General features: G+C 36.2%; 1 protein-coding gene across 4 annotated transcripts; it reads right to left on the bottom strand.

Annotated features, from left to right (window-relative positions):
• Nucleotides 1–23,517: 23,517 nt before the first annotated feature.
• Nucleotides 23,518–86,771, bottom strand: TTK (TTK protein kinase). 4 transcript variants are annotated; one of them, XM_007484252.3, is made up of 22 exons: nt 86,569–86,771; nt 81,062–81,205; nt 79,682–79,904; nt 78,845–78,951; nt 67,607–67,750; nt 67,050–67,164; nt 66,888–66,960; nt 66,679–66,773; nt 62,869–62,959; nt 61,589–61,679; nt 60,527–60,693; nt 59,820–59,956; nt 57,361–57,484; nt 56,385–56,477; nt 48,306–48,463; nt 48,057–48,208; nt 45,137–45,261; nt 44,769–44,849; nt 42,903–43,079; nt 40,924–41,014; nt 40,372–40,469; nt 23,518–38,484 (listed from the first exon to the last, which is right to left on the bottom strand). In XM_007484252.3, exons 1-22 carry the CDS (start codon nt 86,648–86,650, stop codon nt 38,398–38,400), a joined length of 2,655 nt encoding a protein of 884 aa, XP_007484314.1. In that variant the 5' UTR covers nt 86,651–86,771; the 3' UTR covers nt 23,518–38,397. The 4 variants fall into 4 exon arrangements, with proteins under 4 accessions (XP_007484314.1, XP_007484313.1, XP_001375195.2 ...); XM_007484251.3 differs by having other exon boundaries at nt 61,589–61,712; nt 86,569–86,760; XM_001375158.4 differs by lacking the exon at nt 86,569–86,771 and adding an exon at nt 86,289–86,521 and having other exon boundaries at nt 61,589–61,712.
• Nucleotides 86,772–124,066: the final 37,295 nt, after the last annotated feature.

Raw genomic sequence — 124,066 nt, 5'->3', positions numbered from 1 at the left:
AAGTAAAAAAAAATTTTTTTAAGTCTGTAGTGTTGGGGTGAGGATTGATTTCTTTAAAAATGAGCCCTTCCTTGTCCCTTTCCCCCTCCCCCAGTCTATTAAAAAAGTGTAAAAATAAAATAAAAAATAATTTGGCTTCAAATTCCAACTCAAACACTTACTACCTATGTGACCTTGGGAAAGTCACTTTACATCTGTGAGTAGTTATTCCCTGACCTGCTATATGAAGGTGAACTAAATAGTATCTGAAGACTCTGCTAACTCTAAATCTAAAATCCTATTAATTCAGCACCCCCAGGCACCCAAAGATTACAGAATGTCTAAATAAATTGTGCTCTATGGATGTAATGGAATATCACCGTGCCATGATAAATGATGACTATGAGGAAATTGGAGAAGAATAAGAAGACATACAAACCAAAGCAATGAAGTCATCAGAATCAGGAAAACAATATACATATGGACTACAACACAAGCATTTACTAAACAACTACTTGTGCAAAATGCACCTCAATTAGGCAAACAAACTTAAAATTTGAGCTCTGAGCTACTATATAAAAGTCTTTTACTATTCCACAAGTGTCTTGGAACTTAAATATCCAATATCAGTATCTGAGTCTGGGAGCTTAGTACTAAGGCAGCATCAGTATCTTCCCCGCACAGGGAAATTGTTCTCTCTGATCTATCCCATCCCAGAAGAAAATTTCTGGGCAAGTAAAAAAAAGTGGGGGGAGGAGGATGTGAATATATATACATACATATACACATGTCAATGATCATGAAAGAAGACATTTTTAACAAAATTTAGATTTGAAGGAAATACGATGACAAAATAATTTTGAATGCAAAGTCAAATCCACCTACAATAGTATGCATTCATTCATTCCTTCCTAGAAGAAATTTATAGAATTGGAAGGGAACTTAGACATCTAGACCAATTTTCTCATTTTATAGATGAGTAAACTGATATTCAGAGATAGAAAGTGACTTACCCACTGTCACAGAAATAATACCATGAATCAGGGAACAGAACCCAGGTTTTCTAACTCCCAGACCAGTGATCTTTTCCCTCCATCAATACTTGGTGCTATAACTACAGGGTCTTGGTATGACAATCCCCATCACTAAAGACCAGGAAAGATCCTTCTTGATCCTATAGAATAAAAAGTTGATATTGTTTTCTAGAGAATAGTACTAAGGAATAAGTGTTAATATATTATATATACATACCTAATATAATAATAGTGCTAAGTTCTCAAAACAGTAAGAGGCAAAATGGTATAGTGCATAGAAAGGTGAATGGAGAACTATAAAAACTAAGGTTTGAATCCTGCCTCAGATGCTTATTAGTTGTGTGCTTCTAGCCAAGTGACTTAATCTCTCTGGGATTTAGTTCAATCATCTATAAAAGAAAGGGGTTGTAATTATAACCTTTTTTTTTAAAAACCCTTACCTTCCATCTTGTAGTCAAAACTGTGTATTGGCTCCAAGGCAGAAGAGTGGTAAGGGCTAGGCAATGGGGGTCAAGTGACTTGCCCAGGGACACACAGCTGGGAAGTGTCTGAGGCCAGATTTAAACCTAGGACCTCCCATCTCTAGGCCTGACTCTTAATCCACTGAGCCACCCAGCTGCCCCCAATTGTAACCTTTCAGGCACTTTCCATCTCTAAATCTGTAAGAAGCATAAAGAATAATATTTATTTTAAAATGCTAAAAATATATATAAAATGCATTTCATCATCAAAGGAAGAGGACAGAAATCACTAGGTTTACAACAGAGGTTTTTAACCTTTTTGTGTGTCATGGATCTCTTTATGAGAGTGGTAAAATATATAAATATCTTCTTAGGAAAATGTTTTTTAAATACATAAAATAAAATACAGAGGATTTTTATTTATTAATCTTTAACATTCATTTAAACATTTTTTAGTTTTAAATTTTCTCCCTCTCTACATCCCTGCCCCCATCAAGTGAGAAAGCAAGCAATATGATACCTATTATATATATATGAATATATATATATGAAGTCATGAAAAACATATTTCCATATTATCTCCTGTTGCAGAAAAGGCAAAAAAAATGAAGAAAATGGAAAAACAATATGCTTCAATCTGCAATCCAGAGTTCAGTTCTTTCTCTGGAAGTTATGTAGCATTTTCTATCATGAGTTCTTTGGAATTGCCTTGGATCATTGAAATATGTAAGGTTTTAAAGGAAATTAATTAAACCAAAATGTAGTTATTAAAATGTTTCAAAAACAAGTTCAGGGTCCTAGATCAAGAATCCCTGAAATAACTAAAAATGATAGATTAATTTATGAGGATGAGAGAAAGATAATTTGTATCTCATTGGCAAGGGCTATAAACTCACTTTGATTCATAATCATCATAGATTTAGAAATTTAGAGATAGAAAAAAACTTAGATATAATCTACCTCAACCTCCTCTTTTTAAATTTGGGGAACTGATATTCACAGAGGTGAGGTGACATGTCATGTAGGTAGGTGGTTAGGTCGCAGAAGCAGACTTTGAACATACTGGGGAGAATTTTTCCTGTTAAATTCAGGGATTAATTTGCTCAGTGTAGGTACCACTAATCCTACCTTGAATCACTGTTTCTTGCAACTTGGTAGCAGAAAATCTCTATAAACAGGTTTAACAGGCTCAGTCTTTGCTCTCAGCCCTCCTATCCTGGCTTTGTTTTCCCCTTCTCCCTATCAAAAAACAATGTTTTTTGTTAAACTCAGTGGAATTACGCATCAGATATGGGAAGTGAGTGGAAGGAAGGAAGGGAAAGAACTTGAGTCTTGTGGCCATGGGAAAATATTCTAAATCATCTAATCAAATAAAATTAAAAACAACAACAACAACAATGTTTTTAGTCTTAGGAGATAATCCCCACATCAAAGATTTTAAGTATCAGTGTGTTTACCCCACCAAGAAAGTAATTTCTTTGTCTTGGGGTGAGATTTGGGGGCAGTGAAAGGGGTGGATGAAAGGAAGACAAAATTGGCAATGGTGCTGATGCCAAAAATACTGTTTGGGGATATGCATATAGATACTCCCTTCTCTGTTTAAGGACAAATTCTGTTAAACCCATACTGCAAGAAGTGATTTGAGCTTTGAACCGTTCATTAAGCAGTTTACCAGGATGAGTTTGAGTAGCCAATGATCCTGTGAGATGGTTATTCTCTTTTGCAAGCTGATTCAATCCCCCAAGCTCCCCAGCACCATTTTCCTTAACACTTTCCCTCCTTCCTCTAATTTGAATGAACTCCATTAGAAATATGAGATGGAGAGCAGCGGAGCGACTCAATAGAATATCTTTAACCCTTTTAACTTTGTCATGGAACATTCTTACATGTCTCATTTGTTACCTCATAAAATAACAACAATGGGATGGGTGCTTATTCCTCTTCTTCAGATGGAGAAATAGATACTAAGAAATGGAACAAGCTGGCCCAGGCCACACACTTAGTTTGATTCATGATCAGGACCAGCTGCATCGTGGCCTCCCTACTTGTTACCTTAGGGATCCATCTGTTTTGTCTCTGGAGTGATCTTCTCCTCCCCACAGCTGTGGGTTACAAAGTGCCCTATTTCATAATCAGTGTTGGCTTATTTCAAGAGATCAAAGAGAAGCCCTGACGAGAGTTCTCTGGATCACCTTTCTGTTCAAGATAAGCCTCAAATAAGACAAAAGATGGAACATTCATAGGTTGTTCATCATTGGAAAACTCTACTAGGGTAATGCTGGTAAATGTGCTTTAACAACTGGTTCTCCGGGGGAAAAAAAAAAACCAAACCCAAAATACAGAATTTAATTTCCCTAATTAACATCCCTCTCTAATGTCCAGGAAGTCCACCCTGATTTGAAGCATTTAAGAATTTCCATTCTGGAAATACTCATGTTGAAAATTTAACATTCCAGCCCTCAGGAATCAGTACATACTGTCTCCAGCTCGTTCCTGCTTGGAAGCAGATTCTACCCACTGTAAGAACTTGGAACAAATGAGTCAAGTCTCTAATAAGTCTTTTCTTAGTCTTAAAACATTACTGGGGGCAGCTGGGTGGCTCAGTGGATTGAGAACCAGGCTCAGAGATCAGAGGTCCTGGGTTCAAATATGACCTCAGATACTTCCTAGCTGTGTGACCCTGGGTGAGTCACTTGATCCCCATTGCCTATCCCTTACTATTCCTCTGCTTTGGAACCAATACACAGTATTGATTCCAAGACAAAAGATAAGGGTTTAAAAACAAAACAACTTTACTTATCTTTGCTCTCTTTCAACCTTCTAAAAAAGCCCTTTTTTACTTTAGGAGTCATAATCGTGAAAAGTGATTAACTACCTCTAGTTAGAAAATAATAATAATTCATTTATACTACATTTTCAGGTGTGTAGAGAATGTTCCTCCAAACTCTCCAGTGAGGTGAGGAGTTCAATTATTATTAATCCCAGGCACATGTGGCATACTGATATGTTATCAGGGTAGGCTTCAAGTCATGGGGATCCAGGTTTGAATCCCATTTCAGACACTTATTGGCAATGTGACCATAGGCAATTCACTTAACCTGTCTAGGGCTCAGCTTTCTCATTTGCAAAAGAAAGAGATTGTACTCATTAACTTTTCATTTCCTTAGGAGCTCTAAATCCATGATACCGTGATCTCAGGTGGTTCTTCTGAAGGCATTTTGATATAATAAACAAAAAGTTTAGAAGACTTTGCCAATAGTAAGCAATAGTAGTAAGCCACCTCTACTGATCCTCCATTCCCTCACTTCTAAAATTAGAGCATAAAAATGATCCTCTCTCTCTTCTTTGTAGAGATAGAGAAACTATTAGCTCAATTAACATGGTTAATTTTTCTAAATTATTTTTACATTTCCTTTTTATTATTCTTTGTTACAGAGGATGGTTTTGGGGGTAGACAAGGAGGAAAGAACATTGAGAAATAAAAGTAACATTAAAACAAAAGATATGAATACCAATATTTTATAGAGTAGAAGCCACCTCTAGCTATATTTGTGTATCAATGAGCTTCCAAAGACATGGGACAAGATGGTTTTTGTTCTAAAAAATTAAACATATACCATAATGTCTAGTTCAGTTCGATTCAAGAAGTAGTTCATTTTGCAGAGAAGTCACTGTGCTAACTAAGAGGAATGAGCAAACATAGATGGTTATCCTAACCTAGCAGGGGAAGTATGACTTATAGGTATTGTAATTTTTATAAATATACTATTTACCACTAAGAATTCTCAATGGTGCACAGAACTGAGGTCTGGATTTCCTAAACTGGTTCTAGGCATTTAATAAGTGAAGAGCACAGGAAAATATATCACTGACCCAAAAGATATAAACTACCTCATACTTCCTCTCCCAATGCCAAAGGGACTGTTCTTATTGCCAAAGCTTTTAACATTGCCGATGCCCTTTTGATATGATGGAGGGACTAGACAACTTAAGTGAAATATTTTGGGCATCTGTAATTTATCTGAAAGTCCACTGTGTTGAGACAGAGTTAGACTTCTATTGTTATATGGAGTATAATGGGTAGAAGTTGCAAAGAAAGAAAATTTATGCTTTTTTTCAGGAGGCAAAATTTCCTATGGCTCAGGACTATACAAAAGTAGAACTGACCTTCTTATAAAATAGTAAGTTCATTTTCACTTGAATTTTTCAAGGAAAAGCAATTCAAACCCCACCTCACCCCCTTTTAGAGATATTGCCACAAGAGATTCTTTTTTAACTCTGAGACAGACTACATGTGCTCTTAGATCTTTCCAACTCTAAGATCCTGTTCCATATCTGTAAGTCTGAACCTATAAATTGTGTATTTCTTAGGATGAATGTCAAGTTCGACTGTAGCACAATTTGACACAGGGGATACCATTTTGGAAAGTGACTATCATGTTCAAAGCATTGGCTTATTAGGCTTAATTATATATGTTTGTTATAAGGAAAGGTTCTGTTGGAGTAAGAGATCATTGAGAAGTGTTAATGATATAAATGTGAGAGGTTGCCCTGATAAAGCTATAGCAAAGATCTAGAGGGCAAAAGTACAGAGATACTAAAACTGCAGAGACACCCCACCTCCATGGTGTCACCCAATGCTGACAAAAGGAGCTGGGGCCCTGAGAGAGGCAAAAGGAAGAGGTTCCTGACAATCCTACACTAAGTGCCCTAGCTGAAAGAGCCCTATAACATTCCAGCTTAAAGGAACACAATACCACTCAGGTGATTCAGTGGCTAAAGGTAGAAAAGGGGAAAGGAAAAAGCATTTACATGGTATCTCTACGTGCCAGGCATTTTACTAAGCACTTTACAAATATAATTTCATTAGATCCTCACAACTGTGACAAAAATTATTGCATGAAACCAAGAATCTGAAACCATAAGCACCAAAACAGATTACCAATATCCCTCATCCTCTAACTTAAAAAAAAAAAAACCTTTCCAAGGGGAGAAAGAGGAGGAGGGCATCCCATGGAAATATTAACTAACAGTTTCATGCATCTCATGTTAAACATCACTATGCCCATGATAACACACCAAAAGACAATTTAATGGAAGCCCAAGAATCTGTTCAAACACAGATGCCCCAAAAACAACCCTTGATAAATATAAATAGAAGCCATGAATCCAACAAAATCGCACAAGAAGAAATAGAAATTCTGAACAGAGACAGTGAAACCGAAATAGAATAATGCCCAAGACAGATGGTATAAATTTGGGTTGGTTAGATCAGGGAGGATTAGTGTAGCCTATGAAACACAGGATAAGCGATTCCTTGTGGAACCTGGGAGTTTATTTGGGTGGATTTAGAATCCCTTTGAATTATTAAACCTTTATACGAATTTCAATCTCTAGCCTAGACTAAAATATCATTAAGTACTACAATCAACAACCACATAGGAATAGAATAATCGCCTTATAATCACACATTAAGAAATTTACCTACATTCATTACATTAAAAAAAAATCTCACTTGCACACATAAGGTGTGAATGTTAAAAACTGTAAAGGTTTTGGCCAAACTGGTAAAGATAATTTTTTAATAAGATAAATTTTGTTACTGACACCCTTCAAGAGCCCCAGGAAAGGGACAGAGATTGTCTGGCTGCTCCATATCCCGCTGCCTCCTTTTCTGGTATCAGCAACCTCTGACAACACTGCAAACAACCTTAGAACATGGAATGTCAGAGCTGGGAATGGCCTTAGAAGGGAGAACATCAGCTTCAGGACACACAATATCAGAGTTGGGAGAGACTCTAGAGCCTAGAATGTCAGCACTGGAAGTGTCCTTAGAACGCAGGTTGCCTGAGTTGAAAGAGATATTAGAACATAGAACCAGAGCTAGGAAAAGACTTTAAAATATAGAATGTCAAAGCTGGGAAGGACTTTAGAACTTGGAAGCGTTGGAAGGGCCCTTAGAGTTTTGGATGCCTGAGTTGAGAGAGGCTTTAGAACACAAATTACCAGAGCTAGGAAAATGCTTTAGAACATGGAATATCAGAGCTGGAAGGGCCCTTAGAATGTAGCCTATCAAAGTTTAGAGAGACTTTAGAACATACATTATCAGAGCTAGGAAAAGACTTTAAAAATAAAGAAAGTCAAATGAGGGGATGCCCTCTAATTGGGGAATAGCTGAACAACTTCTGGCATACGCTGGTGATGGAATACTATTGTGCTGAAAGGAATAATGAACTGGAGGAATTCCATGTGAACTGGAACAACCTCCAGGAATTGATGCAGAGTAAGAGGAGCAGAACCAGGAGAACATTGTACAGAGACTGATACACTGTGGTACAATCGAACGTAATGGTCTTCTCTACTAGCAGCAATGCAATGACCCAGGACAATTCTAAGAGACCTGAGAAAGATGTTATCCACATCCAGGGGAAGAACTGTGGGAGCAGAAACACAGAAGAAAAACAACTGCTTGAATACATGGGTTGAGGGGATATGGCTGGAGATGTAGACTCTAAATGATCATCCTAATACAAATAGTAATAATATGGAAAAGGGTCTTGACCAATGACACATGTAAAACCTGGTGGAATTGTGTGTCAGTTACGGGAAGGGACGGGGGAGGGGTGGGAAGGAACATGAATATGCAACCATGGAAAAATATTCTAAATTAATTAAGTAAAATTTTTCAGATCCAAATAAATAAATAAATAAATTACCAGGGCTAGTAAAAGACTTTAGAACATAGAATGTCAGAGCTGGAAGGGCCCTTAGAACATAGGCTACCAGAGGTAAGAGACTTTAGAACATAAATTACCAGGGCTAGGAAAAGACTTTAGAACATAGAACATCAATGCTGGGAAAGACTTTAGAACATTGAATGCCAGGGGCAGCTAAGTAGTTCAGTGGATTGAAAAGCAGCCCTAGGAGAGATGGGAGGCCATCCATTCAAATCTGGCCTCAGACACTTCCACACTGTGTGACCTTGGGCAAGTCACTTAAACCCCAATGCCCAACCTTTACCACTCTTCTACCTTAAAACCAATACATAGTATTGATCCTAAAATTGAAGGTAGGAAGTTTTGGGGTTGTTTTTTTTGTTTTTTAACCATATATCGTCATAGTTGGGAGAGACTTTAGAACATATATTGTTAAGCTGGAAAAGACTAGAACAGAATGTTGGCATTTGGAAAGGACTAGGGAAATCATTGAGTTCATCCTTAGATTTTACAGAGGAAGAGAGTGAGGCCTAGAAAGGTAAATTCCATAAGGCCACATAGCTGGGGAGCAACGGAGCCCAGATTGTAAAGCCCAGTTCTCCTCAGCACCAGAGTTTTCCCTCACAGAACATCAGATCTCAGAGCAGAAGGAATCTCAAAGGCACCTAGACTGATCCTCTCATTTTACAGATGAAGAACATAACTTGGTGAAAGGCTAAATCTAGATAAAAACTGTTTTATGAAAAAATAATAAGATAACTTTTGACTTAAAATCTAAATAAGTGGTCGCCATGGGAAATTCCCAAATATGAAAAATACCCAAGTCAGCTGGGGATTTATGGAGATTTTAATTAATATAAATGAAGGAATTAAGGGACGGAGAGAGAGAGTGAGAGAAAGAGAGAGAGAGAGAGAGAGAGAGAGAGAGAGAGAGAGAGAGAGAGAGAGAGAGAGAGAGAGAGAGAGAGAGAGAGAGAATAGCCAAGCAGTAGAAAAGGGCCTAGGCCGCCTAGGACTGAGCCTAAGGGAGAGCAAGTCAGTCTTTATCACTCACCACAAGATTGTCTCCAAGCAAGCACCAGTCCTCCACTGAATCTCCTGAACTGTGTTCAGAATCTTAACTCCACACTGAATTCAATTGCGAGCTCCATTCAAAATGTCCTCACTTCAACTCCAAATTCCAACTCCTAAATTACTTTTTACCCCTTCCTTTTAAAGAAATTTTCTCTTATGTCACCTCCCCTAAATTTTCACGTCTACCAATCACAGTAGACACTTTTCCCCAGGACTTCCCATTCTTAGTTCTCATCTTCTTTGGTTCTCACCTTCTCTGGTTAGATTAAATCCTCTGAGTACTTCACACCTCTTTGTTAAGCTTGCCTTTTGTAAGTTGCTTGACCTTTTAGGTACTAATTTAACCTTTATAGGTACTTAGCACCCTTTTGTATTAGATCTAAAAATAGACCTAGCTTAAGGTTCTAGCTTTACTATAAGTATGAGTTAGGGACTTTTCATTGTTCAATCAGGAGTTTGCAACTTTATCTTCCCCTAAGGCACTGTCTGAGTAGGGTGGAGTAATTTTAAAGTTCTCAATACATTCCTGATCAAGTACCTCCATTGTTAAACATGGGGAATAGCATAATCAAATCTTCTAAAGTAAAGTCTGAGTAGTTTTAAGATTCAAAATCCCCCCTGATGATCATTGGGAGACTTGTCTCCCCATTGATCATTTAACATAATCATCTTGTAATCCTAAAGTACTTCAAACTACAGATGTATACAATATTCAATTTTCTAAGAAGAAATTACAGTAGTTAGGGAGGAATGGGGAAAAAAGAAAGCAAAACCAAATTTTGCTAGGCACATTGACAGAAAGCCAAATTAGGGGCAGTCCCCTTAGCATAAAAGTATACATTTACAAATAAATGTTCAATCAAACTTCAGTTTAATCAACCACACCCAGAGTTCATTCTTGATCTTCTTGATGTGGTGTGGTTTTTCTGGTGTCTTTCTGCAACATTTCATTCTCTGGATTTAGGAGTTAGCAAGCTTCTGCCTTGAAGATCTTTCTCCAACAAAAAAATTCAAAATCTTGGATTTTTATTAAACTACAATCCCCCCTTGAAGTGAGTGTTAAAAAACATCCAGTTCAGCTCAGGATGTAATGTTGAGTTATGGGGTTGTATAAGTCAATTATCAAAAGAAGATAAAAAACAACCAAAAACATAAGGAAAGGGAAAAAATGAAAAGAAAAAAGAAAAAAAAATCCAAAATAGGCCCTTATTTGGGTTTAATAAATTTCTAACAGGCCCTTATATAGGTCCAATTTAAAGTAGTTTTTATTCCACAAGTCTGTAGGACAGAATGAAGTAATATTTCACTTACCCATTTGTAGCCAAGACTACAGGAAGTTGCCATACTATAAGAAAGAAAAGGAACTAGAATTCTATTTTGATAGGGAAGCGTCATTCCCTGGTCTGATTTTTTTTTAATTCTTAGGGGTATAGGGAGCCAGGATGATAGTCAAACTTTGGTACTTGTCTGAGTACTTCATAAAGTGTGTAGAGACAAGGAAGTCTTACAACTTAACATATGTCAAGCGTCACAACTTCAGGTCCACATTAGTATTTCCTGTGTGCTCTTTTTGGCAATATTCAGCTTAAGTCTGTGCTTCTTGTTTTTATCCCATTTTCTAGAATCAGATACAAACATTAATCACAGTCCCATAATATTTTGTCAATAAAAGGCAGGTTCCCATAGTTTAAAGCTTTTGGGTATGCCTTGATATGATAGCAAGTATATGTATATATATATATATATATATATATATATATAACTTCTATTACTACAAAAAATAATATTAATTGTATGTACCTTTAGTACAAGAAATGAGAAAAAGGGGGAAAATCAAATATTCTAATAAAAAAAAGAAAAGCAATAATAAAAATAAGGGAAAAATCAGTAATTCAATGTATTCTCAAAAAACAGCATCCATTTGTCTATGGATTATTATCTCCAATGCATGTGATAGGATGCAGTCAATCATTCTCAACAGAAGATGCTCTCTTCACATGTGAGCAATGAATCCAAGAGTCCTTCTCTCCAACCTTTACAGATGTTGGAGTAGTTAACAATATTTGGAATGGTCCTTCCCAGGAAGGCTGAGTTGCTCCAGTAGACTTGAAATTCTTAATATAGACTTTATCTCCTGGGTTCTGTAAAAAATAGACTCGAACTCTGGACTTCAATCCCCAGAATCCTTGCTCCACTTCACCAGAATGCTTTGAATTCTCACATGGGCCGAGATCAAGAAGGCATTTAACCTGATTGCAAAGGTTTTTGAGCTCTTTTTTGGACTTCCATTTTGGAGCAGATGTGGCTCTTTCCATAATGTAGGTGAGGTCTTGTCTAGGCCTCTGGCCTAGGCACGTTTTTTTTCTTATTCTGTATTTTCTTTAATCTTTAACCTTTAATAAACCTCTAAAAATATAATACTCCTTTCTGAGAGAAACTAATTTCTACCTTCTTCAATCTCCCCTAAATTTTAATCTTTACAGTGTAGGTCATGAAGAGAAAAATTTAGTGGTCCGGCTTGTACTGCAGCTCTAGATTCATGAAGTTCATGCAGTTTGTGCTGTAATTCCTGCATATAGGAAGCAATAGTAGTATCTTCCCCTAATAGTGATGTATATGCAGGGGGGAAAGGTTTAGCCTGTATAAGCGGATGTCCAAAAAGCATCTCAAATGGTGAGATGTGAGGTCTCCTCTAGGCCTGCCTCTAAGTAAAAATAGGGCCAGAGGGAGAATTTCAGTCCATTTTAAATAGGTCTCAGTGCACAATTTTCCAATTATAGTTTAAGTTATTTATTCATCCTTTCCACTGGGCCTGAGCTCTGTGGATGATATGGAACATGGAATTTGGGAGTTATCCCTAAGCAAGAATATATTTGGTTTAAGACAGAATCAGTAAAATGACTTCCTCTATCTGAATCAATACATACTGGCAGGCCAAAGCAAGGAATAATTTCTTTTAAAAGCACCTTTGCAACAAAAGCCACTGTGTCTCAGGTCACAGGAAATGCTTCTGGCCATCTAGTCAATTGATCTCCTCTGACTAGACAAAATTTATAACATCCAGCCTTTGGCATTGTTATGAAATCTATCTATAGATGCTCAAAGGGTGTGTAAGCCAGAGGACGCCCACCAAAGGCTTTTCCATGAAAGGCGTGTTGGTTATATGCTTGGCAGATAGAGCAGGCTGTACACACTCTAGAGGCTATAGTAGTTATACCAGGGGCTATCCATACTCTCTTTACAGAGTCCACGATACCCTGGGTGCCAAAGTGACCATTTTTATGAACAGACTGGCAAATTTGGTTATAGAAACTTCTAGGGAGCAGGGGTTTTCCTTCAGATGACACCCATACTCCATTAATCTGTTTTGCTTTGAATTTTGCTTCCATTTTTCCACTTCCTTTTCATTACAGGAGAGTGATCATTTTAAATCATCATTGGTTGTTAATGTTAAAATTAATTCAGGTCCTTCTATGGCTGCTAGCTTTGCAGAGGTATCTGCCCTGTCATTTCCCCTAGAGACAGGGTCAGTGCCACCTGTATGGGCAGAGCAATGAACTACAGCTAGGGCTTCAGGCAGCTGGAGAGCAGAAAGAACTTCATTAATAATTTCTGTATTAGCTATAGATTTTCCAGCTGAAGTTAAAAATCCTCTCTGGAGCCATAGCATCCTGACTGAGTGACAAATGCCAAAAGCATATCTAGAATCCCTATAAATTGTTGCCTTTTTATCCTTGGCAATTATACAGGCTTGTTTTAGAGCTATGAGTTCTGCTCCTTGAGAGCTAATGTTAGAAGGTAGTGAAGCTGACCTTTCAGTGGCAAATTCTGAGACTACAGCTGCTCTAGTGTAGCATATGCCATCCCTCATAAAAGAAGTACTATCAGTAAATAAGACCAGATCTGGATTGTCTAAGGGAGTGTCTAAGAGATTATCTGGAGGTTTTTCTGCCATGGACACTAGTGTTTCACAACTGTGTAATGGTTCTCCTGAAGTTGGTAAACCTGGAAGCAAGGTGGCAGGGTTAAGAGTTGCACAGTGTTTTGGAGTAATGTTTTCATTGTTTAATAGGGTTATTTCATACCTCGTAATTCGCTGATCCGAGAATGCCCATGTTCTATGCCTTAGCAACAATGTTTCTACCTCATGTGGGCACATAATTGTTAATAGGCATCCCAATACTAGATCGACAGTTTTTGTCACTAGTAAAGCTGTAGCAGCTACTCCTCTAAGACAGGGTGGTGCTCCTGATGCTACTGGGTCCAGTTGAGCAGAATAATAAACAATTGGGAGCTGAGAAGGCCCCAAAGCCTGAGTTAAAATACCTGAAGTTACCCCTCTTCACTCATGTACATACAAAGTAAATGGCTTGTTATAATCTGGGATGCCTAGAGCAGGAGCAGACAGGATAGCCCGTTTTAGATCTAATAGAGCTGACAAGTGTTCTGGCTCTAATTTGAGGGTTTCAGGGACCGAATCCCTTGTTAGTGCTATAAGAGGTTTAGTAATTTCCCCATAGCAAGGAATCCATTGTCTACCAAACCCTGTTGCTCCTAAAATTGCTCTCAACTGTTTATTAATGGTAGGAGGGCTTAAATTTTGAATATTTTCAATTCATTTTGGAGAAATATAATGAGTACCCACAGTCAGGATGAACCCCAAATATTCTACTTTAGGGAGACACCACTGAACTTTATCCTTAGAGATTTTATGTCCTCTTTTGTGCAATTCCAAAAGAAGGTGTTTGCTATCTTCCTGACATGTTTCTGTATCTGTTGAAGCCAAGAGTAGATAATATACATACTTTTAATTTGCTATTTTTAAATGTTATATTATCTGTGTCTTGGCTTAAAATTTGCGCAAATAAACTCAGGCTTTCCACATATCACTAGGGCAGACGACTCCATGTATATTGTGATCCCTTTGAGGTGAAAGCAAAAATATGCCTGGAGTTCTCATGTATAGGTATGGAAAAGAAAGCTGAGCACAAGTCTACTACTGTAAAGTATGTAGCTATGCTAGGAATAGAGGAAATAATAGTATTTATGTTGGAAACTACGGAATGTCTCTTTATAACACCATTGTTCACTGCCCTCAGATCCTGTACAAATCTATAAAGGTGTTTGCCATCAGGCCCCCTTTTTAGTTTTTTAATGAGCAGGATGAGCATGTTTTATTCAGATTTACAAGGGATTATTATTCCCTGTTTAATTAATGAGTTAGTAACTGGTGTAATACCCTCAATTGCCTCTTTTTTTAGAGGGCATACTGAAGAATGGAAGGAGGTGGGCTAGATTTAATTTTTATCTGCACAGGAATAGCACATTTAAGTAAGACTACATCAGAAGAAGATGTGGCCCAAAGAGACTCTGGTATATTTGCAGGTATTTCAAAAGTGGGAGGCTCTTTTGCCTCCTGGCTCTCTGAGAGAAGTACAGGGAGTAAATTTAAAGATTCCTCTGGTACTTCCAATGATAAGGAACCATCCGGGGACAAGTTATTGTGGCTCTGAGTTTTCATAGAAGATCCCTCCCCAGCAAATTTAAAGGGGAGAGGGTTTGTTGTTGTCCCATAGAGCCAGAAGGATCAGAGTTAGGAAGCATATGGGAATTGAATTGGGCAGGGTGGGAAGGAGGGGCAAAGGAAGAAGGGTTAGTAGCTGGGGGGAAAGATGCAGAGGTGTTAGGGTTGGAGGAATGAGTAGAGTGTGAACTTAAGTGTGAACTTAGGGTGGAGGGGGTGGGGTAGGAAGCATGAGCAGGGTGTGAAAGTGGGGCTGAGTGGGTTGGGCAGGGGGCATGGACAGGAGGAAGAGTGGGTTGGTTAGGAGGGTTAGTGTTTTTCATAAAAGCTATGAGCTCCCCCATACTTTTCTCTAAAACTCAAGCCAAGTATTTAGTTCTGCATTTTGTTGAATATTAGAAGGAGCAATTGGTTGGTTTGACTGAGAAATAAGTTTTTTAAGGAAATACAATAGTACAGCTACAATTAAAATCCCAACGAAGCACAGTGTGGAGTATATCCATTGCCATACATAGTCTGGGATTATGAAATAGACAAAGAACAATGTACTGTAAAAAGAACAATGTATTTACCAAAAAGCCTGAAAAACCAATTGTTGACTAAGTTGTGAACTGAGTGTAACCCCATATTTCTAAAGTAAACATGTGGGGAGCAGGACAAGGCCCAAACTTTCTCCAGATTTCCCTTAATCCTAATCTAGACAGTTGTTCCCTAAAGGAAAGGAGATTTAGAAACAGTTCTCCTAGCCAGGACCATAGGGCCCTGTTGCTAAGATTTAAAACAGCTGTGTTCTATTTAATTTAAGGAGAAATCGAAATGTTTTTACTCACCTGCTCTTGTAGCTGTGTTTTGAAGCCGAGTTAGCACGTTTAAAAAGACTGACTGATTTGAGCAAGTTTGAGAATGGACAGAGATTTCACAGAAATTTGAGGGTTTTCCTCACAACAAACATGGTCAGCCAAAACTGTAAATTTCAAAACCTGTGAAGGCCAACTCTGTAAAGGTTTTTGTCAAACTGGTAAAGATAATTTTTAGTGTTTTGACTTAAAATCTAAATAAGTGGCCGCCATGGGACATTCCCAAACATGAAAAATACCCAAGTCAGCTGGGGATTTATGGAGATTTTAATTAATATAAATGAAGGAATTAAGGGAAGGAGAGAGAGAGTGAGAGAAAGAGAGAGAGAGAGAGAGAGAGAGAGAGAGAGAGAGAGAGAGAGAGAGAGAGAGAGAGAGAGAGAGAGAGAATAGCCAAGCAGTAGAAAAGGGCCTAGGCCACCTAGGACTGAGCCTAAGGGAGAGCAAGTCAGTCTTTATCACTCACCACAAGATTGTCTCCAAGCAAGCACCAGTCCTCCACTGAATCTCCTGAACTGAGTTCAGAATCTTAACTCCACACTGAATTCAATTGCGAGCTCCATTCAAAATGTCCTCACTTCAACTCCAAATTCCAACTCCTAAATTACTTTTTACCCCTTCCTTTTAAAGAAATTTTCTTTTATGTCACCTCCCCTAAATTTTCACGTCTACCAATCACAGTAGACACTTTTTCCCAGGACTGCCCATTCTTAGTTCTCATCTTCTTTGGTTCTCACCTTCTCTGGTTAGATTAAATCCTCTGAGTACTTCACACCTCTTTGTTAAGCTTGCCTTTTGTAAGTTGCTTGACCTTTTAGGTACTAATTTAACCTTTATAGGTACTTAGCACCCTTTTGTATTAGATCTAAAAATAGACCTAGCTTAAGGTTCTAGCTTTACTATAAGTATGAGTTAGGGACTTTTCATTGTTCAATCAGGAGTTTGCAACTTTATCTTCCCCTAAGGCACTGTCTGAGTAGGGTGGAGTAATTTTAAAGTTCTCAATACATTCCTGGTCAAGTACCTTCATTGTTAAAAATGGGGAATAACTTAATAAAATCTTCTTTTCAAATCAAAAGTAGAGTCTGAGTAGTTTTAAGATTCACAGAGGATGGCACAAACATCCTGTATAAAGTTTTACTCACATGCATCAAAATATTCACTCTTACATGCATGCACATGTTAATCTTACACACATACATGATCCTGTAGTTCCGGATACCTGAGATCATCTTTCAAGGTGAGATGACAGGCAAATGTGTATCCTGTAAAGGAGAAGGCACCCCGTACCTGTGACAAACTTCAAGCAATACCAAAGGATTGAAGATACACGGACAACTGGAAAGAACTTTGAATTATGGGAAATGAACTTCAGGAAAATGGGTCATATAAGATGAATCGCCGATCACATTAACTTCACATATAGGAAAGTACATCCACATATACATTGGAATAAATATGCATCCACCACAACATATCTAGAACATGAACACATTTCACACTGACATTAGGGACTGTGCCATAAATAAGGACAGCCCATAAATGGTATATCTGTAAATAAATCTCTACTAACAGAGGATATATATGTATATATGTATTTAAATAACATGTGATATATGTAAATGTGTACAAATAGGAGACATGTGTATATATATATATATCATAATAATGATGTAATCCAATAATATTGATAGAAAGAAGAGTTAAAATACTAACCATTAACAGAGTAGTTGAGGGTGGAAAACGGAATGTTGTAACTAGAGAGGTAGTATTGTAAAAAATAGACTCGAATACAGGACTACAATCCCCATGAGCCTTTGCTCCACTTCCCCAGAATGCCTTGTAATCTCACCTGGGCCGAGATTGAGAAGGTATTTAAGCTGATTCAAAGGCTTTTGAGGGGTCTCGCTCTCTTGGCTCTTTTTGGACTTCCGTTTTGGAGCAGGCTGTCTCTTGCGTGATGTGAGGTTATTTTGTCTAGGCCTCTGGCCTAGGCACATGTTTCTTACTTGTATATTCTTTAATCTTTAACCTTTAATAAACCTCTAAAAAATATAATACTCCTTGCAGAGAGAAACTAATTTCTACCTGCCTCAGATGCCTCAGTCTCCCCATCTCCCCTAAATTTTAATCTTTACAGTATAAGGACAGAATAAATCAAATTTCATTAGATACAAGTTAATATATATGTATATATGTACATATATATGTATATATACCTATAAATGCTATGAATTATTACATTAGATTTAGCATTATATAAGGCATAGGGTATTCCAATTTTACCTAAGATTTAAATTTTATATTGATTGCAATAGGAATGACTTTTGTATTGAGAAATTGTTATATTGTAAAAATTTTCTTGGCACATAATCCTAACCCTCTTCCCACATCTCAGTCTTAGCATAAGATAGGAATTTAGATTACCAAACAGACAGATTAGGATAAGATTTATTATTTTGGGAGGGGGGAGGTTATATGGGAACAATAAGTAGCATACATAGATTAGAATAAACACAGAAGTTAAGTAACTGGCATGGGCCAGGGTGGCACCACGCAAACAACAGGAAACAGAGGATTTATGATAGAGGCTTGCACTAGAGAAAATTGCCAGACTGAAGAGTATGTGAAATTGATCACCTCGATGGAGGGGGGCCCAGTAGTGAATTCCGGAGGAGTAGACTCTGGCTGGAAGAACAGCGAGGGTCTCTCAGTCTTGAGAAGCCGAAGAGAGAAAGTGGGAAAAAGACTTTCTCCTGAGGGTTACCCATTTTTCCTGCTGGTTACTGGAAATCTTTCCCCCCCAACACTTCCCAATTGAAGGGACTTCTGAAGAGAAACCTGAGCAGACTTAACCTCAGCTCCTATTGCCCAGGGGTGAGTCAACCTGACTTTCTCTCAGGGGACTCAGGCTGTCAAGGCTTGAGTTCCGACCCCCCCCCCCACAAACTTGAGAAGGGAGGGAAAAGGGTTTAAATAGAGACAGGGATCCCCTTTCCCCCACTTTCTTTTTCCCATTCTTCCCTGCCCATTATTCCTTTTGTATTATCTGATTGAGTTAACATTAAAAGTTATCTCTTCCCCAAGCTCAGTGCGAGTGATCAAGGGGAGACCTTTTGGGCTCAAGTAGTGGAGGGGAGACAAGAGGGACAAGAGTGAATTGGGGAGAGCAGCTTTAGCTAAGGACAGAAGGCAGAAAGGGGAAAAATCTTCAAACCCCCTCTCCTCTCTCTGAGCCAACTTGTTACATCTGCTATCTCCCCTGAACCCCACTTTGAGAAGGGGGTTCTCCTCTCTTTCCCCCTCTCCATATCAAAAGTCCAAGCTTACCTCAGGGCACAAAACTTTCCTCCTTTTGTCTTTTTTTAATACACAACAACCCTGAGAGGTGGGTGCTGGTATTATCTCTATTTTATGATTGAGGAATTTGAGGAAAAGAGTGCCTTTCCCAGGGTTTTACAACTAATGCGTCACTGAGGCTGGATTTGAAGTCAGGTCTTCTTGATTTCAGGCTCCTCATTCTATCCGCTGTACTACCTAGCTGCTCTTAAAAGAAAAGCCTACAGCTTCCGTCAAAGAGTGAGAGCAAGAAGTATAGAAGACTGATGTACTGAACTGAAGTGACACAACTGGAGAAGTGCCCAATGGCCAAGCAATCCACTATCCAGTGGCAGAGCAGATGGCCTAGCACCAGCCAGAAGAACAACCCAAGTTGTCCTGTTGAGCAGTAGCTGAGGATGAGGGGAAGTCAACACAACCCTAAGTGACCAACTCAGCAGTGAAATGGTTTATTCAGTCAAAACATCAGATTCTACAAGGAGTAAGCCCTGCTAAGCTGCCCATCCCGTGAAGGCACTGTCTTTCCAAAAAAGCTATTCCAGTTGTGTTTGTGGGTAAAAAAACTCCTGAGATTGGGGAAATGTTTTCTGACTACTATTCTTGCTATGTTGAGTAAATGCTTTTTCCTAAACAACTGAGTCTCCTAACTGAAAATTAAGGGAAACATAGTAGTAAGAGCTCATCTGATTCTAAGGATATTTTATTCCATCCAGGGATTGTGATAAAAAATGTATGAATCTGCCTTTATTATTTGTTTTCTTTAATAATTTCATTACAACAGGCTTGAATATATCATATTGTAGTTGCTGCATAAAATTGATATCTTTACTAAAAGTCACTTTCTTTTAAATTTAGTACTCTCCTTGGGGGCTCTCTTATCCAATTCATGCTTGCACTGACATTTTTATTTTCTAGAGACATGGCTTCTATTTCTAGGATTTTGAAAGAGTCTTTCTTTACTTAACTCTTCCAAGAAAGGCAATTCCACTTTTAGATAGTCCTAAGCCACAGGAATTTTTTTTCTTGAAGCAAAGCATAAACTTTCTGCTTTTCAGCTTCTACCCACTATACTCCATGTAACAATAAAAATCTAATTCTGTCTCAATACAGAGGACTTTCAGATAAATTGTATATGCCCAAAGTGTCAGACTTAAGTTATCTAATTCCTCCAGCCTATCAGAAGGGCTGTACTAAAAGCTTTAGCAATAAGAAGAGTTCCTTTGGCACTGGGCGAAGTATGGTATAGCTTTTGGTATATTATGTTAAAACTGAATATTTTTAAATTACTGAACAATAAACAAAGTGTGGTATAGTAAAATGAGCACTGGGATGGGATATGTAAGATCTAGGTTCTAACCCTGGCTCTGCTAGAGACTAGCTATGGGACCTAAGGCACATCATGTGGCCTTAATCTAGGTCTCCTTTTCCTGGACTCAATTATTTTTTAGGCATTTCAGCTCTCAAATTCAATGATTTTTTTTAGATAAGGTCTCCTTATTTTTCCCAGGCTGGAAGTACATTAGCCATTTACAGACCCAATCACACTGCTAATTGGCACAAAAGTCTTGACTTGCTGCATTTTTTTCTGAGCTAGGCCAGCCCACCAGTCCTTAGTCAGCATCCAGGCCTTCATTCCTCGGAATTCGCCATATTGGTGATGAACTTAGAACTGAGGCCTAATTGACTTTAGCTATGCTACAGCTCAGAATCTTCCAATTTATTTGATCCTCCAGCCTCAGACTCTGCTGTAGCAAGGATTACAGGAGTATATCACCATGCCTGGCTAAAATTATGTGATTTTAAAAGCAGGTTATTATTGTCTTCTTGGAGATTTCATGTCTGGCTCACTTTCATATCACATCTATTGGCTCAGTAATATGATAATTACATACCTGACCTTGGGGGGGGGTCACATAAGGAAAGACTCAATTTTTATACAATTAAGATGAACTTCCTTATTCCTTCTCACCCTAACCTTAACTGTAACCCTCCATAGAGCCATGCAATCCTATGCCATAGATATCAGATACTACATGGAAACTTGGTAGGGAGTAGGGGGAGGCTCCTTTTCCAGCCATGTGTGATTCATCCCCATCACATTATATTGTAGGTGAAGAATCTCTTAAATTGGCTTCAGAGCCAGAAGAGCTTAGCAAATTCAGTGGACTGAAAGATCTCTCCATCTCTCTTTCCAACTTTGAAGCTTATTCCCATCTGATGCTGATGCTCTTTGCTTTTCTCAATCTCTTCTAATGCCAAGATAACTCCAGATTTGTAATAGGGACTTCTAGAAAGTGTGGGTTTTTTTCCCAGGTGGAAGGAAAAACTAAGGATAACAGGAGACAAAATTCACAAGGCAGAAAGCACGCCAATCTTGGTTCTTTAGTCTTTCACTGCAGCTGGAAAAACTACACTTTTCAGCAGTGTCTATGCCATTCCCCACCTACCAAAGTGGAGCCACACTAGAACATTTCACAAATGAGGAAACTGAGAAACCTTTGACAAAATACCTAAGGAGACCACTGATTGGTCATCTTTCATAGAATGTATTTCAGGTAGATACAGTTTGTGTTAGGTAACTCTGATTGCTTAACTCTTGCAGGCTGTCCTCACCCACTTGGCTCATTAGCAGAATTTGTGAACCTTAGCCTTGTTTCACCTAAACAGTTTTATTGGGACCCACAACTAAACTGGAAGTTCCAACACAGAACCAGAGATGCAACCCATTCTGCATCATTACCACAAAGCAAGCTAGTAAGCCCCAGGGTGGGGGAGTAGAGAGAAAATGGAAGAGAGGGAGGAAAAGAGTGAAAGACCTCAAGTCAGTGATATAGGAAAAGTTGGGCCATGTAAAAAGCTACCCAAGGTTTATTTACAGCAGGAATTCTTAAACTAGAATTTGTTGACTTGTTATTAATTTAATATGTATTCTGATAACTATATTTCAGTATAATTGGTTTCTTTTGTAATCCTATGCATTTTATTTTGGAAATTTAGAAACATTATTCTGGGAAGAGCTTTATAGGATTCATAGACTACAAGGGGGTCTACTACACATAAAAGATCTTTAAGAACCCTTTATTTAGAACCACTTTTAGAGAAGAAACACTGAGGATTCAGAGGCAGAGTAGGAGAGGCATGTGTTTGCCCTGCTTTCCTTCCTCCTCAAAATTATAAATGCCCTACTTCTGGGTTACTCCAAACCAAACAATGAGACCAAAAGAAGGTTGGTTATATAAACCTTTTGAGACCAAGGACTGTGTCTTCTCTAATATCTTGGAACTCAACAGCACTTTTTACAGTTAGATGTAATCTAGAGGCACTTCTGCCATGACCAGTCCCCTAATTCTATAATCCATTACTGTGTTGAAATCCATTACTTGAGGGCAGGGACTATACTTTGCTTCTTTTTTGTTTTCCCAGTATTTAGCATGGCTCTAGGCTCATAGAAAGTACCTTGATAAAGGTTATCAATGGATTTCCATTTTGAAAAATTGTCATATTCAAGACACATCTTTGCAAGCACTAGGTTTCTTGGGGAGGAAAATAACTTGCTAAGTCGTTTACATATTACAAACCAATTTTCCTTTTAAAAAAATTACCTAGCATCAAAAAAAAATAGAGAAAAAGATGATTAGAAAAAATAAAAATAGCTGCTATCCACTGAAATGCATTCAAAAATGTATGCTAGATAAACTATTGTGACTCAACCCATGAATTAATTTGGCATAGTACAGGGAACTCTCAGATGGGGAAACTCACTCTACTCTAGATCAGTACTTTTTCTGCAACTTAGAGTCTTGGAGAGTTGCCTAGGACACTGAGAGGTTAGATGACTTGGCCAGGATCATAAAGTCAATATTCATCAGAGGCAGGATATAAATCCAGGTCTTCCTCATTCTAGGATCAGCTCTCTATCCATTGCTTCCTGTTAATTCTTATAAAATCTGATAATGTTTTGAGAAATTAGAAGAGAAGGGAATGAGATTGAGAGTTTTCACAACTATGGCTTGGGGAAAAATTCTTATCTGAACAAAGGAAATGAACAGTTTTGATTTCATGAAATTAAAAAGCTTTTATACAAGCAATATAAACAGTTAAAAAAAAAAACAACAACCTTATTTTCTGTCAGAATCAACACTATGTATCAGTTCCAAGATGGAAGAGCATTATGGGCTAGACCATTAGAGTTAAGTGACTTGCCCTAGGTCATACACCTAGGAAGTATCTGAGGCCAAATTTGAACCTAGGACATCCTCTCTCTAGGACTGGTTCTCTATATACTGATTGACTTAGATGACCCATAAATGTAGTTATAATTGGAAGAGAAATAATTAATTTAGATAAATCTTAATGGTAAAATGCCTGCTAAAGAATTAATATACAAGCTACAAAGAATTAATATAAATGTAAGAATATGAGTCATTCTCCAATTGGTAAATGGTCAAAGAAAATGAAATATCAATTTTCCAAGAAGAAACACAAACTATCAACTATGACATGAAAAATACTGCAGCAAAAAAAAACAACTAATGCAAACTGAAACAATTCTGAAATTTTATTTCATACTCATAAGAATGGCAAAGGTGACAAAAATAGAAAACAGTTAAGTCAAGTCAACAAGCATTATCAGGTGCCTATTATATGCCAGGCACTGTGCAATGGGAATACAAAATAAGTGGGGAAACAGTCCTTCAAGGAGCTAACAGTCCAGTGGGGTAGATATCACACATGCAACAATGTACAAACAAGATATGTTCAGAGTAAATTGGAAATAATTGTCAGAGAGAAGGCACCTGAATTAAGAGGTATGTAAAAAAGTTTCTTGCAAAAGGTAGCATCTTAGATGAGACTTTAAGAAATCCAGGAAACAAACAGGTGAGTATGGAGTGAGTTCAAGTAATAGGTGACAACCAGTGAAAATATGAGATGGACTTTTTTGTGGGAAGAACAGCAAGGTAGTCGATATGACTAGAACACAAAATAATTAGAGAATAGAGGGTATGGGGAAGGAGTAATAGAGGGAGAGAGGGAGCCCTTAAGGTTTATTGAATGGATGTGGCATGATTAGGCTTGTACTTTAGAAAGATCAATTTGACAGCTGAGTGAAAGATGAAGTAAAATGTAGGAAAAAATTTGGGAGACTAGTATTCGAATGAATTATTAATAGACCTTTGAATTGTTTAAATTATTCTAGAAAACAGATGGAACTATACTCCCCCAAAGTTGCCAAATTGTACATACTCTTTTACCTAGTAGTACTATTAGTCATGAAAGGAATATGACCTAGGAAGATAAGGACAAAGAACCTATATTAACATGAACATTTATAGCAGCATATTTTTGTTGTAACAAAGAAGTAGTAACAAAGTGAGTACCCAACCTTTTGGGGGCATAGCAGAACAAATTGTAGCATATGAATATAATGGAATATTTTGTGCCACCAGAAATGAGAAATATGTAGATTCAGAACATCATCATCATCATAGCTAGCATTTATATAGTGTTTTAAGTGTTATATATTTGTGGAAAGACATGTATGAACTGATGTTGAATGAAATGAGCAGTCAAAAGAAGAATCTACATGATGACTAAAATAATATGAGAAGCAATTCTGAAAGACCTCAGAACTCTGATAAAAGCAATGACTAAGCATAACGTTAAAGATAAAAGATGAAGCACACCACGTACCTCTTGGCAGAGAGGTAACTAATTAGGTACATAGAATAAGAGACACATTCTCAGACCTGGCTGATGCTGATTTACTTTGTTACAAAATGTGTTATTGATTTTGCTTTGCTACAAAGAAGAGACAGTTGGCCAAGAGATGATAGATTTTGGTGGAAAGAGCATCAATAAAATTATTTTAAAATTTATTATAAGGTGATAAGGGGGGGGGGGGAGGAAAAGAATCTCTATTTCCTGAAATATTAATAGCAACTCTTTGTGGTGGCAAAGACCTGGAAATTGAGGGGATAACCATTAATTGGGGAATGGTTAAACAAATTGTGACTGGGATTGTGTGCTGTAAGAAAGGACTAGCAGGTTAATTTTTTAAAAAACATGGAAAGACCTACATGAAATTTCAAGAATGAAATGAGCACAATCTCTTCATTGCTTACAGCTAACTCTAAAGGAAGAACTAATAAGTAGAAATAAGCAAGACATAGTGTATATACATTTTTAAAAAATCAATTGGCGAATGACTTGATTTTTTGTAAATTTGACTTAGTTCCTTATATTTTTGTGAAATTAAACCTTTGTCAGAGAATTTTGTTATAAAAATGTTTTCCCTGTTTGCTGCTTTTCTTCTAATCTTGGTTGTATTGATTGTATTTGTATAAAACTTTTTTTAATTTGATAAAAATCAAAGTCATTCATTTTATATTTTGTAATGTTCTCTATCTCTTACTTAGTCTTAAATTCCTTCCTTTTCCACAGATCTGACAGGTATGTAATTCTATGTTTACCTAATTTATGATTTCCTTCTTTATGTTTAAGTCATTTACCCATTTTGAAATTATCTTGGTGTAGGGTGTGAGATGTTGATCTAAACCTGATTTTTCCCAAACCGTTTTCCATTTTTCCCAGCAATTTTTGTCAAATACTGAGTTCTTGTCCCCAAAGCTGGGATCTTTGGGCTTATCAAACACTAGCTTGCTGAGATCATTTACTCCAAATCTATTCCACTGATCCACCTTTTTGTCTCTTAGCCAGTACCATATTGTTTTGATGACCACTGCTTTATAATACAGTTTAAGATCTGGTATTGCTAGACCCCCATCCTTCACATTTTTTTATTAGTTCCCTTGATAATCTTGATCTTTTGTTTTTCTAGATAAACTTTCTTATACTTTTTTCTAATTTTATAAAAGTTTTTTGGTAGTTTGATAGGTATGGCACTGAATGAGTAGATTAATTTGGGTAAGATTGTCATTTTTATTGTATTAGCTCATGCTACCCATGAGCAATTCATGCTTTTCCAATTATTTAGATCCAGTTTTAATTGTATAAAAAGTATTTTGTAGTTGTGTTCATAGAGTTCCTGTGTTTGTCTTGGCAGATAAGATTCCTAAATATTTTATATTGTCTAGAGTGATTGTAAAAGTTTCTCTTTCTAACTCTTGCAGTTAGGAATAAAATCAAGTGATGCCTTCTCTAAAGCAGGGGAGGGGAGGGAGATATCTGAGAATTTTCTTATAACAAATAAATATATTTAATTCTTTTTTAAGAAAGTAGAATGAACAAGACTTAGCAACTAATTTTATATGGAGATGGGGGAGAAAAGGTAGATAATGTTGCCAGGATTGCTAACCTTGGTGATTAGATGGATTGTGGTAACTTCACAAGAAGTATGGGAAGTTTTAAGGAGAGCAAATTTAAATTTAAATTTCTTTTATACTAGAAAAATCCTATTCTCATCAGATCTTGGATAAAGAGCAAACATACACAATAATAAGGGTAAACATATTCTTAATGCATAGAGAAACAGGAGGGAAAGGGGAAGGATTAAGGGATGGATTGGGTTAGGAAAAGGAAGGGGCCTGGCAAAGGATAGCCCCCTTGAAGGACCAAGAGACTAAGGGAAGAAAGAGTTGATTAAAAGAAAAGAGGGCAGGGGATAAAAAAAAGGGAAGGTTACTAAGAAGGGGATACATATCAAGAAATTAGGGAGTAAGGTGAGGGGATAAGTAGAGAGGGACTTAGGTTAAGATACGTCTGAGGAGGGATAAAACAAAAAGGAAGAAATAGGACAGAGACAATGAAGAAAAACAGAATGGAGAAAAACAAATAACTAGTCAATATGACATTGAATGTGAATGGGATGAATTTACCCATAAAAAGAAAGCAGATAGCATCATGTCCCTATCCTTGGTGTATAAAATTAACCTAAAAATATAGCCCCTTATTCAGCACATGTGCACCAAGTCATGTAAGGGAGGAGACTACATGGTCAAATGAAGCATTGACTTCCTGAATGGGCTTCTACAGAGTCAAGCCTTAGACTTAAGACTGATTTCCAAATAAGAAATAGCAATCAGGAGTTTAGCAGGAACCTGAAAATATTAAAATACAATATATGTATAAAATATGACAAATAGCCACAATATTTAAGGAAGAATATAAATATAAGTTTAGCCTAGTACTCCTTTCTGAGGAGAGCAAAGTAGTAACCCTATGGTTTCCAACCTTCTGCTCTTCTCTCCTGTCAGAAATCAAGTTTTTCTTGGAGAAGGATGGGGATAAGAAATGACAGAGATGTATCTATTCTGACCTCCCTGTAAGCCAAATCACAACAGTATCACTACACTAATTTATGTAAGAGACAGGACTCGAGCTCATGTATTCATGACTCCAGGAGTAGTTATTTCTATCTTCTAAGATGATCCTTTAAGCTATTAATAAGCTTTTTCTTAAATCTCTAAAAGGAGCCAGATTCTTATTTCCTATGAAGGGATGAACCTGAGACTGAAAGAATCTGATAGACTCTGAGGAAAGATAAATGAACTTCCCTTATAGACCTGAGGCCACAGAATTAGGTTCAGACCTGACTCCATTTCCTGGTTTTTATATAAAAATATTTTATAGGCAGAGTGGAGATAAAATCTAGATGCCAAGTGGGGTGGCAAGGTTTGAGGGGGGAGATCCAGTAATAAGGGGAGGCCTTAGCTCGGAATTAAAATTTGATTTTAGGCAAGAGTATACTAGTAAATGTTTAATGACTTGTGCACATAGATACTTTTAAACTCAATCTGCCTTCTTAACATTTTCTCCATTACTTTCTTATGTCTGAGTATAAATTATCTGATGCCTTCCTATTTCCTTACACTGTCTACCTTTTCCTCAAATTGACTTAATGTCTTACATAACTTTAAATAAAAGTTACAAGGGCAGTGTAGTAGCAAACTTTAATCTAAGAATTTGAGGCAATGTGTCTGCCACTAATTTGTTCACTACCTGTCTCAGGTGCTCCATTTCATCATCTGTAAAATGAGGGATGTATTGTAGGAGGCTTCTAAGGTTCAATTTAGCTCTAACAGTATATGGATTCTAAGTCATAGAATTCCCAAAGAATGTTTGAGATGGCTCCTTGAAGCTAGAATATACTACTTCAGTTTCCCTATGTTTCATGGCATAAGAGAGCACATGATATATCATTCTTCTGACATAGTTTGGATTAGAAGACACTTGAGAGTAGCAGCAAATGAGAAAAAAATAATTAGCTGAGATACCAACTGAAAATAACTGCATCTCATTCAAGAAGCACAAAACTGTAAATTGCTAAGTGCTAAAGGGCTGGACTGAGTGGCTTTGACATGCTACTTCAATATAAATAGACATGAAAGAACTTAATGAGATTTTTAAGGAATTCCTATCAACATAACAGTGAATTCTACGGACAGATTCCATTTGACTTCTTGAACAGGTTGACATATATAATAGGAACATTAGTTATAGATGTCATCCTATTAAATAAGGTAGCTGAAAGTAGCAACTACAGAATCAAAGAAGCAACTACCCAGAGAAGAACCAACTTTTCTTTTCTTTTTAAAACCCTTCCCTTCTGTCTTGGTATCAATACTGTGTTTTGGTTCCAAGGCAGAGTGGTAAGGGCTAAGCAATGGGGGTCAAGTGACTTCTCTTGAGTCCTACAGCTAGGAAGTGTCTGAGGCCAGATTTGAACCTAGGACCTCCTCTCTCTAGGCCTGGCTCTCAATCCACTGAGCTACTCAAGCTGCCTCCTAGAACCAACTTTACAAGATCATACTAAAAGTTGGAGAAAGAAATAGAATAGTGCTAAGAATCCTTTCATTCAAATTAACAAAGATTCCCTTATTCCTAAAATCTTTATTGTCATGATGTTTTCCATAATTTATGCATTCATCTGATTCTACATAGATTATTTTGATACTGCCAGGGTACCTGTTAATACTGCAAACATAGACTTTTCCCCTGGAGTTGATAACTGAGAGAAGTAGGAGTAGTACCTGATCTATCCACTTTTCCTACAAAAGTATAACTTTTAAAATAATAGTATAAATTTTAATTCATTTCTAATTAAGATTAAAGGCAGCATATCATAATGGATTGAAGCAAAGGATTTGAAGTCAGGAAAGTCTAGATTTGAATCCTGCCTCATAAATAAAATAGTTATGTGACCCCAGGCAAGTCATACCTCTCAGCCTCAGTTTCCTCATATGTAAAGAAGGGCTGAAAATAGTAGCACTTACCTCACACAGTTATTATATCTAATAAAAATATGTGAATGTAAACCACTTTACAAGACTTCACGGTTAGTATAAAAATGAGTTATTATTTTAATCTTACAAGTATGAGACAAATTGCAACATAAATTCAAATTCCAAGAAATTTAAACAGGCAAGTGCTAAATAGACAGGTGGCTCAGGTGGCTAGGTGGCACTAGACCTGGAGTCAGGAAGACCTGAGTTCAAATCTGTCCTCAGACACTTATTAGTTATACAACTCTGGGCAAGTCACTTAATTTGTTTGCTTTACTCTCCTAGAGAAGGAAATGGCAAACCACTTTAGTATCTCTGCCAAGAAAACGCTTGGACAGTGTGGTCCACAGGGTCATGAACTCAGATACAACTAAATGACAAGGGCTAGTAAACAGAAAGAATCAGTTTTTTGGTGGGCTGTGTGAAGATTGGATTTAGCTATCTCCTGATTGTAACAATGAAGGTACTTAGCTCTTCCTTTATTGGGAAGATTAAATTGTAATCCACAATCTATTTTTAGATTTTAATCTACAAAAAAGGTAATAACTCAGTATTTTAAGTACATCTACCCATTTTAACCACAAAAAGGGGTTAAGTACAAAAGGTGAACTTACCAAAAAAGGTGTACAAAAAAGTAACCCAAAAAGATATAATCTAACCAAAGAAGGTGAGAACTAAAGAGTGGGCAGTCCGGGAGAAAAGTGTCTGCTGTGATTGGTAGACATAAAAATTTAGAGGAGGTGACACAAGAGAAAAAGATCTTTAAGAGGACCAAAAGGGCAGAAGAATTCATTCGAGAGATATTCGATTCGAGTTTCAAGTTGGAGGCCCTGACTCGGAGGAGAGACTGGAAGAGAGACCCTTGAGGAATGACCAGAAGACAGACACCCAGACTTCTTTCCATTTAGATTGTCACCGTTGGTGAGTGAAAGGTTGACTTAGTGACCCTGCTTTTTCTCTTCTCCTGGTTGGGGCTTAGAAATTCTAACTGATATCAGAAGAAGCCAGAGTTTTTTCTCTCTCTCATTCCTTAATATCTTCCTTCTATTGTAAATAAACTACCATAAATTCCATTTACTTTATTAATTCATTTTGGGATTTAGAAATTAAATCCCTGGTGACTACCTATATAAATATTCAGTCTCAACCACAAAAAATTTAACAATTGTTTGGAGAGAGTAAAAAGTTTGAGTTTGGGAATATTGGAATAAAGTTGAAAATGGTAGATGAAAGTAAAATTGCAGAGGACTTTGAATGCAGAGCTTAGACTTTATTTTGATGGTAATGAATAAATAAAATGGGAAGTCATCACTACCAACCTCTAGGAGAGGGTAGGGATAGCTCCAGACTCACCTCTTATTTCCTGCCTGGCTCTTGTTTTCTCCTCACTTCAATCCAACCTCCATCCAGCCACCAAAGTGATTTTCCTAAAGCATAGGTTTGACCTGGTCACTCTCCTCTTCAATAAAGTCCAGTGCTTCCCTATCACCTCTAAATCAAATACAAAATCCCCTATTCAGTGTTCAAAACTCTTCCTATCTTGGTCCCCTCTTACTTTTCCTATCTTTTTACCTCATTCCCTACCATGATCTCTTTGATCCAGTGACATTGACCTTCTTGCTATTAAACTACCATCTCTCAGCTCTGGGGTATCTCTTTTCTTGTTATCCTCCATGCCTAGAATGCATTTCCTCCTCATCTTCAATTGCTGGCCTTCCTGGTTTCCCTCAAGTCCCAACTAAAAACCCCATCTTTTACAAGAAATCTTTCCTTACCCCCCCTAATTCAACTAGTCTTGTAAACAGTTTGTATACATAAATGTTTTGCTTATTGTCTCCTCCATAAAATTGTGAGCTTCTGGAGAGTAAGGATTGCCTTCTGACTCTTCTCCTATCCTGGGCACTTAACATCCTGTCTGGCACAGAGTAGGTGCTTAATAAATGCTTGACTAAGACAGACTCCAGGCCCAGATTCCATTGTATCATCTAGCTGCCTGGGAGGGGAATTCTTCCCTACTCTTTTACCCTTACCTTCATCTAATGAGTTCAAATCCCAATAAAGCAGAATTATATCCCAGACGCAACAGAGGTCTAAGAGTGGGACCTGGCTCTACCTTGTAGTTCCCATATTCTTTTTCCATGTCAGTTAACATCTTTAGGCCTCAGGTTCATAATAATAATAGCTAACATTTGTATAGTGCTTATAACATGCAGGCACTAAACTAAGAGTTTTTAGTGACTAAGGCTAGATTTGAACTAGGGTCTTCCTGATTCCAGGCTCAGTACTCTATCCACTTTGTCTCCTAGCTGCCCACCTGAAACAGGTGTTTCTCATCTGTTAGACACGATGGACTTTTAATCTGTCACTACAGCCTTTTATCAAATGTAATTTTATGCATTATCTGAAAGGAATGAATTTAATATTTATGTTTTTCTACATTTGTTTGAGGCTTTTATGCCCTATATATGGTCAGTTTTTCTGTATGTGCCATGTACTGCTGAGAAAAAGATATATTTCTTTCTGTTTCCATCCTACTTTTTCCAGAGGTCTATCATATCAAACTTTTATAAAATTATATTCATCTCTTTTTTTGTCTTTTTTTTTTTTTGCTTAAATTTATCTACTTCTGAAAGGGAAAAGTTGAGGTTCCCCATTCCCCTCTCCCTTCACGTGTGCCTGAGGACATTTCTCACATCACTCACCGCTCTAAAAGGTTTGTAATCAATGGCCTAGTCACCTGCATGCCACAAAACTGCATATGGCTTTTGTAGAAATTTAAAGAAGCAGAATCTAAATGCTTAACACAAGACATTGCTTTTCAAATATTCCATTTTATTGTATAATGATATTCTAACTTACTCTCCCACAGCAAGGTTGGCTATAACCCCTTTTGGGGTTTTAGGGTACATCTGAGAAGCTGAGGAGGGTTTGATGCTATCAGATCAAAATATGAACAATATTACCTAGCAATTAGATATTTTAAGATTTGGAAAGTTTATATATCTTAATTTATTTATTATGACAATCCTGTGAGATAGATACTATTATTATCCCTATTTTGCAGAGGAGGAAATTGAGACACAGAATTTAAATTACTTGGTTCAGGGTCATTTGGCTAATAAATATATGGGGCCTAAGAATTGAACTTGGGTCTTCCTGATTCTAAATCTCAATCTATCCAATGCTCTAAACTCAAGACCATTTTCAGATATTTCCCCAACTATTAACCACCTGTTGACTAGTGAGTGCACTAGTTCTATGTAACCAATTTTATAGCACGGCTAATATGAAAACATTCTGCAAGATTTTACATGTATATTTGATATATTTCTTGCCTTCTTGGTGGGTTAAGAGGGAGAGAATTGGAACTTAAAATTTTTTGAAATGTATATTAAAAAATGATTCATTTTAAAGGAAAGGTCCTTCTCCTCTCTCCACTTTCCTCAAGAAGCTCTTTTGCTTTCATTGCTACAAGTAAAATGACCTAAGCCTGAAATAAAATCAAATTTAAAAGTACCAAAAACCCCCAAAAATCCAAACACATCAAACTGCTAGAGCAGTTGTGTGAATTTTCTCAAGAACCAGAAAATAAGATAGGACCAGTCAGTCTGAAAAACAAAAAAACAAACAACAACAACAACAACAACAACAACAACAAACGAGTGTAGCTGCATGCCTATTCATCCAAATCATAGCAAGGCTATAACTCAATTTAATGAACTTGTAGATGATGAGAAGCTTGATGGTGCCAGGATAATCATATTCATTTAATGCTTTCAATCATTCCTTCCCATCTTTGACTTCCCAGCAAGATATCTAAAAACTTTAAAATTTCCTTGCCAATATTGTGGTTTTACTTTCCATGTTAAGGAAATGGCAGAAGGAATGTGGAAATCATAAAGTATGGCAGAGATGCAACTGGAGCTATTGGATATACTTAATCCTAAAAAAATGAACAAAATTAAAAACCATACTTCAAAGGGCACCACAAGGCAAGGAAGTTGAGATTATCTGAAATGTCCATTTAGAACCTGAGAGAAGTGATATAAATAGGTATGTGTAAGATCATTTGAAAAAGTCAAAAATTATGGTAGAAAAACCATTTCTATTTTTAACCTCTGAAATTAAACCAAGCATTTAAGTTGGAGTGCTTGGAGTGTAAACACTATCTACACAACCTTGCTGTTTATCTATCAGTAGCATTTAACTCTACCCCTCCCCCCAATGTTTTTGTTATAAGCTTTGATGAATATTAATTCTTTTTTTCCCTGAACTTAAAAACAAGAAATCCCCATGATGTTAGTTGTTTTTAGTTATGTCTAACTCTGTGATCCCTTTTAGGGTTTTCTTGGCAAAAATACTAGACTGGATTTGCCATTCCCTTCTCCAGATCATTTTACATATGAGGAGTATTAAGCAAACAGTATTAAGGGACTTCCCCAAAGCCACACAGCTAATAAGGGTCTCAAGTCACATTTGAACTCGGGTCTTCTTGGCTCAAGTCCAGAAATACACATATAGAATATCAAAGACCTGGCTCCATTCAACACCTGATTTTGAAATTTTATCAGTCAGTACACTCTACTTACTAAACACAGATTATAACCCAAGGGTTAATAGATGGCTTCATGAGTTACTGTGGGCAAAAAACAAAACAAAAAAAAAAACAAACAAACTCATGGCCAACCTTTTGAGGAACTAACAAAATGGATGATGTTGGACCTGGAGTCAGAAGAATCTGAATTCAAATGCTACTTTAGATTCCACCTAATTTTGAGACTTTGGCCAAATCACTTAACTTCTGCCTGCCTCCATTTTCTCCTTTGTAAAATGGGCATAACCTGGTATTTTTGGGAGGTTAAAATGAGGTACTATTTGTAAAGTGCTATGTAATCACTATCATTTTTTATTATTTTGGTGATAAGTCTTTCCACACTTGGCTAGACTGGTCATTAGAAAACAGTTCTATGCTGGAATCATAAAACTCTTTCCATTTGAGAATACCTGCCAGTTTAAGCTTCGAGAATCTCAAGTTCCCAGAATAAGGTATCACAATAAGACTTTAGTTGAACACAAATACATGTAGAAAAAAATAAAGACCTTGATGTAGGAGGACAGACATGGAAAATAGTAACAGTTCACTTGGGCAAATCAAAGACCTATTCAAAGTTACAATACTCTATTGAAGTAGGGTATTTGAAAACACTTGGTAGCCTTCAACACCCATTTAGGCATTCATTAAAGCTTAAGTCATGCTTTCATAGATTTTGACTCCAAATTACACAAGGTCTTATTGCTTAATTGTCAGCTGTTCAACAAGTAAAGCTCCCCTAAGGCTGAGATTGCAACTCATGAAGGTTGTGTTTAGTTGAACTGTATAGCATAGTGTGGGAACCTAAATATTAACACAATGAGAAAAAAATCTGTTCACAGGTCAAGATTTTAATTTGTTGCTTTAGCATTATTTATCAACACTGATTGAATATCAATATAACTCACTGGGAAATTTGTGGGTTTAGGCTAATCATGTTTATAATTTAAGTCTTCTATAAAATCTATGCAGAACAAATCCAATGACAATCATTTAATCTGGCAGAAATACTCTTTTAAACTTAAATATGTATTACTTCTAAGACCTAAAACTGAATAAGAGTAAAGGTCTTTCTCTGGGATCAACTCCAAAATGAAGTAAAAATATTTTTTGAAGAAAGAAAAGCTATAATCTAAAATGTGAAGCCATGGCAGGTTAACTAGAATATAACTAAACTAAACTAAATATCCATGAATTTTATGAAAATATGCTGTTGAAATTGCCTCTACAATTACATTACAAATTTCAATGGCTATATAGGGTCTACTAGAGATGGAAGTCTTCATGGAAAGCCATTTGATATTTCTGTCCCTTTCCAACTTGAAACTCATATATTTTGCAGAATTTAAGTACATCTAAATCTACATACTATTCAGAAATAAATGTTGAAACTCTGCCAAACTCACTGAATGTCAGTCATCCTCTGATAACTAGTTAATTAACAAAACCTAATTTTGGATCAATGGAGCTCATTTTAAAAGCATTTGCCTAGTAAGGACAATATATACTGTCTGAACTCTTTTATCAAGAAGTAACAATCTGTTAAAGTTTATCACCTCATCCAGACCAGTAGGTAGATTTGTTAAAATAGCATGATAAAAGATTGATAAAACAGCATTATGATTTGATAAAATAGAATTATGGGAGAATTGATGATACTCTTGGTTAGGGTTTTTGTTGTTTACCTTTCAAATATATTTTTTGTAACTTGATTTAGGTCAAAATTCATTACAGGAAAGAAAAGAAATGCTAAGACTAAGCCAAGTGCATCTTAATTTTCTTCACCTGAAGCAAAATTTTCAAATAGATTTTCACTTTTTCAATGTTTTTCAAAACTTCAATTTTCAAAAACTGTTGCTAGAATTTCAACAGAATGCCTTGTACAAAGAATCTATTTTAAAATATTTTTAGTGAATATACTTTTAAGTGCATTAGGTGAGAACCAGTAACTACTGATGCAAATTAATTGAATATCATACCATTGGGCAATCTTTAAGAGACCATCTGTAAGTTTTAGATAATTCAGTTATATATCAGTAACAAAGCAATAATGGCTTTCCTCATTGAAGAACACTGAAACTTTTACGTTATGTTATAGCAATGGAGCTCATGATGTGATCCTGAAGCAATGGGATTGTGTACTCCAGTCTAGTCTGAGAGTCGATAAGAAAAATTAAAGAACTTGCAGTCATAGGTTGTACATTAAATAAAGATATGAGTGACTCCAAACAGTACAAGTTACAACTACCTCAGATAAAACAATTCTAATGCTACTTGTTATAAATTTAACTGATTTTTTCCAAATTATTTTTAATGTAGGGGCCTAGAATTGAAAAGGTTTTAAGAGTTCATCTCATACAGTTGAATTACAGCTTTTAAATAAGGCTGTTTTTACTTTACCTAAGAATTTTTCCAACTTGTCAGTAGCAACTTTATTACTCAGCAATGAATACTTTTGCTTTTCATTTGAGGGAGGGGAATCACTTCACAATTTTGAAGAAAAAATTCTAACTAAATTAACTTACTTATTCATTACCCAAACTGTCAAACTGTCAAAAAAGTAATTTCATAGAGATGAAAAAAATCATGAGAAAATTATTGGAAAAAGAAATAAAGGTGGTCTAACAAAACCAGATTTCAAGCTATATTATATAAAGCAGTAATCAATAAAATAATCTGGTATTAAAAATTGGTAGATCATTGGAATAGACTAAGTACGCAATGCACAGTAGAAAATGACCAGAGTAATCTAGTGTCTCATAAACCCAAAGATCCAAGTTTTTAGGACAAGAACTCTTTATTAGACAAAAACTACTGGGAAAGCTGGAAAAGTATGGCAGAAATTAGGTACAGAATAACCTCTCACACCATATACCAAGATAAGGTTAAAATGGGTACATGATTTAGACATAAAAAGTGAGATCACAGGCAAATTAGGGAAGGATGGAATAATTTACCAGTCACATTTGTGGAAAAGGGAAGAATTTATGACTAAGAGATATACAGCATTATGGGATGTAAAATGGATAATTTGGATTATATGAACTTAAAAGGGTTTTGCACAAACAAAACCAATAGTCAAGATTAGAAAGAAAATAAGAAGCTAAGAAAAAATATTTACAGCAAAGTTTCATTTCTCAAATATATAGAGTACTGAGTTAAATTTATAAGAATACATTCCCCAATTGATAAATGGTCAAAGGATATGAACAGTTTTCAGAAGAAATAAAAAACTATAGTTAAATGAGATGTTCTATATCACTAGTGATAAGAGAAATACAAATTAAAACAACTATAGGTACCACCTCACACCTACCAGATTGGCTAATATGACAGAAAAGGAAAATGACCAATGTTGGAAAGGATGTCGAAAACTTGGGACACTAATGCACTTTATTGGTGGAATTGTGAACTGATTAAAACCATTCTCGAAAGCAATCTGGAACCATACCCAAACGGCTATAAATCTGTTCACACCTGTTGACCCAGCAATAGCAGTAGGTCTGTATAGCCCCAAAAGATTTAAAGAAAAAAGGGGAAAGGATCTATTTGTACAAAAACATTTATAACAGCTTTTTGTGTGGAGACAAAGAATTGGAAATTGAGGTGATGCCCATTAACTGGGGAACGACTGAACAAGTTGTGGTATAATTGTGATAGAATGCTGTTATGAGAAATGATGAGAATATTTTCAAAAAGAACTGGGGAAACTTACATGAAATGATGCAAAGTGAAATAAACAGAACCAGCACATTGTATACCTTAAAAGAAATAATGTACAGTGATTAATTGTAAATAACTTAAGCTATCCTCAGCAATATGATTTGAGACAATTCCAAAGTCCTTATGAAGAAAAATGCTGTCTCCCTCCAGAGCAAGAATCAATGGCATCTGAATGCAGACTGAAGCATACTTTTTAAAATTTTCTTTTTTCTTGTTTTTTTTAATTGATTTTTGGTCTGTTTTCTTTCAAAACATGACTCAAAAATGTTTCGTAAGATTGGATTGCACATGTATAACTTATATCAAAACTGCTTACATTCTCAATGAGGGAAGAGAGGGGGAATTTAGAACTCAAAATTTTTAAAAAAAAATGTAAAAATTATTTTCAGATGTAATTAGGAAAAAATTTCCTTAAAAAAAAATTTAAAAAGGAAACCATTCTTTAAACAGTAAAAATTTATTTACATAGGTCTTCAAATGTTTTTTGACATTCAGACTCTTTCCATTCCCTAACTCCAAGTGTGAAATGACAGAAGACAACTGAGATTTACAAATAAAGCCAAAAGAAAATTCTACTCTTTTATATACATATACATATATACACATATAAGTGGTTGTTATTTTAGCAAATTTCTGTTTAGGATACTTCACAGAATACTTCTTCTGACAATGACATTTCAATTTATAGTATAATTTATAAGACTACAAGAGAATTCAAAAGGAACCAGGAGTAGAACATACACTACACATACATACACACACACACACACACACACACACACACACACACACACACACACACACACACACACTTAAAAATATACAAAAAGTGGTAGGTTACATATCAGAGGTTGCCTATCATTTCTTTTTCCATTTTTGGTCATATGGTTTGGCAAATGATGATGAATCATGGCTATCTCCACTGCTGTACTGTTCATATAAAGTCTGAAATAAAAAATACACATAAAGAAATAACTAGGCATCTCTTCATGTCAAACACAGAAATAAATTATGGAACTTCATATTTCACTCCAAATATCTATTTTCTAAAGTAATATTCTGGCACTTTATTATTAACTTAAAAAGAACTGATAAAAAGAAAATTTATTATATGAGATGAAGAAGAACAAAAAGATGTTTAAAATATTATTCTTGGCCTCACTATAATTATGTGGATTTTTGCATTATCTTATATATCAATTTGATTATTTTAAGTGAAAATAAGCAAAGAAAGAATCCATTTTTACCTTTAGAATATTTAAGATCCTTTTTAGAATCTGACATATTTTACAAAGTGTTCCAAAAGTTTTAGTGAAGTTCTTGAAACTGTATTAAAACTTGTGGGACACTATATATGAAAACTATAAACTAATTGTAGGTGTGCCTCAAGGATCTTTTCTGGGCTTTTTCTTCTCTATAATTTCTCATTTTGTGACCTCACTAACTTTGATAAGCTTCTCCTGTGTTCTAGTCCTGACATTTCAAACATTATGACCTACAGACATCTAAAATTCAACATATCCAAAAACACACACACAAAAGAAAACCCCACATTCTCTTTCCTCTCAAGTCCATTTCCTCTCCCAAATTCCTTATTTTTATTTAGGGTACCATCATTCTTCCAGTCACTTAGGTTTACAATCTTGGTGTTATCTTTGATTCCTCACTCACCTCATGGTACATATCCAATCAAATGCCAAATCTTGCTCTGCCTATGTTTATATTTCATATCCATTCTCATCACATAATTCATACAACTACATTTCTTTGTGTGGATGCTCATAGCTGGGCCACCAGGCACCAGATGGAACACTGCAATTTAAACTATTTAAAAAAAGGCCACAGAGTGTCTTAATTCAAGGACCTGTAATTTTTTCAACTGGGTACTTCAAGTACCAATGCCCTCTTCAAACTTTAGTAAACAAGTCTTTGAGAGTTGTTACAGCTGCCTCATCCCCAAGATAAACCTGGTGATTTGTACAGTCTGGCCCTTGGACTGTACATATATAGGCCAACAAAACTTTTCTGCCTTGGTAGAGAATCCACTGCAATTATATACTGCTGTCATAGGTTTGGGGAGCTCAGAATCACCTGTCCATCAGGATGAAGCAGCAGACTAAAACCTTAGTGGAAGTTTTAATATTTAAAAATAATGTGAAGCAGATATTTTAAGAAACAACACCTAGAATGTATTCCAGTTTGTGGATATTGATTAGAACTTCATTAAATTTCAGATAGATAGTTGCAAGTTTAAAAGTCAAGGTTTGCCTGAAAATAGGCAAAATAGGTGTACTGTAAGAACTAAGACAATGCTTTGAATAATATTCCATTTACAACTCCCAACAGGTGTTCATCCTTATATCTAAACAAGTTAGTTATGAGTATAGCTTATAGAAGAATATTCATATACTACTTCAAGGACTATAAGATAAAAACTATCTTGATTCAAATAGGTATTATTTCCCAACTAAGCAAATGCTAAACAGACTTAAAGAGTTTTAAAGTTGGAAAGGATATCATTTTACAGTTAAGAAAATGTAGGCTCAGAAAGCTTAGGTACTTTGCCCAAGGTCAGAATATAATCACAGCTAGAATTAGAATCCTAGAATCTGTCTTCTATCCCCTAGTTTCATGTCCTTTTCTCTACAGCATAGTGTATATCTTTTAAAATGTAAATTCATATTAGGATCATACAAAGAGCTGAAAGGGATCAGAATTTGTCAGAAATTTTTAATACAACCTCTTTGGATGACCCATTCTTTTTAGCTTTTTGTTTAGACAAGCTATGGCAACCAACCATCACTTTAGGAGACTGACTTTAAACATACTTACTCTGGCAGCTTTTAAAATAGAGTTAGGAGAATTCAGGCCAACAAGCTGGCCAAGAACATGTTTCATTTCCTCTGTGGTTCCCTTAATGACTTGACCACCTATAAAAGTTATTTTTTAAAATCAGTAACAATTAACATCAATCAGAAAAAGGCATAAGCCCTGATAGGAATATAGTTCTCATTCAATGGTATAGTAACTGAGAGTCTAATAGTACAGTTGACTGGTCAGATAGTGAGCAGGAGAGAGACCAAAGGAAGAGTTAAAGTGTTACACTGGCATCTATAAGATGTTAAAAAAAGGAAAATACTTCCAATTCATTGGCTGGGTTCTTTAAGGAGGATTTACTGAAAAGTATGGCCAGATTCAAACAGAGTAAGGCATGAAGAGGTACAATTTTAATTTGCAGAAAGCAACTAAACTCATAAAATTATATATCTAAAGTATTAAATTATGTGGTAGAAAGTAGGCTGAATGGCAAGTTAAATTCATTTTCTACATTTATTAACTTGTATATTTTCATTAACCACTTGGTATTAACTGAAATTTTATTACCTGGTTGTGACTGAGTTTGAATCTGAACATATGGATGTACTAAGAGTTCAGGAACAGATATTCTCTGTTTAGGATCCCTTATTAAGCAACACTGTTGGAAAGAAAAGGTATAATTTTAAGTGATTATTCTTATAGATATGGTAAAGTCTGTAAGTTCACACTAGAAAAAATGACTAAATTTGTTTTAACATTACAGAAATTGATTACCTGGAACATTATTCACCTTAACTTGTACAAAATTATTACATGACTATCTCTTCGAAACTATACATGCAGAGTTCCTTAAACATTTGCAAAATTTAAAAGTTCCTTGAAAGCTGAAAAAGTTAATGTTCCATTAGAAATTTATTGACTTGTAGCCTTCCCAATTAAGATCAGGAATAAAACGAGGATGTTCGTTATCACTACTTATATTAAGCAGTGCTTGAAATGTTAACTGTAGCAATAAGGAAAAAATTAAGATTAAGGAAACAAAATTATCACTTTTTTTGCAGATGAAATAAGTTTTCTCAGAAAAGGAAGGAAAAAAACATTTATTTAGCTTCTAATGTGCTAGGCACTGTGCTAATCACTTTACAAATAACCATGATAAATTCCAAATGAATACTTCACTTAGACATAAAGGATAACAGCATAAACAAAGTAGAGGAGCAAGGTAGAAATCACTACTATTCAAATCTATATAGTGGAAGAGTTTATAACCAGTCAAAAGAAAGAGGATCATGAAAATAAAATGAACAATTACAAGTATATATAACATTGGAAAATTTCTGCATAAAACTTATTCAGTAAAAATTAGAAAGAAACTAAGAAAAAAATCTTTGCAGGAAGTTTGTCTGAAAAGTTTCATTATATGTATGTGAGGATATATAAAGGACATGTTAGGCCCATTGAGGAAAGCAATCATGCTTGCCTGAGATTGCTGGCAAGGCCCCAATCTCTCACTTCAGCCAAAAGTCATAATTAAACCCTGAGTGCCCCCCCCCCCCAAAGAGCAAAGAACTCTTTGTAATATCATGACTGAAAGAACCAAACCTTCTTTTAACTAAGTTACACAGAAAAGATTAGCTTTCTCCTCTTGCTCATGTCTATAAAAGCAACCCTGATAACATTCTTGTGTGAAGTAATTTCATAAACATTATCCTGCGGGAAAATAACACCCCCCCCCCCAGAATGTTGTAATGCTTAGTATTCTATAAGTCTTTCTTTTTGTCACAATAAATGAAGATCATAGCCCCCCAGTCTTGGTGCTGTGTTTCTTCCGCTTGGCTCTTCTCAAGACATGCTGGCCTCATCTTTCCTGTCTTTCTTATCTCACTCTCTCTAGCTGCTAGTATCCCTAGCAGGCTAACTCTCAATAACTCTCACTCTCCACAGTTCTAATAGCCCTCATATCTAGTCTCATCACCAGACGTGTGTGTGTGTGTGTGTGTGTGTGTAAATGATAAAAACAAGAGCCACTCAAATGATAAATGGCCAAAGGACCATTTATAGGCTAGCTTTCTAAGGAATAAATCCAAGCTATCAGAAGGCATAGGAAAAAAATGTTTCAAATCAACAATAATTAAGGAAATGCATATTAAAACAGTTCTAAGGCTTAACTTCAAACCCCTGGATGACCAAAACCAATTAAAAAAAAAACAAAAAAAATTTTTAAAGGGGGTGGAGGGAATGATAAATGTTTAAGCTCTGATGGCAGCAAAACAGGCAATTAATATATTATAAATGTAATAAATAGCATCAGTCATTATGGAAAGCAACTTGGAACTAAACCTCCAAAGTTATTAAACTATGCATACTCTTGGACCCAGAAACTTTCTCCCCCTAGCAATGGAGGTGATGTTTGGAGAATATGGGAGGGAAAGAAAATACATTTTTTCAGTGTTTCACCTTTTTTAAATTCACTGACTCCATCCAACTCTGCATCTCTAATAACACACACGTACAAACAAATACAAATAAAATTATTTTAAAAGTACCTTTAGTACATCCTGTAGATCTTTTTCAGCAATTTCAGGGAATTCTATTTCATGATTAGGATCAATTATAGCATGTAACTTAGTGATCTGATTTATTATATGCTGAAACGGAGTCTTCCCATAAGTCATGCAGTATAAAATGCATCCTAAGGACCACACATCACTTTTTGGGCTTATCTATGAAAAAACAACCCACCCCACAAAGCAAAACAAAATCCAATTTAATTGTATTTTCATAGAAGGAAAGAAACAAGCACTTATATATACTCATCCAGGAATAGCATACTTTAGTAGTTCTCACACCTCTAGAAGGGTGGTGCTATTATCATCCCTGTTTTACCACTGAAGAAACTGAGAGGAAGGTAAAACACTTGCCCATTTTCACAAACCTAGGCAGTACCTTAGGAGGGATTTGGTCTAAAGTCTTCCCAACTCTAGACAGAATGCTTTATCCACTAGGCCCATTTAGTTGTCAAAATTATCAGGTATCCCCAAACTGAAAAATATTTACTCTTAATATTTAAATTTCAATAAGATACAAGAAGAAACATCATCACTGTTATAAATTACTTTATTTCATGAACATTTTACAAAGTAAAATGATTCATTAGCAGAGCTTTTGTCAAAACGCTTAACAAGTATTGCCAAAAATTTTATCAGCTATTCCAACTTAATAGCTATAAAAATGGAATAAATTCAGAAATCTACAAATCACAATTTCCTAGCTTGGTAGAAAATGTAGAAATCATCAGGAAAAGCTGCAAAGATTTTCATGAACTGATGCAGAGCTAAATGAGCAGAACAGGGAGAACACTGTAATGTGATAGCAATATTCTACAATGATCAATTATGAAAACTTGGCTACTCTCTGCAATGCAATGATCTGGAACAATTCTTTTTTTTTTTTAAACCCTTACCTTCCATCTTGGAGTCAATACTGTGTATTGGCTCCAAGGCAGAAGAGTGGTAAGGGCTAGGCAATGGGGGTCAAGTGACTTGCCCAGGGTCACACAGCTGGGAAGTGTCTTAGGCCAGATTTGAACCTAGGACTTCCCATCTCTAGGCCTAGCTCTCAATCCACTGAGCTACCCAGCTGCCCCCTATCTGGAACAATTCTAAAAGACTTAAGACAGGGAATACTCTCCACCTTCAGAGAAAGAACTGTTGAAGTCAGACGGATGTGGATCAAAGCACACAATCTTTCACATCACATCACAGTGTATTTATGATTTAATTTGGTGGTTGGGTTTTATATAAGTGCTCTCACAATAATGACCAATATGGAAGTGTGTTTTGCATGATAATACATATATGGCCCAGAAAAAAAAAAGAGGAATTATAGAATCTCATAATCTTGGAGTTTGGAAGGGAAGCTAGAGATCATCTCATATAAAGCTCTCATTTTATAGCTGAGGAAACTGAGGTCATGAGAAATTGTGATTACTCCAATATCACCAATTAAGCTGTTTTTTTAAAAAAACACTATTCTGTACTTTAGTATGTATATGATGTGATCACATTATTATTGAAAGCATTTTTTTTAGTAGAAATTGTTTTAACTTTTGGTAAGGTCAGAACTTAATATTACCACAACTACTTAAAAGTCCTTTTGAATTCTGTGACTATTAGGGATTTTTAAAAATGTAGTCTGTTACTACTCTACTCAAAGTACCATAATTTCAAATAGGAAATGAAATAGGGAGATTTCTATAGTAGATAAATCAAATATATTTAGTACTTAAAAGATCACTCTATTTCTAAATAGTATCAGTTATTTAGGAAGTTCCTTTGAATAACAGCTATTACTATAACAGAATTACTGGATTCTAGTAATGCTGAACTAATCTGTTATTAAAATAAGCATACCTTTGATTTTGATTTCCCATTCTCTCTTGAAGAAGACATATCTTTGATGGCTTCTGGTGGCATATAATTAACTGTACCAACCTATTTGCCAAACAAAAATTAAAGAGTAAAATACTTTTAGTCTTCATTTCATACTATTACAAAATTCAACTCTTACATGAGACAATATAGAAATTCCCTTAACGTAATTTGAAGTACCTTCTATAAATCAGCTCAAGACTTCAGGAATCATAGAAACTGAAAAAAAACTAGTTACTAAAATATCTAAATACAGTTTTTGAATGAACTAATGTTAATAAAATTATTTAATGCCTAAAGCTAAGTAAATTATTTCCATCTTGTACTGTGAACAAAAATTTTTTTCTTACCTGAGAATCTTTAATAATGCTTGTCATATCTGGCTGTATTTGGTTGGCAATCCCAAAATCAATTAGCTTAAGCATTCCATCAACTATCAGGAAGTTAGCAGGTTTCAGATCACTATGAACAATGCCTTCAAAATCAAAATCCATTACACAATTAGATAACACAAATTATGCACATATGAATACTTCTCACCACTTGATATAGGCCAAGACTCTCTCAACAAATCATATATTTGGTCTTCAGGATTTGCTATATAATCTTGGCACCATGACAGACAATTTCAAGATACAAAGAAGTGAGTCTCACTATCTGGCAAAGACTTTCTTCCTACAAAGAATTCATAATCTCTTTTGAGAAGACAAGACACACAAAATAATTAGTGAACAAAAGTATACTGTTATATGATCAATGTTTCTTCCTAATGCCAAAATATTAACTTATGTAATAAGCAATAGAGCATTATACTATGTAATTTAGCTAAGTATAAAAGGAGTTGGAGAAGGGAAAAAAATTACCTCATCCTGAGAATGATACAATTTCAGATTTAGACTTAGTGATCATGTAAATTTAACCCCCGATCACACATTAAGAAACTGATACTAGTAATAATGACAATAAAATGGCATTTAAATAATGTTTTATAGTTAAAAAGGCATTTTACACAAATAACTATCAGTTTCACAGATGAGGACACAGAAACTCTAAAAGGTCATGTGACTTACATTATGGTCACATGGCTATTTGGATTCCAAACTCCAACTCAGATCTTTCATACTCTAAATCCAGTAGCAGTCAAAACCACTACACCAAAGGCCAGAGGTCAAATCATTTGCCTTTTCAATGGAAAAGGTTCATCAGAGAAAGTTTAATTATACTAACTTTAGCTCAAGTTATTAGCTAAACTTGAATGTTAGTCATTTAGTAGAACATTACCCCTAACAAGGGTCCTTGATTAGATCTTTACGTAAAAAGAAAAATCAAACCAAAATATATAGTCCAAGCCAAAATATTTTTGCATTGGCCCATCCATTTACTCCCAATAAAAATGGCAGGAAGAACTGTAGATTAGTACACCATCTGCAATATTTTACTAGGACTTTTCTCTGAATCTTCTATCATTTCTTCTGCCAACCTTTCTAGTTTTGTTTTGTTTTTTTTAGCTCTGGCTATTAGACTGGATAAACACAATAGACCCCAATTGGCCATAAATTCTGCATTTTTGAAGTTGAGTAGTAATTCTGTTTTTTTCCAGCTCCCTACATATCACCTCTCTATCACTAATGAATTCTGGTCTTTTTGTTATGTAAAAAGATAAACAAAATGAACAAATAATAGTTATCTAAGATGACTGATAAGAAAGTAGCAAAAGAGATAGGAATATTTAAAGTACAAATCTTCATAACATAAAGAAATTCAAGAAGACCCTTTGGTGGACACTTTCATTGAAAAATAAGTTACCTTGGGGGCAGCTGGGTGGCTCAGTGGGTTTAGAGATAGGAGATCCTAGGGTCAAATCTGGTCCCAGATGCTTCTTAGCTGTGTGACCCTGGGCAAATCACTTAACCACTATTGGCTTAGCCCTTACTGCTCTTCTGCCTTGGAACCAATGCACAGTACTGATTCTCAGATGGAAGGTAAGGATTTAAAAAACAAACAAAAAACCAAGTTATCTGACTTCTCTGAGCCTCAATTGGACTATAACTTCCAAAGGGCTCTTCTAAGTTTGTGGTTTTGAAAAAAATCAGTACTGGACAAACAATTAGTTGTTACAAAATATCTCAGGCTCCAAGAAAATATTTTATAATCTTATCATGAAAAAGTTTATATTAGAATAGAATCCTATTATTATCTCTGGTTCAGGAAGGACAGGAATTATGTTTTTTACTCTAAGAGAGAGGTACTTTATGACATTTTTTACATTACACATGGGAGAAAAGAATCTAAAATACAATCTAATTCATGGCAAAGTAATTTCAAACTTTTATTCTTTCATAATTTGTATAAATGTCCATTTTCTACTCAGTTGTCAGATTGATCATCTTAAAGTGCAAATCTGACCATGTCACACTCCATCCCCATTCAATAAATTCTAGTCACTCCCTATCACCTCCAGGATCAAATATACAACCTTTGGTGTTCGAGCCATTCATAGTTCATTCATAGAGCCTCCCTACCTTTTCTAGTCTTCTTAAACTTTGCTTTTTCTTTAAGCCCTTACCTTCTAGAAGTTTTGGAACCAATAGTGTGTATTGTTCCAAGGCAGAAGAGTGGAAAGGGCTAGGCAAAAGGGGGTTTAGGTGACTTACTCAAAGTCACACAGTTAGGAAGAGTATGAAGCAAGATTTAGATTTGAATCCAGGACTTCCCATTTGGAGATCTGGCTCTCAATCCACTAAGCCACCTAGTAAGTTACCTCCTTTTAAACCTTTCTTACATCTCCTCTATACTCTTCTGATAGAGAAATACTGGCTTCTTTACATTTCCTCACACAGGATCCTCCATCTTCCTATTCATGCATGTCACTATCTCTCACACCTGAAAATACTTTCTAACTCTCCTACTTTCTAACTTCAATCTTCCATCAAGTTTCAGCTAAAATTCCAACTTTAACAAAAAACATTTCCTGATTCCTCTTACTAATGCCATTGCCTTCCTTTTATTATTTCCAACTTATCCTGTATATATTTTATTTGTATACAGATGTTTGCATGTTGTCTTCCCTATTAAATTCTGAGTTCCTTGTGAGCAGGGACTGATTTTCCCTTTTTCTGTATGCCCCAGACTGGTATATAAGTGCTGAATAAATTCGTGCTAACTAATGCATATTTCCATTTCACCTTTGATGAACCCACAAATATGTGGGGTGTCAATATTCTGATGGTGAACAGGTTTACACAGATGAATATATATTTAAAAACTTACCATGCTGGTGGATTGTATGAACTGCTTCCAACATGTTTTTCCAGTAACTTTTGCGTTCCCAAGGATTGATTGTTTTTTTCTTTTTAAGCCAACTATTAAGATCGATGTTTCCACATTCCATCACCATATAAATATAGTGATCAGTGATTTCACTATAAAAAATTTAAGTTACAATGCAATGTTATAGTAAAATTAAAGTAATAACTTGAGTTTCTTCCAACATTTTTAATTCCACACACACACACTTACTAATCATAAAGTCGAATGATCTTATCACTGTGTTGTTGTAATTTACTCAAATAAGCAATTTCATTCCGGTAGCTCTCAATGGTTTGATGGTCAGCTTCTTCCAAATTCACATATTTGATAGCATATATCTGCTTCTTTTCACTCAATACTTGAAAAACCTGAGAAAAACAGCACAAAGATACACAAATAGGTTCTTTTTGTAAATCATAAAACTTAATGCTTACATTGCTAAAAAAGTCAGAGAATTTTTTTAACTGAAAGAATTTTTTAAAATACAAAACAAACAAACAAAAAACCCTTTACCATCTGTCTTAGAACCAAGGCAGAAAAGTGATAAGGATTAGGCAATGGGGGTTGAGTGACTTGCCCAGGGTCGTACAGCTAGGAAGCGTCTGAGGCCAGATTTGAACCTAGGGACCTTCTGTCTCCAGTTCCAGCTCTTAATCCACTGAGCCACCCAGCTGCCCCCAACTGAAAGAAATTCTTAAACAAACACTGAATGAGAAAAAAAGGGTGAAGAATTTGTCAGAATGATTATTTTGCCTGAAACTTATGCTTAGTAAGATAACCACTTAAGGAAATGGTAAAGCAATAACTAAAATCCACACATTATCCATGAACCTTACTGGAGTTATTAATTTTAAACTACCTAAGCATTTAGTAACAAGTAAGAAAATAAGTTATTAGAGTTTCATCTTTCCTCTTTCTAATTTTCTCTGGCAGATGTGCTAAAAAATAGGAAAATAACCTAAACGATATAAGAAAAAATTGGCAACAAGGAGGAAAACTGCTTCACAAGGCTGTGAGGCTCAAATGAAGGATGAATGAGTTTTTATAAAGTCAAAGTCATAGGACTGTGGCTAGGGATAGAACTTTAAAGCTGGAAAGGAACTTTGAGATAATTTAGAATGGCTTTCTTATTTTACAGAAAAGGAAACTGAGGTTCACTGAATTTAGGAATTTTCATCAATATTACATAGATTGTAAGGAACAGTTAGGGAATTAAATTTAGGTCATTAGGTTCTAAATTCAGCACTGTTTCCAACACACTATACTGGTCTGGCAGGAGGTATCTCATTATACCGATGGAAGAACCAACTCCTGAGTAATTTAAAGTTCAGTTTCAACCTTGCAAACAGGATTAACAAAAATAGTCCCATTTCAAAACCCACATTTCATTTTGCTCTGCTGAGAGGAAATGCCAATCCAAGAGGCATAAGACATTTAAAAATTCACCAAGGTTCAATCTATTCTGTGTGGAAGTTACCAGCTGAATCAGTTCAGTAAAGACTCAGTGCTAATCAGAAATACTTTTCTGTCTCATTGGCTCCCCACTGGAGTTTATTCAGACCAATTGCCTTCCTTCTAAGAAGATAACCATGACTATATACTAAGATTGAGCTTATCTGATGAAATTTTACTCAATTCTCCTTCTCCATCGCCAAATTTCCTTTCACTCATCTCCTAATTCCCTGATAAAAAGAAAAAGAGGATCTCCTTTGTCAAAGGGAAGTCTTCTACCTGTCTATTTAATCTCTGCCTTCTACCAGACCTTTTCCCTTCCTCTATCAACTATGCCTTTTCTTTCCCATGTCTTCCATCTCTCTCCAATCTATCAACTTTTTAGGTGTCCTCTACCTTCAAAACAGTATTAACAATAAAGCCCTCCATTAACCTTGCTTATCATCTCTCAACCATTTCAACTGCCAAACTGTATAAGAACAGTAGTTGTCTACATTGACTGCCTCCATGGTAGTCAACAAGCTGGCTATAATATCAATTTTTTCTTCACAATTCTATTGAAAGCCCTTTCTTATATTTTACCAATGACCTTTTTCATTAACATATTCAACAGCCTTTCCTCGATTCTTATTTTCTATAACCTCTTTGAAGCATGTTGGTATTACTAATGCATACCCCTTGACAAGCTGTGTTTTCTTGGCTTTTAAAATGACATACAAGGTGACCTTGCTCCTCCTCCCATCGCTCTAATTATTCACAGGTCTGGTCTTGGCAACCTTCTTTCTATATTCTTCTGTTCACCTAATACTGCAAATAGTTACTCTATACAGATGACATTAATTACCTAAATCTTTAAGCCTCACATATCTCCTGAATTTCAGATCCATATTTCCACCTAATAAGTTAGCACTTCCAACTCAATATCCCCAAACTGGCAATATCTTTCTTTCAAAACCTGGTGCTCTTCTTTACTTGTCATTTCTGATAAAGACTCTCTTACTCCAGGCTAAAAACCTAAGAGGAATCTTTGACTTCTTCCTCTCCTTTAAACTACCATATCATTTTGATTTTATCCCTAAAAATAAATCTCTTTCATTCCTCACCTTGCCCAATGCCTATCCTCCTTTCAGGAAATCATTACCTTTTCCATGTACTGCAATTGCTTCCTAATCAGACCTTATATTAATTTCATCTAGGTATTGGTTATCATGTTAATTAAGAGATCATTCACCAGTTGGCAGATTGATGACTTTATTAAAAAGAGGGATGAAGATGAAAAAATGAGATATGTAAGAAATGGGTCCAGCTGGTCTGGCTGGAGTGCATGATGCATGACACTGTAATATTAAATAGGACTAGAAAGGTAGGTTAGAGATAAGACTAAAGGACTCAACATAAAACTTCAGAATTTGAACTTCGTTCTATATTCAGGGAGGAGGCCTTTTTGAAGGCTAATATAATCTAAGTTTATGTCATTAAGACCAGCAAATAGTAGGAATAAAAAAAGATGACACTTAAATCAAGCACTTAAAGAAACCAGGGCAGTGATAGCAAACCTTTTAGAGATGGAGTGCTGTGCCCCTCCCTCACTCAATCCCCTAGACCAAGTACTGTGCCCCTTCCTTACCCCAAACAGGGGAGAGAGGAAGTACTCCCATTGGGCTGTGTAAAAAACAGACTCAAATATAGGACTACAATCCCCACAAGCCTTTGCTCCACTTCCCCAAAATGCTTTGTAATCTCATGGGAATTCTGAGGTGGGCCGAGATTGAGGAAGGATTTAAGCTGGTGGCAAAGGTTTTTTGGGGCCTCTTTTGGACTTCCATTTTGGAGCAGATGCATCTCTTCTGTGATATGAGGTTATCTGGCCTAGGCCTCTGGCCTAGGCACGTGTTTTTTTTGTATTCTATATTTTCTTTAATCTTTAACCTTTAATAAACCTCTAAAAAATATAATACTCCTTGTAGAGAAAAACTAATTTCTACCTGCCTCAGTCTCCCCATATTCCTAAATTTTAATCTTTATAGCTGCTAGGCAGAGGGGTGGGTGAACTGAGGAATGTCCTCGGTGAGCATATCACTCCCCTCCAGTTCTGCCACCCACCTTACCTCATGTGTGCTCCCATTGGGCTTCTGGGCAGAAGATGTGAAAAATGTCATCAGGTGTGGTAGAGAGGGGGTGGGGAGCAGCTCTGTCTGAGTCTCTCTGCTTTTCTAGTAACAAACTGGGGGTTTAGGGTGAGGGGCTGCTGCATGCCCACAGAAAGCACTCTGTGTGTCCCCTTTGGCACCCATGCCATAGGTTCACCATCACTGAACTAGGATCCTAAGAACTAGAGGTGAAGAAAATGCATACAAACAGACTACAAAAAGATGGGAAGACAAGAAATGATGTTATGCATGGGGAACAAGAAAAAAACCCAACTGTAGAGTGCATGCAAGAGAGTAATAATATAAGGCTAGAAAGCTGGTTACAAGATTTTATTATAATCATCCTGTTTAAGAAAAAAGAAAATATATGTGTGTATTTGTGAACTCACTAACCTTAAACAGAGCAGAACAGGTTTTATTTACATTTAAAAGATGAGGAAACTAAGGTCAACAAAATTATATTTGTCTATAGCATGCAAATAACAGAATGGACCCTAGGCCATTATGATTTTAAGTCATCTTAAATAGGCAATAAAGTTGGAACTTGAAAGTTCAAACCATCTCAAAAGTAACTGCAAAAAATCAGATAATCATAGACTTAAGCATTGGAAGGGATCTTAGAGATCCAACTTTCTCATTTTACAGAGGAGAATGAATGGGCTCCAAGGAGGTTAAGTGATTCTTCCAGAATCACACATTTAGTGTAAGATGTTACAAGAACCTAGGTCAGTCTAATTTCAAGTCCAACATGCCCTATTCATTTTGCACATCATTTCTCATTATAAATTAATAAAACATTCTTCAACCCTTATCCCCTAACAGCTGATTCCTCAATCCAATTCCTTTTCTCTATTCACAATCAATACCTTGGTTTATCACGTCTCACCAGACTACTGAAATGAATACTTAATTAGCTTCTCACATCTAGTGCTCCCCCACAGCTGCCATTATGACTTTTCTTAGAGGCAAGTTGGTAGTACAGTGGATAGATTGCTGGGCCTAGAGTCAGACAAATCTGAGTTAAAATTTGGCTTCAGATACTTACTAGCTGTGTGACCCCTGAACAAGTCATTTAACCTGTTTGCCTCAGTTATACAACTGTAAAATGGGAAAATAGAACCTACACTTCAGGGTTGTTGGGAGGATCAAATGAGATATTTGCTTTAAAAAAAATTCTTTTAAAGGACTTTTAGGATGGTATCTTGCCCATAATAGGCTCTATAGAAATTCTTCTGTTCCCTTCCTCCCCCTCTTACAAGTTCAGATCTAATCATATCATGATTCTGATGAATAAACTCCAATGCCCCCTGTTTCAAGACTTATAAAGTCTTTCTAATGTAGCTCTGATATATCTTATTTTTTTTTAATCCTGACCTTCTGTCTTAGAACCAATATTACATATTGGTTCTAAGGCAGAAGAGCAGTATGGGTTAGGCAATGGAGGTTAAGTGACATGCCCAGAGTCACACAGCTAGGAAGCATATGAGGGTCACATTTGAACCCAGGACCTCCTGTCTCTCTATCAACCGAATCACCTAGCTGTCCCCAACTCCAATATATCTTTCTAGCCTCTTTATATTATATTACATCCCTTTCTGTAACCATCTCACTAAACTGGTTTCTATCTTCGTGCCTTTGTCCTGGCCATTGCCCACACTAAGAATGTTATTCTTTCTCACCTGACTTACAAAATCCCTCACATTTCCTTCAAGCTGCAGCTCTAGTACCACTTTCTATACAAAGCTTCTCCTGATGTCTCAATAATAACTGATAGAATTTATAACTTTTTAATGTTTGCAGAGCACTACTGGGTTATCTCATTTAGTCCTTACTACTCTATGAGATGAATCTATTATCTACATTTTACAGAAAGGAAAATGGTTGAGGGGTGAAGTGACTTGCCCAGTCATGCAGTTAAATGCCTAAGAAAGGATTTGAACTTAGGTATTCCAGTCTCCAAGACAAGCACTACCACCACTATGCTAACTGGTTGTCTAATGTCCTATACTTAGTCACCTTATATTTATTTTTGTGTTCAATCTGGATGTACTTATATATGGATATGTTATCTCTGTCAAATAGAATATAAGTTTCTTGAAAGCAGTCAGTCAAAACACACAAACATTTATCAAGTGTTTACAATGTGTCAGGTACTGTGCTAAGTGTTGAGGATACAAAGAAAGATATTAACAGCCCCTTGCCCTTGAGGAAATCACATTCTATTGGATGAAACAATATGCAAACAATTATACAATACATAAGATATACAAAGTAGATGGAGAGTAATCTCATGGCAAAGGCATCAACAGTGGAAGGAAATGAGAAAGGCCCTTTGTTTTTATATCCCCAGGAGTTCTTGTGCATAACAGGAATTAATAAAAGCTAGCTCATTGTTACAGTGCCTAAAATATTACCAGTAAGAGATTTTTTGTTTTCCACTTCTTCCTTTAAAATATAACCAGCTCTACTTATTTTAGTCATTTACACTTTAATGTTCATTAGTTTAAGAGATTACATTCACCCTAATACCTATTTAAGATCATCTACATTAAAGTGATGAGAATTTTAACATGAGATTAATGAATAAACCTGGATTAAAAAGGAAAGTTAAGCAGGAAAAGGAGGAAAGGGATGTGAGTTATCTGGACAAAATTATGAAAATTTGGCAATTCAATCTGAGATGGGCTCTTGAAAAATGCTACAAAAACTAAATTTACATACACCTAGTAATATTTTTTTTAAGCCCTTACCTTCTATCTTAGAACCAATTGGTTCTAAGGCAGAAGAGTGGTACGGGCTAGTGTACTAGAGATGGAAACTTGGTGAAATGTAATGGGGAAATTTAAAGATGTTGCACCAGGAAGTAAGCAAAAGAAAGAGGCTGAATCTTGGGCCCCTCCCCTACACTACTTCCTGTTCTTCCTTCCCAACTGTCTTGGAGATTTTCTCACAGATGGTAAGTTATCATTTCCCCACTAATAACCAATCCTACAAACTAGTTCGTTTAACTAAAGGATCTATTTATTTTTTTGGGGGGGAGATATGGGTGGGTTTAGGAAGGAGGGGAAAAAAAGGATGTCCCTAAATCTGAGTTATAACACTGATGAAGGCTTTGAAAAAATAAGTCTCTTCAACAAATAAATAATTTTCTCAGAGGAAAGAGTTGGCAATAACTCTACCTAAGTCTCTTCTGGAGAAGACTAAATATCTCTTCAGCTCACAGTATAGAGGAGATGAATGAGTCTGTCCTCTACCTTCAGGCAGAAGCAAAAAAGTGAATTCCCAGGCAGCTGGAGTCCCAACTGCCTCTCTCTCAAACTTCCATTGGAATTGTTTCCCTCCTCTCCGCCAATGATTTCGGTGTTCTAAATGTTCTGAGCTCTCCTTGCTCTGCAAATCCAATTTTCTGTCTTTGCCCAAATTTCTTCAATCACCCTAGGCAATGGGGGTCAAGTGACTTGCCCAGGGTCACATAGCCAGGAAGTGTCTCAGGCTAGATTTGAACCCAGGACCTCCCATCTCTGGGTCTGACTCTCAATCCAATGAACAACCCAGCTGCTCCCTCACCTAGCAATATTTTAAGTTTTCATTCTTAATGAAAAAGATTACTTTGTAATGCAAAATAATCATTTACTCTCCTAATCTAGTCATTCTTCTGCAAAATGAGGATAGTAAACTAGATCTCTTCTAAGTTCCTTTCTAAATCTAATTCTATGATACTGATATTTAGTAAATTTTTTTTTATGATATATTATGAGTCCCATCCTATTAAGTAGTCTTTAAACATTTTTATAAGACTTAAATGGGCTCTTAAATTAATTGAAAATTATGTCCAGATCTAGGATTGTCTCTTTTATATCTTGGGCTGCATTTTATCTTTAATTTATATTTACTTAAACTATAGTAAAACTCTCATAGGAATAAATTCTGGCATCATACTGCACATGTGTGCCTTTTCTTTTTAAGACAGCCTGTTGTCAGTAAATATAAATAGATCCAACAGATTGAATTCAATTCAACATATATTTACTAAATGCCTTCTAAATGTATGGAATTGTGTTGTGTGCTGGGTATACAGAAGACGGAAAAGAAATTCTCTACCCTCTAGGAGCTTATAGTATAAAGATATATGTACACAAGAAGAGTATAAGGAAGACCAAGCAGAGAAAGAAATAACATTAATAAGTTGGAGATAAAGAAAGGATTCTGAGTCCTGAAAAAAAAAAAAAGATTTTAAAGGGATGAGGTACAAGATAGGGAAGAGAAGAAAGTGTTAAAGCTGGGATCCAGGTCCTTGAATTCCAAAGCCAGTGCTAATTCTTTTGAATCACATGGCCTCTAGGCTACATGTGTTATCATAAACTAATACTATAAAGCCAAAAAAAAGGAAATGTCAGTATCTTTTTTCAAACTTTGTTCTTTGCATTTTATCCTCTCAAATCTTTTGGCACATATTGATTATATCATTAATTTGGTAACTACTACTAGTCAGGTTTGTTATACCTCATCTATTGCTGTCAGATTACTATTTATATCTTGCATTATGTAAAATTTCTATCTTAACTCTCCAAATCAATTGTGAATGCCTTTGGGGCAGGGATTATATCTTGTTGAAAGAGGTGTCAACTATACTATGTTGCACATAGTAGGTGCTCACTAAATATCTGACTTAAAATGTATTGCTTACCTTACTTGAACCTCCACTTCCTATCTGCTTTAATATGGAATAAATTCTTCCTTTAACTGAAATATATTCATTTGAAGAAAATGATCCTGAAATCTGGGGGGGAAAAAAGGAAAATTAAAGGAGTAATGCATATTTATTATCTAGTAACACTTTTGGTTAAGATTTTTTTTAAAGCTCAAAATGCTTCTGAGGGAAATAAGGAATCAAACCCAAGAATCTCTAAAGTCCTTTCCAGCAATAAAAATTACAAGATCCCAAATAAATTGTCACAGATTTTTCCAAATGTCCTGATATAAAAATCTGAGCTATGGCTTAATAGGATAAACTATAATTTTTTAAAAAACCAGAACTATGATTTCACTGGTGTGGGGAACTCCCAGAGAAGGAACTTCTACCAATGAAACATGGTACCTGTTATGAAATTTCTAGTTTTAATAAGTTGTTTTGGGGCATTGAGATTAAACAGAAGTCATATGACCAGTATATCAGGAACAAGACTTGAACCCAGGTCCTACTTTTTATCCACTATGCTTCCCACAGTAATATTTAACCAGTTTACTTAAACTAGCTAATTGTTTTAAAAATAACAAATCAAAATAATGGGGGAAAACTGCAGCCACAAAGTCTAAATATATTTTTAAACTTTAGGTACAAGATGATATAATCCAAAAACATAACAGACAAAAGTAATGATTGCTTCATTTCTAGATGTATTCAAATTATGATTAAATTATTATCAAGAACATGCAGAAGTGATTTCTACATTGGGGAAGTTAGACTAGATAAGGTCTGTATTTTCTTCCTACTCTAATATTCTTTGGGGGAAAAAAAAACACGTGTGAAATGTTTATTTTAATGTTTAAGTTATGACAGGTGAAAGGGTGAGAGAAGTAAGGGAATAAGCATTTATATGGTGTCAAGCACTGTGCTAAGTAATTTACAAATAATATCCCATAAAAATTAAAATTCATTATACCTGTAAGCTTTGAAATGGAGTTGCTGGTGTTTGTTGTTGCTGCTGTAAGTAGGAAGGTTGACTGTAAGGAGTAGAAAACTGAGGTCCTGGTGGAAAGTCATTCTTTACAACTGGAGTTCTAAAACTAGGACATAAATTATATCACTAAAAATACTGACATTTTACATATGGTTTTTAGTTTTCCTATACTAGAAGTTATTATAACTATAAAGTGTTAATTTAATTTATAATATCAGTAGCATGTAAATCAATTTTATTATTTTGTTAATTATTTGAAGAAAATATTTATCTGGTTAAATGTGTGCTAAAGTCCCTGAATTACTTGTCCTTGATGGCAAAACAAATATGCCGCTGATATCTTATCAAATTTGCAAAATACTGAACCACCAACTAAGACCGTGTAGGTGAACTTATGGAATGAGTGCTGGGAGGAGAATATACCTGAGGATATGTCTCATATGACCACTCCTTTGCCCAACAGTCCAATGGGAACATTTCCTCCCTCCCCTGTCTGGAGTAAGGAGGGTAGGGGGTGGGCACGGTGCTCACATGCAGCATAAGGATGTAGTTTGGGCACTCAGTCTCTAAAAGGTTCACTATCATTGAACTAAGACATCTACCAATAGAGCTTCTTTTATGAAGATTTAGCCTTGGGAAGGAGCTAGAAAGTTGATTTACTACCTATCAATGTATTTTCTGTTAAAGTACTCTACTACACTATTGGCATTTTAAGAAGTATTTCCAAAGCAGGTTATTTCATCAATTTGACTGGCTTCTAAATCCTCTGATCTACAATATAACAACACATTCAGCATTGAGTCCTGGGATAAGTCATTAGTCATGCTTGGGAAAGTATATCTGACATAGCCCAAAAGACTGATGAGTATTAAGTCAATGGCAGGACAGACTGGATGATTTCTAATTAATTTCAATTCCAGCAATAAAGTACTATGATTCTGTATTTAAACTATTTCACAAAGATATCAGTAACAGTGACCTGCAAAGGAAACCAGAGGGCACTGTGGCACTCGAACTATTCCCAAGGCAATACAAAAAGAAAAAGTATGACTAGATTTACCAGATTTTGTGAATTTAGATGTTTCCCCTGCCTTATCACCCAATAATTTGGTATTTTTTCTTTATTACTCTTTTAGGAAAAAACTAACAGACCTGACCAAACACTCTCTTCTTGTATTTCTGTTTGTTAGCCAATATTAACCACTATAATGTCTTTGGATTTATTTCAATCAACAAGTTATTTATTAATAAGGATTTATTATAATTGCCTACTATGTGCCTGGTTCTGTATTATATGTTGAGGAACTGTGCCAGATATACTTCCATCCATCCTAAGTCTTATACTTTTATAACATATCCATAGGCATATCAGCCCTACAAATAACCCATTCTAGAAACCATTCCATTAAATTCAATTATCACTATGTCTCATCTTTACCTCATAAAGGGCCACAAACTCTCCCAGGAAATTCTGTTCTTCAATTGTGACTCACGGGTTTACCCACAGTACATATTTTATTTGAGTAGCTTTTTGTGGGCCATGGACTCAAGTTATAACTGTTTCCCAAACCAATATCATTATTTAACATCTGAAATTTCTATAGCTCTTTTAAAATCTGTAATTTTACATATAATGTCTTATTTAAGCATCAAAACAACCCTGTGTTGCAAGAACCAGTTATTATACACATTTTTAAAATGTGTATAACATTTAAAAATGAGAAACCCAGGCCCAGGGAGGTCACTTTACTTGCCCAAGGTAAAAGCACTAAATAAATGACAATGGTAGAATTTGAACCTGATTCTCCCTGACACTATGTCTAGAACTCCATTTACTAGACAATCCTTCCTCTAATTTACTTATGTTCAAAAGTTATCTTTTCCTAGCAGCATTATCACTTATTATAATAGTCATTATGAAGAACTTCACTTGACTTGTCTTATAAAAGCAGGAATGCCATGTACTTTTCTATTCTGAATATCTGGCATATTATTGAACACCCTAGAAAACAAACCACCTGCATAGTACCTGTTTCGTTTTCCCATTTCTCAATTTCCCTATCCTTCAAAGTTATTAACTTTTTTTCCTTCTGATTTTGAGTTCTTGGCTTGGTTTGCTTTAGGAGGAATGAAAAGTAATTAATGAATATTTTGAAGAAAAAAGTTTGAAAGATTAAAGAAAGTACCAAAAGTATTAATGTGGTTGTACAAAAGCTATTACAGATCAATCTGAAATAGCTTCTTTATCAAATTCATTAGTCATTGATCAACTTCATCTTTACTTCCACTATTACCTTAAAAAAAAGGAGAAGTACTTGGCCATATTTAATTATCATTCAGAAAAAAAGTTTTACATCTTGTAGGCTTTGGATAGATCTAAAAAAATAAATTGAGATGAGAACTTACTAAAAAAAGATAAATAAAAAAGACAAAGGCATTACCAGGCCATGTAGTCATTTAGTGTGCTGCTGCTAGGTGTGTTGCACATAAATTTGTTATCAGTTCTTTTAGGAGCTGTTACTGGTGGAGATTGTTTTGGAATTGTTAAGCCAGGTTGTTCAAAACTGGAACGTTTTTGCTAAACCAAAAACAAACAAGTTGAAATTTAAAATGATTTTACATTCAACACTGCTTATTAATTTCTATACCTAATCAAAACAGAAAAGACTAAACAAGAAAAAGAACGCTAAAGCAAAACAAATTACAGTATATACATACATGGTTCTCTGATATAGTTATTTCATTTCACTTTTAAAGTCTCTAATCTTTTCTACTATTAACTAAAAGGGCAAATTGAAGCTTCATTTTCCAATAACAAAATATTGCCATTTTCTAGTTTTAATAATCTGTTCCTAAAAACATGGCTATTTTAGCCAGAAATAGTAGGCTTAAATATCTTTATCAGTTTTAAAGATTTCCCAAAATATATGACCATTAATTATAGAGCTAAAATTCTGACTGTTCAATATACTTAATATTCTTTCCTTTTTAATTATCAAGTCTCTTCAGTATGACAAGCCAGCAAAGGAAGTCTCAAGTGCAATATAATGACATTTTTCAAATAGTTATTCTGAACAGATTATCATTCAGAATTATACATTTGTTTTATTTAACAGAAATAACTATGATCAATGGACAAGAAAGTTACCTCTGGTACAGAATTTCGGTTTGCCTCTGGAATTTGCCACTGACTAGAAGACACCACAGAATTTTGGTTTAAGGACTCTGATTTTCTATTACTACTACTGAAATTAGATTGTCGAAGGATCTGGTTATTTTCTGGTACTTTTGGTTCTTGATACTGTGCTTTGTTTTCTGAAAATATTAACATACAATAATGTTTATTAAAAACTTCATCATACAATCTCAAGCTATTACCAAAATTTGTTCCATTTTGTAAGAAGTTTCTTTGCTCTAAAAAATCTGTAATGTATCTTTGGCAGGCCATCTTGTAGAAGATCACCCTACTACCAAATAAATGCTTATTTGGTAATAAAGAACACATAAGTCTCTCAGAATTGTTCTGGATTATTATATAGCTGTAAATGGCAAAGTCTATTACATTTGATCATTACACAATATTTCAGTTACTGCATATAATGTGTCCCTGGTTCTGCTTATTTTCCTTTTTGATTTGACTAAATAAGTGTATACAGGACACACTGCATTAAACAAAGTGCATTACAATCAAGAATCATTGCAATACCTTCTCCATTCTTTCCTTCAAATTAAATAATCTTTTGCACATAATTCTCAGTAATTCTCTCAGCGCATATTCCTCAGAGAGGAATCTCTCAGTTGGAAGTAACTGTAAATGTCTACTTCAACACATACTTGAAAAAAAAATTCCCTTCCATAAAATTCTCTAGCAATTGTCCCCCAGTCTATCTGAAAGCTTGTAGTAATGTGGAACCTATCTCTATAGGTCCTCTTTCAGACAGTTTCTAATTATTAGGAAATTCTTACTTTTTTTTCTATCCACACACAATTCCTAACAAATGCCTATTCACCAAAGCACAAGAAAGAACAGAGTAGTGAAGGAATACACAAACATCTCTACTCCAGATAATAATTACTCTCTATTGGTTATTTCAGCTAATCCTCATTTTGTTTTAGCCAAGAAAAAAAATTGAGGTATTTTTGTTTTTAAAAGGAAAAAATTGAATTGAAATATTTTATTCCCCACCTTTCTCTACTTTGGATTTCTTACCTTCTTTTTTGGTTGGAAGACAAGATCCTGTTTTATTCCTTAGTGTTATTGTTAAATCAGGAGCAAGCTCTGAACTCTTCTCACCTGCTAACTGAAAATCCATGGAGTAGATATTTTGAAGTGTCTATATGAAAAGATTGAAAAGCTTCAAAGTGCCAACTAAACTTCATATATATATATATGTATGTAACCTACATATATATGTGTGTATATATATGTATTTTTTTCAATCTTATTCTTCTCAGTAAGAGGGATCACTAAATATACTACCAAACATAAAGTTTCAGTAAAGATGAATTTGTATTTAATCTGTAGCCATGGCAAGGCTAATATTGGATAAATTGTTTTCATTAAGGTTAAAGTTTACTACTTATGGAAAAAGTTTATTAGCTATGAATGCATATGGTCCATGATCACAAGTTTCAAGTATTCTTTTTGGTATGAATATAACTTTACTAAGCCAAAATAATTATATTAAATTGAAACTAACATATATGTGAATATTTATGGACACCAAATCATTATAATCCTAAATAATATATGTCTAAAATATCACTTAACATTTTCTAGGAATAAAGAGGTCCTTGACCTACATCAAAGATTATCAATAAACATAAAAGCATAAAAATTTCACATCTAGGAAGAACTGTTTTCCTTTGCTTTATCATCTAAGAAGGAGGCAGAATAGTTTTCTCTCTCTCTATACCCCATTCTGTTCAAACAGCCATTCTAAATAGGATATTTAAAAAGGGATGGTTAAAAAAAAAAAGGACAGGAAGCTAGGAATTAAAGGGAAACATTTATTCTTTTCTATTTTGAATCCCTGGGCAAATTATTTTTGTTCTTATTCAAAAACTTTAGTGTTTCTGTGAACTGATAGATTGCTTTGGATACTCTGTCCTATATGCTCATCACAATTTATCCAAAATCTTCCCATACTAAGTGATTCTTGTTTGGGTCTTATAAAGCATACAAGATTTACCCAACACCCTTTAGGCCTTTTAATATCATGTAAGTGCTCAGGTAGTGGACATGTTTCTATATATAAGAAGTTTGCCATCTTTTCCAATCACATATTTCTTGATTGATAGTACTATTCTGCATTTCACTACCCACCTACAAACAACAGGACAAGCTCTATTGCTGGGACCACATAATATCATGTGAGAACATGTTATTTATATTTTGTAGTAAATCTCAGCATATGAGAAGCAATTAACTTGCATGACACTACAGAAACTCTAATAAATTAACCTTTCATTTATTTAAATAAGAAATACCTTTATATCTTTTAACTCATATGAATCGTTTTCACTTGGTTCTTCTGGTTTCGGTACAATCAAATCTCTATATTCTGATCCAGGAGTTTGTCTGTTTTCCGTGAAAGAAAATAATTTTAACAATTATCTTGGGAGCACATATCTCACTTCTGTCAAGCATACCCATTCTGGAGTCAAGAGGAATCGAGTTAAAAATCCCATCTCTGCCACTGACCTACATGACCTTAGGCAAATTATTTAATAACCTCTCTGACTCAAAAATCAATGTTCTTTACCTTCCCTCATGCAGCTCTTCTCGACTATTTTGTGTAATTATGATTATGTCATTCCCCAACTGATGAGCATCCCCTAAAGGTTGACATGTATATATACTTATTTATTTAGAACATTTGGTTCTTTTCCTTTTTTCCCCAGATCATTTTGGAAAGAGACCAAATAGTGGTACTTTAGAGTCAAAAGATATATACATTTTTGTAACTCTTTGGAAATAATTCCAAATTGCTCTTCATAATGGTTGGATCACTTCACCAACAATGCAGTGTCCTAATTTTTCCACATCCCCTCCAGCATTTGTCATTTTCCCATTCTATCATTTTAACCAATCTGATAGGTGAGATGGTACCTCAGAATTATTTTAATTTGCATTTCTATAAATCCACAACGACAGATCATTTTTTCATGACTAAAGACAGCTCCAATTTCTTCTTCCAAAAATTACATGCTCCTAGCCTTTGACCATTTATCAATTCAGGATGGACTCATTCTTATAAATTTGACTCAGTTCTCTATATAGTTGAGATGAGGCCTTTATCTAAAAAATTGGTTATTAGTATTTTTTCCTCAATTTTCTGCTATCCTTCTAATGTTGGCTACATTGGTTATATTTGTATAAATTTTAAATTTAATCAAAACTATATCCATTTTATAATAATGGTTTCTATCTCTAGTTTACTGGTAAATTCTACTCTTAGCCAAAAATCCAATAGGTAATTTGCTCCAAGCTTTAATGTCCCTTTATGTTTAAATCATCTTTAAATAGTATAAGATCCTGATTTATATCTAGTTTCTGCCAAACGGCTTTCCAGTTTTCCCAGCAATTTTTTCCAAAACAGCGAGTTCTCATCCCAAAAGCTTAGATGTTTCTGTTTATCAAACATGATGTTACTCTAGTGTCATAGTTATTACTATATATTGTATACTTACTCTATTCTACAGATCCATTAATTGTTTCTTAACCAGCACTAGATAATTTTGGAAATTACCACCTTATATTGCATCTATTACAATTAGGCCTCTTTCCTTTACATTTTTTTCATTAATTCCTTTGATATCCTTGACCTTTTATTCTTCCAAATGAATTTTATTATTTTTTTCTATATCAATAAAATACTCTTTTGGTACTTTAATTGGGATGGCACTGAATAGATTAGTTTAGATACAATTGTCATTTTTATCACGTTGGTTTGGCATGACATGAACAAATGAACCCCCATGAACAATTAATATTTCTCCAACTATTCAAATCTGACTATTGTATGAAAAGTGTGTTATAATTATATTCATAGAATTCCTGGGCTTGTCTTGGCAGGTATACTCTCAAGTATTTTATATAGTTGTTAAATAAATATGAACTAATAGTCTACTTGTATTACCCCTCTAAATTTTGTGGGTTATTTGCAATAGTTAGTTCATCTATAATATAACTAAATAGCATTATGATTATTTCTATGGAAAAATAAGCAGAGTTCCAATCAGAAAGTCTAAATACAAAAAAAGTTTACCCAGAAATCATAGAATGTAGAAGAAAAATCACATCCTGCTTTTGTCACTCCAATAGTGAAATAGAATTTCCTTCTTTTAAGGAAGCCACAGAACAAATATTTTTTAAACCCTTACCTTCCATCTTAGTATTGGTTCTAAAGCAAAAGACTGGTAAGGGCTAGGCAATGGGGGTTAAGTGACTGGGGGTCACACAGCTACTAAGTGTCTGAGGCCAGATTTGAACCAGATCTTCCATCTCTGGGCCTGGCTCTCAATTCACTGAGCCACCCAGCTGCCCCCCCACGGAACAAATATCAAATATCAACTGAATGCAGAACATTGTGGTGAAGATAGAAAGACATACTACTTGTGTGGATCACTTTAGTAGGATAAAAAATTGCCTAAGAAACCATAAGACATACAATGTGACAGAAAACATAATTTAATGTTGACTGTATATAATTCACATTAGTTATAATGAGGTCTCTAAGAAATAATTGTTGTTAAAATAGGTGGTGGTGGTAACAAGAGATTTGTGTTATAGTTGCTATTTATATGGAAGTAATGTTTAAAAGGTGTGTGTTAGTATCCTGAGGACTGCCTACATATACAGGATATTCTAAAGTTACCTAAGCTTCAATAGCTTTAAAATGTACTAACACATTTGGGATATCCTATATTTAACTGTCCTCCTAAGTTTTACATGGACAAAAAGACTCTTTTCCACATTTCCAACAATGAATCAGGATCATATGGTTATAGGGTTATATCTTTTACACCTAGAAGACATTTTAATTCTCAAAACAGATGAGGAAACTGAGGCCCATGGAAATGAAATATTTTTTATTCATACATTTAACAAATGACTACAGTAGAATATGATCCCAGATCTTCCTGACTCCATAGCTACTTGTATTATTTTTAAGTCCCCTCAATTCTTTGGCTCTCTGACAATTTTACAGACAACTTCCTATTTGACAGTTTCCCAAACTTCCATAATTTACACATTAAGTCCACCACAACCAAATAAAGGAATAGAAATAACCTTGAGCTCATCATCACCAATGGTGATTTCATTGCAATGGTTTAGAAATCTGAAGTTCCTCCTGCTTCTACCCTTCCATCTCTCTATCTACTTTAATCCTAAACCACCTTCCCCGTCCTGGTCTAACTCTTCCTGATCTTCCAGTTCATCATTCATGTTCTCTCACTTTCCTCCCTTTAAAAACCTTGACACTTTATAGTTAGTTAGTCCACTAGCCTCAAATCCTTTCCCTTTTTATACCATTATCTCTCATACTTTTGTCAAATCTCAACCTTGGCTTACCCTCACCATTTGCCTTTCTGTTCCTACTTGCAAGGCCTATATGCCCATGAAATCATACCTATGCCCTCAAAGAGTTCCCTTTCTTTTTCCCATGAAATCATACCTATGCCCTCAAAGAGTTCCCTTTCTTTTTCTACTTTTCAATCTCTCCCTATCTAATGGGTCCCTTAATGCTGTCAAAAATTTGCAGAGGGCTGCCCCATACTTTGAAAAAATCCTTTTACTTAATTTTGCTATTCTCTCAAGCGATTATCCTCTATTTTATGTCCCTTTCATGGTCAAAATACTAGAAAAACTTTCCATGCTCATCGCCTCCATTCTAATCTCCCCACAATAGGAATTGAACCTATAGCATACCCCCTTGTAAAGTGGCTTCCAATCATAAATGCTTAATTGTTCTTTTCAAAGTACCATTCCTTGCAAGGTCCTCATCTTTCTAGACTTCAAAGCTCAGCTCATGAACGCCTTAATGAGGTTTTTAAAATTCCAATTATTGAAGATTTCTGCCTCCCTATTATTTTGCATATATTTTGTTTACTTAACTGAGGGTCTCTGAAACCCCAGGATCTAGTGGTAGTAAATGCTTAAGCAGGATTTTAATAGTAAATACAATTTTAATCATTACAATTAATCTGTAAAACTTAAAGACCATTTTAAGATTCTTTTCTAATATCATAAAAGCAAAAATTATACATAAATGAAAACATACTAAAAAGTCCTACCTTTTTATAAAACTCTGACCAACTGGACCATCTGTCTTCACAGTTCCATCTGGGCTATTAATAAGGTTAACTGGAACTCTTCCAAATGGGCATGACTAGAAGATTTTTGGAAAGACAGGAGTAACTAAGTGTGAAATTAAATAAATTCCAAAGCCCAACATCTCACAATTAATATTACCATTCCACACAAAAGATTTTCAAACTCTTACTGGTTTAGATTTGTTTAATTGCTTCAAGGGATTTCTACTACTCATCTCTGTATCTTGAGGAGGTATATTTTCCCTAAAGAAAATACAATGAAATTTTAAGTTACAATTTCTATATACTATAAAAGTAGTTAATAAGCACCTTCAATAATTCATTTTTCTTACCCATATAAAAATCTGGCCACATTAGATGGTCTTCTGGAATCACAATTAGTATTTCTATTCTGTAAATTTCCAAGAGGGTTTTGGAATGATTCTTGGGTGGTTAAAATGGTAGTTGCTGTAAACAATTTAAAGATTAGTTTAATTTGTATATGCACATGGTTGTGTATATGTAACCCTTGAATATAATTCATAATTTTGTCTTTAGCTCCAAAAAGTCCCTTCATATACATGAGAAACTTATCAAGAAAACTTTAAAGAAGTTTCCTTAAGAAGTTTCTCTAAGTGTCAATAGTATATTAACGTAATATCCCATTCCAAGAGTCACCTCCAAATTTGAGATCCACCAATTTTCTTAAATTGAAGTTTTGAAAGTCACTTTTTAAATGTAGTTTCTAAGGTGTTCTTATTTTAAAAAACAATGTATGTGTGTATACATTATATATATATCATATATATGAAGTTACACATACATGTCATACAAAAAAAAAAAATCAGAATCCTTTATTTACAAGAGCCAACCATGGATCAAATGGAAAACCATGTACCATGAGATTTACCTGAAAAGTTATTTTTTTCCTCCTCTGAAAGCAATTGTTTTTTCTGTAGATTTAAATTTTGTATGGCAATTTTTAACATTTCTAGTGGGACTGCGCCACATTCTATAGCCTTTTGAAGAAGTTGCTTACTTTTTTTGAAGTTACCTAACAAAAGAAAAAAACAAGAATAAGATCATCCCCGTCCCTCCTCAAGCACTGAACCCATTTGATTTGACAAAAAAAAAAAAAAAAACACTTGGTTATATAGGCTTTTTCTGGCAACCTACAATTCTATCATTCAGTTCCAGTTTATGACAGAAAATAGGAAAATGAAGAGTAGAGTGAGGTCTCAGTTTGATTTCAGAAGTGAAAAGCTGAGAATAGAAGCAACTGTAAGATTCAAATTATATATACACATTAAGATCTCTTTTAAAAAGGTTAGAATTTATGAAATATAACTTATAAAGAGTATATTATAGAAACATATATATTACATAGTCAGATCACTTAAGTACTTCATGCTACATTTTCACTCATTTGTATATGTTGCTTTGTTTAGAAGTCTTTTTTTTATATTGATATATTTCCAACTAAATTATAAGGTCCTTGAGAATAGAAGTCACCTGAATCATCATTCTCCCCACCTCCCAAACCCTCCAGGCCTAAGTGCAATATCAATGAATGTACACTAGGGTACTATCAGTCATAAGCATGCATGCTATCAGATGATTTTACTCAACTATTTTCTAGGAATATACTGGGTTTGTTGGAAAGTACTATTAAATCAAAATAAATATTGTTCAACTTTAAATATGCAAACTAGAACACTTTATACACCTTCGATTTTGTGATAAATCAAGAAAAAGGTAATTTTTGGAAGATCTCATGTGTAATTCTCTCACATATATTCAACAACTATTTCCCAAACATTGGCATAGAGCTAACAATTATAAATACTGCTGATTTTTTTTAATGTAGCATTGAACCATTCTCCTCTTCTTTTAGTTTAGATGTGCTATAGCTGAACTTATTGATTAAACTTGAAAGGCCCAACTAAAGAAACATTTTGGAAGTGATCACAAAGACCTCAGAAGTTTGTATCATCTTTAGGTTGGGGTTAACCCAAATTCTATTAGAATAACAACTGGGGTATAGCCTAGTAGAATATTAATGGGTTAAAGGGGCATTGTTCCAATTTTTTTTTTCAAAATAGCCAGAACAATTCACAGCTCTACTAATAGTAGTAATTGTTTTCCCACAGCTCCACTGAAAATTATCATTTTTTGCCAATTTGATACATATGAAATGAAACCTCAAAATAATTTTAATTTGGAGATGGCTAAGTAGCACAGTGGGCCCTGCGCTTTAAGTCAGGAAGATCTGAGTACAAATCCAGACCCATACCCTTACTAGTGTGTAACTTGGAGCAAAACATTTAACTTTTGTCTCCCATAGTTTCTGCATTTGTACAATAAAGATATTAACTGCACCTACCTTTAAGGATTATATGGGTTAAGTGAATTGTGTATAAACCTTATGTTTGCAAACCTTAAAGTACTTAATAAACACTAGATGTTATTACTATTATTTGGATTTCTGCAACTATTGGCAATGTGAATTATTTTTCCTATGGCTATTGGGTATTATGTATTTCTTTCTTGCAGAACTGCCAGTCCAAATCCTTTGACTATTACTCTTATAAATATATAGGAAAAGGGAATTTTGTGAGAGATGTTGGCTGTAAAATTTTTTACACTAATTTAGCTAAGGAAAATTAATATTGAATTGTGAAATAGTTTCCTTTGTGGTCACCCAAAACCTTTTCTTTTAAAGCACAGTCCACCACCCCCCGACTATGAAATGGGTTGGGTACTTTCTTTTCTTAAAATCTGTATAAAGAATAGCAGGATTAAGAACTAGGCACTTGGCCCACTTGAGAGATGAGGTAGTGAAGTCAGCAGGCTCTAAGTAATCATTTTGGACTGCCTTGACCCAAGAGCGACAGGTCTTAATGTCCTTAGGACACACCCCACCCCTTCTTATAATGAAGTAAAGAGGAAAGAGCTGCTGAGGTTTCTGAGTCTACTTCCTGTGTGACTGCTTTCTAATCAGAGATGTCTTGGGATAGGACTACCTCTCAAGAGGCATATACTGATGTGTCCAGGAAATTAGCTCTCTCTCACTTGCCCAAATGTTGAAGCTTTTGCTGCCTCTTCCTCCTCTGTCTCTGCTTGGAGTCTGTTCAGACTGTGAGGGAGTTCACTGGTTATTTAGATTTTCTTGAGCAGTTTTTAAACAAATATTTTAAAATTGTAAGAAATCCAGACTCTGGAGAATTTCATTCATTACACTGCTTCTCTTCTAATTTTAGATGTGTTGCTTTTATTTGTGGAAAAAAAAAACAACAACAAATAACTAAATTTTATGTAATCAAAATTATTCATTTTATCTTGTCATCCTCAACATCCTTTGTTCACAAATTCTTCCTCTATCTAGAATTGAAAAGTAATTTCTTACTAGCTCCTCTAATTTGTTTAGGGACCTTTTATTTCCAACTCATATGTCCATTTGAAACTTATAAAGTGTGAGATTCTGTCCTATACCTAATTTCTGACAGAAAAACGCAAATTAAAACCATTGTGGAATTTCACCTCCCATTCACCAAATTTATCGAGGTTATGAAAGATGTAAATAGAGTTGGAGGGGCTGTGGGACGGTGAATCTTAAAAATTCTCAGACCCTACTTGGTTAAAGACACTTGGTGTTAAGACCATTCCCCATTTTAATAATGAAGGGACTTAGTCAGGAATGTGAGAACTCTACTCCACCCATACTTAAGCATACTTTAGGGAAAGATAAAGTTGTAAACTCCTTGCTAAAATATGAAAAGTACTTAACCCATACTTATAATAAGGCAAAAACCCCTTAAGCTGGGACTATTTTTAGATCTAATACAAAAGCATGCTAAGTACCTATAAAGGTCAGGCAACTTGTAAACTTACAAGGGGCAAAGAGGTGAGAACTTACTCAGAGATTTTAGTCTACTCAGGTGTGAATTCAGAATGATCTGTCCTTTGGAAAACATCTACTGTGATTGGTAGATGTAAGAACTTAGGGGAGGTGACATAGGAGAAAATTCGCTTTAAAAAGGAGCTCAGAGGACTTCTGGTCAAGATGGCGGCTTAGAGAAAGCTAAAGTCCAGATCTCCTGAAACCCTTCCTTACCTATCTCAAACCGAATGCTCCTAGGGCACCGAAATTCAAAACGATCAACAGCATAGACCCTGGGAGTCCTCCTCCTGGACCTGGACCTGGACCTGGATCAAAAGGTACAGCACCCCCCCCCCAAAGCCAGAACCCGAGACCACTTGGACCTAAGGGCTAGGCAGAAGGAAGGTCCTAGAACCCATCCCCCCCCCAACCCAGAGCGCCGAGTCCGAGTCTGAGGCAGCAGAGGCAACCTCAGAGCCCCAGGGCCTGCTATTCTGAAGGCCACATCCTGAAAACAACCTAACCCAGTCGAGGGGGCACCCAGACAGCAGGGAAACAGAGGGGGGGGAGCTTGTAACCCCCTGGCTGGATCCTTCCATCAGAGTCTCACGAAAAAAGTCCCTGCCTCAAGGCATACTAAATTCAACCCAGGGAAAGCTAATCTCAGCTCCTGGAAGCCGCGGCCCCTCCCCCCGCAGAGTGCTAGAACAGGAAAAAGAGCCAAGCCAGGCTTAGATCCTGGAAGTAAGGCAACAGAGAAGCATCAGGAGGGTGCCAAGGAGAAGAAGGGCGGTAACAGGTACACACCAGCAATTCCTGGCTTCCTGGGAAAACAGAACAACAACTGCATAGAACGGACAATCTGCCTAGGGCTAAAACTTCTGAATGCCAGACAGAGATAAGAAAAGTTAGTCCCCCTCCCAACTCAGAAAGAGATGGCAAACGCCACAGAAGCACAAAAGTCCCAAAATTCCAAAAAAAGAAAAACAGTAAGAAGGGGGCGACTTTGGACACACTTTATGGAGCAAAAATACAAAACACAGAGGAGATAGACGAGGAAACACAAGCAAATGCTCCGAAACCTTCCAAAGGAAATGGAAACTCTCCACAAACCCATGAAGAATTTGAATCTGAAATGATCAAAAAGATGGAAGCCTTCTGGGAGGAAAAGTGGAAAATAATGCAAAAGAAATTCATGCATCTACAAAACCAGTTTAACCAAAGTGAAAAGGAAAACCAGGCTTTAAAGCAAGAACTAATAAAGCAACGCCAAAAGACCAAGAAATTCGAAGAGAACATAAAATATCTCACTGACAAAGTGACAGATTTGGAAAATAGAGGGAGAAGAGATAATTTAAGAATAATTGGACTTCCAGAAAAGCCAGAAATAAACAGCAAACTCGACATCGTAATACAAGAGATAATCAAAGAAAATTGTTCAGAGATTCTAGAACAAGGGGGCAATACAGCCACTGAAAGAGTTCACAGAACACCCTCTACACTAAATCCCCAAAAGACAATTCCCAGGAATGTAATTGCCAAATTCCAAAACTCTCAAACAAAAGAAAAAATCCTACAAGAAGCCAGAAAAAGACAATTTAGATATAAAGGAATGCCAATCAGGGTCACACAAGACCTTGAAAGTTCTACTCTAAATGATCGTAAGGCGTGGAACATGATCTTCAGAAAGGCAAGAGAGCTGGGTCTTCAACCAAGAATCAGCTATCCAGCAAAACTGACTATATACTTCCAAGGGAAAGTATGGGCATTCAACAAAATAGATTTCCAACTTTTTGCAATGAAAAGACCAGAGCTCTGTGGAAAGTTCGATATCGAAAATCAAAGAGCATGGAATACCTGAAAAGGTAAATATGAAGGAAAGGGAAAAGGAGAAAAATGTTATCTTCTTCTTTTACTCAAACTCTCTTCTATAAGGACTACATTTATATCAATCTATGTATACTAACATGTGGGGAAAATGTAATGTGTAACTAGGGGGAAAAGAAAGACCAAATAGAATAATCATTCTCACACAAAGATTCACATGGGAAGGGGAGGGGAAGAAAACTCCTATAAGAAGGAGAGGAAGAGAATTTTTACCTAAACCTTACTCTCAGGGAAATGAACTCTGAGAGGGAAAAACATCCAGATCCATTGGGATCTTGAATTCTATCTTACCCAACAAGGGTAGGGAGAAGGGAAAACCAAAGGGGGGAGGGGGAGAGGGAAAACCAAAGGGGAGGGAAAAGGGGGGGGGGACAAAAAGGGAGGGACTAAAAAGGGAAACATATCAAAGGAGGGGACAAGGGGGACCAATTTAAAGTAAATCACTGGACTAAAAGGTAGAGCCAAAGAAGAAAAGGTTAGAACCAGGGAAGGATATCAAAATGCCAGGGAGTCCACAAATGACAGTCATAACTTTGAACGTGAATGGGATGAACTCACCCATAAAACGTAGACAAATAGCAGAATGGATTAGAATCCAAAACCCTACCATATGTTGTCTTCAAGAAACACACATGAGGCGGGTTGACACCCACAAGGTCAGAATTAAAGGATGGAGTAAGACCTTCTGGGCCTCAACTGACAGAAAGAAGGCAGGAGTGGTAATCATGATATCTGATAAAGCCAAAGCAAAAATAGACCTGATCAAAAGGGATAGGGAAGGTAATTATATTTTGTTAAAAGGGACTTTAGATAATGAGGAAATATCACTAATCAACATGTATGCATCAAATAATATAGCACCCAAATTTCTAATGGAGAAACTAGGAGAATTGAAGGAAGAAATAGACAGTAAAACCATATTAGTGGGAGACTTAAACCAACCATTATCAAATTTAGATAAATCAAAGCAAAAAATAAATAAGAAAGAGGTGAAAGAAGTGAATGAAATCTTAGAAAAATTAGAATTAATAGACATATGGAGAAAAATAAATAGGGATAAAAAGGAACACACCTTCTTCTCAGCCCCACATGGCACATTCACAAAAATTGACCATACATTAGGTCACAGAAACATAGCACACAAATGCAGAAAAGCAGAAACAATAAATGCAGCCTTCTCAGATCACAAGGCAATAAAAATAATGATCAGTAAAGGTACATGGAAAACCAAATCAAAAACTAATTGGTAATTAAACAATATGATACTCCAAAATCTTTTAGTTAGAGAAGAAATCATAGAAGCAATTAATAATTTTATCGAGGAAAATGACAATGGCGAGACATCCTTTCAAACCTTTTGGGATGCAGCCAAAGCGGTAATCAGAGGTAAATTCATATCCCTGAATGCATATATCAACAAACTAGGGAGAGCAGAGATCAATCAATTGGAAATGCAAATAAAAAAACTCTAAAGCAACCAAATTAAAAACCCCCAGCAGAAAACCAAACTAGAAATCCTAAAAATTAAGGGAGAAATGAATAAAATTGAAAGTGATAGAACTATTGATTTAATAAATAAGAAAAGAAGCTGGCACTTTGAAAAAACAAACAAAATAGACAAAGTACTGGTCAATCTAATTAAAAAAGGAAGGAAGAAAAGCAAATTAACAGCATCAAAGATGAAAAGGGGGACAGCACCTCCGATGAAGAGGAAATTAAGGCAATCATTAGAAATTACTTTGCCCTATTATATGGCAATAAACACACCAATTTAGGTGATATGGATGAATATATACAAAAATACAAACTGCCTAGACTAACAGAAGAGGAAATAGAATTCTTAAATAATCCTATATCAGAAAATGAAATCCAACAAGCCATCAAAGAACTTCCTAAGAAAAAATCCCCAGGGCCTGATGGATTCACCAGTGAATTCTATCAAACATTCAAAGAACAGCTAACTCCAATACTATACAAACTATTTGACATAACAAGCAAAGAGGGAGTTCTACCAAACTCCTTTTACGACACAAACATGGTACTGATTCCAAAACCAGGCAAGTCAAAAACAGAGAAAGAAAACTATAGACCAATCTCTCTAATGAATATAGATGCAAAAATCTTAAATAGGATACTAGCAAAAAGACTCCAGCAAGTGATCAGAAGGGTCATCCACCATGATCAAGTAGGATTTATACCAGGGATGCAGGGCTGGTTCAATATTAGGAAAACCATCCACATAATTGACCACATCAACAAGCAAACCAACAAGAACCACGTGATTATCTCAATAGATGCAGAAAAAGCCTTTGATAAAATACAACACCCATTCCTATTAAAAACACTAGAAAGCATAGGAATAGAAGGGTCATTCCTAAAAATAATAAACAGTATATATCTAAAACCATCAGCTAATATCATCTGCAATGGGGATAAACTAGATGCATTCCCAATAAGATCAGGAGTGAAACAAGGATGCCCATTATCACCTCTACTATTTGACATTGTACTAGAAACACTAGCAGAAGCAATTAGAGAAGAAAAAGAAATTGAAGGCATCAAAATAGGCAAGGAGGAGACCAAGTTATCACTCTTTGCAGATGGCATGATGGTCTACTTAAAGAATCCTAGAGATTCAACCAAAAAGCTAATTGAAATAATCAACAACTTTAGCAAAGTTACAGGATACAAAATAAACCCACATAAATCATCAGCTTTTCTATATATCTCCAACACAGCTCAGCAGCAAAAACTAGAAAGAGAAATCCCATTCAAAATCACCTTAGACAAAATAAAATACTTAGGAATCTATCTCCCGAGACAAACACAGGAACTATATGAACACAACTACAAAACACCCTCCACACAACTAAAACTAGACTTGAACAATTGGAAAAACATTAACTGCTCATGGATAGGACAAGGCAATATAATAAAAATGACCATCCTACCCAAACTTATTTATCTATTTAGTGCCATACCCATTGAACTACCAAAATATTTCTTTACTGATTTAGAAAAAAACGTAACAAAATTCATTTGGAATAACAAAAGATCAAGGATATCCAGGGAAATAATGAAAAAAAAAACACATATGAGGGGGGCCTTGCAGTCCCAGAACTATATTACAAAGCAGCAGTCATCAAAACAATTTGGTACTGGCTAAGAAACAGAAAGGAAGATCAGTGGAATAGACTGGGGGAAAGCGACCTCAGCAAGACAGTATACGATTAACCCAAAGATCCCAGCTTTTGGGACAAAAATCCACTATTCAATAAAAACTGCTGGGAAAATTGGAAGACAGTGTGGGAGAGATTAGGAATAGATCAACACCTCACACCCTACACCAAGATAAATTCAAAATCAGTGAATGACTTAAACATAAAGAAGGAAACCGTAAGTAAATTGGGTAAACACAGAATAGTATACATGTCAGACCTTTGGGAGGGGAAAGACTTTAAAACCAAGCAAGACATAGAAAGAATCACAAAATGTAAAATAAATAATTTTGACTACATCAAACTAAAAAGCTTTTGCACAAACAAAACCAATGTAACTAAAATCAGAAGGGAAACAACAAATTGGGAAAAAATCTTCATAGAAACCTGACAAAGGTTTAATTACTCAAATTTATAAAGAGCTAAATCAATTGTACAAAAAATCAAGCCATTCTCCAATTGATAAATGGGCAAGGGACATGGATAGGCAGTTCTCAGATAAAGAAATCAAATTAATAAGCACATGAAGAAGTGTTCTAAATCTCTGATAATCAGAGAGATGCAAATCAAAACAACTCTGAGGTATCACCTCCCACCAAGCAGATTGGCTAGCATGATAGCAAAGGAAAGTAATGAATGCTGGAGGGGATGTGGAAAAGTAGGGACATTAATTCATTGCTGGTGGAGTTGTGAACTGATCCAACCATTCTGGAGGGCAATTTGGAACTATGCCCAAAGGGCAACAAAAGAATGTCTGCCCTTTGATCCAGCCATAGCACAGCTGGGTCTGTACCCCAAAGAGATAATGGACAAAAAGACTTGTACAAAAATATTCATAGCTGCCCTCTTTGTGGTGGCCAAAAACTGGAAAATGAGGGGATGCCCATCAATTGGGGAATGGCTGAGCAAATTATGGTATATGTTGGTGATGGAATACTATTGTGCTAAAAGGAATAATAAAGTGGAGGAATTCCATGGAGACTGGAACAACCTCCAGGAAGTGATGCAGAGAGAGAGGAGCAGAACCAGGAGAACATCGTACACAGAGACTAATATACTGTGGTATAATCGAGTGTAATGGACTTCTCCATTAGTAGTGGTGTAATGTCCCTGAACAATCTGCAGGGATCTAGGAGAAAAAACACTATTCATAAGCAAAGGATAAACTATGGGAATAGAAACACCGAGGAAAAGCTTCATTCAAAAGAAAAGATTCAGTGCCTGACTACAGTGGTTGAGGGGACATGACAGAGGAGAGACTCTAAAAGAAACTCTAATGCAAATATTAACAACATGGAAATGGGTTCGAATTAAGAACACATGTGATACCCAGTGGAATCACGCGTCGGCTATGGGGGGTGGAGTGAGGAAAAGAAAATGATCTTTGTCTTTAATGAATAATGCTTGGAAATGATCAAATAAAATATTATTTAAAAAAATAAATAAAAAGGAGCTCAGAAAGGGCTCCAAAGGTGATTCGGCTAAGAAGCAGCTGGAGATTCAGCTGGGAAAAGCTGAATTGGAGAAGGCAGCTGGCCAAAGCTGCCTTGAAGGGCTTGGTGGCTGAACTTGTTTGAGCTAGCTGAAGCTGAACTGATGTCTCTCTGAACACTAAAATCTTGCTTTGGGCAGATCTTGTGGTGAGTTGATAAAAGACTGACTGATCTCTCTCTTAAGGCTTAAAAGCCTAGGCTGGCCTATCTCTTTTCTCATTGTTTCCTCTTACTCTCTTTCATTAATTCCTTAATTTTGTATTAATTAAAATCTCCATGAAAACCCAGCTGACTTTGGGTATATTTCATATTTGGGAATTTTCCCCTGGAGACCACTTTATATTTGATTTAACTCAAGACAATATCTTGAAACCATATTTCCGCGGTCACAACTTAAGCCAATCACTCTTATATCTGTAACAGTTTATGCCAACCACTACTTTAATTGTTACAGGACCACATATTGATATAAAACTGATAGAACTCTGAATTGATTCAGTACTCCTGGAAAACGATTTGGAATCATGTGAGTAAAATTACTGAACTGTTCATATCCTTTGATCCAGTTAAATATACTTTCAAGAGGTCAAAGATGAAGATACTAGATATACCAAAATATTCATAATGATACAAATTATGTAAGAATGTAAATACCTATCAGCTAGTAAGTGAATTTAGGTATATGAATAGATATTGCATTTTAACAAATAAAGGCATAATTTCAGAGAAAAACAGACTTACATGAACTGATAAAGAGCTAATCCAAGAGAATAATATATACACCATAAAGAAAAATTTTGAAAGGCTGAAAGTATGAATTCAAAATATAATTACTCTAGGTTAGACATTGCCCTTCCTAGCTTTACTTCTGTTTGTCACTGTCCTTTTAAGAGTTGTTTACCATGACTCAGAGGCTGCTAGTCACCAGCCTCAATCTTACTGCAGTTGCTACCCCATAAATGAATAAGCGAATAAGGTAGGACAAAAGGGGAAGAGTCATCAAAATTGGTAGCCAGAGACTATAATTGATAGAACAAAGCTTGGATTGAAATACAGCAAGTCAAAAGTTGGGCACTATTCATTCAACTCATTTGAGAAAATGCCAAACACTATGTTAGGTTCAACAAACTTTAGTCATCAGAAACCTTTGCTGTAACCAAAAGTACAATTAAAAAAAAAAACAAAAAAAAACCCTCAAAGAACCAAATGGACAGGATCAGTAGGTACTTAGTAGTCAAGCTTTTTCTTCTTTTTTTTTTAAAGAATTGATTATTCTGATCATACTTTAAAATGCCATAGAAAGGGGTAATATTTCATTTCTAAAGTGAAAGCCTTATTTCATTTTTATCACACAACCAGTAAAATTACATGAAAAAGTTTCTTTTAATCAACAGAATACTTCTGGTTGGAAAAACAACAAACATCTTCCTGCTTCACATCTTCATTTTCTTTTGCAAAAGCTGAAAGATTCTTGGCCATAAGACATATTTCTCCTTAGACAATATTCCTCTTAGATAAAAATCAAATCCAAGGAACTATTATACTTTCATACTTCATATTACATTGATCTAATACAAAGTAGTAAAGCATAAACAGGAAAATAAAACAACCTTTTAAAGACTAGAGTGAAGAAATATTTGTAACATTATAGACAACCAATTCTATCTTACCTTGAGATAGTTCAAACTGTGCAAAAGACACATGCACAAAAGCAAATTTCTTGCAGTTAGCCTTGGCCATCTGAAAGCAGTCACGTGCATCATCTGGTTCTTGAATACTGTAAGATGTCATAAATGAAGACTAACATGAATAAAAAAAAGCTACAGAAAGTTAACTTTACTTATAGAAGTTAGTTCTTCAAATTTCTTCAAAATATGAGTATTTCAAGAGTTTTTTCTCTCAGGGTACTATGCAACATTAGTATCATTGAGAGTACTGGATATTCAGTACAATATATTTTTGTTAGAAATGGGTAATAAAAGAGGAATGCAATATTATATAAACATCTATCAAATAATTTTAGACAATGACTTTGAGCAAATGGCCATTATTAGGCATGAGATTTGATTACTGTTTATGTAGAAGATGTTTTAAAAGATTGCTTACAAATGATTTCCAGTCTCATTTTTTCCCATTTATTTTCCATGAATTGCCTAGAATTTCAGTGTTAACTATAATTTTGTTTCTAAATAATTAGGCCAGTGTATGTAATTATGTTTAAAGTAATTTTAATTTTTTTTCTGTTAAGCAACATATTACAAGCGGAAAGGAGAGAATTTCTGAAAAAATATACATTTTGGATGTAGTTATTTTTATTTAATAGACCCTCTGAACTATTCATAATAGTTACAAATAAAACTCACTTTCAAAATGCATCTGAAAAACAGATTGAACTCACAAGCAATTATTAATTGCCTAGCAAGTAGGAAGAACTTTGCATCAGTAAACATACAAAGACAGATATGAACTTCCTTTCCTTACATATAAATATTTAAGTTAATACTTACGCTTTCAATTCAGCAAATCTCACTTGAATTCGAGCAAAACTTTCATTTTGACCATATTTGTCTGGAGGAAGAGCTTCAATTGCTTGACTATAACGGCCAATCAATTTATTTAGAAATCCATCATTTTGAGGAATACTTTTTTTTTCTATTTTTAGCAAAAAATTCAACCAGTTCTCTGGGTTGTTTGCTGTCATCATAATTCGGTTAACAGTTCCTGAATTGTCTGGATAAAAATAATTAAAATGTATTGTGACATCTGAGAGATAAAGCTACATTAAAAAATGCCAAATAAATTATCAAAAAATCACTACATCCAATAATAATTCCAAAAACATAAACTCCTGAAAAAACTATACAACTAAATATAATGCAGTTTTTTATTTATATTAGCTCATTTAACTAAAAATGCATGCAACCATAAGGTACCTATCTTGTAATTTCTTTATTAGCATATGTAGTACTCAAAAATTACTGTGCTTTCTGACTTGATATACCATTAGTCCTTTGTTCAAGTGAATTGGACATAATCTGAACAATAGTACAACATACCAACAGTAGCCAAGACTTAGCCAATTCTAATACAAGACAAAACACTGCCCCACTCTCCTTGGAGACCCCTCATAGGTTCTTAAACCATTCTGATTCACTTCTTCTGCATCAGTTTGCAGAGCCCATAATGTCACTGTCAAGTCTCTGGAGCTAATGAGGCTCACAGGAGTGACTAAGATCAACACACATACACACACACACACACACACACACACACACACACACACACACACACAGACACAGACACACACACAGACACATACACGTACACATATGTACAAACAAATTTTTCAGGTTTTAAAAAAATTATAGATTTAATGATGTAGAACTGCTGAACTGCAGTTTCTGTTGAGGGAAAAACAAAACAAAATGACTAATTGATTAATCCACTAAAACTATTTCATTTTCTGCTGGTTTAAAGTGAAAAATAGGAAAAAAGAACTAACCCTGTCCCAAAACATTAAAGTGACTTTATTGAAATTATACAGGTAATTTAGATGAATAAACATCCCCACTTCTTTCAACCAATACTTGTTCTGAATGATTTTGAGGCTCTCCATACAAGTATATTTCCTCTGGATGCTCTCCAACTTACCAATGTCCTTCTTAAAAGTAACATTGAGAAAAGGATTACAAAACTCCAGTTATTTTCTGCCAAAGGCAAAGATGAGCAGCACTTGTTCTAAATTTTGCATGTGGGAATCTTCCCCTATTCATTTCGGGAAGGCTAAGTCAATAGTCATAAGATCCTGCACTATAAGCAGAGAAAATCTCATTCTGCCACAAAGACACTAAATAACATACTTATTCATAAAATTTTTAAATGCTTACCAGAAGTATCTGCAGAGACTTTATTAAAATTCAACTCATCAGTAAGATCCTCATTCTTAATCTTATTTTTAATATCTCTAACTTTGTTCATAATGGAAGTGATTGTTGGCAATTCTTTACCGCTTAGATCCTCGTCTTCCATTTCTAGACACAACAGGGAGGGAAAAAAAGCACCTTAACTTAATCCTCTTGTACTGTTTCCAGGAGCAAAATAAAAAGATTACATTTTCCATATGTAAAGCCCTTTTCCTCATTTATCAAGTCCTTTTCCTCATTTCTTCTCAGTAGATAGTTAAGACAATACCTGGTCATTTAAGATGAGAATAAAGCCAACAAAAGATCAAAAAGGTCTATAAACTACAAATACACACAAATGCAGAAACTGCTGGAGTCATGAAATTAAATATGGAGAGGCAATCAACTGCAATAAAATTCCAAATTAACTAGGTCACCAATAAGTCTTCTCCAGCATTTTCTTCCTTTCTAAAGGAGTTTAAAACTTGAGCATCATTCTAAAAGGCAAGTTGCAGAACCATAATTGCTTTTTTCTTAAGTTCTCTTCTAGCTGATTCCATATCTCTATTTTTTCTTGCCTACTTTTCAAATACAACAAAAATACAAAATTATCAAATGCTCAGATAACCTGGAACTGAAAGCTATTTAATGCATTAAACACATTGGGTTAGCTTTAATGAAATCTTGCTGCTATAAATAATCATATTACCAATGATGTTAATTTTCATGTGTAGAATTTTCTCAAATAAGGACATATCTATATTGTGGAAGCCTTTTTATATTAGTATTGAGAGAAAGAATACTCATATGGGTAAATTTTAATATCAGCTTTGACTGTTACTTGTGTTATATTTTTGGATCCATAAAATCTCTCAATACAGATAATAAGGTTCTGCTATGTGCTTATAAAATTCATTAATATGTACAGATCACAGCCCCCTCTATGACTTAGTAAATATTCTGCTCCATTTAACTTTCTGATGAAATTCTCTGAACTTAATTATGCTGATATTGTGATAGGTGATGGAACTTAATTATGCTGATATTGTGATAGGTGACACAAGGTCTGTGGTCTGACACATAAGGCTTATTAAAGCTTATATTCTCTAAGCATAGCTTAAGAAAGCCAGTCACTTTCTCTTCCCTTAAGAAATCAGAGAAGGTTCTGAATTACTCTTTATCTAATGGCACTCAGCATCTTATCATTTGAATGCCTCTAGGCTCTCCAGTGGAGGCTTATCCAGTAGGAAGCAGACCTGGGTCTGAATCCTCTCTGACACTTATTAGCAGTGTAACACTGGGAAAATTACTTAACCATTCTATACCTCAGTTTCCTGATTTATAAATTGGGGAAGGCAGGGAGCCATGGCGGCAGGGAGGTGGATTGGATGGTCTTTTATAGATGTTTCCGGGCTAACTAAATCTATGATCACCTGAAGACTACCTTTGTGCCACTGGATCCATTACTCCAAAAATCTATAGCCATGGTGATGAACCAAGGCACATATGCCAGAGGGGGCACTCAGAGTCCTCTCTGTGGGCACACACGCTGTCACTGAGCTAGGCAATTGGGGTCAAATGATTTGCCCAGGATCACAGAGCTATGAAGTATCTGAGTCACATTTGAACCTAAGACCTGCAATCTCCAGGGCTAGTGCTTCATCTACTGAGCCACCTGGTTGCCCTAGGCTTATTAACTTTTAAGGCCAAGATCACTTCCCCCAACCCCAATTCTCTCAACTATATTAATTCATTCCTTCAACAACAATTTCCTAAGAGTCTTACTCTGTACTTTATACTATAGTAGGTACTAAGGGAGACGGTATCAGGGAGGAATAGGCATGACTGTGAATCTTGGTTCTGTTGCTACAAACTGTTTATCCATCAATCAATTTCCTCTCAGTGCATAACTAGGCTAGGAGCAAAGAGACAGACAGACAGACATACGCGCACGTGCTCCCATCAAAGGGTATAAATCTCTCCTCCCCCAGGGTCCACTTTCCCTGACTGGCCCCATCCAAGCCTCCTCTCTACTACCCTCCAAGCCCAGAAGATTCTTTTCTTCGTGCCCCACCCCACCCCCATTCAAGCTTTCCTTATCACTACTACTACCAAATTCAAAAGACTCTTCAGATTCTCCTGCCCAAGCCTACCTTTCTGCCACCCTGCAAAGCCAAAAAACACTGTCTTCTCCCTGGTACACCAGTTGCCAACCAAAATCAAGCTGATCCTTCCAGTCCTACAGCCTCAGTAGAGTTCTTTCCCAGTTGTTTTTGCCCCAGGTAGAATAATTCCATCTTATGACTCAGTTTCCTCCTCAATTAAGAGACTTAAGGTCTTTTCCAGTTCTAATGTTTTAAGACACAGCCTCTGTCTAGGACTAAGGAGCTGGAAGGGACCTCAAGAGATGCCAGCCTAGCCTAATCCTTTTATTTTGTTGAAAAGTTGGGACCCAGAATGGTTGAGTCTTTTGCCCAAAGTCATAGTTGATAAGCACAACACTCAGCACACAGATGGACTTCAATAAATGCCTGTGTATTAAGTAGCAGCAGCACTAGGATATGAGAGCTAGTTTTTCCTTCTTGAGAGTCCACTACATCACAGACAGAAGAAACTTTCCTCAGCTGTGCAGTGGAGAGGGCCAGGTTTGGGTTCAATGGTCTCTCTGGCAAAAATGCAAAAGATATCCCAAGGCAGAATGTGCTGAAGTGTGAGACCTGAATACAACTTGTGCAGTGCTCAATCAGTGTACCTTGATTTGGTTAAGAGATCAAATAAGTGACACTTAGAAATTTGCCAAACCCAAACTATGGGTAACTACATATCTCCTCCCAGACCTAATAAATAACAAGGGAAGGAAGAGGTCAGAGGGACAATTGGAATTCCACAACCCAGAGAAAAATTATTGAGCACTAACTTTATGCCAGTCACTGTGCTGGGTGCTAAGGATACAGAGACAGAAAAGAAAAACATTCTCTGCCCTTAAGAAAAGGCTGGCTGGACCTGAAGTCAGAAAGGTCTATGGAGCCTGAATCCCAACCAAGAGACTACTTAACTATGTGGCTCTGGGCAGATCATTTAGAACCCCTTTTAGCTATCAATTCCCTCACCTGTAAAAGAGAGCTGATCACAATACCTTGAAGTTGTGATGCTCAACTATGAAGCATCAGTCATTTAACCTCCCTAGGCCTCAGCCTTCTCAGCTTAGGAGGATAGATTTAGAATGAGGAGGGACCTTAGAGTACAAATCCCCTCATTTTACAGCCAAGGAAACTGAGGTTCATATAAAGTAAGGGACTAGTCCAAGGTCACACAGTGACAGAGATGGATGTCAAATCGAGGTCCTCCTGATGCTACATAGTTAAGCATCACAACTTCAAGCTCTAAATCTATCATTGTGCAAAAAAGTCCCATAAACCTTATATAAAATATCAGTTATACTTATTTTTTAAAGCCTTACTTTGTGTCTGAATATTGACACTGAGTATCAGTTCCATGGCAGAAGAATGGGAAAGGCTATATGTCTCATTTTATAGATTAGGAAAAGGAGATCCAAAGAAGTCTCTCCTAATGTCAACCTCAACACTTTAAACCCTTAGCTTCTGACTTAGAAATCCATACTAAGTATCAGTTCCAAGGCAGAGGAGTGGTGAGGTCTAGGAAATGAGGGTTAATTGACTTGCTCATGGTCCCACAGCTAAGAAGTATCTGAGGCCAGAACCTTCTAGGCCTGGTTCTCTACACTGAAGCAGCCAGCTGCCCCTATCCTTATTTTTAATAAGGGGCTTAGATTCTGCTTAGGAGTTATAATATGTAAACAGTTTTGGAAATACAAGATAATTTGAGGAGAGAAAAAGTTCCAGCAACTGGAATCAGTAAGAGCTTTGTCTAGGACAGTGATGGGGAACCTGACACACGGGTAACCAAGATGGCAAACAATGATCTTGGTGGGCACTTGGCCACCCTCCTTCCCTACCCCCTATCCCCAGACTTCCTAGAATGGCAGAGGGACTTGGGCAGAGCTGCTCCCCTCCCCTTCTACACTGTGTCTGATGCCCTACGGCCCAATGAGGGGGCACAAAGGGTAAGGTGGGTGACTCACAGGTGGCAGTGCTAGAGGGGAGCAGAGTTCTTGGTCTACTCCCCTCCCCCTCTCTACACTTAGCTGAGGATATTCCTCACTTCACCCACCCCTCCACTCAACAGCACAATGGGAGAGCTTTCTTCCTCCTCTGTGTGGGGTAAGGAGGGCAGGGTATAGCTAGCACAGTGGTGGGGGGAGGGAGTGGAGGAGGGGCTCTAAAAGGTTCACCATCACTAATCTATAGGAGCATCTGTCAAATTCTCATATAAACTCCTAATCTGGCTACAAATGGGTGGTAATAGATATATGAATACTTTCCTACATAAATTACAGAATAGCAGGACTGGGCTACTATATGATCTCTAAAGTCTTTCCAGCCACCTTCTCATCTGTTTTTTTAAATATCTTTCTAAGTTTACTTTGTAATTCTATGTGTTTTGTATTTTAAATACATTTTTTTAAATCCTTATCTTCTGCCTTATTGGTTCTAAGGCAGAAGAGCAGTAAGGGCAAGGCAATAGGGGTTAAGTGATTTGCCCAGGGTCACAGAGCTGGGAAATGTCTGAGACCATATCTGAATCTAGAACCTTCCATCTCTAGGCCTGGCTCTCATCCACTGAGCTACCTAGTTGCTCCCTAAAAACATTATTCTGAAAGAGGAATCACCAGACTGCTAAAAGGTTCATGACACACATAAAAGGTTAAGAACCCCAGATCTAGAGCCCAGACTCTCTGCCGAAATCTCATCAGTTATGGGGAGGAGCCTCAGAGCTTACGTAACCTCCAAGAGCAAACATCAATTATCAACACCAGTTCTACATACACAGGCTGAAGAAAAGCAGAACTGGGTCAAAACAAAGCCAGTTGAAGAAAATGGCAGGTGCTTCAGAATCTCACTAATTAAGCTTTAACACTATAAAGATACCGAGGTCACCCCCTTGTTTTATAAATGCGCAAACCGAAGTAGGTAGGGGGCAGGAGGCCGCATGCTGACTAAAGCCCCACACCTCTTACGAGACAGAGAACCCTTCCCCTAATCCTCTACTCATCACTCCGCCAGCGGCTGCAGCAGGACAATCTCCCAAAACAGGAATCCCTCCCTGTCTCCCAGGAGGGTCCTAGGCCCACCTCCAGGTCCTGCTTTCCAAAACAACATGGCTCTCCGCTCCGCCCCGCCCCGCCCCAGAATTCGGCTCCCTCCCCTCTGGAAGGTGCCGAGCTGAGGCTGGCGAGGGCAAAGGAGGTCCCTCGGTTCTCCCGTTATCACAGCGATGAGGCTCACGCCCTTCCCTCGGCTTCACCAACCCGGCCTTGGACCTGCGTAACGGGCAATGAGGGCGCAAGAAGCACCGCCGCTGCCTTCACCTCTCGTGCCCACTCCTTACCACCTTCCTTTACCCCACCTCACCGTCACTGGCAGAGCCCGCGAAAGGGCCCCACGAGCTGGCTGCTGCGGACGGGCCCCCGAGGGTCCAAGAAGTCGAGCTCATGGTCCCGAGGATTAAAAGGGGGGTAGGGGACAGAAGGCCAGATCCGGACGCTCCACAGCAAAGTTTGAATTTCGCCGCTGTGTAAACTGCGGCTTCCTATTGGTAGATTCTGGAAAGCGGAAGAACGGCTCTCGGGATTGGAGCAGACGCAAACGTTGACGCAGTCTCCGCCCCCTGCTCGAGCACTCTCGCGCGGACGCACTTTTATCCACAATAGCAATTCCCCTGGACTAGGTTTTAGCCTTGTGCTTCCGGTTACAACTGCACCTGGGAGGAGCTAGTCCCCGAAGCAGGACTGGTCACCTGATTCCTTGCGAGAAGATGTACCTTAGTTTCCTTACCTCGGTTTCCCCTGGAGTTCCACTCCACGTCCCCATCCTTGTTTCTTTTACCCCCTACCGGGTGGAAGGCTTAACCACCTCTCCTGGGCAGAGAGCCATGAGTCATGGCCCTGGGGACGATGTAGAAATTAGTTCCTAGATCCAGGTGTCACTATCCTGCACCGAAAGATGTGATCCACCTTAGCTCCCTTTGATTACATTGCCGAGTTATGCTTAAATGAATGCCCCGATTTCCACAAGCCAAGGCTTGCTCCTTCCCTGACACATCTTTTCCATTTTTCCTGTCGTTTTCATCCATCTATGAGAAACTACTCACGGCTACCTGTTGTTACCCAGTAATAATAGTAGCTTTTGCATAATGCTTTAATTTATTTTTAAATTTTTTTTATTTTAAATATTTTACAATATCTATCACATTTGATCCTTTAAACAGCCCTGTAGGAAGCAGTGATGTTATTATCTATATTTTGCACTTGAAGGAACAAGCCGAAATAGGTCAAGTGATTTGCCTAGGATCACACAGCTACTGGATGTCTACGGCTAGATTAGAACTCAAATCTTACTGTCTCCAAGGCCTATGAACAAGTTCTATGGACTGCAAATGAAGTCTACTCCATTGTCAGGCAGCCTTTAGCACAGTCTGTGTCATAGTAAATACCTGTTGATTCTAATCACTTTATTCACTCCACTAAGCTCTTTTGTTGCTGCGGAGCCAGTTTGCTCATCCACATTATATGATTGCTAAATTCTCAGCTATGTCCTGGTGCTACATTTTTTTCACTTGGAACTTCTTTCCCACTTCTTGAAACTCAGTTCAACTTAATTTATCTGTATCAAGCTCCAGGAATGCCAAATGGTCAAAAGAAAGATAATACAAGGTATCCCAAAAGTCCCAGTGTAATTTAAAACTGCACCAAGATTTTTTAAACACCTGTATGTGTAAGGTGTTTTGCTAACTTGAAAGTACTCTGCCTCATCACACCTTCCTTATATGACAAAAATGGAATTTGATAAATGTTGGAGGGGATATAGAAAAATACACAAGTAAACGGAATAGCTATCAACTGATAAAACCATTCTGGAGAGCAATTTGGAATCATGGCCAAAGGTCATAAAACCATACATACCTTTTGATCTAGCAATACCTCTACAAAAATCTGTATCCCCAAAAGATCAAAGATATGGGGAAAGTACCTACCTGTATAAAACCACTGTAGCTCTTTTTGCTGTGTCAACTGGAAACTGAAGTATTACTCATCATTTGGAGAATGGCTATACAAGTTGTATACAATTGTAATGGAATATTATTATGCCATAAGAAACAATGAACAAAACAATCAAAAAATCTGGAAAGACCTTTGAAATGATGCAAAGTAAAGTGAGCAGAATCAAGAGAACACTGTACATAATAACAATAATTTAGGGTGATCAACTGTGAATAAATTAACTATCAGTAATACAAGGATCAAGGACAACCCCAAGGGACTCAAGATGAAAAAAGCTATCCACCACCACAGAAGGAACTATTAGAGTCTGAATGCAGATTGAAGCATACTATTCTTTATTTCTTCCTTGAATTTGTTTTTGTTTTTTTTAAACCCTTACCTTCTGTCTTGGAGTCAATACTATGACAATACTAAGACAGAAGAGTGGTAAGGGCTAGGCATGGGGGTCAAGTGACTTGCCCAGGGTCACACAGCTAGGAAGTGGCTAAGGCCAGATTTGAACCTAGGACCTCCCATCTCTAGGACTGGCTTTCAATCCACTGAGCTACCCAGCTGCCCCCTCCTTGAATTTGTTTTCTAATGAAAGTGATATGTGTCTTTCATAACATGATAAACATGGAAATAGAAATTATAACACATGTGCAACCTATGTCATATTACTTGCCCTCTTGGGGAGAGGGGGGAGAATATGGCTTGCAAAATGTCAGAAAACAATTATTAAAAAATTGTATTGATGTGTAAAAAATTTTTAATTGAATTTTTAAAGTTCTATGTAAATGCTAAGTATTATATTCTCTTTCCTTCATTTTTCCCATTTCTGGGTTTTTATTATTATTTGCAGCTTTGTATTGATAAAAATATTTATACCTAGACATATTGTTTGTAACATTTTAAGATAATACAGTATTTCTGTTTGTCCTTTTCCCTTCCCTCTCTTAATTTACGTGCCTCTCTCTCTTTTCCAGCACCTCCCCTACCCTTATCACATATTCCTTGAAGACAAGAACTGGGACAATTTGCATTTAATATCAGAATTAAAATTAGTAAGGACTTTAAGTATCAAAATTTCCAGATTTAGAATTGGAACATATGTTAAAGATCATTTATTTCTAGTTCCTTATCTTACAGATGAGGAAACTGAGGTCATATTAACTTCCAAAGAGGTTATATAGCAAGGGAACTTACAGGGTGCGAAGAGTTTGAGTGACAAGCCCTTAAGACTCAGAATTCTCCCAATTGATCCCCTGATGAACTTGCCATTAGATAACTTAGGGTTTAGTCTAGTGTAAGTCAGATATTGATTATTTAGTGGGTAAAAGAATTCAGATTTCTCCCTTTCCCATTTCCCCTTCCTTCATCCCTTCTATGTTAAATAAATATAATATTTATGTTTTCCTCTCTGTATTACTTTCCTTCCCCCTATCCAAATTATATTATATATATATATATATATATGTATATATATATATATGCTTTTAACAGTTAAAAAACTTGAAGTGCTCTATCTAGTCTAGTTCCTTTATTTTTCAGATGAGGAATACCTCAAGGGGACAACTGGGTAGCTCAGTGGATTGAGAACCAGGCCTACAGATGGGTGGTCCTGGGTTCAAATCTGACCTCAGACACTTCCTAGCTGTGTGACCCTGGGCAAGTCACTTAAACCCCATTGCCTAGCCCTTACCATTCTTCTGCCTTGTAATCAATACACAGTAGGTAAGAGTTAAAAAAAAAAAGACTTGGGCAGTGTTCTATAGGTGCTCAATGATCTATTAATTTCATCTTGTCTTTTATCTACTTAGGAATCTCAGTGCTACCAGCCTTCTAAGATAAGACACAAACTCCTCAGCTTGATATTTAAAGTCCTTCATTGTTTGATTCCAGCCTACATTTCTGGATTAATTTTGCATTTCTTCATTTCACATACTCTTTACCACCCAAACTGGCCTTCATTTATTAATCAATAATATTTCCAACATATTTCTTGCCATTCTCTCCTGTGCTTATGGAACTTACACTTTAATGGTGGAAAACAACAAGTAAAAGGGATCTGAAAAGAGGTATGGGGTGGGTTTGTATATTGGGCTTGGGAAAGGAGATGGTAAAGTCCTGTTGAAATGAATCATGGTTTAAATGAATGAATCATGAAATGAAGACATCATTTGCCTGGGCTTCCTCCTTAATTGAAGGTTCTGGGAAGAAATAGCCAATCAGAAGGAAGGGCTGTAGTGGCAGAGTATACTTTCAATGTAAGAAGTAGTCATGGAGTGGAGCAAGCTTCCAGAGTGAAGAAATTTCCATAATAAAGTAGAGAAAATCCTGTGGAGATGTCAGTAATACAACCTAGAGAGAAATTAGTGAGATGATCAGGTATCCTATGAAATGCTGTTTTCTTTTTGCCTTTGCACAGACAAACCAGTCCTGCTAATTATTTACTTCTCTAAGGAGAACCTTTGAATTATCCTTCCATCTTGCTAATGACTTTCTTTTGTTTCCTGATTTTATTTCTACATAGAATGTCCATATTGATACAGTCTAGTTGTTTCAGTGGTATATCAATTTGTTGGTGATTAGATAAGAATTTCACATTTTGAGAATTAACAGTTTAATTTGTATTATAATATAAAAATAATGTTTATATAATCTAGCCTTTAATTCTACCACTTTGCCACTGTCATTGCAGAATTAAGACAGGGATATGCAGGACTGAGAGCCACCATATATTTATCTTTTTTGCATGAATTACTATGGTCAAAGAAATCTACCTAATGAACCACTCACTAGTGATAATCACTTCTATGCTTGTTAAATCCTAAATATCAGTTTTAAGACAAAAAAAGTGGTAAGAGTCAGGCAACTGGGATTAAGGATTTGCCTAGGCTCATAATGCCAGGAAATGTCTGAAGTCAGATTTGAACCTCTCAGATGCATTTTTATAAAAACTAACTTAAAACAGGATTCATAAACTTGGGATTGCTGATTAGGCAATTTACCTTTCAATAGATTCTGCACTATTGCTTCTGAAACCTCTGAAATTCTCTCTCATCTAATTTCTCAGTCAATTATTTCTTTATTTGTCACAACTTATTGCTTCTATAAATTTCAGACCTCCAGATACCTTTTGAACTGATAAACTTGTACATATCTGGAATCTTCTGTAGTCACCTCAGAAAGGAAAGAGAAGGCAGAAAAAGCAGCCAGGAGACCAGTTGAAAACTCTGTTGAGTTTATATTTCATGTCTTGCATGGTGGTTGTGTAGGAAAAACAATCTCCATCCACCTATTTGCATAATCCTTTTCAAAAGAGTCTAGACTCTAGAGCAGTGATGGCAACCCTTTTAGAGATGGAGTGCTGGCTCCCCAAACCCCCACTGTCAGACAGAGTGCTATGTCTAAGTGCCGGGCACACCCCTCCTTACCCCACACAGGGGAGGGAGAAAGCTCTCCCATGGGGCTGCTGGGTGGAGGGCCTGGTGAAATGAGGAATGTCCTCAGCAAGTAGAGAGGGGGAGGGCTGTGGCCCGAGTGCTTTGCTTCCCCTCCAGCTCTGTCCCCTGTGAGCCACCCATCTTACCGGCTGTGTGCTCCCATTAGGCTACTGGGCAGAGGGACAGGTGAAAAATGTCATCTGGCATATGGAGAGGGGGAAGGGAGGAGCTCCATCAGAGACAGGGAGGGCTGCTGTGTGCCCAAGAGAGTGTTCTGTGTGTCATCTTTAACATCTGTGTCATAGGTTCATCATCATTGCTCTAGAGTATATATCTCATTTGTGAAATGAGGGGGATGAACTAGATGGTTTCTAAAGTCTCTAATGCCTAAATTTCATGATCTTGTGACACATTACCACTCTCAGGGATTTAGGACTGTAAGGGGAAATTTTAGGGTTGTGACCTAATCTAATTTTTATTGGTCACCAGGGAATATCCCAAATAGAAATACCCAAGTCAGTTTGGAAATTTTATGGTGGTTTAATTAATATAAAGGAAAGGAATTAAGGAAAAGAGAGGGGGAAGGGGTATAGGATTTCTCTTCCATGAGGTCTTTTCAGAAGATTAGAGGCTTTCCTAAGAGAATCATGTTTTGTAAGGTAAAGGAGAAAAGTATCAGTCTAAACTCCGAGAGAGAACTCAGAGAAGAGGCCTCACCTGAACTAGGTTACTAAGCTTCTTCCAGTAGTGTATCAAGGACTCTCACCGCCTAACTTGGACAATAGCTGCTGCCATGTCAAGATGCCAAGACAGCCAGCACGCTGCCACCAGAACCACCTCTCCAAAAAAAAAAATGGAGAGAGGAAGTGACACGAAATATATAGACTGTTTTTACATCACTTTCCTTCATCTCACATGTACCAATGATAGCTTAAGCTTGACTTAGGACAGCTCAGGGGTCTGTCAGTTGTTTTTGATTTGTCATTTGCTAGCATATGTCTGTCATAGGCCATCCTTCTCAATACTTAATCCTTAAGTAGGGGTGTAGACATTCCAGTTTTGTTAGACTAAGCAGGGTGGAGTAAATCTAAAGTTCACAGAATGCAATAGAGGATCATAACACACACAAGAACAACTATTAGACAAAATAATATAAGTACATTGGAGAGATGTAAAACAAAGTACTATTAAAAGGAAAAGAGGATATTGTCATCTGTTTAGACATCTCCACATTCCTCAGTAGTAAGTCACCTTTGACTAGTAATAGATATCCTTATTCCAAATGGCATCTTATAATATTGAACCCACCTCATCAGAGTGTAGAAAACCACCTTGAATAAGAATCTATTCTCTCTCCTTTTTTCTGTCTTCTATTCTTTAAATGCATGTTGAATGCCCCTCCAGGTTTTGCAATTGAATTTGTTTTTATAAATTGTTATTGCCTGTAGTTGTCAATTTTCTCTCCAATCAAGCAATAAGCATTTATTAAAGGCTGTCTATGTATCATACACTGTGCCATGCACTGGGGATACAAAGACAAAACTGAAATTATTTCTGTCCTAAAGGAAATCACCCTAACACGTGACAAGGAGATCAAGTGTTTGCCAGATAAGAACTTTTGGTTCTCTTATGGTAGATGTTTTATATAATAAGTTCCAGAAGGAATGATAACCATCCATTTCTGTGACTATTTCCTTATCCAATTCCTTTTTTGGAGTAACAATAATTTGCTTTTATATAAATATACATAAAGTTAAAGCTCTTTTTTGTTGGATACTATGTTGTCTTATAATTATCCTTCTAATTTGACTTTGATTTTGTTTTTAATCTAACAAGTTTAACAGTACACATACAATTGATTTAGAAATGACTTTCACTGTGGTAACCAGTCATTTCCTATCTTTTAAAACATAGTCAGTTTCAATTTTTGGTGATGTTATCAAGTCCTATGTCTTTTCAAATTTCTTCTTGAAGAAAGTATTATTGATAACTAGATGTGAATCTTTGTGTTAATCTTTTTGTTAAAATCTTTGGCTTTATTCTAAAATTTTAACTATATCTAATCATTTTTTTTGTTTTCTTGCCCTCTGCTGACCACTATATTAACATGGCCATTTATTATAGTATATATCGATGTAATTTACAGAGTCTTATTGAGTTATTTGTAGAATTTCTTTATCTCCTCATTTTCATCTTTAGGAGTTAATATATAATCTGCCATAATCCTCCTGGTCTGTAAAAAAAATCCTCCTAGTGGACTGTAAATTCCTTGAATAAAGAGAATGTTCCATTTTTTTTCTTGTTATACCCATTGTCTAGACAGTGATTAATAAATGCTCATTGAATTTAATGTTTATCCTGAATATTGAAATAAAGGATGATCACTTTCCCCAAGAAATGATGTTTCATGTTGTCCTTGACTGTATTGTATCTTACAATAAAACCTACTCCACCACGTCTTTTATTTGCCTTTCTAAGGAATAAAGGAGCCTGAATCAGGCCAATCTCTTGTTAATTTAGTTTAGATATCAGAATGAAATAAAACATTCATAGGAGGTGATTCAACTGTTAATAAAAGGTCATTTACTTATCCATAGGTTGAGTTATTTAAGGTAAGGTGCATACTGCCCATGTAAGTTATTTATGTTCACAGGAGCTGTTTAAATAACTCAAGATCCTATTCAGCCCTATATCTATGATCCTCCTAACCTAAGAAGATTTCTGTAATTTGACTAAGACAAAATGAGTTAAAAATGAGTAATAGCATAAAAATAACTAATATTTGCTTTTTCGCTTTCTCATTAGAAAGAGCTTTATTTCATTCTTCAAATGATTTGGCTTGTTACACATATCCATGGTGTTTCAAAGGAGATTTAAGTTAGTGAAATAAAAATGTTAATGTCTCATATCTTTGTGTGGTAATAAGTTTCCTGGGTTCATAATATCTGTGTCTTCTGATAACTACACTATACTCACATCTTAACATTAATCTCTTTTGTTCAAAAGCTTCCTAAACATTTCAGTAGCTGCATATAGATAGGCATTGAAAGATAATGTGAGATGGAGAACAGCAGCTCACCCTCACATAGGCCCTTGCCTAAGCATGAAGAGGATAACAGGTCTGATCAGTGCTCTTTCTTACACAATGGAAGCCCAAAGACAGTGACTGAAGGACAAATCACAGTGTCACTCCCTGTTTTATATGGTATGTACAAGGTTGCAAGGAAGTGCTAATCAAACTAGTCCTGTGAGATGTCAGTAACACCAAGGCCAAAAAGAGAACTTTAAGTGTCCTTCCTTTATATATAAAGAACTAAACTGAACACATAAAGTGCTCTTAGTATCAGTGAAAGTGGGAGCAAGAGAAAAAAGTTTAGTTGTTAAAAAAGAAAAAAACCAAGAGAGATGGTCTATTTATGATTAAAATGGGAATATCTTCATCATATTCTCAATCTCCATGCAGAGATTATATGAAAAATAATGAAACATGAAAGAAAAACATGGAAGAAGAGAAAGAAGCAAAAGGTCTAAGTATAGAATAGTGAATGGAAAGCAATGGGGGAAAAAGAAGTTATCATTTTGGAATAGTACTTTTTGAAATTGTTCTCTAAATGATAATATTATGATAATTCTGGATTTTATATATATGGAATAAAAACATTTTCTTCTTCCTATGTCTGTGTTCCTCTCCTATGTGTGATAAAAAAATAGGTAGTTCACTCTAGAATATCATCTACAAAAATATGTCTACTCTTATGTTTCCATTGACAATGTGCTTAATAAATAGAAATTTCATTCTCAAAAAGACATTATTGAGATGAGAAAAGCAGTTAATAGTAATTAATGCTGTAATAGTTAATAATGTCTTCTAGGTAGCTTTTTTCTCATTAAAGAAACTGGCTTTTTCCATATACGTGTATATGTAGAATATATATGTTATAAGTATTATGTATATATGTTATACATGTTCTATATGTACATACGAATAAATGTGTATATATACATACATGTGCACATACATACATACATATATAGGGAGAATGTCCTAAAATGTTTTGATAGCACCTAGAAGCTAAGATGCTTCACTGTTTACAAAGTAACTTCACACCTATTATCTGATGATATCCTTATAATAAAGCTGTATGGTAGACAATATAAGTTATTATCTTCATTTTATAAGTAAGGAAAATGATCTCAGAGCTTTTAAGTGACTTGCCTATGGATCCTTAATTCATTAGTGAATCTAGAACCAAAACACATTTCCCAACTTTCAGGCCAGTGGTCTTTTCATTATACCACTAGTTGTGAAGTAAGTGTATATATAGATATAAAGATAGAGATAGAGATAGATAGATAGATAGATAGATAGATAGATAGATAGATAGATAGATAGATAGATAGATAAAAGCATTTCTGTAGACATTTTCCCAAAGATGCAGTTTATAGTTGTTCTTATACGTTTCAAATTAAAATGGCCTGTAAATCATAACCTGAAGCATGGAAGATAATTAAATGAATCTACCTATTTGCTTGTCAGCAGTACATTCTTTGTAAAGAATTTAATTCTCAGTTGTATTTTGAATGTCAGAGTCATTAGCATGCCATCTAAACAGCCCACTTCCGCCCACTCCACCCTTTGACCCAGTTTTCACAAAAAAGACTTTCACAGTTACCTGAATGGTTATGCTAAACATGCCTCAACTTTGTAGAGCAACTTAAATGTCCAAGAGTATTGCTTCTCCTACCAGCTTCAATGATTAGAGCATTTCTGCCTTATCCAGATCCAGGCATGTATATACAAAGTAGAATAGATTGAGGGCTTCTCTTTTTTTAATTTATTTTTACTTTTTTTTTATTTTATTAGCCCCTTACCTCCTGTCTTAGACTCAATATTGTGTACTGGTTCCAAGGCAGAAGAGTGGTAAGGGCTAGACAATGGGGGTTTAGTGACTTGCCAAGGGTCACACAGCTAGGAAGTGTCTGAGGCCAGATTTGAACCTAGGACCATTTGTCTCTAGGCCTGACTCTCAATCCACTGAGCTACCCAGTTGACATCTGAGGGCTTTTCTTTATAGGATGACCATAGAAGGTCATGTATTCAAAAGATTCTGACTACTAATTCAAGTAAAACTAAGTACATAAAGAAGCCCTGTTGTATAGATTATAATTTGCAGTTGAATGGACAACCTGTAGAGCTAGTCTCTTTAATCTATATCTATATATATCTTTGACATACATTACTGATGAACAATTAGCAGGGCCTAGAATTGAACAGGAGGGGAAAGGGCTCTATTGCCTTTGAAGAATTGCAAAATGGTTTTAATAAACCCAAGCTTCTTAAAACAAAACTCTATCTTTTGTAAAGGCAATATTCTTATGATGAAAATATATATGGCTAAAAATCATGGTCTAGTTCGGTCTCCAAAGAATTGAAGTTGAAGATCACCAAAGGGAATAGTTCATGGTGGATACAGATAGGCTACAATGCATTACCAATATAGATTTGGTATCATCAGAGGAGGGCCATTATAGTCATATGTGATTGGAAAAAATGACTCCATTTATGTAGAGAGAGCAAGAGAGGGTGTCTATACAGTCTTCTAATGTCAATGAAAAGTTGAGAAATCTAGAAAAAGACCCATGGGACATCAGAGAGTAAGTCTGTGCTACAAATAAATTTATACTTAGTTGTGTGACCATGGGCAAAGGTAAATTGTCCTGTTTTCATACAAAAGGCAAGCAACAATTCTCCCTCATCCCTGACCTTCCCTCCACCCCAAATTCTTGACCTTGCTATCAGTCCAGTTCATGTAGACATCATCCTGGAGAGTAGCCCCTGTAAAAGGGGCAGGACAGTCCTATCATTCCATTGTTCTGTTTTTAAGCTTCTCACAGTCACCAAACCTAGATTTTGTTATTTTTACATAATTCAATTTGGATTGTTTGTTGTTTCATTTATATTACTGTAGTCATTGTTTCCCTGCTTCCATTTTCATAATTTTGCATCCATTCATAGTCTTCTAAGCATCTCTGTGTGTATTATATATTTTTTTCTTATAGTGCAGTAATATTGCATTCCATTCATGTGCCAGAATTGGTTTAACAATTCTCTAATCACTGGGCATCTATCTTCTGTCCAGTTCTTTCCTCCTTCAAAAAGTGTTATTACAATTATTTTTCAATCATTCCAAATTCTCAACTGTCTTATAATTGCTAAAGTCCCCCAAATTTGTTTTTGAATTTTTAAAATTTATTTTCAAAAAATAAAAATTTATGTTTCTAATCTTAAAAAGAAAAAAGAAAAAAACCTTTTTTACATTTTTTCAGGATATTACAATATAGTTTGGAGGTCATTCTATGAAATGACACCTTTTTGTCTTTGAAACTATACATATTTTTATTAATTGGGTACATCATGTCTGTTATTTGTTGGTATGAGGGTTAAAATGGAAAATTAAGATACTGAATTTGGAGAAAAACAGTTTTATGGGTATAGATTTTATTAGCTTTTATCATACTATATTTCATAAGCAGATTTATAGAAGAGATGCATTTTTTATTTGACAGTATGGTATAAATGGAAGCCATTGCCATAATATTCACCACAGGTCTAGGTACCAAAATGATATGATATATCCACATACTAGAAACATTCGATTTTGAGCTCCTTGATGGCAAAGATCATCTTTTGCTTCTTTTTGTATCCCTATTGTTCAATACTGTTAGATTCAAATTTAGGGTTAAAGACTGATTATATTAATTAGAGGTCGCCAAAGATTTCACTTATATAAAATCCTAAATGAAACACTCAAGTCAGAATGGAGTTTTATAGTGAATTAATTACAACAGGAGAAAGAAATTATTAGAGGGAGAGAGAGGGAGGGAGAGGATAGAGGGAGAGAAGGAAAGGAGTTTAACTCAGAACCACTCTGACTCAGGCTGAACCAAAGCGGGCGTTAAGGCCTTGGAGAGCCAAGGCAGAGAAGGGAGTCAGTCCTTATCACTCACATGACGGATCTGAAGAGAAGCTGACTCCGGGGCTCCTCCAAGCTCGAGCTCCAGGATAGAACTGGTGTCTAGCCTTCTCCACAGGAAGTGATGAGAACTTCAGAGGCTGTTCTCTACCTCACTTCCTACATCTCATATGTGCCAATGGTAGCTCAAACTTGGCTTAGGACAGCCCAAGGGGGCAGTTAGATGTTTCTGATTTGTCATTAGCTAGCACATGCCCTTGTAGTGTGGGTGTGCACATTCTTGGGTGCTAGACCAAGCAAGATGGAGGAAATTAAAAAATCACAATACAGTGCCTGGCACATAGTAGGCATTTAGTAAATTTTGATTGATTGATTGAAGCAACCTGAACAAAAGAATTTTCTGCTTTTCTTGGTATTGTTTTTGTCTTTCTTTAATCTTTTATCCCAAATTAAAGCTTTTTATCCATAGAAATATAGCTAGATATTAATTCACTAACATCCAAAAAGGTAATAAGGTTGTTCATGTAAATATTCCAGTATCAATTACAATTTATTCCCCACATACTCAAATCTACAATCCCCATTGCATTAGGATAATTCCCACTTTCCCTTGCAATCAGGTTGCAATCTGTCCCTCAAGATTCTTGGATACTCTGACAAATTGGAGTGTGTTTCTTCTATTTTCATCAGAACCCCAGTTGATTATTTTCTCTCACTGTTATCTACTACTGATCAGCAGCCCAGTTCCATTTATCCTTTTAACATCAATAAGCTCTGACAAATGTATATTTTCGTTAGACATATATCAATAAAAGTACTAATACTTCTTCTAAACATCTGTAAGGATCACTATATCTCCTATCCCACTTTGGTTTCTAGGGATTGTATAATTAGAAATTTTGAACCCTTGGACTCCATCTCCCAGAATTCTTTTCTTGTCCCAAGAATCCTTTTCCCTTCTTTAGCATCCTTACATTATTACTTTTAAGTTGAATGTTTTCCTGGCCCTCACTCTTGTTAAGGGTAAATTTTAGGGTTGAGACTGAATATATTATTTAGTGGTCACCAGGGATTTAAATTCTAAATCCCAATGAAATACTCAAATCAGAATAGAATTTTATGGTGGTTTATTTACAATAGAAGGAAGAAATTAAGAATGAGGGAGAAAGAGGAAAAAGGGTAGAAGCCCTACTACAGCCTGGCCTGAGCCAGGGGGAATTCAGAGGCCTCAGTCAAGGGGGCTTCTGAGAAGATTAAATCTAGCTCAGCTTCCAGCCGTGAGGCTTCCTCTAAGATGAGGGGCCTCCTTGGAGGCTGGTGCCTTCAGAAAGCCAGGGAAAGAGGATTCAGTCTTAACACTCACACATATTCACCTAAGGGAAGCAATCTCAGGTCTCCACGCTCTAACCCTCCAAGTCAAGAACCACCTTTAAAAATCCATCAAAGTCCCTCTCACAGGAAGTGACGCAAAATATAAAGGCAGTTCTTTACATTATTTCCTATGTCTCATATGTACCAATGGAGGCTTAAACTTGGCTTAGGACAGCCCAGGGGGTCAGTCAGTTGTTTCTGATTTGTCACTTGTGTAAAGGGTGAAATTATGGTTAAGACTGAAAAATAATTTAAATTTAAGTGGTCGCCAAGGGAAATCCCAAATAATAAAATACCCAAGTCAGCTGCCAAATTTTATGGTGATTTAATTGATATAGTAGAGAAGATTTTAAGAAGAAGGAGGAAGGAAGGGGCTAGTACCAGACAGGAAGATAGGAGATCTAGAAATAAGGTTTTGAGTGTGAAGGAGGAAAGAATCAGCCTGACCTCCAAAGAGGCTTAGCTAAGATGCCGGAACCTGAAATCAGCTCCAGGGCAAAACTCACCACCCAACACTCCAAGATGTAGAAACGCTTAGCACGCTGCCAGCTAGAGTCATCTCTCTGGGGAAAGAGAAAGAGGCAGAAACTGATGTGCCTTATATAGACATTTTTACATCACTTTTCTGCATCTTATCTGTACCAATGAGTACTTAGCTTGACTTAGGACAGCCGAGAGGTCTGTCCTTTTTTTGCACATGTCTGTTGAAGGCCATCTCCTCATATAATTAAATCTTGAGTTTGATGTAGACCTTTTAAAATCTTGTCAAACTGAGTAGGGTGGAGAATGTGGAGTTTCCAAGATCTGATTCTGTTATTCCAAGTATCACCATTGTTATTGATCAGGAAATAGCTAAATCAGATCTTCTAAAGAATGGTCTGATTAGGGTGGAATAGTTTTAAAATTCTCACTTGCTAGCACATGTGGGTCACAAAGCATCCTCCCCCACACTTAAGTGGAGGCATATACATTCCTGGTTGCTAAAATTCTAAAGACTAAGCAGGGTGGAGTAAATCTAAAATTCACCCTCTCTTCTCTTGGGATTCCAGCTTGAGTTAGCTCCCTTTTTACTCTAGCTTTTTAAATTTTAGTTATCATTAATAAATTTTATAAAATATAATACTTGGAGCATTGGATATTAATTTTAAAATCTATAGGAGACTTGGTACCTAGACACATCATGCCATAGTTTTCCTCTCCCTAGAATGGAGCTTTAGTCAGTCAATAAGAAATTTATTAAATGCTTACTGGTTCCAGGCTCTGAAGAGCTGAGAATAGGCAAAAGCAACTGACCCTATCCTCAAGGAGTTTACATTGTAATAGAAAAGCCAAAATGTATAAAACTATGTACATACAGCATATGCGTCGATTCAAGATTGATGAACAGGGATCAGGAAAGCCCTCTTGCAAAACTGGAACCCGAAAGAAATATGGAAATTCAATAGGCAGAGGTAAAGAGGCATTCAAGGCATTAGGACCAGCCATTGAAAAAGGCATGGGATTGGCTACCCAAAAATTATTTTATAATGCTAGAAAGAATAACAACAAAATTTATCTGGGCATACAAAAGACCAAAAACTACATTATTATGAAGTGGTGACCATCAAACCAATTTGGTACTGGCAAAAAAAATAAAGCAGTGGCCCAATGGAAGAAATAAGGCATTCAACATTTAAATGGCCATAGTTTAACCTAATGTTTGGCAAACCCAAAATCCAAGATACTGGAAGAAAAACTCTCAATTTGACAAAAACTGCTGGGAAAACTAGAAGACAGCATGGCAGAAACTAGGCATAGACCAACATTTCACATCATAACAAGATAGTCAGAATAGATACATGGATTTAGAAAGAAAGGGTGATATTACAAGCAAATCAGGAGAATAAAAAACAGTGTACCTATGAGACCTATGGAAAAAGGAAGACTTTATAACCAAACAAGACAGTGGAACAGCTAGGTGACTAGACAATCAGGTCTGGAGACAGGAGGTCCTGGGTTCAAAACTGATATCAGATACGTTCTAGCTGTGTGACCTTGGGCAAGTCAATTAAGAACAACTGCATAACCCTTAAGGGTTTTCTGTCTTTGACCAATATTTAGAATTGATTCCAAGACAGAAGATAAGAGTTGAAAAAAATCGAATAAGTATTGATTCTATGACAGAAGGTAGAAGGTTTTTTTTTTTAAAGACATAGAGAATATTGAGAAATAAAATAAATAACTTTGACTACATTAAATTTAAAAAGTTTTTTTGCACAAATAAAATCAATGCAACCAAGATTAGAAGAGAAACAACAAACTGAGGAGAAATTTTATAATAAATGTCTCTGACAAAGGTCTCATTTCTCAAATATATAGAGAACTGAGTCAAATTTATAAGAAAACAAGGAACTTTCCAACTTAAATATGGTTAAAAGATATAAGGCAGTTCTCACATGAAGAAATTAAAACTATCTTTAATCATGTGAAAAAAATGCTCCAAATCACTTTTAATTAGGGAAATGCAAATTAAAATAACCCTGAAGTACTACCTTGCACTTATCCTTCTTGCCATTTCCTTCTCCAACTTATTAGGTTGGCTAAAGTGAGCAAAATGGGAAATGAAAAATGTTGAATGGAATGCAGGAGAATTGGAACATTAATGCATTCTTGGTAGAGATGTGAACTGATATAACCATTCTGGAGAACAATTTGGAATCATACCCAAAGGGCCATCAAACTGTCCATACCTTTTGACCTAGCAATATCACAATGGGCCTGTATCTCAAAGAGATTAGGTCCTACTTGTACAAAGATATTTATAGCAGCTCTTTTTGTGATGGCAAAGAAATGGAAACTGAAGGGATGTCCATCAATTGGGAAATGGCTGAACAAGCTGTAGTATATGATTGTGATGGAATACTATTGTCCCATATAGGAATACTATTGTGACAAACAGAAAGATCATAAACAACAAACAAACCTAGAAAGACTTATATAAAGTGATGCAAAAGTGAAGTGAGCAGAACCAGAAGAATGGTGTGTACAATAATAGCAATAATGTAGGATGATCAACTGTGAATGACAACCATTATCAGCAATACAAAGATCCAAGAGAACTCCAAGAAACTCAGGATGAAAGAGGCTATCCATCACCTTAGAAGAAACTGAAGGAGCCTGAATACTGTAAGGAGAATTTTATAGTTGTGACTTAAAAATCTAAATTAATTTGGTCCCCAGGGAAAATCCCAAATAATAAAATACCCAAGTCAGCTGGAAATTATGGTGATTTTAATTAATATAGAGAGAAGGAATTAAGGAGAAGAGAGAGAGAGAGAGAGAGAGAGAGAGAGAGAGAGAGAGAGAGAGAGAGAGAGAGAGAGAGAGAGAGAGAGAGGAAAGAGTTAATTTAAACTGTTTCGGCTCAGGCAGGAGTTAAAGGCCTTGGCCAAAGGGACCTCCCTGAGCCCAAGGGAAAGGAAGTCAATCTTACCTAAGTCTCAAGGAAGCTGTCTGAGAGAGCTCCTCCAGGCTGAGTTCCACAATGAACTGAACTTCAGGCTGCTCATATAGACCTTTTCACCCTTGTGGCTCCTCCTCTAATTTTTCACATCTACCAATCACATCAAAGGCTTTCTTCCAGACTGCCCATACTTTTAGTTCTCACCTTCTTTGATTAGATTATATCTTTAGAGTTACTTCACACTTCTTTGTTAAGTTCACCTTTTGTTAGTTACTTGCTTGACCTTTTTGTGATTAATTTAACCTTTATAGGTACTTAACATCTTTTTGTATTAAGATACTAAAAATAGACTTAGCTTAATGTTCTAGCTTCACTATAAGGTGAGAACTAAGTACCTTCATTGTTCAATCAGGAGACTACAATTTTATCTTCCCCTAAAGTACTGTCTAAGTAGGGTGGAGTAATTTTAAAGTTCACAATACAGATTGAAACATATCATTTCTCATTTTATTTCTTCAAAAGTTTTTTTTTTCTTGTATAAGCAACATGTATTCTTTTACAACATGATAAACATGGAACTATGTATTGCATAACAACACATGCATAACCTATATCATACTTCCTGTTGTTTTGGGGAAGGGTGAGGGAGGGAAGGGAGGGAGAGAACATGAATCATAAAATTTCAGAAAACAATTATTAAAAATTTTATCTACATGTAATCTGGAAAAGAAAAATATATTAAAAATCTTTAAAAGCATGTAGTGAGAGATGGAATGACTTATATGAGAAGCAGTGACTGTATTATAGATCATGTGAAGGGGAGTAAAATAAAGGAAGACTATGCTTAAACTTAGCATTAATTTTATGTATTTTTATTTCCTACAAAATATTGGTCCCAACAAGTTCATATCCAGATGTGGCATGAAAGCTAGATGAAGGCTGGAATCCTTGTTTCAGATACCACTGAGTTGGATCCCAAAGGTCCCCCTCAATGGTCACTCTTTGCTTCTTGGGATATATAAGAGGGGAAAGGGGTTAATTTTAAAAGGGTTGGACTTGATTATTTAAGAGTGTGGTCACTAGGAATTTAATTAATTCCAAAGAAATTTTATTTATAGTTTATTTACAAAATGTAGAAAGAGTGAAATAAGAAATCAGAGAGAGGATAAGGTAAGATATCTGTCCTAAACACTAAGTAATTTACTCCTGGCCCTTGGGCAGGGAGAGTTAGTTCTTAATCAGAGGGGCCTTGACCTTTGTAGCTGAGGCCCTGGGGATGCAGGGAATGTCAAGAGGATAGGCGTCTCCTGAGATTAGTCTCTTCTGAATATCCAACAGTTAAGAGTTAGCTTTTCACTCACCATGTGTCAGTATAAAGGAATAGGGTCTCAGGTCCAGTCAGCAGATCCTTCTGCCCCTCTTCACTAGCCTCATCTTGAAAGCATGAAGAATTGAATCCTTCAGGAAGTTGTCACTCCCTTTTAAAGACATTTTCTCTTGTGTCACTTCCTATGTCTTCCCCTAATTTTACATCTACCAATCACAGTTGACGCTCTGCTCTAAGACTGCCCAGAAGGCAGTCAGTTGATTCTGATTTATCACCCACTATTGCACACTTGGGTCACAGACCTCCCACTCAATGATTAAGTGGGATGTTTACACTTTTGGTGATTAGACCTAAAAATGGGCAGATCTCCATACTCAACTTTTAAGTAGGGTGTTCTAAAAAGTCAGGGGTTGCAATTTAATCTTTACAATCGGGAGAGAGTTGATTAATTTCATTGTTATAATCAGGGGAGAGTTAAATTTAATCTTCATAGATATCAGTGTTGTACTGGCTGCAAAACATAGTTGCTTTATTGTGCTCAAAGGAATAATAAAGTGGAGGAATTCCATGGGGACTGGAATACCCTCCAGGAATTGATGCAGAGTGAGAGGAGCAGAACTAGGAAAACATTGTACACAGAGACTGATACACTGTGGTACAATCGAATGTAATGGACTTCTCCATTAGTGGCATTGCAATGACCCTGAACAACTTGGAGGAACCTATGAGAAAAACTACTGTCCACATCCAGAGGAAACACCATGGGAGTAAAAACACCAAAGAAAAACATCTGCTTGAATACATGGGTTGAAGGCATATTCTTGGGGATGTAGATGCTAAATGAACATCCTAGTGTAAACAACAACATGGAAATGGCTTCTGATCAAGGACACATGTAATACCCAATGAAATTGCATGTTGGCTGTGGGAAGAGTGGGAGGAGGGGAAGGAGGGAAATAATGTGATTATTGTAACCAAGGAATAATGTTCTAAATTGACTAAATAAATTTATTCAAATGGAAAACAAACAAACAAAAAAAACCTAGTTGCTTGCTGAGATGCTACTCTCCTTTAACTTAAAACAAAAGAAAAAATGTTAAAGTAGGCACAGAAACTAGGTCTGAATGGATAGGACCACATGGCATTGAGTTTGGAGAAATTGGGGTGGGGATGTAAAAAGACTCTTAATTCCAGTGCCTTTTTCTGTTGTCCATTTCAGTTATGTCTGACTCTTCATGACCTTTCTTGGGGTTTTCCTGGCAAAGATACTAGTTTGCCATTTCCTTCTCCAGCTCATTTTGCGGATGACAAACTGAGGCAAATGAGAGATAAGTGAGTTTCCTGGTGTTACATAACTAGTGTCTGAGGCCAGATTTGAACTCTTGAAGATGAGTCTCTTGACTTCTAACTCTTAATTGGTTTTCTGAATTATTTCCTTGTCATTCATATTTGGGCCTCATGTAGAGACTGATCTCTTGTTTAGGGCAGAAATCTGTCATGGCTTCTTGTTTAATCCCAACTGATATTCTGTGCCTCCACATTCACTTCAAGGGAACTGTAATGCTTTAAATTCTCCACGAGCCTTCTCCTGCTATAGGTACTTCTATCTTTGTGAGAATCACAGGATAAATCTTTGGCAATAATGTCATTACTCTTAAAAGAATTTTAATCAACATCCATTATTTCTTTTGATCCTTCCTCTATGTCTGTCACTTTACCTGTTAGCTCTGTCCCCAATTTCCTTACCCATAAGACATGAGATTGATCTAAAAGTAGCATTTCAATGGGAGTCAGGACACCCAGATTTTTGTATTGCTTCTACAAGTAACTAGTAGTAGGACCTTAGGCAAATGACTTAATTATGTTGGATCTCTCATTTAAAAAATGAGGGAGATTGGAAAAATTATCTCTAATGTCCTTTTTTCCCCTAAAAGCCCTTTTCAACCCTAAAAATTCTGCGATTCCAGCAAATATTATATACTTTTTTACATAGTAATGTGATAGACACTATCCATCATCGTCTAATATCTCTGACCATTTCTCTAAAGAGATAGATACTACCACAAATGTTCGCAAGACCAGTTACAGTTTCATGGATCCTGTGGAGATTTTGATCAAGCAATAATTCTGATTTCATCTTTTCCCTGTTTTCTATAGTTTGTAGTCAAATTTTCAAATGAGTAGATAAATATTTCAGTACATGACTGTGAAGAAATAGGGCATACTGTGAAGAAATAGGGTATCCTGTGAACTTTGGGGAGCATTTTTGATAGTGGGTCATTATTGTTTAAAATAACCTGCATTACATTTACTTGGTTAGACAATGTGGTTTGGACTTTTGGTGGAAGTTTGGGAGGGTAACAGTTAATGATGGTTAGGTCACCAGATTATATGTGAGAAAACTGCCAGGAATCATTAATGTATTTGGGAGACATAACTGGCTAAGAGTATGATGTAGATTTTCTCATTTTTTTACATTTAATTTAAATTTAATTATTTGTTTTATACTCTCTCTCCATGTCTAACCCAACCCCTACTGTTAAGAAGGCAAGAAATATGATTCCCATTGTGTATGTGTGTGTGTGTGTAGACAGAGAGAGAGAGAGAGAGAGAGAGAGAGAGAGAGAGAGAGAGAGAGAGAGAAGAACAAGAAGAAGAAGAAGAAAAGAAGAAGACATGCAAAACATTTTCTCTTTAGACATGTCTCCCCTCACCCCCAAAGCAAGAAAAATAAAGGAAATAATTACTTTGATCTTAGTCCATCACTCTACTAACTGGAAATAGGTGGCATTTTATAGCTTGAGACCTTTGGGGTTGTGAAAGATCATTGAACTGACTAGAGTTACTAAGTCACACTTTCTAAAAAATAAAATAAAATAAATTGGAACAAGGAGAAAGACAGAGCAAAGGTTTCCTGGTAACTTGAACTATACGTAAGAACCCTTCATTGGGCTAGCTTAATTTTGGAGGTATAATTGGATGTGTAAGGGACATCTAAGAGAAAAAGTCTATAATAGTGAAGCCCTCTATATGAATGGACAGGTAAAAGAAATGGGTAACATAGAATGGAAAGATTCGTTATGGAAAAAATGTAAAATATCAAGCAAAAGGGAATCCACAACACAAGACAAGCCCAGTGACTGGAAGAATAAGTTAGAATGTAGTAATTGTCAAGTCCAAAGGGGCAATCAAAAAAAAACAATCTGGAGTTAAGTGATAATTTGAAAAAATTGTGTCTCCAAACAGTTTAAAAGTGAACAAAATTCCAATGAAACTTCTGTTAAGTGAAGCTGTGGTAAGCTTATAAACTCATATCCTAAACCCTGGTCCATATGCTAACTCTGTACTCCTTGTTTTACTAAATTAAATTCAATAAAATAGCTAGAACAGTAAGTAACAATTTTTCTTAGGACAGTGACAATATGATACAATTTCTGCTTTCTAAAAGAGCTATTTCCAAAATAACTAAAGACAATTATTAGCCATGTATAAGCATTTTGAAAAAATGCTTACCTTCCATCTTAGAATCAATACTGTGTATTAGTTCCAAGACAGAAGAATAGTAAGGGCTATGCAATGGGGTTACATAGCTAGGAAGTGTCTGAGGCCAAATTTGAACCCAGGACCCCCAATCTCTGGATCTGGATTTCAATTTACTGAACAGTCTAACTACTGTGGAAAGGAAACAAGACTGACAGTTTGTGGGGGAAGGGGCCAACTGGGAGTGGCAGTTGGGCCTTGTGACTAGCACTTCCTTCCTGCCATGTGGGTCTTGCTTCCGGGTGTTGGAGGAGAGAGGATCTTGTTCAGTTCAGCCAGAAGATTCAGGCCCAGTCACTTCTGAAGGTTAGACCTGTTCTTGTTTGCTTTCTGTCTACAGCTAAGATTCTAAAAAGACAAAACTGGATTGATATAGAGTAGAAGGGAGTGGGAGAACCCTCCGCCAGCCTCTGGCCTGGCCTCAGGTCTGAAGCTGAGAAAAAACTCCAATCCCAACTAGTTATTAAACTTTATATTATTTGAATACGCAGTCAGATACGTGGACTATCATTTCTGGTCATAGAGGGAGCTGAACTTCAGTTTCAGTCATTCAAAGACAAACAGACCTCATTGGACCCCTGCTGTTTCCTCTCAGCAGGGGGCATCTCCCTCCCTTGCCTCACCTAGCAATATACCCTCTCTTCCCTCTCTCCTCCACACCCCATACAAACCTCCCTTTATTCTCCCCCATTTTTCCAATCCTACTTCCTTTCTCAATAAATATTACACTACCCTATATAAGCATTCTCTGCAGGAGAAATAGCTGTGGCTGAGGAGCAATAAACATCTGATGTGGTAGATATTTGTGATATTTGTTTTCAAAGAGGTATAGAAATCATAGGATCCAGAATCATGCTTTCACTATAATGCAGGATTCAATTTGTCTATAATGAAGGAGAGAGCTGAGTTTGATGATCATTTAATTAGCTAGAACAAATCAACTTAATTATAGTCAAATCTGGAAAAAGCAAGTGTTCTCCCACACCTTTACAAAGGTTCCAACAAGAGTAACTGATGGGGCATCTGAGTGGCTCCGTGGATTGAGAATCAGGCCCAGAAATGGGAGGTCCTGGGTTCAAATGTGGCCTCAGACACTTCCTAGCTGTGTGTCCCTGGGCAAGTCACTTAATCTCCATTGCCTAGCCCTTACTGCTCTTCTGCCTTAGAACCAATAGATGAAAGGAAAAGGGTTGGGGGAAAAAAAAGAGTAACTGAATAGCTAAAAGGCAATACCTCTGCAAGCTACTAGGGAATGTTCCAAGTCTTCAGCTACCAGCCTCAATAATAGAGTATGCTAAAGATAGTCTTAGCACTCTGTGTAACCTGTTAATTATCAAGTGAGCATTCTTAAGTCTTTAAAAGTTGTTGTTGTTTACAATGTTGTTTTCCTTGTATAAATTATTTTCCTGTTTTTCTCATATCTTTCTGAATCAGTTCACACTACCCAGGACTTTTAGGTGGTCTCATAGTTCAGGTTAGAGCAAAGACCCAGGTTCAAAGATTTATAGAAAACGACAGTTGGGAAGCTAGTACGAGTATGAGCTTTATTTTTAAATGAAGCAGCAAGCAGGTATAAACAAAAAGCATTCCCACACACATATACTACAACACCAACGGACAGAGATTAGGCCATAAATTGGGTCAGGGTCACTCACGTAAGGGAGACTTGCATGGTAGCAAAGATCTCAGTGGGAATATGGGCTCAAAGTAGAGTCTGGATAGGGAAGTTTTTATACCTTAAAGATAGGCTAGGTTGAGAACAGGTCATTGATGCTTGATATAGAAGGGAGTATTCCTAATTGGGAATGGAAATTGGGTGAGCAATTAAATGTATATTCAGAAATCCCAGAAATGGGTGTTGGCAGGCAGCTGCTGCAGTCAGTAAGAGCTTCATCCAATCACTAAATACTACTATTTACATATCTGACACAGTGTCAGAATGAATCAGGACAATAAAAAAGTACAGGCTGTATGTCATTGCTTATATGTTTATGGTCATTAGGATTACTTGGCTTAAGTAACTCTATATTGGAATTTTATCACTTATACTACATCAAATGATGTGTTTCAAAAACCACAATATCAGAACTCTCTGAAATAGTCTTTTTTTGTAATTTCTTATAGTGCAACAATATTCCCTTTAATCTACATATGGTAATTTTTAAGCTATTCTCCAATTATCTGTTATGTATGCCCTTAGATTCAAATTCTTTTCTTTTTTTTTATCATTTCAATCTTTTCAATAATAGGGAGCTTATTGTCCTTGCAAATATTCCCTTAGTATTATCCTTTCACTTAACCTATCCCTAATCTAGGGTGTTTTCCTTGATGAATTAGATATTTCTACATCAAACTATTTGTGTGTGTGTGTGTGTGTGTGTGTGTGTGTGTGTGTGTTTGTGTTTTCAACCCTCTTGTTCATTTTAGTTGTTATAACATCTGATGTCCACTCTCCTTCCTCCATCATATATGCTTGGATGGTCTTCTTAACTATCCCAATTATGGGAAATAACAAATCCCATTTGTTTTTTCCTCCTTTCTATAATAGTGTATTCCTTCTTTTTCCCTCTCTTCTCTTTATCCTCTTTAAACATTCAGAAAAGGACCAACCCTCTAGGACTTTTTTCTTCTTATTCATCTAGACCCTCTTCAAAGGGAGACTTTGGGAGGAATTTTATGTTTTGTTCTATGACTATCTAATAAGAGGGACAGAAATAACTGAGGATATTGATGAGATATGAGTACCAAAGCTGAAACCATCTCTATTATTAGCTTCCTGGTCATAAAGAGCTTATACTAGCTAGAAGGTGGAGCTGGGCAGGGTAGGGGAATGATGATGGTGGAGTAGAAACCAGTGCAGCCTGAGGGAAATGAAATAAAAATTAACTCAGAGTTACCATAGGGGGCTGGAAAACAATTTACTATACCTTAACTGAATTCATAAAGATAGGGGGATAGCAATTATGCTCTTATTCATGACAACAGCAATAATAGATTTGGCTAAAAGGAATAAACAAATAAACTACACTTTGCTGAAAGGTACCATAAACAAATGAACTAATATATTTATTATATATATCATATATATATAACTAATATAATATACTTGACACAAGTAAGAAAAATATGAATAGAAGTATAAAATGATATTTATAGAAATACAAACTTGGGAACAGCTAGGTGTCTCAGTGGATTGAGAGTCAAGCCTAAAGATGGGAGATCCTAGGTTCAAATCTGGACTCAGATTCTTCCTAGCTGTGTAACCCTCAGGAAGTCATTTAAGCTCCATTACCTATCCCTTTTCATTCTTCTGCCATGGAATCAATACACAGTATTGATTCTAAGATGAAAAGTAAGGGTTTAAGAAAAAGAAAAACAGACAAATGACTGAAGAAATATTAATTGCTCTTACTTAACTGAACCAATGTGATAAAATTGGCAATACTACCTTATTTATTCTTCTTTGTTACAATGATACTACCAAAAGGCTACTTGGTCAAGTTAGAAAAAAACAATAATTAAATACTTCCACAAGAATAAAGTTGTAGATTTTCAAGGGGGACAATGGAAAAATCGGATCACATCTTTATAGTCACATAATTGATTATGAAGGTATAACATCCCATTATATTTCTCATTTGTTGACCATAAAAAAGTATGTGGGGATAGCTAGGTGGCTCAATCGATAGAAAGCAGACCTAGAGAAGGGAGGTCCTGGGTTCAAATATGATCTCAGATACTTTCTGGTTGGGTGACTCTGGGAAGTCACTTATCCCCCATTGCCTAGCCCTTATTGCTTTTCAGCCTAGGAACTGATAACTTAATATTGATTCTAAAACAGAAAGTAAGTGGGTTTTTTTTTTAAGCATGTGATGTGGTGGATCAAAGTTCTCCTTTAAAGATTCTCCTACAATATGGTATCTCTCTAAGATTCGTATGTTAAAACCATACAAGATTCCTTAACTAATATAACAATGGAGATAATGTTGCTTGATGAGTTTCTGATTATAAATATCAGTGGAAGAATAAGGTAGGGAAACATATGTTTGCCCAAAGTATTTGCCACTCTTATAAAGGATGTCCAGAACATTGTTCAAATTCTCCTATTTGTAAATGACATAAATCTAAATCATACAAAAGAGTTCCATTTAAAAATCCATATGGAAAAAATCCAGTGGATGAACAACACCTATTATTCAAACTATGATATGACATAGAGTGACTATGTACAACACCTGGAGCAGAGCCATCAGAACATATGTTATGCATGCCTGACAAATATGTATTAATGAAGGGAAAGTGTTTATAACAAAGGAAAAGAGAATTCAATTCTTTTCTTCTTTGGTCATAGTACATATGGGGTTGTCAGCTTGGATTCTTAATTTAAGGAAGAACATTGATAAACTCATCTAGATGTGGGTGACTATGATGGTCAGAGGACTGGAGATTAGTAGGTCTTGCAATTGAAGCTAGAGGAACTTGGAATGAGAATATTTGAAAGATGATATGGGAAAATATGATAGCTATTTTCAAGTATTTGATGGGTCTTTATGAAGTGGGAGTATTTATAAATTTTTTTCTTGTTTCTAGAAAGCAGTATCAGTGGGAGTTTCAGAAAGACAGATTTTAAACACCATATACTCATTCTCCTTCACTACATATATACAATTAGTTGCCAAATTTTTCTTTTTCTATCTCTACAACATCTTTCATCATCACTTTCTGACTGCTCACAAAGTCATTATGCTAATTTAAACTCTCATCAAATCTACTTTGAATGATGCTATAGCTTCTTGACTGGTCTTTCTGTTGCAAGTATCTTCCCACTCAAATCCATCCTTCTCACAATTGCTAACATTATTTTCCTTATGCATTGTTCTAGGGATTTGATTAATTATACCCCATTTAATAAAACTTCAGTGATTCCTATTGCCTTTAGCATAAAATATAAATTCTAGTATTTGACTTTTAAAGTCCTAAACTATATTTGCAGTTTTGTCATACATTATGCATTAGCATACTATTCCTCCTTAAATAATCTTTATAGTCTTATTAAACATTATATATTAGCATACTATTCCTCCATCTTCCATCTGTGATAGAGACATGAGAGAGAGATGTTTTGCAGGACTTTTGGACCAAGATGCAAGAGCCAGGGTTCCAATGGAATGTCCCCAGTTGGTGGCAGTTTAAGCTGACAGGGGGAGGGGGCTTTTGGTCTCCATGTCTCTGACGGGAAGCCACTCTTTTCCTTGGAGGTTTGAAGCTGGCTGAAAGATCCTGGGGGAGCTTTTGGATTTGGACTCTGTTTCTCTGACTCTGAGCAGTAGAAGCTGACCAGGGCAGAAGCTTTTGAGTTGGTGGTCTATAAGAGAGTTGAGCTGACCAAGAGAAAAGGAGAGACTTTGAACTCTGCTTCTTTCTGGAGTTAAGCTGAGAGATCTGACTAATTTGTGAAGAAGAAGAAAGTAGATTTTTAAAGGGCTGCTGTTCTCCATCTACCTAACTGTCTAAGAGTCACACTTGTGACTCCCCAAACCCTCAATTTTATCTCATTTATATTAGGGAAAATCTTCATCCTTCTTACCTCAGTTTCCCATCCTGTTATCTCAATAAACCCACTGACTGAGAAAGCAACTGGAGTATCTTTATAGTTCACTCAGGAGGGAGGGAAGAAGCAAAGACTTCAAGAAGATTGGGGAGATGAGGGAGGCAAAAGGGAGAGGTTGGTTAAGTGAGGGAGTGAGAGAGGAAGGGTTAGGAAATAGATCAATTCATCAGCAATCAGCAGGGATCAGTAGGCAAACCCCAGAGTAAACCCCAGAGCAGTGTCCCCTGTGTACCAGCATCTCTGTGTGACAGCATCCTTCAGCATTTCTCTGTTCTACCTCCATTACCAATAAGCAGCCTCAGGTTCCTATAGGCAGCCCTCTCTAGTCACAGCAAGCCAGAGAACAGTAGTCATTGTAAAGAAACAGGTTCCCCTCAGTTTACCCTCTCTATTCAACAATGAATAGTTTCTAGTCAGTTTACCTCTCTAGTTCAAGAAGTAGTAGTTTCCAGTCAGTTTACTTCTTTATTTCAATTGGCACCCCAGTAGTTTGACTATACCCAACAATCCCACAGGCAAGAAAGACAGTAAAGATGTTCAAACAAGTAGTTTTTGGTGTGGTAGTTTTAGCAGCCATCTCTAGCTTTTGGGTTTACCATATTCTTTACAGCAAATTGACTCAAATGGTAGTGGAGACTGTGGATTATGTAGGAAGGAAACTTGACAATGTCTGTTACAAATATCTTTCCAAAACGAATTAGTTCTCTGGCAAGTCCTGGCACAAGTATATGTACTCTTCATGGCTGTGTTGCAGACTCTAACCCAAATGAGGAAAGTTTTTAGATTCATGGTTCCCCTTAAGGTAGAGAAGGTTATGGCCATTTACAATGACTTAAACAAGATGATTAAGGCAGTATTTGAACAACTCGTTAAGGAAAAAGGTTTAGATCTAGTTATGGGAAAGGACAGTGGGCAATCAGAAGATGCACCTCAGGAAACTGAAGGTAGCAGTGGAAATGAGAACCAGGCTGCTAGTGCCCCTGAGAAAATATGTCCATTGAAGGAAGTCCCCAAGCTAACAACTAATACTGGTGTTATTCACATAAAGGCCCATAGACAATTCACTCCACAGGAACTTGAGCGCAGTAAATGCCAATTTCCAAAATTTGTGGACAATCCTTTTAAAGCCCATAAGGAGCTTAAACGGGAATTCAGGATCTTTGATCCAGACTTCGAAGATATTGATTTTCCTTTTATCAGAATTATTCAGTTCCCATAAAAAAAAGAAATTTGTGGAGAAGTCTAGATTTGAGACCAATTTGACCAGCTGGCCCACTCCAGATCAAAGATTGGATATGGATTTTGCCAATACAATCTGCATGTCTTACCTTAAATGCTAAACCTGGTACATGGTCCAAATTTGATAAGATCAGGCAGGATAAAGGGGAACATCCTGCCATAGACTGTCTGTCTGAAATGGCAGAGGCAATCTTAGGTTTAGAAATAGATAATGAAGAGACAGTTGGCCATGTATGTAGACAATTTCTGAGGAGATGCACACCCAATTTGAGGACATGACTCAGTTTCCCTATAATATGACTCAGTTTCCCTAATAGAATTGAGAGAGGCTACAGGTTACCTATTTGAAAATAGTTCAGATCAGAGCAAGGAAGTTAAAAATCTTAAGGAAAAATTAGAGAGGACTGAAAAGGATTTGAAGCAGAAGGAAACTGAAGAAATCAAAAATCTAAACACAGTAAAGATTTACACAAAACCTGTTTCCCAGAAAAAACCTAGTTATGGGAAAGGACAATGGGCAATCAGAGGATGCACCTCAGGAAACTGAAGGTAGCAGTGGAAATGAGAACCAGGCTGCTAGTGCCCCTGAGAAAATATTTCCATTGAAGGAAGTCACCAAGCTAACAACTAATGCTGGTGTTATTCACAGGAACTTGAGTCCATTAAATGCCGATTTCCAAAATTTGTGGATAATCCTTTTAAATTTAATTCTTATTAAACATTATATATTAGTATACTATTCCTCCACCTTCCATCACAAAGAATTTCTCACTTCCTTCAAGGCTCAGCTCAAGCACTACCTTCTACTCACAATATTTTCTGAATCCCACAATTACTAGTGCTCTTCTTCCCAAAATTATCTTAAATTTATTTTATACCTCTTCTGTATATACTTATTTATGTAAATGCTATTTTCCTGAGAGAATATACAGTCCTTGAGGGCAAGGACTATTCCATTTTGGCATTTATATTTCCACTGTCTAAGTCACTGCCTGTCACATAGTAGGTACTGTGTAAGGATATAGGATTAGTTCTTTGCTGCAAAGCAGGAGAAGGAAGTACTTCAAGGCAGGAGCAGGAGGCTCTTCTGAGCAGAAAGGTTTCAGAATGTTGGGGAGTGACAGGTTGTTGCTTTTCCTAACAGAGAAGCAGGAGGTTGAGGATTTTCTACTCTTCTAGGGTGGACCTAGTGGGATAATTATATTTTCTCCTGTAGCTTTCCTTTGATCCAACCTGGTCCTGTGAAACTTGTGTATGCTGAGATAGTCCTGCAATAGCTGTCAGTGAAATCTCCCTTTTGACCCCTGTTTCTTATTACCTTCCTAACCTGCTACCTCCACCACTATCCAAGGGGGGAATTTAGGTTAGAGAAGTGTAGTGTATTGTAGGAACTGGAATCTTTAGGTGGAGAATAACTGACAGTATAGATACCATCTCTCTGGAATTATCAGTTTGTTTTGGGGGAGGTTTGTTTTGTTTTTTAGCTTAGATATCCCAAACCCTTTTCGCCTATCCCTTAATATTAAACTTAACTGTCCTGTTAGTATGTAGTGGCTGTGCTTATTATTAACTCATGGTTTGGCTCTGCCTGCCCTGGGTTGGTAAACCCTTCCCAACAAAATTACTGGCCCTATATACCACCCTTAAACTTACATTTATACCTACTTAAACTAGTCAGATTTGGTCACATATTTCAGTAATTTCAGTACTTAACATGTTTTTTAACTGATATAAATGACATGAAGGTTGTCTACTACATGTAGCATGGAGGTATCATTGCATGGTTTAAAGGGAGGTAGAAAAGACACCTCTTACCTCTTTTCCACCTACTCTTCTTTAAAGCAGACTTCAATTCCTGTCAGGAGGGGAAGAAGGCGTTTAGGGCTAGAAACTTGGCAATTCTATTCTGTTCAGAGAGAAGGGGTACTAGGCTGGAATTTTATCTATCTGATCCATTTAATATTGTTGATCTAGGGGATATGATTTTCAGGTTTAAGCTAACTTCCTATCAGAGTTTCATTAATGGGAAGAGGGGGAGGAAGTAAAACTCAAGTTTTATGTCCAAGATGACTCCCTTCACACCAAATGCTAGTTCTACAATGAACATACTTGCCAAGTAGCCCAGAAAACTGTTTTTTACCCAAGTTGGAAAAAAAAAACAGAAATCTGAGAATGTACAAATAGGAGAATATATACCAGATAAAAAGAATCAAAGAGCTCTCCCAATGGGAGTGAGGTAACTCATCTCAATGGAGAGTCCCAGATCTCACCCAGGGGGTAAGAAGCCTCTAGGGTAGCAAACTGGGAATAGTCACAATGGAATCTACCAGCTCCTTTCAAGTCATTTTCCTGGAGTCTTTTCCCTTAGTAACCTGAAGTGGATTAGGCATCTTCCATCATGTCTCCCAAAACTGGAAACTAAAAGCACTTGAAATCTGAAAAAAACTGAAGAGACTCTGAAGAGACTCAAATATTAAAGCTTTCCTCTTCCTTACGTTAGTCAACTCCATCCTGTCTCATGCCAGTACATAATAACACTGATCTCAATCAATGAGTAGGGAATCCCATATCAATGGGTTTTGGGATTCAGGCTACATAAAGAAAAACTTCCTAATACTTAGAGTTGACAAAAAATGGAATAAATTTACATCCAGATAAAAGGCAATGAATGGGTTGGAATAGGACTTTTTAGTAGATTCCCCCTTACTGGAAGTCTTCAAGAAAAGGCTCAGTTATCAGTTGCTAGGGATGTTGTAGAAGTATTTATTGCTTGAATATAAATTGGTCTGGATTATATCTGGTCACCTAATTCTATGAACTCTTTTTTTTTTTTTGTGCATGTGGCAGGAGAAAGAGTAGAGATTATGATCTCAAGGTGGGGCAGAAGTATACTGCTCAAGAAACCCTGGATCTCAAAGACAAATGTAACTTAAATTCTTAGTATTTTAATTCCCACAAGACTGTATGGATAATTATGTGATGAGATGTAGACACTGGATGTTGAATAGATTAATGAGAAGATGAAGTTTTAAAAGTGTGATGCATGAGACATCTGAGATTAGAATAACAGTGTCCAGAAAATATAGATCAGGCATGTTCTCAAAATGTCACAGAGCATGCCAGGAAGATATCTAATCTCAATGGAGCAACAGAAGGCTGCTAGAACAGAATACAAACATCTAAACAACAAGTATCTGTACCTATAACTTCAGTAGGCCCTCATTCCAACTGAGTGCTGAAACTTAAACCTTTTCCTTTACTGTATCACAAATATTACAAACTATTTCTCAAATACTCTAGGGAGAGGAAAAGGAAGGTTATCCTGCTTACTCAGGAATTTCATTTTTTTTTTAAACCCTTACCTTCCGTGTTGGAATCAATACTGTGTATTGGTTCCAAGGCAGAAGAGTGGTAAGGGCTAGGCAATGAGGGTTAAGTGACTTGCCCAGGGTCACACAGCTGGAAAGTATCTGAGGCCAGACTTGAACCTAGGATCTCCTGTCTCTAGGTCTGGCTCTCAATCCATTGAACCATCCAGAGTTTTAAGTTGAATGGAAGCCAGAGTATCATACATAGGATCATAGAAATATAGGTTGAGAGCTGAAAAAGAACTATGGGGCCACTTTGTCCAATTCTCCATAAGGGTCATAAGGGACAGGTAGGCAGTACAGTGGATGGAGCACTGTACTTGGTATCAACAAGACTCAAATTGGGTCTCAGACATTTACTAACTGTATGAGCCTGGGTAAATCACTCAGCCCTACTTGCCTCGTGTCCTCTATAAAATGAGCAGGAGAAGGAAATGGCAAACCACTCCAGTGTCTTTGCCAAGAAAACCCCAAATGACTGAACAACAGAAATTCAACTATCTCTTTTACTCATTAAGAAACTGAGTTACAGAAAGGGTAAGTGACTTGCCATGGCTGACATAGTGACTGAGGCAAAATTTGAACCCTAATCTTCCCGATTCCAAGTCTAGTGCTTTATCCACTATGTAATTCTCTCTCCAGGACAGTTACAAATGTCTGAAATCTTTCCACATTAAACTCAAGTATGAGGGAATCCAGAGTTGAGTACCATTACGTGGGTTACAATTATGTATTATGTCCTTCACATTTTTTTTTAAAACCCTTACCTTCCATCTTGGAATCAATACTATGTATTGGTTCCAAGGCAGAAGAGTGGTAAGGGCTAGGCAATGGGGATCAAGTGACTTGCCCAGGGTCACACAGTTAGAAAGTGTCTGAGGCCAGATTTGAACCTAGGACCTCCTGTCTCTAGGCCTGGCTCTCAATCCACCAAGCTACCCAGCTGCCCCCTGTCCTTTACATTTTTTGTTGTTCATATTTCAATGCTTTCTCATTCCTATAATATCTTTCCTTGTGATGCTGTATCTTTTCCTCTCACCTTGTCCTTTCAACCTTTTACCTTTTTTGATAACATAGCTTAAACTCACTTCCTCTTCCTACCCTTGCCAACTCTTGGAGACTATATCTAGTGTACTAGATATAGTAAATAGATTATTGAATTTAGAAGGAGAGGAGCTGGAAACCCCAGTTGGGCTACTAACTATGTTAACTTGAGTAAGTCACTTAATTTCTCTAGTCCTCAGTTTCTTAATTTGGAAAATAATATCTAAATTCTCTTCTAATTCTAAGTTGATGATCCTGTAAACCTTTTATTGTTAACATTTGGAATATATTTAGTTTCAGTTATAATCATGAGCTTATATTTAATATTATTTCATCAACTAATCAAAAAATATTTTAGGTGCCTGGCACTGGGCTAAATATTGTGAGGTACAAAGAAAATATAAGATTAGATAATTTGGAGCTACATTCAGTCTAATCTCTTCATTTGCAGATGAAAAAACTGAGACTTAGAGAAGTTAAGAGACTTGTTTTTCACACATGAGTACCATGAAGCAGAGCTGCCCTTCAAACTCAACTTCTCTGACTAGAACTCTGGCTTTCTTCTCTTCTAGCAGCCCATACTACTTCCAGTGATATATAATACACACACACACACAAAGAGTTTCTAATCTTAATGTAAAGATAAACCACAAGACAATTAATGAGCAAGACAGCATATAGGTAACACTACATACTAAATTCTGACTGCCTTAAAAGTCTGTGATCCATTCCTACATTCTTAGGTAGAATCATTCCAGATGATTCCATAAGGTATTTCCTAACAGGGATGACTCAAGAACTTGTCAGATTCCTTCAAAGGCAAATAGTAATTGATATTATCACATATTACTTTTCTGAGCTTCTGTGATAGGGAAGATGTGTGGGAGAAGAAAAGCTGGTAAAACTCCCACCTCCAAAGTAAAAGGTCACAATCATGTCCTAGGTCTCATGTGACTGGGGTTCTCTAGTGATCCAATGCATTTTTTTTTGATGGGGAGTTAAGATTGGGTTGGGGCAGGGAGTTAGCAACAAGGAAGTATTTCCTTCTTCATTCTGGAAAGTCAATACTTCTAATAGTCCTACACTTCATTAAAGACCTTGCTTCTGCAGTTCCCGAAATGAATACTAGAAATGAGAGCCAGTTTTCTTTCTCGTGAGGCTTAGATGAGCACTGGGGACTTTCAGATTCTCTAAGGTGTCACCCTTATACTGATTGTTATGGGTATCAATAGTTGTCAATAGGTGTTGGTAGGCTATTAGGTTTAAGGATTATCTAGTTGATGACAGTTGGAGAAATGGCTGGACTTAGTAGTTGCGGAAATAAATTTGAGACTGGTCATAGAAAAACCCTATTTATTGTAACTATAAAAATGCCGGGAAAGAAAAAGAAAAGGAAAGTATAAAATATATTGTTTATATGTATATATTTTCCTAAGCTAAAGAATTATAACTAAACCCCCAAAAACCCCAACTAAAACTCTGTGAGGAGTGTCTTCTGCCTGGAAATCAGGCCTACGCTAAAACTCCTTAATCTATCTAAAACATATTTTTAACTATACAATCTACTCTATATTATAAATATTCTTATATCTTCAAAAAATCAATTCAGACTGTCTCTCCAGTCTCCAAGTTCAAACTGTGACAGGATCACAGGCTCTGCAGGTTCACAGAAGTCAAGCTCTCTTCTGCCCCACTCTGTTAAATCAGGGAACAGCCTGAGCTTCTTTCTCGTTCTGTCAGATTAATTTCTCTCTGATTCTTCTCAGCTCCCAAGATGTTTTCCAGACCAACTGTCACTAACTCTTCCCATATTTCTAGAGGAAACTCCAACCAAATACCCTTTGAGTGACAAACTCAAAGAGTGTGAAGAATTCCTAACTGCCTCCTGCTAGGAGAATCTGGGAATTCTTTTCCCATCATCTCTTGAGGATCCCACTGTCTGAATTTAAAGGAGTTAATCCATCTTCTCTAACCAATCACCTATTCCTACTTATCAAAAATCTCTAATTATTTAGTTAATTAAGAATTTACTCACTACAATGGCATCAAAATCAATATATGGGATCAAAATACTTTATCTGATACTACTTCACAAATGGGAAGCATGTGACAGATTATTTTGAACTAGATCTAGTCAGAGAAACTTGTTTACATTATAAGCAAGATCTGATGGTAGTTCTTTGTTTCTAAGAAAATATAGTATGATGCAGGAGTCTGACTGATATTTTTGTAAATAATTAATTTAATTAAAGTTAGGAAAGCAAAATTTATGTAAAATACTAGTTGGTACTAGAATAGAAATATCTTCCAATTACCTTTCTTTAGCATTTGTCACTTTAAATGGAGTCATGCTTCTCATTTCTTCATGATAATTTCACCATTATTAAATATGTTTAAGAATTACTTATGTGCAGCATTGTGATAGGTTGTTTATAAAGCAAATGTAACATATTTTCCATCCTATTGTCACTTTTAACCTCAAATACATATAGACATGTATAGGGGAAATGACTTGCAGCATCCTGGTCAGTATGACAAGATGAAAGCATGAAGAAAAATATTACTTTGGTCATATCTTTTTGATGGGTGTGGACAGTATCCATCAAAGACACAGAATCAATGCTCCAAATTTTGTTGTTATGGTTTCATGGGCATGCTCATCACTCATCATACCTCCTAGAAAGGAAGAAAGATATACACCTGAGTAAACCTTGTATATACGCATAAGGTAAATATTGAAGTGCAATATTTATATTGTTAATTATGTCAAAGTGTTTTACCCAGTGACCTCTTAAGAACTATCTCAATCAATCTATAAGGCAGTAAGTAAAAAAAGTTACTAGACCCTACTTTAGAGCTTGTTTTATGTTAATAGAAAAGCAAATTAGCTAATCATTCAAAAAACATTTATTAAGAATTTGCTATGTGTCAGGCACTATGCTGCAGATATAAACATACAAATGAAAGTCTCTGACCTTAAGGAGCTTATATTCTTTATGGGGAGATAACATGTATACTTATTTAGAAAATACATACCAAATTAAAACAAGGGAAATTTTCAGAGGGAGGGGGTAAATTAGCAGCTGGAAGGCTCCTAATGGGCTCATTTAAGAGATGGCATTTGAGCTGAACTTTTAAGAAAATTAGACACTAAGAGATGGAGGAAAGGAGAGAATGCATTCCAGGCAACGAAGTCAGACTTGTGTAAAGCCTTGGAGATGGAAGATGGAATGAAGAGTGTAAGGAATTGAAATGAGACCAGTTTGACTTTGACTTGAGGGGTACAAAATTTCCACATAAGTACTTTTGCTGCTTTCCCAAGGGTGTATCTTTCCACAGTATCTTCTATCTCTCTTTTCTACATTTTACATTTACATTTTAATTAATTACATTGAATACATTTTAAAAAAGTAGCCAAAATTTTTTGCTCATATATCCCTAATATATTCAAGCTCACCTAGACTGTCCTTCCCTCTCTTTATCCCTCACTTTGAATGTGCATCTCAGCTTCCATCTCTCTCATGAAATATTCTCTGTCTGCTCCAGTCCTTCATGCTCTTAAACAAAACAAAACCCTTACCTTATGTCTTGGAATCAATACTGTGTATTGGTTCCAAGGCAGAAGAGTGATAAGGGCTAGTCAATGGGGATTAAGCGACTTGTCCAGGGTCACAAAGCTAGGAATACCAGATCTCTTGTCTGGGCCTGAGTCTTAATCCACTGAGCCACCTAGCTGCCTCCTCCTCCATACTCTTTACTGTTTTTCTGAATTTATCGGTTTCTTGTTTGCTATTGTTTTACTCATTATATCAACCCAACTAAATTGCCTTCCCAATTACTTTATTTTAAAAATTATTTTTAGAAAAAACATTGATTCCTTTCTTTCATAAATGTTAAGTTTTTTGAGGACACGGATTATTTCCCATTTGTCTTCACAGTCCTCCTCTTAAAATGGTACTTAATAAAGGGTTATCGAAATTGCAGGCTCTTGTGTAACAGGAACAATGCTTTAAACTTCTTGGAGGACTCTTCTTGATGCCTAAAGAGTGTTACGATTAAGTATTTAACTGATGTAACATATTCCCAAATATGTGGGAAATATAACCTTTCCCCAGATCTAGAGGGAGGTAAGTAGACTTTTCTTCCGAAAGGACACTGCTGTTCTGCCCTTGGCCAGAGTATCCAAGCCCTAGGGAGGCTGTTGAAGTGAAATTGTAAAAAAGGCAATTCAGTCCTTAATTCTCTTCCCGAGTTATCCGCAGTTCAGACTCTACACAAGCCTATTCTTGGCGGGAATTCATGAGGTTGCTGCTGGGGGAAAAAGGATGGAAGGTGAGAGTTGGAGAGACGATGACCTTTCCCCCATCATCACAGCTCATATGTGTTCCCCTATTTCTGACTTTCATAGCTATTTGTGAAGTTTTAGGTTTTCCCCCATGGGAAGGTACAGAAAACCCTAAATCTGGGACCAGGTACAAGGCGGACTGTCCAGCCTTCCGCGGGCGGCT

Source organism: Monodelphis domestica, chromosome 2 (assembly GCF_027887165.1).
Source record: "Monodelphis domestica isolate mMonDom1 chromosome 2, mMonDom1.pri, whole genome shotgun sequence".
NCBI lineage: Eukaryota > Metazoa > Chordata > Mammalia > Didelphimorphia > Didelphidae > Monodelphis > Monodelphis domestica.
The sequence above is the reverse complement of the archived record's forward strand: the minus strand, read 5'-3'. Positions and strand labels throughout refer to the sequence as shown.

Bases quoted from the DNA above. Each gene is read 5' to 3' on its own strand.
- TTK (XM_007484251.3), bottom strand. From the start codon at position 86,650: ATGAGCTCGACTTCTTGGACCCTCGGGGGCCCGTCCGCAGCAGCCAGC. The intron at 78,952-79,681 runs GTAAGTATTAAC...GACATCTTACAG, and splicing joins AGATTTGCTGAATTGAAAGC to TATTCAAGAACCAGATGATG. The intron at 56,478-57,360 runs GTATAATGAATT...TTTCCCCCCCAG, and splicing joins CTCCATTTCAAAGCTTACAG to ATTTCAGGATCATTTTCTTC.